The sequence below is a fragment of the Talpa europaea genome, assembly GCF_964194135.1.
Source record: "Talpa europaea genome assembly, chromosome: 10".
NCBI lineage: Eukaryota > Metazoa > Chordata > Mammalia > Eulipotyphla > Talpidae > Talpa > Talpa europaea.
Genome location: NC_140077.1, coordinates 44,587,222 through 44,717,060, shown reverse-complemented (window position 1 = coordinate 44,717,060; position 129,839 = coordinate 44,587,222). Strand labels below are relative to the sequence as shown.

The 129,839-nt window shown below is 47.7% G+C and overlaps 2 protein-coding genes across 5 annotated transcripts; one reads left to right on the top strand and one right to left on the bottom strand.

The window, feature by feature from the left end:
* Positions 1-29,032: 29,032 nt before the first annotated feature.
* On the top strand, positions 29,033-104,101 carry HK1 (hexokinase 1; the record flags this gene model as incomplete). 4 transcript variants are annotated; one of them, XM_084246193.1, is made up of 18 exons in its annotated part: positions 29,033-29,092; positions 50,725-50,887; positions 60,966-61,114; positions 67,178-67,297; positions 69,227-69,322; positions 69,874-69,973; positions 70,082-70,265; positions 77,373-77,528; positions 80,345-80,578; positions 82,468-82,772; positions 83,275-83,423; positions 83,708-83,827; positions 85,142-85,237; positions 87,405-87,504; positions 98,315-98,498; positions 100,294-100,449; positions 102,180-102,413; positions 103,957-104,101. In XM_084246193.1, 18 exons carry the CDS (start codon positions 29,033-29,035, stop codon positions 104,099-104,101), a joined length of 2,751 nt encoding a protein of 916 aa, XP_084102319.1. The 4 variants fall into 4 exon arrangements, with proteins under 4 accessions (XP_084102319.1, XP_084102318.1, XP_084102320.1 ...); XM_084246192.1 differs by lacking the exon at positions 29,033-29,092 and adding an exon at positions 31,706-31,984; XM_084246195.1 differs by lacking the exon at positions 29,033-29,092 and adding an exon at positions 46,394-46,493.
* A 2,571-nt stretch (positions 104,102-106,672) lies between these two features.
* TACR2 (tachykinin receptor 2) lies at positions 106,673-118,713 on the bottom strand (the record flags this gene model as incomplete). The annotated part of the gene is made up of 5 exons (XM_084244909.1): positions 106,673-106,889; positions 110,175-110,371; positions 111,647-111,797; positions 113,938-114,129; positions 118,322-118,713. The coding sequence occupies 5 exons, from the start codon at positions 118,711-118,713 to the stop codon at positions 106,673-106,675; spliced, it is 1,149 nt and encodes a 382-aa protein (XP_084101035.1).
* Between the last annotated feature and the right edge of the window lie 11,126 nt (positions 118,714-129,839).

Sequence of the window (129,839 nt, the reverse complement as noted above, 5' to 3'; positions counted from 1 at the left end):
GAAAAGACCTAGAAATATATGAAATACAATATGGTAAACAGGAACAAAATGGAGATACAAATCCTGACCATGTCCTGCAACTTTTAAATAGGGGAATCCCAACCTGCGTATGTGAGCTTGTATGCATATGCACCATATGCTCCTTGGGTAATTATGTGAAACCTCTGAGGCCCTTCTTAGAATACACTGTTTTACCTCAGAATATTTTTAAATGCTTAAAATACATAGAATTACTAAGGGCACCAATGTTATAAAATTGTTATTAAAATATTAACATGGTGTATATATAGTAAATATGTGTATATTTCTTATTGATTAATGCATTATATCACAAGATCCAGAGGAAACCTAATAAACCATTATTGTTTTGAGACACTTGCAACAACACAGTATGTGATTTCTTCTAGAGACAGTCATGGGTGTTGCTAACACTGCTGTGGTTTGTTGCTTACATTTGTAATGGAAAGAAATGCTACATCTCAATTAGAAGTGATCAAAAATGAAGTTGAGCCTTTTCCCCAAAGAAGTTTATACACTTCCTCTTTGGGGAGTTCCCCGTATGTCCCCCGTTAAGAACTGGCACTTATTTAAGGACAGCATCTTAGAGGCCAGAGAGGCAGTGTGGTTTCAACTCAACAAAATTGGGTGTGCTATGTAACCCTGCTGAGCTTTATTTTCCTTATGTGACAAAGGAGAGTAGTATCCAATGACAAGTCTACATGAACTACACAGATAAGTATGTGGACTTGTGAATAAGCAAGAAGCCACTTGTATACATGTGAGATAGTTGGTATTGATTGTTGTCATTGTTGGGGGGTGCATGGGTATGATCAACTTGAACATCAACATTATGATCCTTCAAAGTCTATTGTCCAGACATGCGCATGGCTACTAAGTGACAATGTGGAGGGGACACATTTTTCACATCTCTCTCCCTCCACCACTATTATTTTGATATTCCCCTCTTTTGCTTTTTCATAGTTGAGACTCCTGGTGACTTATACTTTATTAAAGGAAGAGGTAACTTGGGAAAAATTGGATCTAGTTGCTTATATTTGGGATGAACAAGGGGGTGCAGACAGCTGGATTATTTTCTGGCTCAGTCAAAGAAAGACTGAAGCTGGGGAGAAAATGAAATTACTAAAAATCTTCCAGGTTTTTTGAAAATAAACTTGTATTGGGCCTCCCCGGTGGCACAGCGGTTGAGCGCTGGGTTGCGAAGCTGCCCGCAGCCTCTGCAGTGCCGGTTCGATCCCCGGCTGCTCCCCGGCCACCAGAGGAGGGTCCCACATGGCGTGCAGACCTCTCCTGCCGCCCGCTGCTCCCCTCAGCAGTGTATTTCGGTCCTTCTGCCTGCTCCTCTCCCTGCTCTGGCTCTGGTGAATTCTCTCACCCTCCCGTGCTTCTGACTGTACCCAGTGCTTGTATAAATAAATAAATAAAAATAAATCTTAAAAAAAAAAAAAAGAAATAATATCTAAAAAAAAAAATAAATAAACTTGTATTGAAGTAATATTGGTTTAGAAAATTATATAAATTTCAAGCATAGAGCCTTCTAATTTCATATCTGTATACACTTCATCTTCCTCTTTTGAAGTCTAGTTTACAGCCATCACCGTACAATTAACCCCCTTTATCTGTTTCAGCCACCCACAAACCCTTTCGCTTCTGTTCTCTATATCTAAGAGTTTGTTCTTATTTTGTTTATTTTTCTTCCAGATATGAGTGAAGTCATGTATTTGTCTTCCTCTGACTTATTTCTCTTAGTATTAGTTCTCACAAGGTCCATCTATCTTATCAAAAATGCTAAGATTTATCTTTCTTCCTCTTTGTCTTCTCCCACCCCTCCCTCCTCCTCCTCTTTCTCAGTCTGTCTCTCTTAGAAGGAAGAAGAGATACAAGAAAAGTAGATAGATCATGGGCAAGTTAGGGGAATCAAGATGTTTTGGGGATTGACCGGAAGGTCAAGGTTGTGCTACCTTACAAGGGACAATTCCAGGAGGTGTCATTCTCAACATAGTCTATGTGGTCCTGCTCCTATGGTGTCACCTCTGTGGTAACTAGCATGGCTGAGTGATCTTTCCCAATATTCTAGATTTAACTGTAAGTTCCCAAGTCTGCCAGTCTCTGGAGCCACCCTTTCCTTTAATATTCAAATAAAATGGCTTATTTTTCCATCCCACATACTACAAATGTCTATCTTTCACCCTAATAATTTCAAAAATTCATGAAGGTAATGCTTATATTTTCCAGATATCCCCCGCCCCCATTCCTGCCTCTCGTTTGCTTCCCACTCATCTCAGTTGCTCATACAATTCTGCAATTACAGCCTCTCTGTTTTGCACAGAATTGTTCCTTCCCCTGAGTTTCCAAAACACCATTAACTCAAAGTCAGTGACTGGAACACAAAATAGAAACAATTTAAACATAAATACTACATATCAAGTTTTATGACCATCTCCAACCCATAGAATTTCTCACTGACCATCTTTCTCCATAGGCTCTGATGGCTACCATGTTTTAGGGATTCTTTCTACCTCTTCTGGAGACTTCTCTGTCATAGTCTTCTCTGAATTCTTTACAACACCCTTAAAATGAAAAATTCCTATTGTTTTACTTCACAGAAGAAATGGACTCTTCTATGGTCTCAATCTACTCCTTGGTCAGGACAGGGATGTCATTTTTCCCAACCGAAAAGACCCATTGAAATGTTTGAATAAAAAGAGGAATTTTCTCTCTAAAAGGAGCCATTCTGTTCTCACAGAGTCAAACTACAGTAACCTTTCCTTTGATATAACAGTAAGCTGCACATTTTGACATGTTTTGATAATGTCACAACAATCAAGATAATATTTCTTAAAGATGTATTTATTTATGCATACAAGAACTGGGGTACAGGCCAGAGGTGTGGGGTGGGAGAGGATTCACCAGAGACAGAGTGGGGAGCAGAACAGGCAGACAGACTGAAGTACACTGCTGAGGGGAGCAGCGGACGAGACTTGAGAGGTCTGCCCTGACACGGGGGTCACCTCCCTGGCTGGGGATCGAACTTGTGCTACAGTGGCTGCAGACAGCTTCATAGTGCTGCGTCTTAACCCCTTGCTCCACCAGGGAGGCCCCAAATTTGTTGTTCAACCAAAAACCCTATAGGTAACTATATTGATATAACATTGCATTTGAAAATCAATTTGGAGAGGGTATCTCTTTCAGGTGTTAATTCTTTGGGCTTTTTTCTTAGGTAGTATATAACTTTATTGTGATTGTAAATTAAGTCATTTTTTAAAAATTGTAGTTCGTAATTGTTTGGTTGTTGATACAAGAAATACAATCAACTTTTATTATTTATCTTATATCCAATGATCTTACTAAACTTTTCTACTACCTTTATTAATCTTTTACTTTAACAAAATTTGAAATATATGGAAAACTTTTGAGAATATTACAATGAATTTCCACTCATCCTTTACCTAATTCACTCATTGATAAGATATATCATGTTTTTTTTCCTCCCTCGGTCTGTGCATATAATATAACAATACAGAGATTACTGTTCAATTTTGTAGAATCATTTAAGAGTAAATTGCAGAGATCAAGAAATTTCACCCCTAAATAATTCATCACATAACTGTTGAGGACAAAGACAATCTCTCACACAACAAAATTGCAATTATCAAGTTTAGGAATCTATTATTTATATTATTTTGGATTTTGTGTATAGATAATCATATTATCCACAAATAATTTCAGATTTCTTTCTACTCCTTTGCTTTTAATTTTTTTCTTAAACTGTTGTAGAGCAACCCCAATACAAAACGGGGTGCCTGACTGTGGGTCCTCACCCGTGCGCTTAAAAGGACTTATCAATGCTCTACTGCAGGCACACGTGAAAGGTTAATAAAAGGTTTATTTACAAGGGAAGGGGAAATGAGGAAATGTACAGCTCTGGGAGAAAAGTGGGAGACAAAGTTTTAAATGAGTCCTACCCGATCCGCCGATCAGGAATCCCAAAATGGCGCTCTCAGAGTTGGCCGCCAGCCAGGAGCTGCGAAGCCAGGAGGCGAGCGATCGCGAGCCAGAGAGACCCCAAGGCCCACGTGTTTGGTTTTTATATCCAACCTGGCTGCCCAACTCCACCCTCAGGTCCCAGCCACCCTCCCCTTGGTGGTGATGGGATTTGTCTTTCCCAATGTCCTGATGGCTTTAGTCTGGAGTGGGGGTGGGGTCCACAAAGCCTGTATGGGATTAACTCAGGACATCATTTCCCCCTAACAATTCCATCTTAGTCACTGAGTGCAATATTGAAGTGGTGATAGTGAACATCTTTGTATTATTTTTTATTTTAAAGGGTATAACCAAGCATTTAAATAATTTTTGTTTTTTAGGATTCCCTTTTATCAGAGTAAGTAAGTTAGCTTTCTTCTAGTCCTAGTTTTTGAAGACTTTTTGATCTACCATGAATGGGTTTTGATGTTTACCAGTATTACTACATCTGTTCATATCTAATTTACTTAAGATAACAAATGATATAATATAATATGGTATGATATATGATATGATGTGATGTGATATGATATGATAAAATACAACACAATACAATACAATACCACCCCTGTGACCCTGGGATAGGATCATTTTTTACCAATAAAGACACAGTCTTTGGTGCCATTGATACATGTAGATATGGTTGTTTCTGTTTGTATCAGTGGTAATACAAACGGTATTCTACACCACATATTTCTTTGTATTTAGTTTTTTTGGCTTGACAGTACATCTTGAAAACCATTGTAATTTATATAATCTTTTGTCTTTTTATAGCTTCTTGTAAACTCAAATAAAATAATATTCATTAGGTATCCCAATCCTGATTTTAATGAAAATGAAGTTTGTCTTACAATGAACTGTGGAAAGACAGGGGACAGAGCTCAGCATGAAAACAAATCTGATTGTGGGATTGGGATGGAGAAGGTTAGAGAAAAAGAGATTGACATTTCCCAGGGAAACTGACAAGTTACCCAGCATTCAAGCCAAATTCATATTCTTGGAGAGGCTCTACATTTCTTCTGACTCCTAAAAGCAGGTATTGCTCGTATTGTGACTGCCTGCCTCAATGCCTGCCTCACTTTCCTCACCACTATCTGGAGATGACTATCAACCCTTGAATGATAGTCATCAACTTTTGTCTATCAACTCTTTGAGAGCTTCATAGTTTTATTCTGGCTCCTCCTTCCCCCAATTACCCACACCCTTCCCTTCCAGTGCCTGCTTTGTAGAAAGCAACACTTACTGGATCCAGTTGGAAATATACTTCTCCCCTCAAAGACAGCTAACACTATGTGGTCAGTCTCTGGGCCACAATTATATGCCTAGGTTTCTAAATTTGCCTATAAGAGTAGGGGATGCTTCCGTGATGACAACAGGGTGAACTCTCCTGGAATTCAAGCTTGGCTCTGAACTGCTGGCTAGCATCTGGAGTTTTGCACAAAAGAAAATTGAATTGTAGATCAGCTGGGAGGTTATTGTGATAGCCCTGTTGCCCCACGCCTCCAGGGCACTGGAACCCTGTGGGAGCACATAGCTGGCATTTTTGCTTGACACTAGGAAGTCTTTTGCTTCCTCTGTAAAGAAGCTTGAATTCAATAGACTGTTGTGGTAGGATGGAGTCCTTTTTTTTTTTTTTTTTTTTTTGGTAAAAATGAAACAGAGGAGGTTTGGCTCAAATCATTACAAGATGGTGGGCAGATGAGCTCTCCTGCATTTGGTGGAAAGCCAGTTTAAGAACATGTGGTCACATTCTTGTCTGACCACAAATGCATAGAGAAGCTGTGCTTCCAGCCTCAGAGGAGTGAGCTTTTATCTCGATGTGACTCTCCAAAGACCATCTTTATGAAGTGTCAGAGCCCCATTTCATAGTAAGTTTCTTTTGACGTTTTGTTTTGGTTGATGTTTAGTTCCCCTAACATCATTCAAGGGTTGATAGTCATCTCCAGATAGTGGTGTCCTTAAGAGCCTTCCCAGGCCTGGGGCCATCCTGACTGCTGGTGGGATGGCCAGGCTCACAGGCATGTCTCTGTATTGTATTTCTTTCTGAACTTCAGTCTGGTTTTCTCTGATTTTGCCTGATCACCTCTCTACCCTCAACACCATATTGCTAAGATTTTGGGAGAACATGAAAATATGAATTCAAAGAAGGAGTTAAACTGCTCTTTTTTTTTTATTCTGCCACATTTTTCCCTGAATTGGATCTTTTGTTAGCATATTCTTTGTTGTAGAATTGGTCCAGTGTTGGCTTCTGTTTCTCCATTGGAAGACATTGGAGAGTGCCCAATTGCAGGCAGACTGAAGAGGGTGGATTGGGATTGATGTGCAGGATGGCTGTATTAATACCTGAACAAACATATACTTGGTTGGATATGATGAGGAACCTTGGAATGGCACAAGAAACATGTTTTGAAGACTGTTTTCTCTAGAAACTAAGTAGGTCCTGGGCTGTGGAATATTTAATCCCATAAAAAAAATTGATAGTTTAAATACATGGTTCTAAAATTTCTCTGTAATTAGGCAGGTCATGAATGAAGAGATGTCAATGAGTTAGGGAGCCTAGAGACTTGGGCACAATTAGGAATCAGGTCCTTGGGACCTCTGCCTAATATTCTTCAGAATATGGGCCTCCCTGGTGGCTTAAGTGTTAAATCTCAGTGCTATCACCACTACGGCCTGATTTCAATCCCTGGCTAGGGAGCTGACCCATAGATTGTACAGCAGATCTCTGCTGTCTTGCCCACTGCTCCCCTCAGCAGTGTATTTCAGTAGATCTGCCTGTTCTGTTTCCCCCTCTTCTCTGGTAAATCCTCCCACACCCTGCACCTCTGACCTGCACCCAGGTTCTTCTGTGCAAGAAAACAAAAAAATAAATGGATATTCTTCAGAATATGGCTCAGTTTCAGGGGCCTCCCTGTTAGGGGAAAATGATGTCCTGAGGGTTGCTCTACAACATCCCTAGTGGTGCAAGGGATTAAGGTTTAGCACTATGTAGCTATCTGCAGCCACTGCAGCACCAATTTGATCCCGGCCAGGGAGCTAATCCACATGGTGCAGCAGACCTCTCCTTACTCGCCCGCTGCTTCCCTCAGCAGTGTACTTCAGTCAATCTGCCTGTTTTGCTCTCCATTCTGTCTCTGGTGAATCCTCCAACCACCCCCCACACCTCTGGCCTACATCCCAGCTCTTGTATGCATAAATAATAAAAAAAAAAGAATATGGTTCAGTTTTCAAGGTCACCCTCAGGTATCTGACTCAGCTAAAAGGCATGTGTACTTGAAGTTCTTTTCACCTTTACTTTTGCATTAATAAAATCATTTAAAAGGCCATGGTGTCCCCTCATCCCTTGGTTGGTCAGTGATTGTATCTTCGCTAAGAACTACGGCTGGGCATGATTGTCATCCTCGGGAAATCAGAGGGGAAGGTGGGGAGGAGAGGGTTCTTTTAAGAATCCAGAAAACTAACACAAATGGAAGGAGTCAGAGGCAGACCAATTTCATTTCAGATCTAACCAGCCAATAAAGGAAAAGACTGCATTGGAAGGTAAGACATCATCTGCCCAAAACTTGGCTTGGATGGAGGTAGAAGGAGACCATGTGCTGGGTTCTTCCTTGTGCTCAGAGTATGCTTGTAGCTTCTGGAGTTACATACTTTGACTAATCTCTGAATTAATAAAACCCTTGTATTTTATCTCCCACCTCATCAAACAGCTCATCCTATATCTCTCTGAGGCTGCAGACTCCTATCAGGACTTAGAGTATCATCTATGAATTTTTTTCCATGTGGAAACCATGAGAGGATGAGAGAGAACCAGAATCTATGTACTTTTTTTTTATAGTTTTTTTTGTTTTTGTTTTTAAGATTTATTTATTCATTTATACAAGCACTGGGTACAGTCAAAAGCACGGGAGGGCGAGAGAATTCACCAGAGCCAGAGCTGGGAACAGAACAGGCAGAGTGATGAAATACACTGCTGAGGGGAGCAGCGGGCATGGCAGGAGAGGTCTGTTGTGCCATGTGGGACCCTCGCTGGTGGCCGGGGATCGAACCGGCGCTGCAGAGCCTACAGGCAGCTTCGCAGCCCAGTGCTCAACCGGGGAGGCCCAGAATCTATATACTTTTTTTTTTTTTAATAGAGGCATGTTTTATTTATTTATTTGTTTGTTTGTTTGTTTTTAGTGAATACATGCACTGGGTACAGTCAGAAGCGCGGGAGTGTGAGAGAATTCACCAGAGCCAGAGCGGGGAGCAGAGCAGGCAGAAGGACCCAAGTACACTGCTGAGGGGAGCAGCGGGCGGCAGGAGAGGTCTGCGCGCCATGTGGGACTGTTAGGGGGAAAAGGATGTCCCAAAGCAAATTCCATATAGGCTTTGTGGACTCCACCCCCACCCGAGGTCAAAGCCAAAGACACTGGGAACTCCAAATCCCATCACCACCAAAGGGAAGGTGGCTGGGACCTGAGGGTGGGGTTAAGCAGCCAGGTGAATACAAAAGGCAGACATGTGGGCTTTGGGGTCTCTCCATTTTTGGGCTCTCAGCCAGCTTGGAGCGTCCGGCCAGCTCTGAGAGTGCCTTTGGGTTTCCAGGTCGTCGGATCGGGTAGGACGCATTAAAGACTTTATTTCCCTATTTTCTCCCTGAGTTGTACATTTTCCTTATTTCTTTTTCTCTTGTAAATAAACCTTTTATTAACCCTTTTGTGTGTGTCTGTAGTAGAGTATTCATAAGTGCCTTTAAAGCGCGCGGGTGAGGACCCACAGCCAGGAACCCGTTTAATATCGGGGTTGCTCTATAACAGGACCAGCCTCCGGTGGCCGGGGAGCAGCTGGGGATCGAACCGGTGTCACAGAGGCCGCGGGCAGCTTCGAAACCCAGTGCTCAACCGCTGCGCCACCGGGGAGGCCCAGAATCTATATACTTTTAATGTGAATCCTCTTGACAGTAGGCATCTAGGACATGGCTCTCAACTTCAATGGCTTATGGAATGACCAGGTCGCTTATAAAACACAGATAGCTTGTTCACACTGTCCCCCAAACATTCAGTTTAATGGATCTCAAGAGAGGCCTGAGAATATGCATATTTAATAAGTTCTCAGGAAATGCTCCTGCCACTGGTCCAGGGACCACACATTGACAAACACTGCCCTCAGGGACAGGCACACAAGCCCACACACTCTGTGAAGACCCAAATCTGGAGGGAGCAGATTATATGCATTAGAGCACGTCATCTTCTCCGCTGCTTTCTCTTCTTTTATCAAGGCACGTTGGCCCCTGCTTCAGGGGCTTCCAAAGACCAGCCTGTCCCAGATCCAAAGTCACTGCCTCTAGGAAGCGTTCCACAAACGCAGGATTAGATGTCTTGGCTCCTTGTACTTCCTCCTGGTAGTTACCACACGCAATTCACTTTGTAATTGTAATTCATGTGATCTCTTAGTTACTATCTATTTCAGAGACCATAAGCTCTGTAAGGACAGAAATTAAGAACAGTAGAAAGGAGGGGAGGCGGCTGGGTTAGGCAACAGTGGTGGGTCGTCCCCAGGATTGTGGAGGAATGGGATTTTGTCTCCAAAGAGGCCCCTCATGGAAAGAGGTGGAAATGGCTTGGGCGTTCGCTAGCACCTTTGGCTTAGATGTGTCCTAGCTCTGCCCGGCCCCAATCAGGGGTTTGCCTTCCTTTTCCCAGTGACCTGAGTACTTCATTTCTCCACATTTAAAAACCTCAGGGTTTTTTTTTTTTGTTTTGTTTTGTTTTTTTAAGATTTCTTTATTTATTCATACAGGAACTGGGGTACAGGTCCGAGGTGTGGAGGGTGAGAGGATGCAGAACAGGCAGATTAACTGAAATACACTGCTGAGGGGAGCAGTGGGTGAGACAGGAGAGGTCTGCTGCTCCACGTGGGTTACCTCCCTGGCCAGAGGCGGTGTGTAGTGGGGGCAATCGAACTAGTGCTGCAGTGGCTGGCTGGCGATAGTTTGATAGTGCTGTCGTTAACTCCTGCACCACCAGGGAGGCCCCAGTTGGTTTTACTTAACTCTGACCTACTTGCTAAGTCTAAGCCTCAGATACTACACCCAGAAATGAAGAGTTAAAGCCCCAGGATGGGAGAGACCCAAACCCAGACTCTGACTCTGCTGCTGCTGCTGCTGCTGCTGCTGCTGTTTCCACAAGCACGTGACTGAGCTTTCCTCAGCTTTCCTCAGCGCAGCCTCCCCAGGCACAAGCAAATACTCTCTCCTGGGAGTTGGGAGTTCCTGAGTCAACACAGGGGAAGGAAGTCTTTAGCAGAGAGCCTGGCACACAGGAGGACTTCACTGAGCTACAATTATCATCACCTTCTTCACCAGCCTCTTCTGTTTTGTCCTCATTCCTGTCTCCCACAGGCAAGGTTTCCATAAGGCCCCAGGGAGGTCAAAATCTTCATAACATAAAGCACTGCCTGAATGTCAAGGGCATTCAAGTTCCCCAGTCCCTGCCCACAAGGCTGCAGTGACATCCTCTTTGTTGGAAACAAGGCCATGCCCTTCCTTAGGACACAGAGTAGGTGACCTTCCAGTCATTTGGGCACTCTTGATTTTATGACAAATGCATCTTTTGTCTCCTGTTCTCAGGATTCCAACTAACCAAGTAAAGAACTGTGATCCAGAGTATTGTTCCCAAGGAAGAAGAGAGTCAAAATACCCACCCACACCTGGTTTGTGCCAAGAATCTACAGCTGAGTTACAAGCACAGCATATGTTGTCCTTCTGGAAAAATGAGAGTGAGACCAAGTGAAGAGCCAGAGAGGTGTCTCACGCCATCCCAAGGCAAGTGAGTAGATGACAGACTTGCTGGTCTCCTCCCGAATCAGGCCCTCCCCTGGCCTTTTGTAGTCACTTCCTATCCTCTGTAAAACAAGATGAATAAAGAGGCACCCAAGACCCATAATCTCAAAGGGTAGATCCTACAGTTTAACCCATTTACTTTATCGATGAGGCCCAGAAAGGGACAAACACTTTCCCAAGGACGCACAGTAAATTGTAACTGTACTAAACTTAGCTATAGTTCTATTCGTTTGAAGTAACTGACTTAATGCCAGCTACGGTGTGCTTTTTGAAAAGATAAATGCTGTGTTGGTATTTGTCAGAGCTTGATCAGTTGCAAAAGGCTTCTCTCCCCTGAATACTCCTTTGTCCTTCTTACTAATACCAGTGTTTGAATTGATGCTATGCTGTTGAGGGAGAGTGTAGTATAGTGGTTAAGTGCAGGAGCTGGCCCAGCCTGATGTCAAACCTCAGTTTTGCTACTTAACAGCTGTATGGCTTTGATGAATCATTTGACCTCTTTGAGCCTCAGTTTTCTCATCTGTAAAATGGGAAGAGATTTCTTCTGAGGTATTCTTGTGAAATGCCTTTAGCTTATGGGTAGCAGAGCCTGACAGGTAATGAACACTCAATAAATGCTGGTTATAATTACCCCAAGTGAGTTGCTTAAGTCAAATTGGCAAGTAGTTGAATAGCGAGTGCAGGTTCCCTGAAAGGCTGAAGTGATACAAAGAAAGCATAGCTGGAGATGAGCAAGGAATCCAACCATCAGCAGATGCAAGTGAAATGTGGATATTTTTGTTATTAAGATGCTGGGATGGGGCCTCCCTGGTGGCGTAGCAGTTGAGCAGTGGGCTGCGAAGCTGCCCGCAGCCTCTGCAGCACCGGTTCAATCCCCAGCTGCTCCCCGGCCACCGGAGGAGGGTCCCACATGGCGCACAGACCTCTCCTGCCGCCCGCTGCTCCCCTCAGCAGTGTACTTGGGTCCTTCTGCCTGCTCTGCTCCCTGCTCTGGCTCTGGTGAATTCTCTCACCCTCCCGCGCTTCTGACAGTACCCAGTGCTTGTATAAATAAATACATAAATAAATCTTTAAAAAAAAAAGATGCTGGGATGGCAGCATCTCTAAATTCAGAAAAATAGAAGAAATGGAGCATCTATTTTGAAATTGTGTTATGATGGTGCCTGTGCCATCCTTTTTGGGAAGAGCAACGACTTGGTTTACACAGATGCTTTGGATTTTGAGGAGGGCGTTCAGAGAGATTTGTGCAGGACCAGTGGGCACCCAGGGTGACCGAGGGATGGGAACGCCGGCTTCTGGCGCGGATAGGGTGTACCTGCAGGAGGGACCCCGGGTGACTGGCTGATGGGAACGCGGGTTTCTAGTGTGCATAGGGTGTGCCTGCATACCTTGGATAGGGACCCAGCGCGGCTGGGCCTGTGGAAATGTGACCAATTTCTACTTGAACTCCAGAAAAAAACGGCTTGATAAAAAGCAATGCTGCTTTGAATGAGTTTCAATTGAGTGCCTGGACCAGTCTAGAAGGTTCCTTTCTCTCCTCTACTCCTGGCTCCTGGTAACTGCAGACACCAAGCCAAAGGAGAAGGAGATGAGAGCATCATCTCTGTTATGTGACAGACCCAGGGGGACTTTAAGAAAGAAATACCAATGGGAAATACGTAACACTTATTCTCTGTAAGGTTGCTTTGGTGATTCAGAGCAGCGTTTGAACTAGACTTGGAAAACTGCCCGGGTATCAGAAAGGAAGGAAGAATGCGTGTGGAATGAGTTGATGAACTGCTTTGAATGCTAGTGGGCAGCCTGGCTCCTGCGGCTCTCCTTGTGGAGGGCCTGGATCTGAGGAGCCTGCAATTTACCGGCTCTTGCATTCAGGAGGCTGTGGGGGGAGGCAGGCGAGGAGGAGACACAGACCCTGAAGGAGAGGCAGCGCGTGGAATGGGAAGACAGCGGGTTCTGGAGACTGCAGAGCCACCCGGTGCTGTCTCCCCTGCCGAGTGGCCCTGGGCAAGTGGCAGCATTACCGGGATCAAATAAGAACGTGCATAAGCAGTGTGATGTGGTCAGTCTCTGTGAGTGCAACGTTTAATTTAACTTACTAATATCAGTGTCTGAATTGATGCTATACTGTTGAGGGATTATGGGCAATGATGCTTCTTGACTGCCGGCTTCCATTCAGGCCAGGCTGGTAGCTTGCCTGGGGACCCAGGTAGCTGTCTATCATCTTCTCAACGGCCCTATGGGGTAGACAGGAGAGTGACTGTTACCAGGTGACACTGAGGCTCAGCGAGGTTCAGGATCTTCCTGGGAACCGGCTGGGTAACTGGTGGGAGACGCAGGGCGAGAGGCAGCTCCCTGACTCCTGTTTCAGGGCTCTCCCACTCAGCTGCTCCGAGAGGGCAGGGACAAATTCCTGGTGTCACTGGGCATGGGGCATAACAACTGTCTTTAGCTCAGAATCTCTCACCAGCTCTGGTCTGGCCCCCTGCTGCCACCAATGAAAATAAAAGAGACTTTGGTGCTGTAATTTTTTTTTTTTTTAATTTTAACCAACAGGATAAAGAGAGGGGGAACTAGCAGGGCAGAGGGAGGTCTGGTTATCACGGTGCGAAGTGGAGCTGTAACTACAGCAGCCTGCAGGGAACAGGCAAGCTTTGCTGCATTTGGAACCGGGGTCTGTGACTGACACCCCAGGGCAGAATCTTACCAAGTTCTGCCCCCACTGGGAAACCCCTCCCCACCCCCCTGACTCCCATGGGAAGGCATGCCGCTGGGCAGGCCAGTGGGATGGTCATTGTCCACAGTAGCTTCCATGACAAAGAGCAAGCCCGCCTGCATGGACCCCTGTTAAATGTTCCCCAAATGGTAGCTCAGCTCCACCTACTTCACAACAGCCCCTTTGCTCTGGACATCAGGGGCAGAGTTCACAGGCGTTTCTCCTCCAGCCTGGGCGTTTCCCCAGTCAGGGGCAGAGTGTGGTCCCTCATCCCAGCAGGCCATGGTTTGCACCCAGCCCTGGAGGCCACATGGGGTCCCTGAGGGCCAGAGCTTAGTGGCCCTGGGGCCTCTCCAATAATGGGATTCAGTTATCGATTACAAAACCTCCCCAAAATATAGTGGCTTAAAAAAAATAAGACCATGGTTCTGCTTTGCCAATTTGAGTTGGGTTCAGCTGGGTGATTGTAAAGGAAGAAACATTCCACCCACGTGTCTCCTCACTTCTCTCACTGAACCTTTTTAATGACCATATAGGTGGGGTTTCTTCACCCCACAAGCAATTCGGCGACACCAGCTAGGTGTCCTATAATTCTGAAACAGTCTACCTGGAGATGGCAGCGCATCCCACAGGTTAACTACTCTAGCTCTACAAGACTGACCTCTCACCCCACTACTTCAGGCACCACCCTTTAATCCAGGTGGTAACCTGTGCTTCTGACTGGTTCCCATGATCTCTTAGGGTTTGGTTATTTGCTAAAATGGCTCATAAAACTCAGGAAAAACAGTTTACTTGTCAAATTACCAGTTTATTATAAGTGTCAGCATACAGAACTGAGGGAAATTCCAGGACCCCAAACCTATACACTTTAAATGGGTTCTGCCTTCCGCCACACGAAGACAAAGCATAATCGTAGCATATAAGACCTTACTAGAAAAGAAGTTTAGGGCATCCCTGGTGGCATAAGGGGTTAAGCACGGTACTATGAAGCTATCTGCAGCCTCTGTAACATGAGTTGACGCCCCAGCCAGGGAGATACCCACATGGTGCAGCAGACCTCTCCTGTCTTGCCTGCTGCTCCCCTCAGCAGTATATTTCAGTCAGTCTGCCTCTTCTGTTCCCCTCTGTCTCTGGTGAATCCTCTCACCGCCTGTACCTCTGGCCTGTACCCCAGTTCTTATATTCATAAATAAATAAATCTTTGAAAAAAAAGAAAAGAAGTTTAATAGAATTAATGTACATAGAGAGAAAATAGAATTGAGAAAACATAATAGTTTCCCAGTGAAACACCCAGTTACCCATGCCCTCTTGGGTAAATACCCAGACAAGAAGAGTTGGCTCAAAGCAGGGCCATGGAAGCCCAGAAGCCCGCCACAAGTCTAAGGCATCTCCTGATGGGGAACCATAAGAAAGGAGTGGAAGGGGCCAGGCAAGTCTGGGATGAAAGGAACAAAATTAAAGTACAAATCAAGTTAAAGGCTGCCATTGTCACCTTCCTCATGTGTCTCTCACTTCCAAGCATCTCTCCATGTCTCAACTCCACTTGCCTTCTTTCGTGTCCCCCAAGTCCCAGGTGCAAGTCCAAAGCTGAGAAGCAAGTGACCTCTCCTTCACTTGTCTCAGCCCCTTAGCCCTCCTCCAGGTCTCCTCACCGCTCAACTCCACCCTTCATTAGCTGGGGCAGGGAACGTGGAACCTCCCCTCTTTATGGAAATTACACTCTGTAACAACAGGACATAACTCAGGAACAGCCCGATGGATGGAATGCATAGGACAAGGGATGGGGAAAGGAGCATGTTACAAAGCAAAATGTATATTATATTTAGACCATGATCTGTTTTGAACTGTGTCAGCGACTCAAGTGCCATTAGCACAGGTTGATGGAGCCTGTCAGTCACCTCCTGCCAATGTCTGTAGAGCAAGCTTATAGGGCAACAGGGACAAAGCAAGATGCCTTCACACTGTCCTTCAGGACCCTCCATGCACATCATCAGGAAAGTATTTTTGTAGACACATTTGTAGACACATCCTCCATTTCCAAGCTATTGATATTTAGGCCCTCACTAAAAGTCCTGTTTGCTTTCACAGTTGTTTTAAGTTCAGTAAAATTGCTAATCAAGCAGCAGTAGTAATAGTAATGCAAGAATTTTGATTATTTTGAGATTATAAATACATATGATTCTATATGTGTAAAATATCCAGAATAGACACATGCATAATTGGATTACTAGTTGTCAGGAGCTATGGGGAGGAGAGAGTAGAGAGTGATTTGGTATAGGATTTCTCTTGGGGTGACAAAAATGTTCTGGAATTAGATAGTGGTGATGGATGTACAACCTTGTCAATATGCTAAAAAAACCACTGAATTGTATACATACTTTAAAAGGGGAATCTTTTGGTATATGAATTATATCTCAATTAAAATACATGTACATTTATGTATATACATATGTACTTTTATCAATGTGCTAAAATAATGTGCACATTATAAGTAATACCCTAAAAATGTTACAGGGTAAGATTTTAAAAGTCATAAATAAAAATGCTGATATTGACTTCCCTCTCCCCAATGATTTGTCTTCTTTCCCTGCAAGTCCATAGCCTGAAGCCATGTCTGAATAGGCAGTGCCTCTAATTCTGTAACTGATGTTTAGGCCCTCAGTAAAAGTCCTATTTGCATTCACAATTGTTTTATTTTAGTAAAATTGCTAATCAAGCAGCAGTAGTAATAGTTAACTAGCATATATTAAGTACTTACTATACTAGATGCCAAACACTATTCTAAGTGCTGTTTCCATACACAGACCTCATATTTCTGTGACTCTATTATTATTATTATTATCCCCATTGTACAGCTGAGGAGACTGAGGTTCAGATAGGTCAGCTTTTCCAGAATTAAAACTACTATGTAGCTGAGTAGGCTTCACACCAAGCAGCCTGATCTCAAGGTTGCATCCAACACCTACTATGTGCTCTTCTGGGGACAAAGTTCCTGAATCCTGGGAATTTACTCTCCGATGAAAGTGGGGGCAGTGACCAAGTGGCTCTAATACCAGTACCGATATTTGTAAGTTCTCTGAAGTGTATGTAACAGCCAGGTCTCTGTGTCCTCTCTTTCAGAAACCCTAGAGATGAAGGGATTTGGGAATGAATTTTATTTCTAATTCTGTTTATGTAACCCCTCCCCCCCCCCCAATATTGTGTATCCCTCCTTGAACTGGTCTGGGGAGAACTTGGGATGGTCCAACAGACAGGTATCTTGCCAAGACCAACACTGGTGGAATTCACCAGTGCTGGAGCTATTGGGATTCAGTGGCCTGGGACCTGGTATTATGCCAGTTTGGAAGTCAGGACTCTTGGCTTACCCTCTTAGAGTTGAAAAGACCTTAAATTGTAGTCATGCTTTTGAATTTGTTGACACATGCTAATTGTTAGGCAAATCACATAATATCTGTAAACTGTTCAGGATATCGTAGAGACTTATTAAAAACTATGAATTTTAGCTTACACGATCAAACAATTATTGGATATTCTTGAGTTAGGCTTTTTGCATAGTGAATTATAAACTCTCTACCCAGGGCAACTAGTAAAAATTGATGAGGTCATATTTATTAGCATACAAAGATTTTTATAATGTATCATTCCATGGAAAAAGTAGATTTAAAGAGAGTATTATAGCATGGCTCCATTTTTGTGATTATTGGTATGTAATTTTCTAGAGAAAAATTTAAGGGCATATATATACCAAAATGTGTGTGTGTGTGTGTGTGTGTGTGTGTATATATATATATAAAATAACAAAATCTTAATAGAACTTATTTTCATAGGAGTAAAGGTGATTTTTATTTTTTAAACAACTTGTCTATATTTTCTAACCATTTTTGTAATGCTTTTATAATTAGAAAAGTAATTTTTACCAATACTCCCTACCTTGTTTGAATTAGAAGAAAAGAATGAGACTATGATAAAGATCACACTTCTGAAATTTGAGACTTTTAAAGTGACCCTGGCTAATTTCCATTTCTATTTGAGTTCCTCCCCAAAGCCTGACCCTCTTTTCAGACCTGTTATAAGTAGAGGTGGCAGAAATCAGGTGATGAGGCACCACCTGCAGACAAGGATCCAAGAATTTCTTCCAGAATAATATGCTACCAGAAATCTTATGTCATTTTACTTGGGACTGTGGATTCTTCTGGAAACAAGGTCTTGAATTCAGCATGTGGTCCTCAGTGTCAGGGTGTTTAGCTTCCTGGCTGGTGAGGACAGAACCAAAGCTGACGCACCCCTTCCCTACCTCCTCTGGACTTTGCTTTTTTTCCAGGCATTCCAGACCCCTCTGCTGAGAGCAGCTGAGAGGACAAGCCCCAATCACAGGCGGGGCCCTCCCCATCATGGGACAGAACTGCCATCGAGGAGTGGTAAGATCATACCTTTTCTGTCTTCACATGGTCACATGTGCCACTCCTTATATGCTGGGATCCGTTTTAAAGGTCGGGAAGCCCCAAATCAAAAGCCTACCAGGGGTTGGTTATGCGACCTGGCAGGAGCCCATTAGGTCCAACTTTTAACTCTTTGTGCAGGTTAATTCCCACCTGGGCCATGTAGGTCCTGACCAAGCGGAGCCCAGAGGCTCATTCATCACCCATCTGCTTAGTCTCTTCCTAGACGCTTATGCTGGGAAGTCACAAATATGTGCTCAAACAGGAGTGTAGCTTTTCATCCCTAAGAGAAGCCTTCCTCCAGCAGAGTGGATGGCAAATTAATTTCCAATTAGCATCCGAAAGTGGGGAGCATGCAAGCCTGAGGAGTTGCTTTCACTTCGAGGTGAAGGGCCTGGGGGAAAGTTGACAATTTTTCCCTCAGTCAAGACCGACTTAAAAATGTCCCCCTCATTATCTCCAGTGGAGGTTTTGCAAAGTCTAGCCTACACGCTTCCTTCTGAACTAATAGAATTTTGAGAGAATTGAATTTGACCCCATGTCCAACTCACAATTGGGAACTTGATCTCAGACTCTTTTGCAAAATCTGAGGCACCTGTTTGGTGTCTAATGAGGAGCAGAGGCTACTAAACTTATAAAGTTGAAGACTCCCTTGGCTCCTGGACCCTCTGTGCACCTTTTCTTTTGCTTTTCCTCCTTCGCTTCCCAACCAGCGAGGGAAAAAAAGAATGTTTTTTTCCCCTGGGAAAGGAGCACCACCTCCAAAGCAGAAGGTTTGTTTGGGATGTCATTGCCACCTCTCGTGGTCCCCACTGTCCCCTTCCTGTGTCCCTGCCCGGCTTTGCCAGTCCCAGGCACAGTGCCACTGAGAGTTTAAAGCAGGCCAGCCAGGCTTGGAGAGGTGGCACAAAGCAGCCAGTGTCATAGGCGCCACGCGGCAGTCAGCAGGCTTGGGCACTGGCACTTGGAGTTCAGGGTCAGTCTGGGTCTAGGCTGGCACTTTGGGGTCCAGAGAGCGGAACACAGACCCTTGGGTCTCAAATACAAAAGGCAAACCCAGGAGTTGGCGGTTGGTTTGATCTCTCAAATAGCCTGGGTAAAATACTGGAGCAATTACTCTGTATCAGCCACTCACCTTAACATTTTAGTATTAGTAAACATGAATTATTATGTGAAATTATGTATAAAATGTACAAAGCAATTTTATAAAGCTTCAACAAAGTAGCGATCATTCCTATTACACAGATGGGGAAACTGAGGCGTAGAGAAGTTAAATTCCTCTCCCAAGTTTGCCTAACTGGTTAGTGGCAGATCCAGAACATAAACCCTTAAAATCTCTTTGACTTAAGCCTGTATTCTTTCTACCTTCACATCAGACTCCAGACTGAAGTGTGTGTGCTATTCCAACCACTAACTTCTTGAGGATAGTTTTATTTGGAGCTATTCCAAGCTTGGAAATGTTTTGCTCTGGATATTGAATTCCCACTCTTAATCTAAGGAAGGGGCCTCCCTGGTAGCACAAGGAGTTAAGTCTCTTCACTATGAAGCTATCAGCAGACATTGCAGCACGAGTTCAATCCTCGGCCAGGGAGCTACCCACATGGCACAGCAGACCTCTCTTGTCTCGCCCGCTGCTCCCCTCAGCAGTGTATTTCAGTCAATCTGCCAGTTCTGCTCCCCACTCTGTCTCTGCTGAATCTTCTCTCTCACACACACACCTCTGGCCTGTACCCCAGTTCTTATATGCATAAATAAATAAATCTTAAAAAAAAAAATCTAAGGAAGGACCAAAAATTATATGGTCCATTCAGTTTCTTTCTCCTTGGCTCCCTGGCCATTCTGAGACCCAGATGGTATTTTTCACTGTTGTCTTACTCTTAATTCATGCAAGTGTCTGCAAGGCCTCATGACTTCTCTTTAGCAGGAAGTTGCTCTCATGCTGGTATTGCTCTAAGGCCTAGACTCTGGGCCCTGGGTATGTGGGAAAGTTGCCTAAATTGTCCTGGTCACTGGGACTGTTTATGGGATGCCTTTTCTTGCTTACTAGGGCCATGATTTTTTTTTAAGATTTATTTATTTATGCATACAAGAATTGGGGTTCAGGCCAGAGTTGAGCACGTATGTGTGTGTGTGTGTGTGTGTGTGTGTGTGTGTGTGTGTGTTTGTGAGAAAGAGAGAGAGAGAGGGAGAGGACTCACCAGAGATAGATTGGGGAGCAGAACAGGCAGATCTACTGAAATACACACTGCTGAGGGGAGCAGCAGGCGAGACAGGAGAGGTCTGCCATGCCATGTGGGTAGCTCCCTGGTTGGGGGGTGAACTCATGCTTCAATGGCTGGCAATAGCTTGTTAGCACTGAGACTTTAACTCCTACACCACCAGGGAGGCCCTCAGCCTCCTTTCTTACCCTTTGTGCTCTATATCACTATGGGTCCACCCCTATTCGCCCACCAAGAGTGTTGGTTGCAAGAGCAGCAAGAGAAGATGAGCCCCCAAACACAGCTGTTTCCAAGCCTCTGCTCACATTACGCTGATCTTGTCCCACCAGCCAAAGCAAGCCGCACTCCCAATCCCAGAGTTGCTACAGGAGACAACGTAAGAGCGTGCATACAGGGAGGAGAACTGCTGGAAACAGTTCACTGCAGCCTCCTTACCCCTCTGCTCCATCAGGAGAAATCTATCCGGGCCTCTCTCATGACTGGTAGCAGCTTGCAGAGTCTGTGAGGCAGTGGACATTAGGAAGGGCCATGAAGGGTGGGATGCTAACTTGTTAACTCACCAAAGATGCTGGGTCCTCAAGTGGGTCACTGCATATCTTGCTTCCATGCTCAACTGGGAAGCGTTGCATCCTGCAATTGTGGGGACACGTGGGGCCATTGGCTGAGCAGAGATAGACCCCTGTGTTCCCATGGCTCCCCCACAGGCCTCTCTAGCAACTCAGCCGGTGCCACGCTTTCACTATCAATGGATGAGTCTGCTGTCTGGAGGGCAGAGATCATCTCTGGATTGACACCTCCTAGCACAGTGCCTGGCACATTTATAGGCACCTAATAAATGTTTAGGTGAATAAATTTGTGAATAGAATATTCCTGACCTCTGCTGCATTTTGTCCAGAGAATTGTTAATCACGTTAGAATGTGCTTAGGTCTTTTCAATTTATTATAATTTCTTTCACTTTCTGAGCATGATTGATTCATTATTAGCATCACTATATTGTGAGTGCAAGTTGCTAAAATGTCATTGGTAACATCTTGTCTTGTCCTGTCTTTTCTTTAAGGATTTATCCTCTAAAAATGTAATCCATCCCCCTCTTGATCGAAATAAGGTAAGAAACCTAAATGTTCTTTTTATTTCCTTCTGTAACATTTTCTGTAAAGAGTGATATTGTGTGGCAATTCCCTGTGAGAATTCTGAACCTGGTTGCAGAGCCAAGCAGACCTGCAGGGGAGTCCCCAGGGTCAGGAAGAGCGTTTCCCTCTAACCTGTGCAGAGGGCCCAGATCACCCCCATAGGGTGCTTTCTGTAGGGGGTCCTTTGTTATGAGGCTCCCTTCTTGGCCCTCTCTTGGAAACAAAACACTGAGAGTCAGGGCTAAACATAAGCCCTCCTGCTTTGGAGCTATGGGGCGCACTGACTGAGGAAGGACTCTGGGAGGGGGATTGGCAGGGTCCTGCCCTCTCCTGTCCTTTCCAATGTACAGAATTAAACAGGCCGGGAACTCGGCACCCGACCCCTCTGCACTTACACATGGTCAAGCCTCAGATCTTTCCTATTCACATATCCTGTACGGTCTCTAATTAGAGACTTCTGTGCTATCTGTGATGCCCCCCACCTTCCATTCCCCAAGCATGTACCTTACCTAGTGCTTTAAAATTGCCATCGATGGCTCTGAGATGGGTTGCTTCATGTGAAGGTGGCTGGCAAGATGGAGTCTTTAAGAGTCAATTTGCTGGGAAAAGAACCGTAACTCACCATTACTCCTGCATCCGGGCCCATTACCTGATCTCAGGTGAGGCCCAAGCCTGGGTCTGGACTCACAGACATCTCTATGCTGCCTCTATAACACCGATTGAACAGCTACATTCTTGTTCTTTTGAAAATGACTAGGAAGCAGTTTCCCACCTCAGAAAATTTATGGTGAGGCTCAGCAGGTAAAAAAGAAAAAAGTTACATTAGGTAACATGTGCCTTAAGAGCCAGATGAAGGCGAGAGAGACCCTGTCTTGGGGAAATAAGGAAGGTTGGATAGAGCTGGTGAGATTTGCGGAGGGTCTTGAAGCAGACGGAGGAATTTGCAAGCCCCGGAAGAACATTCCTAGCAGAGACTGTGAAGTATCAAAAAAAAAATAGGAGAGGCTGACATCTAGAGTGCTGGTGGCAAAGGCAGGAGGGGAGGCTGATGACATTAAGTGGGGCTGCCACTAACCATCCAGTGAAGGGGGGCTCTGTCTGTGGAGCTCAGAGTATCTTTGAGTCTGAGGAGCTGTGTGATTAAATATTGGACTGTCTGGCAGGGGCAAGATTGTCCTGAGGTTATTGTTGTTCTGATGTCTATCACCATAGATTAGTTATTCAATTTTTAAAAGATTTTATTTATTTATTTACGCATACAAGAACTGGAGTGTAGGCAGAGGTTTGGGGGATGAGAGGATTCACCAGAGACAGAATGGGGAGCAGAACAGGTGGATCTACTGAAATACACTGCTGAGGGGAGCAGCAGGTGAGACAGGAGAGGTCTGCTGCACCATACATGGATTAGCTCCCTGGCTGGGGATCGATTCAGGCTGTAGTGGTGTTAGCGCTGTGACTTAATCTCTAGGCCACCAGGGAGGCCCCAGTTATTCTATTCTTAAACCTCATGTAAATGTAATAATAGGAAGTTACTCTCTTTTACCTAGTTTCAATGTTTTTATATTGCTGCATTGATTAAGGAAGTGCATAGAAAATTTATATAGAAAAGTATATAGGAAATCCTAAGGTATACACACACACACAAACACACCCACACACACATATACCCATACCCCCCAAAAACAACTCTTAGAACTAATATATTCAGCAAAATTGTGGGATACCAGATTAATATACAAAAGTCAACTATACTTCTATACACTTGCAAAAATCAATCCAAAAATGAAATTAAAACAGAATTATATTTACAATAGCATCAAAAAGAACAAAATACTTAGGAATAAGCTTAAAGGAAGTGTAAGACTTATACCCTTAAAACTATAAAACATTGCTGAAAGAAATTAGAGATCTAATAAATGGAAAGATTTCACGTTAATGGATTAGAAACTTCATATTTTTAAGATGGCAATGCTCTAAACGATCTATAGGTTCAACACAATCCCTATCAAAATTCCAGCTGACTTCTTGGCAGATATTGACACATTCACCCTAAAATTCATATGGAAATGGAAGGGACTTAAAAGAGATAAAACAATCTTGAATAAGAAGAAAGAGGTTGGAGAACTCACATTTCCTTGGTAATGACACAAGAATAGACATAGAAATTGATGGAATAGAATTGAGAGTCCAGAAATAAACCTTTACTTTCACAGTAATTTGATCTAGACAGGAGTGTGAAAACATCTCAATGGAGTAAGAAAAGCCAATGTTGGGATGATTGGCTATCCAACTTTAAAAGAATGAAGTTCTCACACCTCATACCATATAGAAAAATTAATTCTAAATGGGCTAAAAATATTCAATAAGTAAAAAATCATAAAACTCTTAGAGGAAAACATAGGCATGAATCTTTGTGAACTTGGATTGGCAATGGTTTCTCTTAATAGGACACCTGTTATTGGCTGAATAAAGGGGATGGAGGGGATGGCGTCAAGGCAGTTCTGAGGTCCAGATTGTTTAGTTCTTAGTTCTTGAGACACATTCCTTTTGTTTGTTGTTGATAGCATTTGGTAATGTGTTATATGTTGGGCAAGGGAGAGAAAGCAGCTCAAGGTTGCCTAGTTTGGGTGACAGCGAGATGGTTCTGGAACACTCTTTTCCCAGACACTGGTCCAATATATTCCCTCCTTTTATTCTGGTTTCTGCCCAAGTGTCACTTCCTCAGAGAGCCCTTTCTTATCCAGCCTATCTTTTTTTTTTTTTCCTTTTAAAGATTTGTTTATACAAGCACTGGGGTACAGTCAGAAGCAGGGGAGGCTGAGAGAATTCACCAGAGCCAGAGCGGAGAGCAGAGCAGGAAGACGAAGTACAATGCTGCGCAGCAGGGGGCAGGAGACGTCTGGGAGCCCTGTGGGACCCTCGCCCTGTGGGACCCTTCCAGGGCGCTACAGAGGCTGTGGGCAGCTTTGCAAGCCAGCGCTCAACCACTGAGCCACCAGGGCGGCCCATATCCAGCCTATCTTAAATGATACTCTTATCCTCTTATTTGTCCAACTTGTATATCAGTTAGGATTAGATCTGACAAGTAGGAATTTAATCCCCCCCCAAATAGCAGTTGTGTTAATGCACTGTAATTAAATTTCTCTCTCAAGTTTTAGAAATCTAGAAATCTAGTCAGGGTGGGGCTGATATGTGGCACCTTGGTGTCAGGGACACAAGCTTCTATTTTGTTGTTGTTGTTGTTGTTGCTTTGTTTTGTGTGGCTGCCATTCCCAGGGTTACCTCATAATCCAAGGTGGTTGCTGGATCTCCAGCCAGTTTGTCTGTACTTCAGCCAGCAGGAAGGAGGAAGGAGGAATGACAAGGAGGCGGGAAAGGTGCAGCAACCTCTGAAAGGTTGATTCAGAGGAAGCCCTGGAAGCTACCATGAGCCGCTTTAACTTTCATCTCTTTGGCCAGAACTTCATTGTGGGAGAGGCTAGAAATGTAGTCTTTATTAAGGGGGCCTGAATTCACCTAAAAATTGAAACATTTATTAGTTATTACATTGGGGAAACAAGAATTGTAAGATAAAACTGTGTCAGCTACACTCTGCTTTATTTTTCCTCCAAGCACCTGACCTACCATATGTTGCATCATGTATTATTTCTTTCCTGTCTGTCTCTTCCCCCCGGAATGTGGGCAGGGACTCTGCTTTGGTCACCAGCACATTGCTAGTGACTTCTGAAGGGCAGGGAAGATTAAGTGCTTCACAAATATTTGTTGAATGAATAAATGACCAGGGAGGGAATTGAGAAGGAAGAATAAATTTCATAAGAAAATGACTGTGATGGAGACATACTGAGTTGCAGATGCCTGTGGGTATCTAAGAGTCGTGAGCACAGGCAGTCGGGAAAATGGGTCTGGAGCTGGGGAGAGAGGAGAGGGCTGGAGCGCCTGAGAGAGTAGTTCTTTGGGAAGGGCACATTGGGACTGACCCGCAGAAGGCAGTGAAGAAGGAAGGCACAATCAGCCAGCTTGGCTGAATTGACAGAAGTCATGAAAACTGCTTCCAGTTCACCTGAACTGGACACTGAATGAATATTTATTTCCCTCTATATTTCTAATAGATGCTAATTCTAAGGAGCAGAACTGAAGAGCTTTAGTTGGCCCCAAAAAGGCAGTTGTTCATGGACTCTGGGGAGAACTATCCCAGGAAACTCAGGGTAACTAGCAGGGTGATTTGAGATTGCTCTGTTCCAACGAGATACAGGTTTCCTTTGGGGAAGGAGCCAGCCCTAGATAAGGAGTAGATCTGAAGCCTCCTCTGGTAGGATGGATCTACCCCACCACTAGGTTCAAGAACGCCCTTTATACGAGGTTCTACAGAGCAGGATCCACGCACCATGCCTTAAAAACAAAACCAAACATCACTGGTACCTTAGCAAAGAGGCTGCCCAATACAATACAATAGCACGATGTCAGTGGGCCCTGGTGGATAAGAGAAAAAGGGACATTATATAAAATGAATATTACACCTTGTTACAACAGTGGGTGGTCTGGAATGAGATGGCACAGGCTCAGATCCCAGCTCTTCCACTCAGTAGCTGTGTGACCTTGGAGAGTCATTTAACCTTCCTGAGACTCATTATTCTCATGTATAAAATGGGGATATTACTAGAATTTACCTATATAGATTATTTTGAGGGTCAAACAAGTTATTATAAGAATTTAGAATATGTGGTATAAAGTTCTACTTAAGCACTTGCTATTATTATAGTCAAATGTATTTAGTTTTAAGAAGGACTATTATTTTTACTTCTCTGAGTTAAAATAGTTTTTCCTATAGGAAATTATGCTAGCAGGGGGAGATGGAAATTATAACTTTAAAACATATCCTTTCTTAGCAAAATAAAAATCAGTACCTAGTTTTTGTTTGTTTCATTCGTTGGCCTGTGAAACCCACAGCCCAGGAATCCTGCCTTTGTGTTCACCTGGACTGGGCACTGCATGAGTATTTATTTCCCTCTATATTTCTAATAGACGCTAATTCTAAGGAACAGGACTGAGGAGCTTTAGTTGGCCCCAAAAAGGCAGTTGTTCGTGGACTCTGGGGAAAACTATCCCAGGAAACTCAGGGTAACTAGCAGGGTGATTTGAGATTGCTCTGTTCCAACAAGATACTGGTTTCCTTTGGGGAAGGAGCCAGCCCTAGATAAGGAGCAGATCTGAAGCCAGGCAGGCCTCTGCAGGCTGGTTAACCCTTCTCCCTCCAGGCCAGCATACTTATGCGGAGGGGGCTTGTCAGAGTCAGAGATCAAGAGGATGGGGTTGGGCTTTCCTTGGCTCCCCCTGAGAAACTGTCGCCCCCAAAGGGGAGTGCCAGCCTTCTTGGGACAGAAGCCCACAAACATGTCTCTGGGGGTTGGGTCCTTTCTGAGCAGGGGTGAAAAGGTCAGTGTTGAGCAAGGGGCAGGGGCCTTGATGACACTAATAGAGTTGGGATTTAGTTGCTGCAAGAGAAGTACCTAGGGCACAAGATTAAAATCTTGTTTCCTCCTAATGCAGGTCCTAAATCCCAAGGCCTTCTTCCTGTAAACTCCAGTGATCGGGAGTTGAACATTTAAATGCCTGCAGTGGGTAGAGAAGTGGGTGGATGGGGCTCAGAGTGAGCTGCAGTCTCCCTGCTCTGTCAGTTCCAATGGGTGGTTGCCCCGTAATGTGAGCCGGCACCTGGATTTTTACAGGGAAATTTAATTTTTAAGTGTTGGCTCACATTTATAAAATATTAGTTGGACCCAGTAAGACAGACTGCAGGCCATGTTTCAGACTGCTGGTTGCCAGTTTATAATCACTTTTATTATGCTTTGGAGGCAGAACTTGGGGCAAATGAAAAAAGGGAAACAGGTTGAGAATATAATTTTACAGTCTAGCCACTCCCTCAGGACTGGCAGTGGTGCCTCCTTACCAGGTTTCTCGGGCAGGAAGCAGAACTGTGCAAAGTTGATGAGATAGTCACACGAACTTTCCCGTCACTGTGTACTGGGTGGGCAGGGCCATGGAGACCCTGGAGGGACTGCCCTCAGCATCTGCAAAAAATATTACTGGCCGATTCATTTTGGAAATTTCCTCCAGATGTTCCTGTGGAAACCTCCAGTCTAAATCTGTTTTCCTCATTCCTGGCAGCACCTAAGATTCACCTGGGGGACTTTTAAAAGGGGCTGTTCAGACTTCACTGGATTAACTAAGCCATCATTGCTGGGCCTGGGGTCTGGGCACCAGTATTACTTTTTTTTTTTTAAAAAAAGATTTATTTATTTATGCATACAAGAACTGGGATGTAGGCCAGAGGTGCAGAGGTGAGAGGATTCGCCAGAGACAGAGTGGGGAGTAGAACAGGCAGATTGACTGAACTACACTGCTGAAGGAAACAGTGGGCAAGACAGGAGAGGTCTGCTGTGCCATGTGGGTCAGCACCCTGGCTGGGGATCAAACTCATGCTGCAGTGGCTGTGGACAGCTTTATAGTGCTGTGTCTTAACCCGTTGCACTACCAGGGAGGCCTTGGGCACCAGGATTTCTAAAAGTTCTTGGGTGATTTTTTTTTGCAGCCAGGTTGAAAACCACACATCCAATATAATCGCTAAATGGGGGGACTCTTTCTCTGCACTTATTTTCAGAATTTGCAGTGTCCTTCTCCTGGCCCCCCCTCACTGTGTCAGGATTTCAAAGTGACAAAGTGGTTTGGGTCCTGATCCTCATTTTCCTTTTTTCACTTCACTTTATCATTGAGATCTTAAACAAACCCTATTACCCCCTTCCTCCTCATTTACTGATTAAGTGGGAGTAATGATATTTGCTCTTCTAATCTCATCAGCCTGTTATCAGGAGAAACAAGGCAATAAATGTGAAACTCCCCTATAAGCTGTCAACATAAAAAAAAAAACAACACTGTTGGTACAAGTGTGCTTGTACGGGGTACAGTTTTGATCCACTGGACAGAAAACTCTGGAGTGACATTCCTAGTGCTGTGGGTCCTACTGCACGTTACCTCATAACTGAGCTGCAGCCTGCACTCCCACCAGCAAGTGTGATTTGTGCTGCGGCAGCCCCAGACTATCCGACACTCACCCTCTCAACTTGTACAAGAGAGTATACACTAAATGACCAGAAAGAACTCAGGGGCTTCGAGCCAGCTGGAGAGTGAGAGAAGGAGACTTGTGGAACTAGGCTTTCTAACTAGGTCTTTGCTGCTCTTCCTGGGGCTCTGGGGTGTAATCAGCAAGGGGCTTAGCTGGGGCCTAAGAGTTATTTGATGGCAAAAAGAGGCAGAATAAGAAATGCAGGAGCTGATGAATGGCATGACAGATGGGCACAGGCCTGGCTTCGAGCCATTTGGGGCTGTGCAGCGTAGGTTCTGCCTGCAGGAAACTGTCTGATCAAGGCAGATAAGGTCACTCCCCCCAGAAGCCAGAAACAATATCAGGCAGACTGTCATGACTCAGTGTTACTTATCTGAGGCCCAGCTGCCGTGAGGTGCTAGTGAAGGATGGACAGAATACCCGTTGGGCATCAGAACTGGGTCTGAGTCCCAGCTCCAAACTCTACCACAAACTGGTACTGGGCAAGATGGCCCACCTGCTGCTTCTCAGGTTCCTCATTTGTAAAGAAGAGTCTTGTTCTAGTGCTAGATGGACTCTGAGCACAGCCAGAGTTTGCTCTGTGGAGGTGCTGAGGACTGGGAGTCTGTGGTGAGTAGCCAGGCCTCGGAAGTTTTTATGGGGAGGCTGGCCATAGGGAGAGGGATGCTTGGTCAGGTGGAGGTGAGCAGGGAAGACAGGACAAGGAGGAAGAAATGAGCAGGGGCTCAGAATGAAAGCACTTGATGGGGCAGTGGGATGTGGCCAAGGACAGAGGGAGAGAAAGGCGAGGAAATATGGAGTCAGGATCTAGAAGGCCTTGGACACCAGGCAGAGATGTTTAAATTGGCTCTGCCAGAAAGGTGGGGACCATTGAGGATTTGAGCAGGGTTATGATGCGATTAGGCTGCTTTTTAGTAGGAATAATGTGGCCTGGACCTTACAATGACTTGCATGGCGGGAAGCCAGGGACCAGGGAGGGCAGCTAGAGTCTTCTGTAATATTTATAGCATGAGATGGTGAGGCCTGTGGGTTGGGAAGGGATAATGTGGCAGGCCTGGAGATATTTCTCAAGAAATATTGATGGGTCTTATGGCCTGGCAGCCTTCGAGTGGTGGAGAGCTGTGAGCTTCCTTGAGAAGCAGTTTCTCTCAAAGACTAGGGAAGAGAAAGCCTTGGGAACCTCCCTGCCAGGGTAGTCTGGCCATTGGGAGGTTCAGTTTCTTCTTGGCTCCAGCTGAGATAAAAGATCTTGGTTGTAGTTGGGGCAGTGATAGAGATGGTATCCCATGGCAGTGTTAAGGGATTTGCTCCTGATCACTGCACTGGGCTCATTTCCATTTTGAGTGCTAGCCCTGTGCTAAGTGTGGGAGACAGAGAGAACACATAGCCCAATTTGGGATGCACAGAAGTTTCCAGCCTGGTTGGGTCTAGCAGAACCACATTTGCAGGACGGCTCTTGAGAGCAATCATCTTGTTCTCTTCACCCAATTTGCTTTATGGCATGCAGTGTGTGTGATGAATGCTGGAAAAACTCTGGTTTATAATGATTTTATATCCTGGTTTTGTGGGGTTTGAAACTTGAACAGTTTTGGGGAGCCTCTTTGGAAAATAATTCAAAATTACAAATTTAACCTTGCTAGAGCCTCTCAGGGGCTACTGTGGGGAAATGCAAGAGAGAAGCCCTGAAGCTTAAACCCTCTTGGCATTCTAGGCAATCTTATGATAGTTAATACCTACCATTTGTTAAGTTTATTATAAGCAAATATTTTATTTCCAGTATTTCACAACAATCAAGGGGGGTGGGGTGAATTGAGGGTTAGTATCTCCATGTTGTGGATGAGGAAGTCTCCAAGAAGCACCTCTGGCTGCCACAGCCATAAAGCCTGGGGTGTGAGGCTGTGCTCTGGACTGGGGGCTCGGCCTCAAAAGGTCACGAGTTCCTCTTCTAAGTCATCTCCTCAATTCCACTGTACCTGTACTAGGACAGGGGCCCACAGGATCCCGGGCTGGGGTAAGGTAAGACTCTGGACATCTGACTGTGGCTTATTTGGGGGGAGAGGGGGAGACTTCACACAGGAAGGCAGCAAACCCCAGGGATGAGCACCGACTTTGTAAACACACTGACCCAGGATCTAATTCTGGATCTACAACTTCCTGGTTGTATAAAGTCCAGCAAGATGGGCTCTCAGAGCCTCAACTTCCTTACCTGTAGAATCGGAATAGTAACTTCTTTGTATTTTGCGCTTATTACATGTCATCTTGTAAGGCAGAAAAGCTCCTGGTGGTGTTGGCACCCAGAGCAATTAATGTAAGAATCCTATGGTTGCTTTCAGTCCTAGTAGTAGCACAAAAATCTCAGATCCAGCACCCTCCCCGCTCTCCCCCCCCCCCCTTTCCCTCTGAAGCTGAACGGTTTTCCAGGGATTTCTCCCAGCCCAGCTAACTTCCTGGGGAAGTGAAAAGATGGCACCTAGAAAAGGTGCCTAAACTGTCCCCCACACTCCAGCGAGCCTGAAGAAAAAGAGGAAGCGGGGGTGGGGGGGATGGTGGTGGTGGCGGCAAGCCAGGGCATTGGCCTCAGTCCGGCACCACCGGCGTGCGCCCTCCGGGAGAACCCCAAGACCGAGCTGCCCAAGGGCGAGCGCTGTGCGGCGTCCCTCTTGCTTTGGCAATCGAAATCCGCCAGCAGATTGGGCCGAGCGGGCTGGGATAGGGTGAGGTGACGCACTGCCGACGAGGACCGAGGTGGGGTGCGGCGTCCCTGGAGCCGGAGACCGCGGGCAGGCGCGCAGAGCCGGGTCCAGGACCGCGCCGCCTGCGCTTCCGCCCGCTCCGGCCCGGCTCGCTTTCCACGCCCACCCCTGCAAGCCCCCTCCCAGCGTCTCCCGCCCCCCAACACCCGCGGGCGAGCCTTCATCTCCGAAAAAGGGGGCCGGCCCCTCCGCCGCAGCCAGCCCGCCCGGGCGCGTCGCCGGCGCTTCCTCCCGCACCCGCCGCCGCCTCGCCGGAGCCGGGCGCCCCCACGCGCGACTGTGAGCGCGGGGAGCGCGCCTCCCGCCCGCCGCCGCCTCCCTACGTGGGGGACGTGCAGGGAGGCGCCGGGCCTCGTAGGATTTCGCGGCGTCGCCCGCCCCCTTTCCGGCGCGGGAGGGAGCGGCCGCCGGACCCCCGCCCCTCCCCGGCCCGACGCCGCCGCCCGGCTGCAGAGGCGCGCGCCAGCCAATGGGCGCCGAGGAGGGGGGCCGCGGCGCTGTCACCGCCCGGGGCCGGGCGCGCGGGGCCGGGAGCGCGCGAGCCGCCGCCGCGCCCCGGGCCGTGGGGGAGGAGCCGCGGGAGGAGGAGGAGCCGGGGAGCAGCCGCCCGGGGACCACGGCTAGTCCAGGCTGCGGAGAGTCGACGCCGGCCGCACGACTGCAGCCCCGCGCCCCGACCGCCAGCATGATCGCCGCGCAGCTCCTGGCCTACTACTTCACCGAGCTGAAGGATGACCAAGTCAAAAAGGTGAGACCCCCCCGCGCCGCCGCCGGGCGCCCTGGCCGCAGCTTTGCCTTCCCGCATCCGCTCGCCGCCGCCGGCTCCATCCTCCCGCGCCCAGACTCCCCGAGGCCGGCTGTGACTGCACTGCCGCTGCTGGGGAAAGGCTGCGCCCTTGGAGTCTCCCCGCATTGTCGGCGCGCGCGCGTGCGCGCGCGTGTGTCCGTGTGTGTGTCCGTGTGTGTGTCCGTGTGTGCGCGCGCGCGCGCGCGTGTGTGTGTGTGTGTGTGTGTGTGTGTTTGGAGGCGGTAGAAGACTCCCCGAGACTGGGCTGCCTGTTGTTGCAGTGTCCTTGAAACGGGTTGTGTATGTCAGATGGGTCCCTGGGTCAAGAGGGGAGGTGGTTGTGGGGGGACCGCAGGGCCATTTTGGAAGGGTCCGAGCGCGGTGGGCGGAGGAGCGATCGCAGAGATGCTGGGAGGTGAGCGCGCGGCCGGCGCGAGTGCTGGCTGGCGGCCAGGCATCCCATATTTGGGGTTCCCGGCGGAGGGCGTCTGCTGCCGGGAGAAACTGTCACCGGGCGCTCAGCTGTTGCGGCAGCTCGTTAATCTGAGGTCCTTAGTCTGAGGACGGGGTGACCCACTCGGTTTCCCGGAACGGGGAGGGGCCGAGAGGCCACCGGAAACTTTGCTCATAGGCCTCAGGTCTGGAGCGGCATGTCTAAATGGAATTTTTTATTTCTCTACGTGACCATCGCTTAAGCCGTCATTTCCAGTTAGCGCAGAAGCTCAGAGACTGGTCATTTGAGTCGGAGGGAGACCTTGACATGCATGCATGTAACATGTGTGTACTTGCACAGGGGTGCATCTCCCTACCCTGGGGTGCTGTTGCCTTTAACATCTGTCAGGTGGCAGATCTTAAAGGTGACTCTTTCCTGTAGGCCAACTGTGCCACCATATTCTTAAGAAACAGTGTAGGCCTAGGGAAAGATGCCCATTTTATCAGTGCCCCGCCTTGCATATGCTGTTGACCCACCCATACCCCAAAGGAGAGATGTTATTGCTCGAGTAAATTGGTTATTGTTGAGGTAACTGGAAGGAACTAGCAGTCAGCCTGACTTTGTAATTCAAACAAGGGAGTGCTACCTACAGGTGACAGGCAGGCGCCATGGACCTGGATTTTCTGCCCTTCAAGCCACAGGATGTTCCGTTCTCTACTTCCACCGGGTGTAGACCCCCCTTCTCTAGCACAATTGGAAACAGGTCTGCTGAGGGCAACAACCTCATCAAGGTCACCCCTGAGTTAGCACCAGAGCCAGGGCGGGACCCAGGTCTCCGCCCTCCACTGAGAACTTGATTGAGGCTTCTCTGGCTGAGGGGTTGGGGTGCTGAGACAGAGACCCTGGGGCTGCTGCTGGGGTCCTGGATCCTGTGCTAAGAGGGAAGCAGGAGACAGGCCTGGGAATCTGCCGTGGTGTCTCCAAGCTTTAAGTGGCAGTGACTCTGGCCTTGTCAACCATGCTCCTGTGGAACATCCTGGAGCTTGCTTTTGGCCACTGAGCTCAGGGAGCTGTGCATGCCACACATGCATTTCATGAGTTTTCCTTGCTGGTGTACATCACTGATGTTCTTCCCATTTCACAGTGGCGAAGTTAAGGTGTGGATGAGTTCTCTGCTCTCCTCCTGCATGTGGTACCCTCTTGTTGCTCCAGACAGCAGACTACTGGGGTGGGGACCCTGTAGCCGCCAGGGCTGAGTTGAGCTGAGGTTTGGACTGCACGCAATGGGACGTGTTTTCTCAGGCATGCTGTGTCTAGTGTGGCCCCAGAGCCCTCCACTTGCCTTGGCTGTCTGACTTACACCTGTCTGTTCACATTCTATCTGTCAAGTTCCTGTTACTACCTGAGTATGTGACTTTCGAATCAATTGATCCTCTTGTCCCTCACTCCTCCTCTGAGACTGGCATTCTGACGTTTCCTCCCCATCCTCCTCTGGCCCTTAAAACCTTGCTGGAGGAGTCTTGAGGTCAGATCTTCCATCAGATAATATGGCCCGTCAAGCAGTTTCTTTAAAACAATATGACTTTCTTGCAACTTACTGGGAACTTCTTTTGTTGCTTCCCTATGGGAGGGAATACCTGGATTTCTGCCAGGGGATCCCTTTGGGCTGCACGATGGACCAGTGCCACTGCCATCCATGGGTGTGGTTCCTTGGAAGCTTCCTGGGCCTCCTGAGTGCATGGAGGGTGCTTGTTCCCATGACCTGTGAGCTTTCCCTGACCTCACCAGTACAGGCTACATCTGTTCTCTTGGGACACAGGAGTTATTCGAGGTCAGCCCTTTCAACCCACCACTAGCTTTGGAAAGGTTCGATGGGGATGCAGGACTCTAAATCCTGCTTTTCCTCTGGGAGTGGGGCCCTACCTGCCACCTGGCTGGGACCCAGTTGTGAGGACAGCGCACCCCTGGCCCTTCCTGCATGGACAGCCATGATGATTCAGCCCTCCAGCCCTAGGCAGCCTCTAGGGTTCTCTGTACAGCCCTAGTATCCTGCCACTGTCTCTCATCCATCCTCTGACCTGGGGGTAAGAAGAGAGAAGGGGGCGGGTGGTGCCTGGGAAGTTTTTCAGGCTTGCTCAGGATGTAAAAGTGATCATGAAGAAGGTATAGTTTCTCTCCTCATTGCCTATGAGACATATTGGTAATTCAACCTCATAAATATATTCTAAGTTGAAGTAGGCCAAGTGTCTAGATTTCTGGCATGAAACTCTGTTTTCCCGACTGTGTCTGCATAATTTTGATTAATAGGGCACTGTTGATTTAAAAGGGTGCCCTGGCATCAGACTGAACTAAGGATAACATATATATTTTCCTTTGGTTCTTCTAGCGCTTTTGGGAGGAAAGGGAAGCACATGTGCGCTTGTGAAAGATCCCATTCATGAGAATCCCAGATATCTGTTAACTCTGCAGCTACAGGCTAGGTCCTTTGACCTCCAAGTAACTTTTTTTTTTTAAAGATTTATTTATTTATGCATACAAGAGCTGGGGCACAGGCCAGATTTGTGGGGGGTGAGAGGATCCACCAGAGACAGGGTGGGGAGCAGAACAGGCAGACGGATGGAAATACACTGCTGAGGGGAGCAGAAGGTGAGACAGAGAGGTCTGCTGCGCCATGTGGGTTGCTCCCTGGCCGGCTGGGGATTCAACACATGCTGCAGAGGCTGCAAGTTGCTTCACAGTGCGGTGCTTAACCCCTTGCGCCACCAGGGAGGCCCTCTAAGTAACTATTAACTTGCCTGTTGCCAGCTCAGTCTAGCCACTCAGAGCCTGCAGGAGGGTGAAGGGCTGCACAGTGTGTTGTTTCCTTGGGAAAGGAAGATAATAGGTCCAGCAGGGTCAGAACTTGCCTCCAGGAAAGACGGGACTTCCTTTCCTCCAGGGTTGTCAAGATGGATTTCAGAGTGCATTTTCAGGGTTGTCAGAAATGCCAGTGCATTTACCTTGGGTGGCAATGCAGGTGACTCCATGTAATCCCCTTTAGCAGGCGAGCAGACAGGTGTGACCTGTCCAGCGGCCTCGTTCCTCGTGAATCATCATTTCATTATCCCGGTCCCTTTTGCTTTGGGTGTTCCTAGGCGTTCTCCTCCAGGAGAAGCCCTGCACTTCTGTTGGTTTGATAATTTGGGACTGTCGTGAGGGAATAAACTTGGAAAGTGGGTGGGTGTGGCGAATTTCACATCTGGCCCCCTGCGACGTCCTCCCACCATCCTGCTGTTTTCTGGAGAAGGCTCGTGCAGCTTTATCCTGAAGACTGATTCGGCGTGACTGGGACTGTCTCCGTATGTGTCTGCAGTCGTGGATTCCTGCCTGATGGAATTAGCCCCTGGAGTCAGCTCTGAGCAGGCCTGCTGAGGCTGAGCTGCAAGAGACGCTGGACAGGGGGCAGCCACCTGCCCTACTTCCTGGGAAAAGTGGTGGCAAGACTTCTGGCACCTGCTTACTCATTTGAGGACCTTTAGAATCAATCCCATCATGGAGCTCAGTGGTTTCTTCAGAAACTGCTTGAGTCCTTTATGTGCAAGGTACATCACTGTGCTTTATTATGTGCTAGACTGGGGTGACAACTACAAATGAGAAACAAGGCAGAAATAGTCTCTCTTCTCATGGAACATAATTTGCCATTTTATGGTAAGTGCAAAGCATAGATGCTATGAGAGCATGCAGTGCTTGGGGCTCTGGTGGGAAATCACTTGCTTGGGGATTGCTTCAGACCAGGCTCTAGATGTACAAATGGAAACCTGCTTAGAAACCTGGTCAGGAAGAGTTGAATGGAGAGTTACCAAGATGAAGTTTGACTTTTCTCTTTTTATTTTAATTAATTAATTTTTAATTTTTTTTCTCTTTTTACTTTATTTATTTAACTTAGTTTTGGACTTTCTCTTTTTAATGATTGTTCTCTTTTTTATCCCCAAACACATAATGGATAGCCTATCAATTTTATTTGTGTCCGTATAGATCTACCCAGCTATCTATTCACTATCAATCTAACAGTATACACAGATATACTACGGTGTGTGTGCATGTGCGTGTATGTGAGTGTGTGTGGGAGTGTGTGCTGTCGCATGATCTTTCCTAAGCCTCAGTGAGGCCATCAGGGCTGGCAGTATTATTCCTGGACCTCCCAGAGCAGCTTCTCCCCAGGGCATCCCACTGCCCACTGCCTAGCTGGTGTGCTTAGACAGAGGTTTCATTCCCCATTTGGAAACAGGGGCTGGAGGCCCAGAGGACATCTGTGACTTTCCTAAGGTCTTAAGAAAATCTGGCATGTTTCTTTCCTCTAGAAGAAAAACCCATCTTTGTTGGTTTTTTTTTTTTTTTTTAAAGATTTATTTATTTATTCATACAAGCACTGGGTATAGTCAGAACCGCGGGAGGGTGAGAGAATCCACCAGAGCCAGAGCGGGGAGCAGAGCAGCCAGAAGGACCGAAGTACACTGCTGAGGGGAGCAGCAGGCGGCAGGGGAGGTCTGCGCGTCATGTGGGACCCTCCTCCAGTGGCCGGGGAGCAGCCGGGGATCGAACCGGCGCTTCAGAGGCCGCGGGCAGCTTCGCAACCCAGTGCTCAACCACTGTGCCACCAGGGAGGCCCATCTTTGTTGGTTTTAATGATTTACCTTGGAATCTGTCTTTTTAACTCTCCTCCCCCCTCCCAAATCAATACACATGAGTTAATTTTTTATTATGAGCTAATTTGAGGTGCATAAAAAGTATTGAGGTGGACATCACAAACGCTTGTGTATCCAAGACTGGACTTGAGAAATAACAGACACAATTGCTACCCCTTCTGTGCTAGACTTCATTCCTAACCTCTGTCCTGAATTTGGTGTTTATCATTTCCATGCATGATTTTATACTTTCATTACATATCATGCATTGTAAACGATAGATGGTGTTACTTTATATGGCTTTAACCTTTTATACATGGTGCTGTCCGGGATGCATTCTTCAGCAACTTGTTCTTTTTAGTGCACTATTCTATGTCAAGGATTTTCTCTAGTTGATGCACTTACCTGTTTCATTTTAACGGCTTTTACATTGTATAAATATACCACAGTTAATTTATTTATCCCTTTGATGAGTATTTGGGTTTCTGATTTTTCAAATTATAAGCAGTGCAGCACTGAACCTTCTCATATGTCTTCTGGGCTTTTAGGCTGTATATCTAGGGCTGCCATCACTGGGTGGATTCCCCTTTTCCGTATTGCCAAACGGCCACCCTCCCTGGTCTTGGTGGCTCACAGTCCCATCAGAAGGTTGTGTAGGTTCCTATTTTTGATGCCAGCCTTTGGTACAGTCAAACCTTGAAAAATTTTAAGTAATTTTTAAAGAATCTGTTTCTTCTCAGTCATTTCCATTTGTGTTTAGTTTTAAATGAGGCATTTCCTGGTTTACCTCACCTAGCGCCCTCCTTGCCAAGTATCACTGAGCAGTGGGGGCCCCATTGGCTGCTGCTGCTACAACATTTGCACTGTAGGGGTGAGGGGCAGATCAGAGACAGGGTTATGAGGATTCTCTGTGGCCTCTTGTGCTGGAGAGGAAATTTGTTAACCTTTTCTGGGAATTAAGACACGCACGTGTTCTGTCCATACACCCTCTCTCTTCCTGGGTGGATCTGACCCTGGCAGGGCTGGCTTATCAGTCCCCTAACCGTGCCCCGCTCTGTTAGAGAAAACTCAAGCTAGCAGCCTCTCTCAGACTATCTTCCGTAAAAGGAGAGTGTGGCTGTGCCCCCATGGCAGGAGGGTGAAATGTGAAATCTGCAGCCCAGCCCTTTGCAAGCAGAGCTGAGCCAGCGGTCCCTGTGCCAAGCAAAAAATGGCTCACGTTCATCTGATTCTATGCTTGATAACTTGCTTGCAGACCTGAGACCCAGAGGGTACTAACAGGGGAGGGGCTGTGAATGCCCACTAGGGGCCTGTCTTTTTCCTAATGCAGGTCTAGAAGCAGTAATGTTAGTTGAAGCCCGCGTGTATCGCCTGTCACATTTGCAGCCAGGTACAGTGTTGAAGGCATCACGTTAGCGCTTGTTTAACCCGCACAGACCCCTGTGAGGTGGGCACTATCAGGGCCTTCACTGCCAGATGAGGACCCTGAGGCTCAGACAGTGAACAGAAGAGCCGGCATTCAGACTGATCATGTCGAAGACAGAGTTCCTGTTTGTTTGTTTTTTAAATTGAGATATAATTTATGTACCATAAAACTCACCACCTTAAAGTGTATACAGTTAAGTGGATTTCTAGTATATTCACAGAGCTGTTCAAGCATCAATATCACCTTAATTCTAGAACATTTGCATCATCCCAGAAAAGAAACAAACCCATATCCAAAAAACAGTCACTGCTCACTCTTCCCTCCACCCAGCCCCTGGCATCCACGAATCTCTTTTTTTCACGTCTTTCATGCAAATGGAATCATAGGTTATGGGCTTTTGTGTCTGATTTCTTTATACTTAGTATAATGTTTTGAAGGTTCATTCAGGCTGTAGCATGTTTCAGTATGTTACTCCTTTCTGTTGTTGAATAGCATTCTGTTATATCTATTGCTTTTTTTTTTTTTTTTTTGTGCATTCAGTTGATGATCATTTTGGTTGTTCCACTTTGGGGTTGTCATGAAAAATGATGGTACCAATACTTGTGTACACATTTTCCCTTTGTGGATATATGCTTGGTTTCTCTTGGCTGTATGCGTAAGAGTGGAATTTTGGGGAGAACCCCGCCCTTATTCACCTGAGAAAGGCATGATCTCCATTTAGAAATGAGGAAATTGAGGCCCCCAAGCAATGGTGTCACTTGCCAAGGACCGCAAAGACTTTTAGTGATGGGGAGAGAAGCACTACCACATTCCTTGACTCAGACACCTGTCATCTTTCCACCACACCACATCCAACTCTCATTTTGCTGTTTAGGGAAACATCCAAGAAGGGAAAGAATTGGGGGAAGGGCAGAGTTGGGTGCAGAACCTTCCATTTTCCCCATCCTGCTCAACACCAGCTCCCTGGCTTTTGTCTGCCCCTCCCCCGCTTTTCCCCCCACCACTGCCCCCAAATAGCCAGTGTTGACCAAGTCCTTCCAGTGAAATTTTAGGCATTTCCCCTGCTTTTCAGATTTCTATTTGTATCCTTTCCCTTTGTCCTCTTTCCCCTATTCTTTGCATCTAAAAGAGAATGGGGGGACAGATTTTGTTGATTATACACTTAAGATTTGCCTTCAGCATGCTGTTCCATCTGATCTCACTTCTCTGACATCCCTGGACCTTCCAGGACCCGCTCTGTGTGGTCTGGGTGAGTGGAGTGGAGACCCCAGGCCACTGCTGTGGTAGAGGCACCGCCTCTCCTTCGCAAAGTTCTGTTCCATTTGCCAAATACTTTCACGTGGCTGATTTAGTTGAGCCCTTCCAGAAGCTTGGATGGAGGTATTTCTTCCTGTATCTTACATATGTGGCAAGCAGGATTCAGGAGAGTGGATTTGATGTGATATTGGTGGCCAGAAGCAGTAGGACCTGGGCAGGGAGGTAGGTCTGCTTGATGAGAGCAGGCAGTTCTCTCTACATGCAGAACCAGGACCATGGTCCGGGGCTTCAGACTTCCAAAGCAGAGTGTTGCCACGGCCTCCCACACCCCAGGTTCCCATCATGGGGGTCTGACTGGAGTACTAGGGCTATGCTGCCCAGAACAGGAGCCTCCAGTCCTGTGTGGCTGTGATGAGTCTGATTTGAGATGCACCGTTAAGCATAAAATACACACAGGATTTCAATGACTTTGTATGACAAAAAGATATTTATATTTATACTTTATTATTTAAAATACTTATAATTTTAAAATATTGATGATGTGTGGGAATAATAATTTGGCTATGGGTTAAATAAAATGTTATAAGATGAAAATGGCCAATAGAAAATTTAACATTGTATGTGTGTGGCTTACATTGTGTTTCTGTTGGACAGCACTCTGCTGGGCAGTGGATTTTATGGCTCAGAAGTTTGGACAGAGGCACTTTTACATTTACAGCAGTGGGTGCCTGTGGGTCCGTGGGTCTCAGTTGCCACATCTGTTGATATAAGACCAGGAGGCTGGGATCTTTTATCTCTAAAGAAACCCTCCAATGTGAGCAGGGTGGCTGTTAAGTTCCCTGGGCCTCAGTTTCCTTATCTGTCAGGTGGATAAATGAATGCTACCTTACTACCTGCCCATTTATCCATTGAGAGACTGGATGTGGAGACACTCGGGAAGTACACACCTGTGTGGATTCCAGGTGTTGGCATTGTTGTTTACCCAGAACACATCTGTAGGTACCTGGAGAGGTCTGGTGAGTGGAGTGCAGTTTTCTGGATCGGGCAGATGACCACAGCCCTGAGCAGGGATGGGGGTCCTAGCACCATTCTGCAGTTGTAGCCATGAATTTCTGTGAAGCCTATGTTCTGAGGGATCCCTGAAGCAAGAGGGTAGTTTTCATTATTGCTGCTTTACTGATAGAAAAACATAAGATGGGGACCTCCCCGGTGGTGCAGTGGTTGAGCGCTGGGCTGCGAAGCTGCCTGCAGCCTCTGCAGCGCCGATTTGATCCCCGGCCGCCAGGTGAGGGTCCTACATGGCGCGCAGACCTCTCCTGGGCCCGCTGCTCCCCTCAGCAGTGTACTTTGGTCCTTCTACCTGTTCTGTTCCCCGCTCTGCCTCTAGTGAATTCTCTCACCCTCCTGCACTTTTAACTGTACCCAGTGCTTGTATAAATGAGATTTATTTATTTATTTATACAAGCACTGGGTACAGTCAGAAGCGCGGGAGGGTGAGAGAATTCACTAGAGGCAGAGCGGGGAACAGAACAGGTAGAAGGACCAAAGTACACTGCTGAGGGGAGCAGCGGGCGGCAGGAGAGGTCTGCGTGTTATAGAGCAACCCCGATATTAAACGGGTTCCTGGCTGTGGGTCCTCACCCGCGCACTTTAAAGGGACTTATGAATACTCTACTACAGACACGCAAAAGGGTTAATAAAAGGTTTATTTACAAGAGAAAAAGAAATAAGGAAAATGTACAACTCAGGGAGAAAATAGGGAAATAAAGTCTTTAATGCGTCCTACCCGATCCGACGACCTGGAAACCCAAAGTCACCCTCAGAGCTGGCCGGATCGCTGTGAGCTGGCTGAGAGCCAAAATGGAGAGCGCCCCCAAAGCCCACGTGTCTGCCTTTTGTATCCACCTGGCTGCTTAACCCCACCCTCAGGTCCCAGCCACCTTCCCTTTGGTGGTGATGGGATTTGGAGTTCCCAGTGTCTTTGGCTTTGACCTGGGGTGGGGGTGGAGTCCACAAAGCCTATATGGAATTTGCTTTGGGACATCCTTTTCCCCCTAATATGCGCACCATGTGGGACCCTCCTCTGGTGGCCGGGGAGCAGCTGGGGATCGAACCGGCGCTGCAGAGGCTGCGGGGAGCTTCGCAACCCAGCGCTCAACCGCTGCGCCACCGGGGAGGCCCCTAAATAAATCTTTTTTAAAAAAACAAAAACAAAAACGTAGAGATGAAAGTGACTGGCCAAAGGCCATAGAGAGAGTTGGTGTAGCTGGAGGAGGGGCCAAGGGTCTTTCGATTTTCAGCCAGGTCTACACACAATGCTGCTGCATTTGTAAGGCAGGGCCTGGGTTCTGGGTGGCTCAGCGGGAAAGCAAAACTGCCTGTACTTTGGATCCTTTCTTCCCTCTTGTCTGGAGGATCCAGGGACATTCTGAATGTTAGGGTGAAGGCTGGCCTGGCCCAAGCCATCCACCATGAGGCCGAAGGAGACTGAGCATTAAGCCTGTTGTTCTTGCCCTGCCACATTCCAGGCCTGTTCTGTTTCCTTTGAGGGACTGATGCCTCTTTTATTTTTAGCTGGTTCAGTGTGACAGCTTTGTTCTCATCCTTGCAAGGGTTTGGTCTCTCCCACCAGCCCGGAAACAGCTATGAGTGGGTGCCAAGGACACCAGGAGGTCCTTAGTCAGCCCTTAAAACCTTACACCATCCTCCTAGCAGGAGGAGTCTGGGGTGAAGGAGGCGGGCTCAGTTTGGAGCCTTAAACTAGAGCAGCCCTGGTAGTTGGGGGCCTGAGGCCTTTCACTTGACTGTGGTGGCCTGGGTACCTCATGTGTAAAATGGGGTTGATAGTGTGCATGCACACACACACATGCTATACACACACCTGTGCATATTGGATCAGGACTGACTGAAGTGCACACATTTAATCTTGTATCCCCATTCCTGGAGCCTCAGTTTCCTCATCAGGAAGGGCGTTCCTTTTTTTTCTCCTAATTTGTTGTGAGTAAACAAGATGTGGCATGACTAATCCATGGTGCTTAGTAGGTGTTTGTTCCATGCTCATTGGAATGGAACCAACAGTTTACAAACATAAAAAAATGACAGACAAGGCACCGACAGCTATGTCTGAGCCTTGAAAAAGCCTGGGGAAGGGAGCACCTCCTCTCACAGTGTTTTAACATGCAGAAGGGATGCTTTTTGCTTTTGAGATGTTTGCACACACATCCTTCTCTAAGGAGCCTCTAAAGTGGAATTTATTGTCCCAAACACACTTTTCTGGTAGTTTCCAGGTATTCAGCAGTCTCTGGGAGGCTTGGATAGCAGAGGGAGAATAATGATTATCTACAGTGCTCTTGAGTTGATGCAGATGTTGTGAGTGGAAGGGGGGCTTAGAGAGCATTTAGAACATTCTGTACCTCAGGGAGACCGTTGGCCCCATACAGGCCACCGTGAGGCTCCAGTGAGGGGCTGGTGCTGCAAAAGAAGGGCTGGGCCTTTCAGGGAAGAGGAGTCTCCAGGGCTTATCTGAGCCAGCAAACCCTTCTGAGACCTTTCAGCTTAGGCGTCACCAGAGACCTTCCCGCCCAGCAGAACAGCCACCAAGTCCGGCCAGGAAGCCACCCCAAGGACTTTGGGGGACACACAAAGGGTCTGGAAGGCATGGCCTCTGTACCCCTGGCACTGATGGTCTAGCTGGAGGCTCAGACCATGCACATGTGGCTACAGCGCCAGGGAAGGACTCTCGACTGTGACATAGCCACCAGGGCAAATTAATTCCTTCTTAGTGCTCACTGACGGCTGAGGGAATGCTGAGGAGGGGAGCAGCGAGTGTGGGGCGGGCCGGATCATGGCATGCGCCGTGGAGAAGGTGAGTTTGGGAGAAAGAAGGAGCAGGGCACCATGAGTCCTTTTGTAGGCCAAGCAAGCAGAACAGATGGTGGATCTGGGAGGAGAACCACTGCCAGGCCCTGGGCTGTCTGAGGGAAGGCAAACGGGTGCTGGGAGTAGGTGGTTCCTGTAGGGAACCCACAAGGTCAAAATGTCTCTCCTTGTGGCCAACTCCCTTCCTGCTTAGGGGCCAGCTGCCAAGAGCAGAACAGAAGCATAGGTTCTCAGACTGCCACCTGCAGCATCGAGGTGGGGCCGGGCAGCCCGAGGAGGGGCCAGGCAGGAAGAGGGTTGGGACACTGCCGAGGGACAGAAGAGTCAGGCTGGCACGTGCCACGGTGGAGGGTCTTGTTGCCCCCAGACCTTTGGCTTAGCTATGGCTTTTTTTTTTTTTTTTTTTTTTTTTGTATTTTTCTTTTTTTTTAAATATTTATTTATTTATTTGTTTATTTTTTATTTATACAAGCACTGGGGGTACTTGACAGAGCGCAGGAGGGTCAGAAGCGCAGGAGGGTGAGAGAATTCACCAGAGCCAGAGCAGGGAGCAGAGCAGGCAGAAGGACCGAAGTACACTGCTGAGGGGAGCAGCGGGCGGCAGGAGAGGTCTGCGCGCCATGTGGGATCCTCCTCCTGTGGCCGGGGAGCAGCCGGGATTCGAACCGGTGCCGCAGAGGCTGCGGGCAGCTTCGCAACCCAGCGCTCAACCACTGCGCCACCAAGGAGGCCCTTAGCTATGGCTTTTATTTCCTTCCTGGGATTGCGTGAAAGGGGACATGAGCAGATCAGACAGATTGTAGTGATAGAGGGAGAATGAGGCACTTAGCAGTTGACTGGTTTGCTTCTGCAAGGCAAGAGCGCTGTGCTGCTTCTGGAGCTGTTGGAGCTGTGACAGCTGTGCCATTAATGCTGCCCCCATTCCCACATCTGCCTGCTCTAGGGAGCCCTGACCTGGGTTCTCCCTGGGTTGAGCAAGAAAAGTTCAGAGGAAGGAGCTCAGGACCAGGAATCGAGGAACTGGCATCCAACTCCCTTCTCTTGCTGACCAGTGGGTCACCTTGGCCATTCGAGGAACCCCTGTAAACTCTGGTTTTTCCTCAGGGCATTGGAAGTGGAGACACTGGCCCTGCTTCTCCAGATAGGCTAGCTTAAGGACCAGCGTATGAAAGTGCTGTGCAAAGTAAGAGCCTTTTAGATCAGTCGTGTGCGCATACCCACATGACAGATGCAAAGACTCAGGTGTCTGCGGGAGGCAGAGCTAGGCAGCTGTGGAAGTAGGGGCCACTGACTTTGACCAAACCCCCAAAGACCCCCCACAGCTGTCTACACCGGCCCATCCGTTCTAGGCAGGATCCTCAGGAAATCTGAAGTGTGGTCGTTGGTGTGAAATTTATAGGCCATTGCCAGAGGAAATAGGAGGGGGGGTGGCTAAGATTACAGACGAGAAAGTATTTATGCTATGAGTTCACTTCTGTAAAATGAGTTTAAAATCAGCCTGTAGGTATGAGAGTTAGTAAAGGTGGGAAGGCCACCTAGAACATAAAGCTCTAACAGCAGCTTTTATTCTGGGAAGCTTGGAGAAAGAACTTGGACTTTTACTTTTATGCGTGTATGGGTTGTTGGGATTTTTTAAAATAATAAGTATGTATTACTAATTGTTACTGTAACTTACTGTTAGTTTTTTTTTCCCCCCTAGAGGACCTTTGCCAGAATTGTTCACTTGTCATGATTTCGGGCGCATTGCCACCTACCTTTATTTTTCTCTTCTATAAAATGGGTCAGTCACATTTGGCAATCAATGCATTTTTATGATTTATTTATTTATTTATTTTTGGTCATAGGAATTAGGGACTTGAGATTATGAGACGGGGAGTGAGGGAGATGGTAAAGTGTCTCCTTTGACCATGTAGATGGGAGGGTGGGAGATGGTATTTGATGTTTCCTTTGTTCTTGGCATGTTATTGAAATGCTGCCAATAGCTCTGTGCGGTGAAAGTCATACCCATCTTACTAGGGAGGGAAGCAAGACTCAGAGAGGTTAAGTAACTTGCCCAACAGCTAATAAATAGTACATCGTATATTTGAACCCAGTTCTCTCTAGTCAGCCCCCTGTGTTCTTCCCACCACATGAGGATGAATGAAAATTCTCAAGGAGAAACCCAAAATGAGGGGTTAGAAGACATGGACTCTGGAACTAGTTGCCACTTACAAACAGTGTGACTTTGCATGAGTCATGGGTTTCAGTTTCCTGTGCCATGAAATGGCGAATAATGATCTCTTTCCTGCCTCCTTTGCTGTGTCGATGTGTCTGGAGAAAGGGAACTAACATATGAAGCATCCATTGCAAGTTCTGCACGAGCTCATTTCATCTTTCTGTGACATGCACATGGGAAGATGCATGCGAAGTGCCTCTGCAGAAGCCCTCTGCAAGAATGAGCTATTCTTAAAAAATATTAATCATCATCCAGGACCCGTTCTTTCCTGAGTCAGTCTTGTTAAGAAAGACAAGTGAATCTGGTGTTGAAATCTCTTCTCTGCCCTTGAGCAAGAGTCATCTCTAACTTTAAGCTCACTGCCAGCTCCCCGGTTTCCTTTGCAAGTGAAGTATCTCACTTGAAAAGTTCCTTTGAAAGGCCTACACCAAGCAGCTTCGGTCACACTTGTTGCCCTGCTTTCGTCTTGATCCTCACGGGACAGTGGCCGAGAGGGAGTGAAAATTTTCCATGCTGTGCCCCTTCCACAGCGGGTCAAAATGCCAGGGTCACCAGTGGTTACGGTGTCTCTTGCCACGACCGGCCTGGTCACTTGGGCATGTCCAGTCTTGAATTGGTTTTTGTGTGTGTTTTGTTGGGAGCAGGAGGTGGAGCTGAGGTTGGCACAGAATCCTCTGAGTTTAACCCCGTGCCAGGCCGCTGGCTTCTTTCATTAGCTGAACGGCTTTGGGCCAGGGGGTTTGGCGAGGCAGTGTCTCTTCTGACGTCTCCTGCCTCTCCTGCTTTCCAACTTCTGGAGCTGCTGAGGGTTCCAGACCCTCTGGGCCTGCCAGTGGGACACTCCAGGACAAGAATTTGAGCAGTTTTAGGGCACCAGCACTTGCAGCTGACTGGCTCCCCATCCTCTTGAGAAGTGCTCTTCCCTTTGGGGATGATAAAGGTACCCCAGAGACTGGACATGGGGCCTCATCAGCCTCTGCCAGGAGTCTGCAGGACCCAGCTTGGTGTGTGGTCTCCCCATTTCCTTTCCAGCCCTACCAGAGTCCTACATGCTCAGGTCAGACACCAAGTGCAAGAATGAGCAGTCGGGATTACTGTCACTGTTCCTGAGAGCCTGCATCCTATGACAGACATTCCAGAAGTTGAGACCAGCAACTTGAAGCTGCCAGAAGGGGTGCAGTGCTGTATTATGCCCCCTGTTACCAAAAAGGCTAGAGGGACAGGAAGGATTCTTTGGGCACCAGCAACAGACCGGAGCAGTGAAGCAGCCTTAGCTGGGAGGCAGCGTCCTAAGAGAAGGGTTATGGAATGGGAGAGTGAGAGGGGAGGTGGGAGGAGAGGAAGAGACATGGAGATATTGTGGAGAGGAGGGCAGAAACAGAAAAGTTGAAAGGGCCACTGACTTTGACAAAACCCCCAAAGACCAAGAGCTGGCCTTTTCCAGGTCCGCAGCAGTCTGCCAGCTTTCCCCAGAGCTCTGGCACCACCTTCTTGCAGAGTGAAGCCACCCTGAGATCTGGAGCAAGTGGGCGGGAACGATTTTCCTGCTATTCTTTCCTAGCTCCATCCACCCACTGACCATCCTCAGGCTTTCTCCCAAGTGGACAGGGGCAGCCCAGCTAGCAGGACTTGTCTGAACGAGGGGAACGAGGCACCCACCCCAGAGCTGGGTGCTCTGGGCTGCTGGGCATAACCTGCGATTGTCTGCTTCTCCAGCCAGTTAAAGGGCCACAGTCTACATGGTGTGGACCTGCTGAGCCCTGCACTGGGTGCCTTACTGGCCAGGTTATATTCTGGGTTCCAGAGGAGGCAACTTCTCTCTGGCCAGTGTAGCCCCACGGGCCCCTTCTGAGTGCCCGAGGACTGGTGGGAAGGGCTTCCCTTGGCGTATCCTCATTCAAATGAGATCTAGGTGGCCTTAGTTTCCGCTCTAGCTCTGTTCTAAGTTGTATCTTCTTTTTGGCCCCAGTTTCCACATCTCTTTTGAGAGTTGTACCATGTGTGAATTGTGAACCTGAACCAAAGGGGGAAAGCCTGCCCTTCCTAGAAATTTGGGGACCAGGTTGTCTCTGATGTCCCAGCCTACTCTCTCCTGTGAACTTCAAGGCTTTATTTGGGTTTGACTTAACTATCCTGAAATGTCAGGATTCTTGTATCAGTGTCCCTATGCTGAGCTGCACCATGTATTAGGATGCTGTAGAGCTATGGACAGGCCCTGTCTTTTCTAGAAGCTTCTCCCTGTCTAGCGGCACAACAGCTTTACTTGGTCCTGCCCTCCACCCTTGGTCCTTCATCCAAGCACCCTTGGGCTTAGAACAAAGTGTGTCTCCTCCTAGGGCCACAATTCAGGCAATTTCTGTTTCAGCTTTTGGTGGTTTCTGTATGCAGGTCTTTACATTGTGTTATCCCCGGGGAAGAGGAAAATGTGGTGGTCATAGAGGAGATTGGGATTGGGGACAGGATTGTTTCAATTGCAGAGGATGTTGAGGACTCCTTCCAGTGCCCTGATTCTCTCTGAAGCAGGCAGGGCTGCAGGGCACATGAGGCATGAGATCAAAATACGCAGAAGTGACCTCTGTGTTCCCGACTCAGGACACTTCCAGCCATCCTGAAAGTGAGCATCCTCAGAGGCTGATCAGTGTCCAGCCCCCTTCAGCCTCATTGGGCCATGCATCTGTCTGCCTGTCCTGTGTGCAAGGCTGTGTGGGAGGCATAGGGAGGTCTAGGTGAGTGTAGCAGGACCTGTCCAGGTGACAGGTGCAGAAAGCTGGGACGTGGGCTGTGCTGTGCTGAGAGGTCAGTGTGGAGGGAGGGGTTTTCTCCAGTCTGAGAGGGCAGTGGAGGAGGAGGTGCCATCTGATCAGGATCTTGAAGGCTAGGTGATTTGGATAGCTGGGGAGAGAAGGAAGGGATTTTCTGAAGGTGAGCCACACAACTGCCAGGAACAGTAACAGTGCTTTGGCAGGAGTTGAGAGAGCGTGGAGCCACACTCTACCTTGCACATGGTGGTGGGGTGGGGGTGGGGGTTGCCAGGCTTTGAGCAGAGGATGAATGATCAGGGTCCCAGTTTCAGAAGGTGCATGTGGAAGTCATGTAGAGGATGAATTGGAAGGGAGAGAGATTGAAGATGGAAAATTGGGCACTTTGTGGATTGGGACTGTCTGGGCCGACGAGTGATGGAAAGAATGAATGGGGAGAAAGACCCCTGGGGAATTCCAGAAAGACAGGTGCCATTAGGATGGGTGTCTAGTCCAGAGCCAGGTGCCCAGGAAGTACTACTTCTTTTTTAATTAATCAATTAATTAATTAATTAATTAATTTATACAAGCACTGGGTATAGTCGGAGGTGCGGGAGGGTGAGAGAATCCACCAGAGCCAGAGCGGGGAGCAGAACAGGCAGACTGACGAAATACACTGCTGAGGGGAGCAGCGGGTGTGGCAGGAGAGGTCTGTCGCACCATGTGGGACCCTCGCCAGTGGCCGGGGATCGAACCGGCACTGCAGAGGCTGTGGGCAGCTTTGCAGCCCAGCGCTCAACTGCTGCACCACCAGGGAGGCCCCCAGCAAATACTTCTTGAGTGAATAAATAGAAAGATGCCATGAAGGAAGAACAGTGGGTTCAGAGAACAGTGGGTGGCAACCCACAAACCATGAGGCTGTGTGGATTGTGCTTCTTCTTCAGAACAGAGGGTTCAGAGCCTGGGATCTTGAGAAATGGGAATCCTGAAAGAGGAGCAGGCTAGGCAGGTGGGTTGCATGTGAGAGCGCTCTGATTTGGAAGTGTGGACACTGGCACATGAGCATGGCAATCCACAGGTGTCTGTACCTCCAGGGGCTGCGGGGTTATGGCTTGTGCACGGAGCTTCTGCTCATGTTCTCTGAAGGGTTCCAGCCTTACAGCCACCTTTTCCATCTGCCCTGAAGTCATGTCCAAGGAACTCACCAGCATCATGTTAATAATACTACCTGACCTTTACTGAGTGACTTCTTTGTTCTCAGTGCTTCTCCATTTCATTTGATCTTATGACGTCCTGTGCGTTAGGTCCTATTCATTGTCTCAGCTTCTCACTTGAGGAAAATAAAATTCACACAACTGTTAAATAATGAACTCAGGTGACTGGTTCTGGAAGCCTTGTTCTTTTTTTTTAAAATTTATTTTAATTTATTTATGCATACAAGAACTGGGGTTTAGGCCAGTGGTGTGGGGGGGGGGGCAGTGAGAGGATCCACCAGAGACTGAGTGGGGAGCAGAAAACAGGCAGATCTACTGAAATAAGCTGCTGAGGGGAGCAGCAGGCAAGACAGGAGAGGTCTGTTGTGCTATGTGGGTTAGCTCCCTGGTTGGGGATCAAACTCATGCTGCAGTGGCTGCGGATAGCTTCATAGTGCTGAGACTTTAGCCCCTGTGGCACCGGTGTGGGGTGGGGGTGGGGCTGAAAGCCTTGTTCTTAACCTCTGTGGGACTGCCAACCATGTGAAGATGAGCCAGCCACCTGTCACTGGGAAGGATTGTGTGGAGGTGTCATTTGCTCTGGTGGGCACTTAGGGATCTCAGGGGTAACACTCCAGGGTTGGAGGAGAACTTGGAGATGTCTGGTTAATTTTATAGGTGACAAAATGGGACTCAAAGCATTTAAAAGCCTGTTCCAGGAGAGAAGGTTGACTGTCACTGAATGATCTTTCATCATAGGAGGTGCCATATTTGTGTTCCAGTGCCCGAGGGGGTGGATTGTTTCAGGCAGGTGGGCATCTCCCACTGCTCCTAGCGACTGAGCTGAAATCACTATCCTCAGCCTTGACCTTGCTTTCCTTCTCATCCTTCCCCAGATTGACAAGTATCTCTATGCCATGCGGCTCTCTGATGAGACTCTGTTAGATATCATGGCTCGTTTCAAGAAGGAGATGAAGAATGGCCTCTCCCGGGATTATAATCCAACAGCTGCAGTCAAGATGTTGCCAACGTTTGTAAGGTCCATTCCTGATGGTTCAGGTGAGTCTCACACCCAGAGGACTGAATACTCTGTAACCATCCTTCCAACTTTCACTTGTTCATTCATTCTTTTAGGATGTCATCTATCTATTATTCCACCCAGCCTTGTATCCTCCCTCCCTCGGCTCCATTCATCCATCATCTACCCATCTGTCCATCTACACACTATCCATCTCTCCTCCCTCCCTTTATCCATCCATCCTACATATGTCTCCTACATATGTATCATGTGGCAGACATTGGAGATACTGTGGTTGGACAAGGTTGACCTGCCCTCATCGGCCTATCTCATGGCATGTGATGAGAAAGAGTAGTAGTGTTTATGGATCTTGCAGATGCTGTGTGGATTGTGCTTATGTCTCAGAATATGAAAGAACAAATGAAGAGTTCATTTTGGGAGAATCGCTTCATCAGTACCCCAGATAAGTAGCAAATCTGATTGGCTAGGTGATTCTCAGACACAGAAGAGAGATTCCCATTTGGACAGATTTCTTGGATGCTGAACCAAGGTAAACCCCAAAGCAGAGAAATAACTAGAGGAAGTAGAACTGCAAAGAACAAATCATCATGTAGGTGTGCATCTGCATAGCTGGGCAACCCCTGAGGATTTTAGAGCCCTCTCTGCAGAGAGTGGTTTCAGCTCCAGCACTTGGCAAAGCAAAGGCTGAGAGGTGACAGCCTGGCCTGACAATGGGGGCTGTTCTGTGCAGCTGATCCACAGTTAGTAGTTTGCAGGGCTGGGTGCTGTGTCTGCCGTAGGTGGCACTTCACAGGAACCCCACTCTGAGCTGTCTTCTGCGTCTGGGACTGGGGCTTACCTGCTGTTGAGAAGGGAGAGAGATGATGAGACAGTCTTTCTCTTGGTGGTATGAGAACGTGCCCTCCCACTATTTCTTCCCTGTCCTGGAGGCTCCCTGAAAGTAGCAGTGAGGGCATCTGTGTGAGACCTAGAGGCCAGACATTGGGAAACTGCACAGTGGCAGCTAATGTTCCTGAAAGAGGGGCTTAGGTTGTTGGGGCAGACTGGCCACAGCAGGGAAGTCCTGAATGAGGCACAGACACTAAGGAGGCTTGAGCTCTGTTTCTGTGGCCGTGGTGGGGTTGCTTTATGCACACGCAGTGGTATTCACATCTCAGATTATACCTCCTTGACTATTTAAAATCTGCTCCATCTCCACCCTTTTGTTTTCCTTGAGGTCTAAGTTACTAGCAGTTGGGCTTTTTAATAACAACCAAAGAGATTCTGGCTGCAGAGTGACCGGGCTGTGGTGTGCCTGGGTTTTGTTCTGATGTCTCTGGTTTTGTAATTTACTTCTGCTTTTCCTCAGCCCTGGATAGCACATACCTTCAGGAGCATTTGGGCCTCTCCGGAGGTCTGTAGGAGAGGTGTGTCAGTGCATGCCTCCCACTAAGGGAAGGAGACCTGATCCTGGGGTTGGGGCCCACACATACTGGTAGGAGAGGCCTTCTCTTCCTTCCTGCAGCCTGCCCTCAAGCTAGCTCCCCTAACCTGGACCATGTGTCAGGGGCTCTCTCCACTCTTTCACAAGCCATTTCCTGGGCTGAGGGACTCACATGCAATCAGAGTACACCAGTAATCTAGCCTTTTGTCCCCGTCAGCTGTTCTTCAATCAGGGTCCAGAATTCACCCTCATTTGGGAAAAGCAATCCCCTTAGGGAGTCTCCACAGATGCCAACCTACTAGCGTTGAGCAGCCCTGCAGCCAAGAAGCTGTTGAACCCAACCTATCAACCTTTCCCCCAAGCCTTTTTGATCTTTCCCGCTGATACCTGTTACCATATTTCATCCTTTTGAGACATTCTTTTTTTTATTTGAATAGATCTAGAATCAGCAGTGCCTTGCGCCATAATCTCATTTTTCATTCTTCGTGGTGCATAAAATAATGACGTATCTCCCCATCCGCAGTGTCCTGCCAGTGATGACGTATGTGGTGATACGCCATGTGGCAAACCTGACCAAGGTCTGTGGAATTGGAGCCAGCAGCCCCGGTCCCTTCTCCCTCTTGAGCGTCTCTCTTCTCTAGTGCAGATGGGCCAAGTGCTTAGGGTCTCTCAGGAGCACAGACCGGGGCTGAGAACAGGAGGAGGAGGAGGAGGTGTGCCCAAGTCCTGAAGTACTACCCCCCCCACCCCCTCCCCGCCCAGCACAAGGCCTGGATCTGCCCTGCCTTGCCGGGGGGCCGTTCCCGCCCCCTCCCCTACCCTCCTTCCTGGCCCCTCCTCCCAGACTGTATCTTCCATCCTGTATTAGTTTTCAAGGCTGCTGTAACAAAGTACCAAAAATCGGGTGACTTTAAACGACAAGGATATACTGTCTCACAGTTCTGGAAGCTGGAAATCCAAAGTCAAGGTGTCAGCAGGACATGCTCCCTCTGGGACTCTGGGTCGAATCCTTCCGTCCTAGTCCAGCTTCTGGTGGGGGCTGCCAGTCCTTGGCACTCCTTGACTGCAGCTGTGCCTATCCAGTCTTGGCCTCTGTCACCCCATGGTGACACCTCTGTCACCCCTTTTCCCCATGTTTCTGTGCCTTCATGTGGCATTTTCCTCGTATAAGGACACCCATCAGATTAGGACCCACATTAATGGCCTCATCTTAACTTGATGACTTCTACAAAGATGCTTTCCAAATAAGGTCATATTCTTGGATATCAAGGATTAGGACTTGAGCATATCAAGGGTTAAAACTTTTAGGGGGGGGCCTCCCCGGTGGCGCAGCGGTAGAGCGCTGGGTTGCGAAGCTGCCCGCGGCCTCTGCGGCGCCGGTTCGATCCCCGGCTGCTCCCCGGCCACCAGAGGAGGGTCCCACATGGCGCGCAGACCTCTCCTGCCGCCCGCTGCTCCCCTCAGCAGTGTACTTCGGTCCTTCTGCCTGCTCTGCTCCCCGCTCTGGCTCTGGTGAATTCTCTCACCCTCCCGTGCTTCTGACTGTACCCAGTGCATGTATAAACCAAACAAACAAACAAATAATAAATAAATAAATAAATAAGACATGCCTCTAGAAAATTTAAAAAAAAAAAAAAAAACTTTTAGGGGGACACAGTACAACCCATAATGCATGCTATAGCCATTCTCCCTTCACTGTTGCTAATATTTTGGTTTGGTTCATATGCCCAAGGTCCACACTCCCCTTGGGATGGTCCCTGCAGTCACGCATATAGACATAGATATTGAGGTCAAGGCTGTGGATACCTGCCCCTGGCCGCCCGCTGCTCTCTATGCTGTGTCTCCAACCATCACCTCCCTTGCATACCTTTATCAGTCAAGAAACAGGAGGCCCCCTGGAGCCATCAGAATGCAGATCTCCTTTGTAATAAACCATGGTGCTGTTCCCTTTTTGAAATGTTAATCACTGCTTCAACTGTATAATTAGTCAGTGACAGAATTGATGGTAATCCCAAACCACCAAAGGATAAATTGGACTCACTGTGGTGAAGAGATGTCCCTGCCCTTAAGTGGTTATGTGACTTCCAAGTCAAAGGGAAAACAAACCTTTCCTTTTCTGTTTGACCTTGGCCCTGGTGGACTGGATTTTTGAAACTACTGGTTTTTGAGAAATGTATTAGCCCATTAAAATTAATTTTTCCCCTTTGGACATTTTATATTGCTCTTCTGCAAAATCTATACATTAACTTGGAAAAAACAAAACAAAACAATCCTGGGGTTGGGTGGGGACCCCTAATGTGGCTTTTAGTTTTGGAGGAGGAAAGGTATGAGTAATAAATAAAAGAAGGAAAATATTGAAGAATTTTTGCTCTGGTGACTTGGCTAAGCAGAAGTCCACTCCCTTCTGGGTTGCCTAGTTTCTGGGCATAGCTGCTTCTCTGCATCCAGCCTCCCTGAGAAAACCCCATTCACCACAAAAAAAGAGAAAAAAATCTGTTTTTTCCTGCTTTTCTCATGCATCACTAAGGATATTATAAGATTCAAGTAGATTATAAATCTTTCTAGGATATATTGAGTTGAATATTTCCTTGTTTCTGCTTCATGGATCCTAGCACACTCTTTACCCAAGAGATGAGTTAAAAAATGTTTGATTTGTGGTGTGGTCACAGCTAATTTTGGGGTTTCCCTATATATATATATATATATATATATATATAGAGAGAGAGAGAGAGAGAGAGAGAGAGAGAGAGAGTACTGCTTTCCAGCCAAAGCAAGGAAACTATTTCTTTTCCCATGGCATTTAGGTGGGTCACTTGTTGGAGACCCCCTAAGGCATAAAGTGCTGAGACAAGGAAAACATTAGGGTCATGGCTGAAAGACTGGTCATGGCTAAAAGACTGATCTGCACAGGTCACAAGACTGGCCCGTGTACAGAAACGGTGTTTTAGCCATGACCAGTCTTCCAGGCCTGACCCTGATGTTTTCCTTGTCTCAGCACTTTATGCCTTCGGGGTCTCCAACAGTCAATTGCCCTCTCTGTCTTGGCTCCCCTTATCTGGAAAAATGGTAGGATTATCTCAAAAGTGTGCTCTTATCTATGAAATCTCCTGAATATCTAGTGCTCTGGCTGGGTTTTTGAGGGTGTAGAGCTCTCATCAAATGGGAGGATTGCAGACAGGAGGGAATGCTTTTGTTTCTCATGTAGAAAATTAATTTCTAGAGCAGGGCAAAGATAGGCATTTCCTGAAGGCGGAGTTCTTATTTGCCCTGTATTCCAGTGCAGGTCTAGACTTGAGAGAGACATCTGTCCCTGTGTTTGTTTTCCATTATTTGCTGGTAATAATGACTGTCATTAGAAAGTGGAGAGTTGCTAGGCCCTTCATAGGTTTTGTGTAATGAGCCTTCTCTAGAAGAGTGGTTCTCCTGGCTTTGCTGGAAATGGGAAATGTGGGAATAAGTCGCAAGTAGTTGGTGCCAGTGGAAGGAAGGTGGAGACCAGACTTGAAAAGGAAGTTGGAGGGAAGCCCACTGCTGCCCAAGAAGGCTGAACTTGAAATTAAACATAAATAAATAAAAACCCAGAATATTGAATGACTCTGACAGCCTTTAATCAGCCCTCTGGTTCTGACTCAAATAGGTATAAGTAAAAAAGGGAAAAAAAGATTTGTGTAACTGGAAAGTCTAGTTGTAGGTTGGCTTCTGTATCTGACAACGCACCTGTCTCTTATTCTTTCAGTCTTTCATACTGGCTTCCTTCATAAGCTACTTCTCCCTTATGGTGGTAGAGATAGTCCTGGCAGGCCTGGCTAACTCCTGACCATAGAGTTAATTGTGTCAGTGATAGTCTTGGAGAGAGTGATGACTGGCTGATTTGGTCCTATGCTCATCCTGAACCAATCATGATGGCTAAGATGGATGACTCTGGATGTCCCAGAATCACATGTCTGGATCACACCTTGGTTCCCCTAGGCCTGGAGCAGGGGGGTCAAGCTACCCCAGCCTCATGGATGAAAAATGGGGAGGGTGGTTATACAAAAGAGTTACCAGACAGTCAATAGTTAACCGGAAATCTTGTTCCCCTTACTAGAGGTCATTCCTTGGTGTCCTTTGCTTGCAGAGAATAGGACCAAATGGGCCATGCATTTGAGCCAGGCAGGTATTACTGAACTAGTAGCAAGCATTTCCTGATTGCCTGCTGTGTAGGATGCAGTACTAGGGCAGGGCAGGGAACATGTTAAATTGCCCTTGCCCTCAACTTGCTTATCCTACAGCTGATGAAGATAAGTCCTATACACAGAAAGAAAAATGAGCACCCCAGAATTTGCAGTATAAGAGTGACAAGGAAAAGGGAGGCGCCCTGGCCTCACCACAGGTGTGTCCATGAGTGAACTATTCAGCTGGTCTGGTTCGAGCTTCCTTATCCATAAACCCAGAATGTGAGTTAATATTTGTCCCATGTTTCCTGAGCTGCAAATGTGATTGTCAGAAGAGGTGCCAACTGCCATTTCTTTTAGCAATTACAAATGCACCTTGGAACCAGAATCTCTGCGCAGGGAAGGATTAGGAGCTGCACTGGGCTTGACAGTGAACCCTTGTAAGCTTCTTTAGGCAAGAAACCCCTCAAATCCATGAACTCCACACTTGCATTTGTGTGGAGTGCTCTGTATTTAATGTTGTCCTGACAGTCAAAGACACCTTTCATGCTCACCTTCTCTGCTCCTAACTTCCTGGGACTCCTTGACCTGTGTTTGTTAAACAAAGGAGCTGTAGAGAGTGGGAGGGGCAGGGTGTCTGCCTTTCAGGCATCTAGAACTATAGGTAATCTTCAGGTGCAGGCCCTGTGAAGGTGCTACCTGACCCCTTCCTGTGAGAGGGGCTGAGAACTCTTACCTGTTCTGTGTTGACATCAACACCAATAAGCCGGAGTTCCCAGCTGCTGTGTCCCTGGAACTTAAGCTTAAACCACTTATATTTTATTTTATTAATTTTCATTTATGAAGTACCATTGTTTTACATCTTTGTTAATATTTTGACAATGTAAGATTCCTCCCCTAAGGCTGTATACCTGAAATCTATATAGAGTGTTATATGTCAATGATCCTTCAATTAAAAAACTTAATTAAAAAACTTATTTTAGGTCATCAATTCAACTGACAATGAGACTTTTGACCAGAGTGACTGAAAAATTTCCCTTTTTTAAAAAAATTATGATGAAAAACTAACATAAAACAACATGAAATAAGTCAGTGTTAATTGAAACTTTATAACAGTGACTAAATTAAAACAAATGTTGAAACAAAATTAAAAGTGCCCATAATTTCATCTTAATACAATATTCACTTTTGTGCCTATTACTTACATGCACAAATGATTTATAGTTGTTTACCAGGTTCAGCTTTCTCTATCTTCACTATAGAACAAAGCAAAACCAACCCCAAAGCTACAAGGAATCACAGGTGTTGAAGAGCTCCCCTAAAGAATTAGCAATTCCAGACATTCTGGAGTCTCCCTCAGATGCCATCCTCCCTCGGATGCATTGAAGTCTCCCTCGGATGCCAAAAATCCTTGGGGATTTTTGTTCCTGAGGCAGTTTTCTACACTGGTTATGAATTTGGGCTTTACCTTCAAATTCTATCTCTGTTGCTTACTGGTTGTTGGCTGGCTCGGAAAGCCACCTCCCACCTCTTGCTCATCTGTAGAATGGGGACCTTGACAGAACCTACCTCATGGGGTTAAAATGGAACAACTTAGGAGCCTCCCTGGTGGTGCAAGAGTTAAAGTCTCAGGGCTATCAAGCAATCAACAGCCACTGCCACATGAGTTCAATCCCCAGCCAGGGAGCTAACCCACAAGGCACAACAGACCTCTGCTGTCTTCTGGCTGCTCCCCTCAGCAGTGTATTTCAGTAGATCCACCTGTTCTGCTCCTGTTCCCCACCCTGTCTCTGGTGAATCCTCTCACCCCCCGCACTTCTGGCCTACACCCCAGTTCTTGTATGGATAAATAAATAAATAAATCCTACAAAAAAAAAAAAAAAAAAAAGGCAGACTTAGCAACCTGAGTCCAGAGGGGCTCAACAATTGTTTGCTGAGGGGTAAAATAAAGTGCTTTTGAAATTCTGGGAACTCATTCTCCTGAGAGGAGCCAGCTGTGGCACATTCAGTTTTCTTTACCTGGTAATTGTGTCAGTACAATGGGGGGATAGAAGACCTAACCGATTTGAACAACCAACGAAGTCAGGGTTAGAATTTCCCACGAATCTGTGATAACGTGCTTCCCAGCATTCCCTGTTCACATTTTTCCTGTGGACGATAGAAATGATTTAAAACTAGCTGGGCTTCTTGTGTTTCAGCCACGCAAGGGAATTTGGCAGTTGAATCTTAGATATAACACCAAAAAATACACCCAGCAAAAGAAAAAAAATAGTTAATGGTACTTCATTAAACTTAAAAACTTTTATGTTTCAAAAGTTGCCATCAAGAAAGTGAAAAGACAACACACAGGATAAGAGAAAATATTGACTAATTATGGATCTGATAGGTACTTATATCTAGAATATGAAGAACTCTTACAATTCAACGAAAAAGGCAAATAGCTGAATTTTAAAAATGAACCAGGGATCATATACTTGCAAATAATGGGGTGTTCATTATTTTTTATGTGTATATATGACTTATCTTCCTCTGTTGGAGGAGAAGTAACTTGAAGGCAAGGGCAATTTAACATGCTTCTCGGCCCCCAACCCCCAATGATTTCTGTACAGCATAGAAGTTATGCAAAAGGCCAATAAGCACATGAAAAGGTGCTCATTGCTGTTAGTCAACTTCAGGTAAAAATGATGGATGATAACAATTATAGAGGACATTAAAAAATAGGAGCCCTCATAGATTACTGGTGGGAATGTAAAATGGTGTAGCTGCTTTGGAAAATTGACTGTTCCTCAAAAAATTAAACATGGGTCACTGTTCGGTATAGCATATTATATTATAAATGGAAGGGAGATAGAAACACATGTCCACGCAAAGCTTTGTGCACAAATCTTCATTGCAGCATCATAAACATGCCTATGAAGTTGTCTGTTTTAGATTTCATGCAATATTTGTCTTTTTGCATCTTGCCTATTTCACTTTGCCCATTTCATAAAATCTTTGAAGTTTGTTCTTGTTGTAGCACGTGTCTGCATTTCCCTCCTTTTTAAGGCTGACATTCCATTGCACATGTATATCGCGTGTAACACTACGTGTCAGGCCACTTTACTCTTTTTTAAAAAAGATTTATTTATGTATACATATAAGAGCCGTGGTGTAGACCAGAGGTTGGGGAGGGTGAGAGGATTCACCAGAAACAGAGTGGGGAGCAGAACAGGCAGATCCACTAAAATACACTGCTGAGGGGAGCAGCAGGCGAGACAGGAGAGGTCTGCTGTGCCATGTGGGTAGCACCCTGGCCCTAGCTGCAGATAGCTTCATAGTGCTGAGATTTAACCCCTTGCACCACCAGGGAGGCCCAGGACTATTTACTCTTATGGCCAGGAGAAACTTTCCCTGGGTAGAACTTTCCCTGGGTGGAAACAACACCAGACCAGTGTCCATTAGTAGACATGAATGTTTAATAAAATGTGGTACCAACAGTTACATGAAATTCAGAACAAGCAAATTCATAGGGACAGAAAGAATAGTGGCTCCCAGGGACCGGGGGAGGGGAAAAAGGGAGTTATTGCTTAATGGTTGTATATATATATTTATTTTATTTTATTTTATTTTTATTTTTATTTTTTTTATAGAGGCATGTTTTATTTCTTTCTTTATTTTATTTGTTTGTGTTTGTTTATACATGCACTGGGTACAGTCAGAAGCGCGGGAGGGTGAGAGAATTCACCAGAGCCAGAGCAGGGAGCAGAGCAGGCAGAAGGACCCAAGTACACTGCTGAGGGGAGCAGCGGGCGGCAGGAGAGGTCTGCGCGCCATGTGGGACCCTCCTCCGGTGGCCGGGGAGCAGCCAGCCAGGGAACAGCCGGGGATCGAACCGGCGCTGCAGAGGCAGCGGGCAGCTTCGCAACCCAGCGTTCAACCGCTGCGCCACCGGGGAGGCCCTACTTGCACTATATTCTATGTGTATTTAATGCCCCTAAATTGTACACTTAAAAATGTTCACAGCAGCACATTTTATGTTATGTGCATTTTATCACAATTTAAAAAAGAACCTGGAAATTAAGTGGAGCTCTGGCCTAGCTGTAACTGGTATCTGAAACTGGCATAGGATGAACCCAAGGTATGGGATCACCTCAGAGGTACAGTTTTCTCTGACTTGAAATGCTATTTTTATTGGTTAATTTTTATTTTATGACTAACAGTGCTATTTTTGAATCAGGGCAAGGATTTGGAGAAAGATGGGTTGGGCTTTGTATCTGAGCCCGCACTGCATTCCCCTGTGGTTGGGACTGCGCTAAGGACTGCCTGAAGCTGTCTGCCTGCAGGCTCCAAGGTGGGAGAGGGTGGCCCTTACCTTCTCCTCAGGGCAGTGGCCAGCGGAAGTTCCATGGCTCCTGCTTTCCTGTGAACATGAAAGTGCCACGCAGCTGGGGTCAGAGGCAGGACCCTGCGGAGAAGCAGGCAAGGCAGGGGCCTCCTCATAACACTTAAGTCTGATGTGTTACCTGTTGTTTCCCCTGACAGAAAAGGGAGATTTCATCGCCCTGGACCTTGGTGGGTCTTTCTTTCGAATTCTGCGAGTGCAAGTGAATCATGAGCAAAGCCAGAATGTTTTTATGGAGTCTGAGATTTATCCCACGCCGGAGAGCATCGTGCATGGCAGTGGAAGCCAGGTGGGTCCTCTCTCCCTTCCAAGCTGCCCCAGTGCGCCTGGCCTCAGGCTTACTGGTGTCCTGGCCCCTTGAGAAAGGTTACTGGAAAAGTCTGTCGTGGATATGTGTGGGGAGGGACTCCTGGGCAGAAGGTTGTGTGACAGCTGGAAGAGACCCCACCATCTGGGTGATGTGGTGGCTAGGAGTGGACTGCTTGGATTCTCACAGAGTGAAGGGTGTGAGAAGGAGGCCAAGCAGCCCTGTTAGGTAAGTGCATTCATTCCATGTTGGTTCCTCAGCACAGGCTTCGCAGAGCTGGTGGGTGAAAACATCCTTCTTCCAAGTCATTAGCCTCCTGGCGGGGTGTGGCCATGACCTTGTCAGGCAGCAGGAATTTGAGTTTACAGAGCTAACCAGGGGCTCCCTGCTACCTGACTTAATAGCCTTTTATGAGTCCTTGGCACAGAAAGCAGAGGGCAGAGCCTTGCTTGGGAAATCACCATCACTTCCATTCACACTCTGTACCTGAGGCCAACCCTGTCTCCCTCACCCCACCCCCAAGGACTGCCGTCCTGTGATGGCCGAGGGGCCTTGGGTGTGCTCAAAAGGGCTGGCTGCCTCTCGCCTGCCTGTCTGGTTGCAGTGAGTGGCCCCCTAGTTCACTGAAGACCCTGTGATAAGGGCTTAGACCCCACCCTGTGAGGTTTTCAGTCATTTCTGGCCCTGTAAGCCCATCATCTATGGAGTATCTCTGCACCTCTCCCATGTTCTGGCTTCCCGAGTCTGTAGCTGGTTACTCTCTAGCAGATGTATTCAAGCTCATATTCAGACCTCGCCAAGTGTTTGCTTTAGGGAGGGTGTGTTCACAGCAAGGTTCATGACTAAGTTCTCCTGAAAACCCATTTGTTCTGGGCTGGACTTTGAGAAGTAGGAGCCTTCTCTTGACTCCACTTATTCCTAAATTAACATGGGTGGGACCTGGAACAAAGCCTTTTCTTTGTCTGAGGGAAAGAGCTAATTCTGACTTTTAACTGGCTACCAGCGCTCAGAGCTTTTCAGACCTTGTCACAGTGAGCTTCAAAGGTGACACTCATTAGCACAGTTGGCCACTTTTTAGTCATTACCGAAATGGGTACATCACTTATTAAATGGCTCTGCCTGGAGGTTCCCTTGTTTACTTCTCCATTACTGGGCTACAGAAACTGGCCTGTTCATCTACTGTGCATGAAGGGTGCCAGCTGATAGGTCCCCTAATCCTGCCCTGTGGGCTACCGTGTTGCTCTTTTTTGCAGGGTGGTCAGGGGTTGGTATCCTGCTCTACCCATTTGGCAACTCTCCTGTTACACCCTGTTCCTTTGGTCCTGGGGTTGAGCCATTTCTGCCTGCTGTCTTCACTGTCAGGGCTGTCCCTCTGCACTGTGGACAGCCCCATGTGTTTTGGCTTGGCTTTTTAGGAACAGGACATGTAAATTAAGGGGTGTACCCCAACACGAAGGGGCATGTTCCCTATGTTTGTTTCCATGGAGACTTCCCTCTGACTGCTGCCCTCAGTATCTCCTCTCTCCCAGATTCTGTCCCATCTTCTCAGCTCCAGATTCACCTCACATTAAACCTCTGGAGGAGAGGTTCCCATTCACCCCTTTTTTTCAATTGCCAAGCTTTTGCCAACCAATTTGTTTCCTGCTGTTTCTCTCTCTGCCCCCTGCAAAGAAATGATGATGATAACGTATGTAGATAATATACATACTTATATAGCACTTGTTATATACAAGTCACTGATCTAAGTATTTTATGTAGATTAATTCATTTAAATCATCACAAGAACCCTTTTGGGTAGGTATTATTATTCCCATTTTACAGATGAGAATATTGAGGCTCAGATATCAAGTAACCAGTCCCGTGGGTCACACAGTTCGTAAGTGATAGCACTGGGATTTGAACCCAGGCAGCCCGGCTCCAGATGCTACAGCTTCAGCAACATGGAACACTCTTAGGCCAGGTTTTATCTTTATTCATTTTATTTATTTCAGCTTTTTTGATGAGGAAATGTGAGGGTTGTGGGCAAAGAGGAAGAACCAGGGGATGAGGAGAGGGTTGGCAATTGAAAAATAGGGCTGAAATGGAAACCTCTCCTCCAGAAGTTTGATGTGAGGTTAGAAATAAGTATCTGATGATCCATTTTTCTGATATAGTCATCAATCTATAGAATATTCTGGTAAGCCAAGGTATCCATTTTATCCATGAAGTAATTCAGACTCAAGAATTATGAACAGTGCTGAATTCTTGGGGTTGTATGAGCTCTTCTTCTGAAACCCATGGGCTTTCTTAATAGATTTTGAAACATTTTCTTTGAAATAGTATTAAACTTACAGAAAAGTTTTAAGATAAACACAAAGAGCTCTTTGATATACCCTTCATCTGGATTCCCCAGTTGTTAACTCTGTTTAGCTTTATCTCATTCCCCCCCCCCACACACACACACGCACGCACACCCGCGTGCGCATGTGCATGTGCACATATACACACATACACACACAGTATCCCAAAACAGTCAGTGCAATTTTGAGCCTTTTTTTTTTTTAAGATTTATTTATTTATTTACACAAGCACTGGGTATAGTCAGAAGCGCGGGAGGGTGAGAGAATTCACCAGAGCCAGAGTGGGGAGCAGAACAGGCAGACCAATGAGGTACACTGCTGAGGGGAGCAGTGGGAGCAGCAGGAGAGGTCTGCGCGCCATGTGGGACCCTTCCTGGCGGCCGGGGATCGAACTGGCGCTGCAGAGGTTGCGGGCAGCTTCGCAGTCCAGCGCTCATCCACTGTGCCACCGGGGAGGCCCTCAATTTTAAGCTTTAATAATTTTGGAGGCATAAGTATAGCATTCTTAAAACATCCTTTTTTAGTTTGGAAAATTTTGAGTAATAAATGTTTAGGTCTTCATTTTAGACTTTGCTACCTTTAGTCAAGAGGGACCAAAACTGTGTGTGTGTGTGCATGTGTGCACGTGTATGTGTGTGTGTGTGTGTTTAAAATAATGAGCATGTTGTCAGGAAAGAAACTATTTTAATGTTTTTCAGACAGTAATATTTTGAGTCCAGAGAGACTGGGTAACTTCCCTCTCTGGTTGGTCATAGAGACGGGTTATTCTGGGGGGGTAGCTTCCTGTCTCCTTGTGCAGGCTTGTAGCCCCTGGATTGTGGGCATTCCATAAAAACTGCATTTCCTTCTTAAGAAAGTACTTTGGGATGATTGTGTTGGGCTTGGATCCAGGAGCTGGTTACAACATTGCCTCCATAGGAAGCCACTTTTGTAGTCACAGATCTCCTTGCCACTTCTTGTTGACTGTGCCTTCCACCCAGGCCTTCTCTCTGAGGGCTGCAGGGCAACGAGGAACCTCTCAGCACAGGTGACGTAGGATGTGCTGATGGACTTAGTAATGTGTTTATATCACTAGGAATTACAGGTCGCAGGCAGCCTACCTTAGCTTCTCCTGGGCACGTGATGATGTATCTTTGGCTGTAGCTGTCGTCTGAGTAATCATAACTCAGGAACAAAGTCTCCTAAAGAAAGTTGGCCAAACAGGCATATGAAAAAATGTTCAACATCACTTGCCATCAGGGAAATGCAAATCAAAACTACCATGAGATACCATCTTCCACCAGTGAGAATGGCACATATTAAAAAAACTAGCAACAACAAATGCTGGCGAGGGTGTGGAGAAAAAGGAACTCTTCTGCACTGTTGGTGGGAGTGCAAACTGGTCCAACCACTGTGGAGAGCTGTGTGGAGATTTCTGGACCTACTAAACATAGAGCTTCCATATGATCCAGCAATTCCACTCCTAGGTATTTACCCAAAGGACACAGAAACATCAATTCCAAAGAACACCTGCACCCCTATGTTTATAGCAGCACTGTTTACAATAGCTAAGCTTTGGAAACAACCCAAATGCCCAAAAATAGATGACTGGATCAAGAAGATGTGGTCCATATATACCATGGAATATTACTCAGCATTCAAAAAAGATAAACACATGCAATTTGCAGCAACATGGATGGCGCTGGAAGGGATCATGCTCAGCGAAATAAGCCAAAAAGAAAAAGAAAAATACCGGATGGTCTCACTCATAGCAGGAATCTAGAAAACTTAAATAAGGGACCAGGAAAATGAATAACTATAAGAAAGTGAAAATCAAAATCAACAAAAAACTATGAACCAGAGACACTTTTAGGGGGGCGGGGGCGGGAGGGGAGGGATTGGGGTCAGAATGGGGGGGCTGCAATTGTATGGGGAATATAACAATAAAATTTATTATTAAAAAAAAAAAAAAAGAAAAAAGAAAGTTGGCCAGTTTTTCCTTTACCCTGGCAGCAAAGTCAGACTTGAGAGCTGGACCAGATACATCTGGGGAATGACGGAGATGGAAATAATGGCTTTTGAACCCCCTCTCCAGGTTGTCCTGCATGGGAAGCCTCAGGAGGATGGCCTTGTTTGGGAGCACAGGCCAGGGCTGCAGTGACTATGTACTTTGGCCTTATAACACTGACTTCTTCTGAGCCCTAGAAGATCAATTGCTTTGTCAGTGTGTCAATAAGGGAGGTCTAGTGTTATAATTTCCATGTGAAAAATATAAGGGGATGTGATAGAATGTGGTCAGGTTGCTAAGAGAGCATTTATGTCTTGGTTGTATTAATAGAGGTATAAAGCTAAGGAAAAGAGAGGTTCTTAGATCAACTGAGTCTGCCTCTGGTAGGAACACGTATGAAACATTGTATTCGGCTGGATGCGTATTAGAGATCAGTGTTCTGGGTTGTTTCAAGTGGGTCCTGAGATGTGTGTGCACGTCCTAGGCAGTGTCGTGTGGAGCAGGAAAGCTTCAGATGCAATCCCCTAAATAAATTGTGGGGTATTCACAACATAGCAAACTATGCAGCAGTGAGAATGAACAGTCTACAAAGACACAACAGCGTGTTGGCGTTCATACACACAACAGAAAGAAGGTGCTGGAGAGAGCATACTGTCATTCATTGGGCTGACAGTAGACAGACAGGCCAAACTGGTTGAGAGTGTTGGAAGTGAGGGTGGCTGATGACTGCCCTTATGGGGTCAGGTGGCAGCAGTAGTGACCGCAGGGGGTACGACGGGGTATTAGGTGCTGCTAATGTTGTGTTTGTTGACCTAATAACACGGGAGCAGCTTGTCAGAATCCAGTGAACAGTTGCAGTAACTAAGGAAAGCAGGGATCCGATGCTTCCAAAATACAAAAATAATGTAAGCCAATGTTACATAATCATCAATTAAAAAAAAAGAGTGGGACCTCCTTGGTGGCACAGGGATTAAAGTCTCAGCGCTATCACGCTATCACCAGCCACTGCAGCATGAGTTTGATCTCCGGCTGGCCAGGGAGCTGACCTACATGGCGCAGCAGACCTCTCCTGTCTCTCCCGCTGCTCCCCTCAGCAGTGTGTTTCAGTACATCTGCCCATTCTGCTCCCCACTCTATCTCTGGTGAATCCTCTTACTGCCCTCACCTCTGGCCTGCACCCCAGTTCTTGTATGCATAAATAGTTAAATGAAAATAAATCTTTAAAAAAATAATAGAGAGAGAATCCAGTGAATCTACACTTAGGATGTGTGCACTTTTTATTTTTGGTATGCATGTTATGCATCAGTAAAAAGTAAAAAAAAAATGATAGTCTGAAGAGTATTAAAACACTGAAGCGGGCCCAAGGCTACAGAGTTGCCCATGGAGCTTCTGGAATTTAGAGAGATACAGGAAGATAGAAACAGAGAAGGGGTCAATGAGCCAACTACTCCGCCAGGGTGGCTGATGGGGGACCACAGTCTATGTGTTATGGAGGGAGGCACTGACTTTCTATTATTTTGTACATGATAAAAATATGCTGGTGACCACTGAGAGACCAGTTCTGTTTGGAGGTTTTGGAATGCCTTTGCTGACTAGTCACACATGCTGTGATTTTGCTGTGATTTTGTGTGTGTGGAGGCTCCACTCAGGAATTATTTGCATTTTCCCCTGAAATGCTAATCCCCTTCCTCGGCCTGACCCCCTCCTGTGCTCCTCCAGCTTTTTGATCATGTTGCTGAGTGCCTGGGAGACTTCATGGAGAAGAAGAGGATCAAGGACAAGAACTTACCTGTGGGATTCACATTCTCTTTCCCTTGTCGGCAGTCCAAAATAGACGAGGTAAGGACCTTCTGAGATCACTGGGTTCCGCTGAAACCTCAGAGTGGAAAAGCTAATGAGCTCTTGCTCCTCCACTTTTCCCTTTTGCTTATAGGCAGGCCTGTGTGTCTTGTATTATTTTTAGAAGCATTTGTAGAAACTAATGGGAGGTCATGATTTTTTCAGTTACTTGAGGTATTTTGGTATTTTTGTAGACAAATTGTGGTGCTGTTGGCCATCAGGTAGAGAGATCCATTTATGAAACTCACGCAAGTGAAGGGAAACAGTAAGGAGACCATTGTCAGAGTGCACGGTGTGGCTTTATCCGGGAGCCCTCCTGGCTATGGGGAGTCTCGTGAGAATGCTGCCCTTCAGGGGCCGGGCCCGCCCCTCCAGAGCATCTCCCATGACTGGCTCCAGCCCCAGAGAGGCCCTAGTTTCCCTTTTTGATCTCCAGGTGATTCCTTGTACCCAACTTGCTTGTCATTTGCTCATTCATTCATCTCTTCAGCAAGAATGAATTCAGCTGTACCATGTGACGGCATCATACCTCACAGCGCTGTAGGATGACAAAATAAGTAGCTTGACCTTGCCGCTTTTCTGCATGGAGAGAGAAGCCCCCGCAACCTACATATAAACTCCTCATAATAGGGACGCCAATTGTTGCTATTATTGAGGATCCATCCGGTGCCCAGCTCTGTTCTAATGTGTTCTTACTTCACAGTTAACACACATGGTCTTGGAACACCCCTTTCAGTGATGTGCGTCACAGATGAGGAAATTGTAAAGCTGCTGGAGGGGTTAAGAACCTGTCCAAGGCCACCTAGCTAGGAAGCAGCAGAGCCTGGGTTTGCCTGGGTTTCTGCATGATAGCAACATTTGGGCACACACACACAGAGCATCTCCACACTTCTGGGCAGCATCCCTGTACCCCTTTATTGGTAGGGTAGGCACCTTTTCCTGGGTACCACCTCATGCTGCTGTATCTGTATAATTTGTGTGGTCAGTCAGGAAAGGGTTTTGAGAGCTCAGGCAGCCACCCCCCTCACTTCACAGATGGGAAATAAGGTTATCCAGGGTTAGGTGCCTTATTAATATGAGGCCCAGGACCAGAACCCAAGGTTTCACGCCCCCCCACCCCCAAACACATGCACACACACATCTGAAGGCCTCTGAGATGTTGCCATCTCAACTTTTCTCCATGCAGGCCTGATGTGGCCAGTTCAGACTATCTCCCCGCTCTCTGGCATTGTTGCACCTCAGGTTATAAAGATCACTTTGACCTCTAGGATGTCTTCCCAAAACCTCAGATTATAAAGATCACTTTGACCTCTAGGATGTCTTCCCAAACCTTTTGCAACACCTGTTGTTGGTGCTCAGTTTCCCTTGACTTTTGAGAACAGACTTGCAGTCACAGCCCCTAGGCGGGCAGTCTGGGATGCTCCCCTTCCCGCTGTGAGAGGTGGGAGATGGCCTGGGACTGAAACGACTGTGCTCAGTAGCCACGAACTATTTCAGCATTCTGATTCTTCTCCCGGCTTGGCTCCGGCTTTCTTCCCTGGGGGCTGTGGAGGTGGAGGTGTGGTTTAAAAACAGGCAAGTGTGATCAGGTAACAACAAGATTTCTTGGTTCTCTTTTTAAATGGGGTCTGGCTGTGCAGTTGCCTTCAGAGAGCTTTGCGTGTGCTAGCGCTACCACTGACAGGGACATGCTGCGTTTTGGGTGATCTACAGGTTTGCCCGCATGGCACTTCTCAGGGAAATCCGTTCTGTGGATGGATGGCCAGGGGACAGGGTCTGACTCTGCTGCCCAGTGTGATCTGGAGAAAGGCATTGTCCTTGTCCTCGCTGGGCCTCTGCTCTGTCACTCTCCTTGAGCAGCTTCCTCAGGGAACTGGGGACCCTGGAGCCCCCCATACTTTGTCCAACCCCATCTATTCTTCTTTGAAGGCCATCCTGATCACCTGGACAAAGAGATTTAAAGCAAGTGGAGTGGAAGGAGCAGATGTGGTGAAGCTGCTTAACAAAGCCATCAAGAAGCGAGGGGTAATTTTTCTCTGGGCCACCTGCCTTGGCCTCGTGGAGGTGGGGGAGGTGGGGAGCGGCCTGTGTTCTAAGGACTCTGCAAGGGAACGTGGGGACAGTGAGGCATCACATGGGAGGCCCTAGAGCCCTAGGCAGGTGAGAGGTGAGGGTCAAGTCCGGAAGGTCGCTGGGAGTGGTGCTTTGAAGCAGAGCCCTCGAAGTGCTGCCCGAAGAGCCAGGCTCCTGACCACGGAGGCCTGGGCTATGCAGGAGCCACAGGTGGGATGTAGCCTCCTGTGGTTACAGTAAGGGCAGTCAGCACTTGGGTGTTATGGGGCGATTTGTAGGGGATGGTGGCTCCACAAGTTAAATCCACTTGAACTGAATCTCAAGCCAGATAGGTAAGGGCGTGGTGTGGTTTCTATCATTTAATCACCGTGCTCTAACCTAGTTAAGTTGAATGAAAGCCACACCCTCTCAGGAGCAGCAGTGGTTATGAAGATAGGTGCTCACCAGTAGGGCTGGGGATCTCTGCTTCCACATGTCAGTGACACCCCGTTATCTCTGCCCAGGACTATGATGCCAACATTGTGGCCGTGGTGAATGACACCGTGGGGACCATGATGACCTGTGGCTATGATGACCATCAGTGTGAAGTTGGACTCATCATTGGTAATGTCCACCCCTCTCTGCACCCCTTTCTTTGGCCAGTGTTCCCAGAAGTTGGTGCCTCCTCTCTCCTGACTTGTGTGTTTACACCTTTGATCCCATCTCTCCCAGGCACTGGCACCAACGCCTGTTACATGGAGGAGCTGAGGCACATCGACCTGGTGGAAGGTGACGAGGGGAGGATGTGCATCAACACAGAGTGGGGGGCCTTTGGGGACGATGGGGCCCTGGAAGACATCCGCACTGAGTTTGACCGGGAGATTGACCGCGGGTCCCTCAACCCCGGGAAACAGCTGTGAGTCAAGCCTTTTCTTGCCACTCGTATATATGACTTAGGGGACACCTAATAACAGATGGGCATGGGAGGTAGAGGGGGCAGGGAGTCAGGAGATAACAAAGGAAAAAACCCATCATTTTTCACTCCTTGTCTCTCTTTGAATAGATGCACAACTATGGGATCTGCAATTTTAAAAGCGTGTTTTAGATGGTTTTCATTGTTTAATTATGCTGTGCTTGTGTCCCTGCAAAACATTTTGAAAACTGAAAGCCCAGAAATGTTAGTGTAAAGCTAAGGATGGGAAACATTTCTGTACTCTGTGGTCACTAACGTCACTGTCCTGGGTGAAAGGCTGCAGCTTTGGGGTGTCTGCTGAGCGACAGGGAGAGAGGGTCTGTCCATTCAACACCTGTCTCCGGAGCATTGAATGAGCTCCATGCCAGACTCCAAGGATAAAAGCAGCACCTGCCCGCTGGGACTGGGGGAGGTCAGTCACACACACAGACATCTGTCCTGCACCTCTCACTTGGGGGTGAGAGCCACATGAGTCCTGCTGACCTTAGGGAGGTGGGAGAATGGAGAGACTTCTTCTGTTTTAAGAATAGGCAGATGCGGGCCTCCCCGGTGGCGCAGCGGTTGAGCGCTGGGTTGCGAAACTGCGCACGGCCTCTGCGGCGCCGGTTCGATCCCCGGCTGCTCCCCGGCCACCGGAGGAGGGTCCCACATGGGGCGCGGACCTCTCCTGCTGCCCGCTGCTCCCCTCAGCAGTGTACTTCGGTCCTTCTGCCTGCTCTGCTCCCCGCTCTGGCTCTGGTGAATTCTCTCACCCTCCCGCGCTTCTGACTGTACCCAGTGCATGTATAAACAAAACAAACAAACCAGCAAACAAATAAATAAAGCATGCCTCTATTAAAAAAAAAAAATAATAAAGTTTAAAAAAAAAATAAGAATAGGCAGATGGGTCAGACTTACACAGAACACCGGACTTAGGGCCCAAGTTCTTTTTGGTCTTGGAGAGCTCCCTGCTGCAGTCCTATGAATGACATTATTCAGGTTAGCACGGCCTTTGCTTCATTCCAGCTACTTATTTCCTCAAGTGTATGCTCAAGTGCATGCTCCTGTTTCTCTGCACTCTAGCCTGCCGTTAGCTGTCTGTGACCCACACAGGCTCTCAGCAGTGGGATCCTGGACTTGGATGTTGCTGTCTGCCTGCTGAGAGATGTTCACTGAGCTTGTTGGCTTAACAGCCCATGTCTTTTTTTTTTTTTAATTTATTTATTTAATTTATTTATTTACAAGAACTGGATTATAGGCCAGAGATGTGTGTGGGGGCAGGGGGAGGGGAGGATTCACCAGAGACAGAGTGGGGAGCAGAACAGGCAGATTGATAGAAATACACTGCTGAGGGGAGCAGTGGGCGAGTCAGGAGAGGCCTGCTGTACCATGTGGGTTGCTCCCTGGCCAGGGATCGAACTCATGTTGCAGTGGCTGCAGATAGCTTCATAGATTGTGTCTCAACCCCTTACACCACCAGGGAGGCCCAACAGCCTGTGTCTTTATACCAGCAAGAAGTTGGAGTTTAGTCATTTTAAAACTTGTCACCCAAAAGAATCACAGTATCCCAGGGTGGATGATTGGGCTCTCCACCTGATTTACTGGATCACAGGAAAGGCCAGCCTCCTGCTCTGGAAGTGGTGGTGGTGAATAAATGAGGTTTCTCAGTGAAAGATTCCAAGTTCTTAGACTCAGTGCTGAACATGGACTCTGCATCCTGAGACTGAGGCAGTGGCTTGCTGACAAAGGGACCCAATTTCCAAGTTAGGACAGCCAAAAAAAGTTTTTTGTCTTTTTTTTTACCTTTACCCATTAACTTAACCCGTAATGCTAAAACCTGCTGTGGAGCTGTTTGCTGTGCCTACTTATACGTTTCACTTTAGATCTATAGATGTGCTCATCAGTGCTGCCTCGAGTACCCCTGGGTGTTCTGTAACATCTGGCATGTGCACCAAATTGGATCTCTAGATGCACCACATTCCCAAACACATGTGGCCCCAGGGATCTCATCTAAAAGATTATGTACCTGTAGTTTCTATCAATCACTTAATCAGAAGTCACTCTTCTCAGCAGAGCAGATGGGAGTTACCTATAGTAACTGAGCAGATATAGCTCAGCCCCTTGTCAGTATTCTTAGCCCCAGTGTGGGGACGCTGGCTTGAGTAGAAGAATGGATTTCTCTGCCATCCATTTGATATATTTCTGGATTTCTCTAAAGGACTGAACTGTACGTCCCTGGCTACACTGTGAACTGGACTCATAGCTGGCTTGCAATAAATATTTTTGGAGTGGGGATGGATGGATGTTTGGATGCTGTGGGTGGGAAGTTAGGAGGTGACTGGGTGGCTGGGAGTTGGGGTGAATCTGTCTTTTCCAGTGTGTGTCTCTGCTTCCTGGTCACCACACACCATCTCGTCTTAAGAACAATTCCAAAGAGATGACAAAATCTTGAGTTGTATCACATTTTCCTGGAAATAGGCTATTGTCAGAAAGGTCTTTTCCAAAGCAAATTTTTGCCACTCTCTCAGACTCCTATCTGAATTTTGGGGCCCTTCCTAATGCCTCCTTCTGTGGACTGCTAACTTCTTCATAGCCATTTTATTCTCCTTGTGCCAGGGAAAGATAGATGTTTGCTTCACTTGACCGATGGGGAAATTAAGGCCCTGGCATAGGATAAAAGTGACCCCAGATACTCTGTTGAGGTTTGATCTCGTTTAGGTTTGGGGTTTTCTACCCTGCTTGAAAGTTTGGGTTTTTCTTAGTGAGCTTCCACAATCTCTTCTCTCAATGCATGAAAACCAAGGATGGTATCAAGCAGTGATTTTTTTTATCCCTGACTGCACATTAGAATTACATGGAGGTGTTTTATTTTTAATTTAGTTTAATTTTTTAAAAAGATTTATTTATTTATGCATAAAAAAACTGGGGTACAGGCCAGAGATGCAGGGGGTGAGAGAATTCACTAGAGACAGTGGGGAGCAGAACAGGCAGATCGACTGAAATGCACTGCTGAGTGGAGCAGCGTGCGAGGCAGGAGAGGTCTGCTGCACCATGTGTGTTTCTCTCTGGCTGGGAATTAAACTCGTGCTGCAGAGGCTGTGGACAGCTTCATAGTGCTGTGTTTAACCCCTTGTGCCAGCAGGGAGGTCCTACATAAAAGTTTTTTAAACAATTCTGTTCCTCAGTCATTCTTACCTTCTACTCACTTCCCTGCCCAGTTCATCTGTCCTGGGCTGGGGCCTTGCTCAGAAGCCTAAAAGCTGCCTGGGTGATGGTGCGTTAGAGGGTGCAAAGGCTCTCTGTGCCCAGGTGGGCTCTATGCCTTTACACACCCACTAGTTATTCTGACTGAACTTTGTGTTTACTGAGTGCCCATTGCAGATGGTTGACAGGAAGGGTGTTGTCACAGTAGCTCAGTGGCTCCTGACCTCACTGGTGACTGCTGCTTTCTGAATGTGGATTGGGAGACTGCATTGAATGTTTGGGACGCCAGCTTTGCTCCAGAGTTCCAAGGGCTCTCAGACCATCTCTGTCTAAAAGGGAGAACATCATTTTGAGTGTCTCTAAAGGCAGAGTGAGAAGCATGGGTGGAGGATGCCAGGCAGCTAATTTTAAGATTCTTTTTTTTTTTCCAGCATAATATATTATTTATTTATTTTAACATTTATCTTTTTTTTTTTTTACATTTTTTTAGACAATATTTGCTTCTCCCCACCCTCTCAGATTGAGTCCCCATAGAATTTCCTTCCCCAAGGCACCTGTGCACCATCACCTCAGTCCCCTGTGCTCCTCCCTCCCTCTCACCCCTCTCCCTCCTCCTCCCCTGCAGGATGTCTCTGGTTTATAATTGTCTGTTTTTGCTTTGTTGTGGTTTGTACTGTTATTATATTTTTTACACTGATGTCTTATTTGGTTCCCCTATATTTCTGTTCTAAGTGAAACCGTTCGATTTTTATTTTTTTTTAAGATTTATTTATTTATTTATACATGCACTGGGTACAGTCAGAAGTGCGGGGAGGGTAAGAGAATTCACCAGAGCCAGAGAGGGGAGCAGAGCAGGCAGAAGGACCAAAGTACACTGCTGAGGGGAGCAGTGGGCGGCAGGAGAGGTCTGCGCGCCATGTAGGACCCTGGCTTGGTGGCCGGGGATCAAACCAGCGCTGCAGAGGCTGCGGGCAGCTTCGCAGCCCAGCACTCAACTGTTGCGCCACCAGGGAGGCCCCCATTCGATTTTTTTAAAAATAAATTTTATTTTTATATTCCCCATACAATTGCAACCCCCTTATTTTGACCCCAATCCCTTCCCTCCCGCCCACCCCCCATAGAGTGTCTCTGGTTCATAGTTTTTTGTTGATTTTGATTTTCACTTTTTCTTTTTTTTTTTTAATAGAGGCATGTTTTATTTATTTATTTATTTGTTTGTTTTGTTTTTGTTTATACATGCACTGGGTATAGTCAGAAGTGTGGGAGGGTGAGAGAATTCACCAGAGCCAGAGCAGGGAGCAGAGCAGGCAGAGGAACCGAAGTACACTGCTGAGGGGAGCAGCAAGTGGCAGGAGTGGTCTGCGCGCCATGTGGGAACCTTTTTCCGGTGGCCAGGGAGCAGCCGGGGATCGAACCGCGCCGCAGAGGCCGCGGGCAGCTTCGCAACCCAGCGCTCAACCGCTGCGCCACCAGGGAGGCCCGATTTTCACTTTCTTATAGTTATTCATTTTCCTCGTCCCTTAGTTAAGTTTTCTAGATTCCTGCTATGAGTGAGACCATCCGGTATTTTTCTTTCTCTTTCTGGCTTATTTCGCTGAGCATGATCCCTTCCAGCGCCATCCATGTTGCTGCAAATTGTATGTGTTTATCTTTTTTGAAGGCTGAGTAATATTTCGTGGTGTATATGTACCACATCTTCTTGATCCAGTCATCTATTTTTGGGCATTTGGGTTGTCTCCAAAGCTTAGCTATTGTAAATAGTGCTGCTATAAACATAGGGGTGCAGGTGCTCTTTGGAATTGATGTTTCTGTGTCCTTTGGGTAAATCCCTAGGAGTGGAATTGCTGGATCATATGGAAGCTCTATGTTTAGTAGGTCCAGAAATCTCCACACAGCTCTCCATAGTGGTTGGACCAGTTTGCACTCCCACCAACAGTGCAGAAGAGTTCCTTTTTCTCCACATCCTCGCCAACATTTGTTGTTGCTAGTTTTTTTAATATGTGCCATTCTCACTGGTGTAAGATGGTATCTCATGGTAGTTTTGATTTGCATTTCCCTGATTACAAGTGATGTTGAACATTTTTTCATATGCCTGTTGGCCATTTGCATTTCCTCTTCAGAAAAGTTTCTTTTTAGCTCTTACGGCATAGGGGTTAGTCTCAGCGCTACCACCATTCGATATTTTTAAGGAAGACTCTTCCCGGCTGTCACACCTGCCCAAAAGGGTGCAGGCTGCCTCAGAGGAAGTGAGCTGGAGGTAGAAAAGCAGAGGTTGGGTCAGGGATGGTCTAGGTGGTTGCTAGCTCAGCAGTAATAGTGAACATTTATCAACACTATTCATGAGAGAGGTGGGACAGCACAGTGGTTAGAGCCTCTGGTATGGAATTTAACTAGGTTCAAAACTTGGACTTATCTCTGGAGAGCTCTGTGATCACAGACAAGTTATGTAACCTTTCTATGTGTCAGTTTCCTCATCTGTGAAGTCAAGATAATGATGCTATCTACCTCATAGGGTTGTAATGAGGATGACATAATGCGTGACAAGTGCTTATTAGTAAATTGTGAGATGCATCAGAAGGGCCGTGACACTTGTTATTAGCAGGTACTGGAGATTTCTGCCTGCTAACTCATAGCCTCCATCCAGTCAGTCCTTATAGGTAGACCCTGTCATCCCCGTTAGGAAACCGAGGCCCAGGGAAGTGCGTAGCACAGCAAGTGACAGAGAGAAGGTTGAGCCTGGGCAGTCTTGCTCTTGCTTCTCTGGTTGCAGCTTAGGGCTGCACAGGGGCGGTTCCCATAGGAGCTGGAGGCTGCACTGGGCAGGTAGACTCAGAAATATGGTTTTCTGCCAGGGATCCTCCACGCAGCCGTGGCTGGGTCAGTCCTGTCTGGTCCTGTCAGGAACAGGAACAATGAGAACCGTGTTTCTCTGTACCCATGTTGGCAGGTGAGGGAGGCCAGGTGCTCAGGTGCCGGGGGCCTCCCTAGCGCCTGGGCCCGCTCTGACTGGAACAGATTGTTTTGCTGTGTCAAGGCCAGCTCTGCGGATGCCAGGTGGGCTCCTTTGGAGCAGCAGTGGGATGTCTGTGTCCTGATGTGGACCTGCCTCTCTGATCTGTCCTGCCCTGGGCTTCCTCCCGGCCCCAGTCAGCCAGAACTGGGCTGGAGCTGGCTCAGGTATAGCACAGAGTCCAGGCTTCACACGTCATCTCCCGGGCAAGGCAAGAGAGCCACTTAATCCAGAGATTGCCCTGCGCTGGACAGGGCAGTTTAGTGAGGTGAGCTGGTTGACTCTAAGCTACTCAGAGCCCTCAAATGGGGTGCTGGGTGAGGTCCCAAGCAAATTCTTGGAGAATGAGGAAAGGAATGCCAGGGAGGTGACCAGAAACAGAAGTTCCCCAAGGAGTGGCTTACCTTTCTGAGCTGGGAAATGAAGAGGCTACTTCCTGGCCACCTTCTCTTAGGGCTCGGGGATCTCCCCAGTAGAGTAATGGAGTGAAAAACCCTTATGAAGTACAGCATAAAGTTTTGTAGGAGACTATCATATTCTGCTCATTTCTATCTGGCTGGCTTCTTGTCATTCCTAATCTAAATCCTAACATTTCCCCTACCTCCAGGCAGCCTTCCCTGCCTGCCCTTACCCCTGGGTCCTCCCATTGCCCACCCTGGCACTAGTGTGGTATCTGGGTAACCTCCTCCCCCCACACCTGTTGTTCAGTCACACCCACGTGAGGTCTCACCTACCAGTGAGACTGAGTTTGTGAGGGATGTGGTGGTTCTTTCCTCCCCTTTCCTGTCAGTCCTACTCCCCACAAATTGCCCCAGTGATGGGTACTGAGAAACCTTACGTGCACTTTTTCCCTGCAGGTTTGAGAAGATGGTCAGTGGCATGTACCTGGGGGAGCTGGTTCGCCTGATCCTGGTCAAGATGGCCAAGGAGGGCCTCTTATTTGAAGGGCGGATCACTCCAGAGCTGCTCACCAGAGGGAAGTTTAATACCAGTGATGTGTCAGCTATTGAAAAGTAGGTACCACGCCTTTTAGGGGGGTGGGGTGGGGGGCAGCACTGGTTCTCTCGAGTCCTGCTTTGGTGGGTTTCTTCCTCAAGAGTGGTAGGGCTTTCTGGGTCAATCTCCCCTCTGTCTTACTGACCCATTCTGGGCTGGTCTCTCTGCGGGCAGCTGGTGGCAGCTCATTAAGGAACAGTCTAGCCACAGATGCTCTGTGGATGATATGGTTACAAAAGCAGCCTCTTCTTCCCCTCTCCTGGTCCCCACCCCATGGGCCCCCCACTCCTCCCTCACACACAGGATGAAATTAGAGTCCAGGGAGTAGATGGTTCAAGTGGTGAACAAGTTGCTGGCCAAGCCTGGGATCTTGATATATCACAATCTTCTCTAGACTGTGTTCCGGGGAACCCTAGTGACCGCAACATAATTAGGTGTTCCCTGAAAAAAGGACTCTGAGCAATAGGATTGAGAAACACTGCATACGCATGTCCCATTTAGAGAGTTACAGTATTCATTAGCATATTAAAGAAAACCCAGTTTACCCTGGTTAACTGTCCTTTCCCAATTTTGTGCTGGAAGCACCCTCTCTAGCAACCCCCTCCCACCACACCCACAACCCCACATGCACATTCTCTGCTCTGTTAACAGCCAGAAGTGTCCCTGGCACAGGTTTGAGAAACAGTGGTTAACAGATGAGACAGGACAGACACACGTAGAAGCACAGAGTCCAGCCAGGAGCCGGCTGCCTTTTTGGCATTGACTTGAGAACCACAGACATCTCTGCCTCTGCTGTTATTTTCTGACTTTCACCCTGAGAGGGAAGAATGTAAACTTGATCCATGCAGTTTGATGTATTTGGGTGTCTTCAAGTCCAAGGGACTTGTGCGGCTGGCTTCTGGTGTGACCATGTTCTATTCTGGACCAGGGGATTCCATGTAGCCATGCCAGGTCCCGGCTTGAAGACCGCTAGCGCGGGCCCAGAAGTGTGCTTATCTCTGCACAGGACGGCCATTCCCACTGGCCACTGTGGTCCTGGAAACTCAGGCAGAGCGGGGCTTCAGAGTTCTGGCTCCCAGAGAAGATGTGCATCATCAGGGAAGCAGGCTGATGGCAGTGGCAAGGGCTTGAGCTGGAGTCTCTCTGCTCTTACACTGATGTGCTGGTGGTGCTCTAAGGTCACTCTCTTTTAGGGGCGAATGGTACAGAGTTATAGTAGGCAGGGAGCACACTGAGTGTCTGGCATCTTTCCTCCAGTCTCCTGGTCAGCTCCTGGTAAGGCAGGGGAGCAGGTGACTCATGGCTGATCTTCAGAGTCATTGACAAAGTGAGGCAGTGGGCTGCTTATTTCTAGTGCTGGCTTTTTGGTTGTCAAGAAAAAAAAGCCCCTTGAACTAGCTCAAGAAAGTATGTATATGATAATAAAAACTGTCTCAAAAAAACCTATAAAATACATCCTACCAGGGCAGATGTTGAAAGCACTTTCTTTAAAATGTACGGCAAGGCAGTATTACCCATTTCCATTCAGCATTGCCCTAGAGTCTTATCCAGTGTTTTTAAAAAGAAGAAAGAAAAAAGGAAAAAGTCAAGGTATAAGAATTATGAAAGAAAGTAATTGTGTGGAACACCAAAAAATATCTAGACAAGTGAATAAAATAACAGGAGAGGGTTAGGAGGAAGTCTGGAGAGAAGACACACAAATCAATATATTTCTATATATTTGTAATAATTAAAAAATATTTTTTAATAAAACTTTTAATTTAGAGTATTTCTAGATTACAAAAACATTGCAAAGATACTACAGCGTGTGTACATTTATCTCACCCAGTTTTTCCCATTGTTAACATCCTACTTTACCTGGATATATTCAAGGAAAAATAAAGAATATGAATATGGTTTATTTTAAAAAGACACCATCTCCCACAGTAACAAAACTGTGAAGTGCCTTAGAGTGACTCCAACAAAAGATATACAAGGCATGCATACAGGAAATTAAAGTTTGACTAGAAGACATCAAGGAAGGGTGAAGGATATGTGAGCATCTGGGGACAACTCGCAGACCCTAGGAGTCTTGGGGTGCCTGGCTGTGAGGGAGAGGGGGAGGTGGCTATCTTTCCAGCTGCTCAGCAACCACGTGGTCTCGCCTTTCCACTTCTCTTTCATGCCTAGCATGTCATAACCCAAACTAGTACAGTTAACCACATTGGGCGCCAAACTGTTACAGGGCAACCCTAATGTAAAATGGGTTGGCCTGACTCTGGGTTTTTACTTGCGTGCTTACAGGGGACTTACAATGAGATTTAACTGCAGGTACACACAAAGAGCTTAATAAAGTGTTTATTTACAAAAAGGGGAAATGAAGAAATGATTAACTTAGGGAGAAAGGGAGAGAGAGAAATTGGTGAATGTGTTCTATTAGTTTTGCTGCACAGGAACCCCAATAGCACGCTGAAAGCTGGTGGAAAAACCAAGGACCTTTAAGGCCCACATGCCTGATTATACATTAAACTTGGCTATTTAATTCTACTTTTAGATTTTAGCAATTTTCTTTTTAGTGGTGATGACATTATGGGATTTGTCGTTTTGGATCTTTTGGTTTGGATGGGGGTGGGGTTCATAAAATTTATTTGTGGCGTTTCTTCAGGACATCTTTTCCCCCAACACTACTACCCATCTAGTATTTCTTATATTATTTCTCAGGCATTTGATTCTTTTGCTCTCAGGCCATGCACACATGGTGAGGAGGGTTGCCTGGGCAGAACCTTCCCACCTCAAGAGCTTTATTTGCCTGATGTGGTCTGTAACTCATGCCCACTGACTTCTAACCTCACAGGAATAAGGAAGGCCTCCACAACGCCAAAGAAATCCTGACCCGCCTAGGAGTGGAGCCGTCCGATGACGACTGTGTTTCCGTTCAGCACGTGTGCACCATCGTCTCCTTTCGCTCTGCCAACCTGGTGGCTGCAACGCTGGGTGCCATCTTGAGCCGCCTTCGAGATAACAAGGGCACAGCCAGGCTGCGGACCACGGTTGGTGTCGACGGGTCTCTTTACAAGACGCACCCACAGTGAGTCTGTCCTTCACTATAATTGGCACTCAGTACCCGTCTGGGCTAAGGACCTTCTGCAGAGGTCAGGCGTTTGCACGCAGTGCAGACAAGGCGATACCAGTCCTGGCAGAAAGGTCAGATTTGCCCATGTGCGAAGGAGCAGGCCCTGAGCTGATTCTCCCTGGTGATGCTTCTGCGCCGCACTGTCATCTCATTTCATATGTCTTGTCAGAGATTTCTGTAGCTGCTAGGCGTGCTGGGTGCAGCGTGTCTGTATCTTACATCCTCTGCTTGTCCACATTTCATCAAGGACCTTCACACCTGGGCAGAACCTTCCCAGCTCAGAGCTTTCTTTGCCTGACACAGTCCATAACTCACACCCACTGACTTCTAACTACCCACATTCTTGTTTTAGAAGCTCCTCTGACAGCCCCCTAAGCCCTCAGACCTTACTCTTAAATGGGCAAGCTGTCAAGGATTTGCATCTGAAAGCCAGAGAGAGAGAGAGAGAGAGAGAGAGAGAGAGAGAGAGAGAGAGAGGGTGTAGAGTCCCCACGGGGGTGGGGGTGGGGCTCCCCGCTGGGCCCCCTCCTGGGGAGCTCTTTGGCAACAAAACTTTTAAAAAATAACTTTGATTAAATGTTTCTTATTTCAGAAGTAATATGTATTCTGTATAGAAACTTTAGCTAGTTCAAGAAATTAAGATGAGAATAGAAGTCATTTTTAATCCCCACCTCCCCACAGTTGACTTAATATCTTGAGGGTCTGGATTCCTTATCTCCTCTGGCAGGCAGCCTTCCATTTTTAGCACAGCCCACAAACTTTGAGAGGTTATGTGTCTCTGAGTCCTGTCCTAAAGTCCTCTTTTAACCACTAAAAAATGCCCAGACTCTTGGGGATTGGGGACAAAGGGCCAGATGTAAATAAAAAACAAGGGTAATTATTTATTGAGCCCTTCCTCAGCATTAGGTACTAATCTAAGCATTGACTGAATTCATTTAATTCTCACTGTTAACAGGAGACTGAATTTGGGCCACCTGTCACCACCAAATGCCAATAAAATAGAGACAGGAATTGAATCTCTAAGGTGTACTGTAATTAGACAGCCAGCAATCTGGACCATGGAGGGGATTAACACCCTAAAGAAACCACATTAATATTTCATTTTCAGCTGGCTTTTTATAGTGCGTTGGACAAAGATAGTTCAGCAGCAAGCAGGCCTTCGCTGCTGCCAGGAGCTTGTGACGTCCAGCCCTCCAGCTCCTTATCTCCCCTCTGGACACCTGACCTCACATGAGGCCCACTGTACTGAGGCTGATAGCCCTGCTCCCCTCACTCATCCAGACATGTCCTTAGGCTGGAAAATTAACTCAGAGCAGACAGGCCACAAACAAAATGTGGGTGTCGATGTCCTGTATACCATGCATAGTGTCTTCCCTGATCGCCCTTCCATCTCCCTAGCCCTCTCATCACCACATCACTGTTAGCCAGACACTTGTCCTCTTATACCCCAAGGTTGAGTGAAGGCCCAAGATACAGAAGTCCTGGGGCTCACCCTTGTGTCCTGATCTGTCTGATCTTCAAGCATTGGGCTTGGCCACTGTGCTGTGTCACCTTCTGGTTACAGTGGAGGACAGAATCGTTTTTTGGACCCTAAATTATCTGTAGCCAATGCTCATGTAGTGAGAATCTTCTCTTTTTGTGTGTAATTATGGGCGATTTTTCCTTTTTCTTTTTTACCTGTCTGCATTTGCTAACTTTCCTACAGTGGATATGTATGACTTGTGTAATAAGGGAAGCAAGTATAGAAAATGGAATTAAAGTGTGGTAAAAGGAAGGAGCCCCAGAGGTCCCCGACAGAGGGCTCAGTCCAACCACTGTGGCATGGCTATCTCCTCCCCTCACAGGTATTCCCGGCGTTTCCACAAGACTCTGAGGCGCTTGGTGCCCGACTCCGACGTGCGTTTCCTCGTCTCGGAGAGTGGCAGTGGCAAGGGGGCCGCCATGGTGACCGCGGTGGCCTACCGTCTGGCTGAGCAGCACCGGCAGATAGAGGAGACCCTGGCCCACTTCCGCCTCACCAAGGACATGCTGCTGGAGGTGAAGAAGAGGATGCGGGCCGAGATGGAGATGGGGCTGAATAAGAAGACGCATGATAACGCCGTAGTCAAGATGCTGCCCTCCTTTGTTCGGAGCACTCCGGATGGAACAGGTGAGGGCCTCTGCTGGGGGCCTGTGTGTCTCTTACCTCTCGTGGCTGAGTACAGTGGAGCTGCAGGTGGCTTCCTCAGTAGATGCATTCTCACTGGGGTTGCATGCTTTTATTTTCACCATTTTTGCATGAGTACAGGGAAGGGAATGATTGTGGCCATTTCTGCAAAAGCTCTGCACACTGATTTAAGTTCTTTTGTATGAGACTCCCTAAAATCAGGTCACCATTGGCAAGCATTTTAGTAACCCTGGTGAAGTTTGTTTATTATAATAGACAAGTGGTTCATTCATGATCTTTTGTCCTTCTAGTGTTGCTCAGAGTTTGTGGGGGTCAGTGAGTTAATGATGCCCACTCCTCTCTGTGCTGAAGGGAAAACTGATAGCTTCTCCCCTGTATTTAATTCTCCCCATTAATTTCCTTAAAAGTCTGCATTTGTGGGGTTACTGGCTGCCAAGAGGCACTTGGTTGTTTTTAACATTCTTTATGTGCTTAACTACAACAGAGCACGGTGACTTCTTGGCTCTGGATCTCGGAGGAACGAATTTCCGCGTCTTGCTGGTGAAAGTCCGTAGTGGGAAAAAGAGAACTGTAGAAATGCACAACAAGATCTATGCCATTCCCACTGAAATCATGCAGGGCACCGGGGAAGAGGTGAGGCTGTTTGGCTTTTGCTTCGCTGTGGCATGTGAGTGACACATATGACCAGTGGCATCGCTGGTCCCCGAAATCTGCCTTGTGATGCTGTCTGTCATAGTGGCCTGAAAGCGCAGGCATTTTTAGCCACACTGGGCTTGTGCTGCTCAGGGGGCCATGAGGATCCTGGAGGGGCTTGTTCTGCTTGTGTCAGGGTGAGGGTGTATGTGATGTGTGTGCACTTGTACGTGTGCACTGAAAATATGAAATCAGTATGGGTAACCCTTTCTTTTCTCCTAAAGCTGTTTGACCACATTGTCTCTTGCATCTCCGACTTCCTGGACTACATGGGGATCAAAGGCCCCAAAATGCCTTTGGGCTTCACCTTCTCATTCCCCTGCAAACAGACGAACTTGGATGAGGTGAGTCTCTTTCCATTGGGTGTCAGGCACTGGCAGCACTTACTGCCTCATGGCCAGGTGGGCTGGCTCTTGAGGTCTCCTCTAGCATCAGTGTCATCTGTCAATTGGCAGAGTGACTCAGGTGTCACGTGGGCTTGACCCCGGCTCTATGTCACACTCTCCATTACATCTCAGTTCTCTTTGCTTAAATATGCACCATTTTGGGGAAGCCTTCTGGTCCTCCAAGCAAAAAGAACCTCACCCTCTTCTGTGTTCTCCATTCCTTTGAGTGCTGCCTGGATCATGACACTTTTTACACAGTCATTGGTGACCTGTCTTGCTCTTCTGCTGTGCCATGTGTCCTTGAACAAGGTCCCGTGTTACCCATGGGCCCTAACACATGGTTCTGTCAGAGGTGATACTTAATAAGGGTTTAATAAATGGAATGAAATGGGCTAGCGTCAGGGTGAAGCACCTGCTGAGGACTAAGCTGTGTGCAGAGCTGAATTTTTGGTTCTTGTCCTCAGGGACCCACAGCCCCTGGAGGATCCTGGTCCACATACCAGCAGCTCCAGCACTGAGCTCTGGGCTGTAGGTGGGGGTGGGGTGCATTCAGTGCAGAGGAACTGATATACAGAGCCATGGAGGTGAGACCAAGCCTGTTGAGCTAGAAGAGCTGCAGAAGCCGCTGTGTCTCACAAGTGGAGGTGTGACGGGGTGGAGGCCCTAGAGGTGGCATCAGATCACATAGGGCCTTAGGCCAGGGTTAAAGGTGTATAATTGGCAGCACTAGGGAAGCTAGGTAGGGCTTCTTGCCTCTGGAAGCCAGTTAATCCAGTCATGGTGACTTGGTGCTTTTTTTTTTTTTTTCCCTCTTACATCCTTTTAGATGTCAGCAGTTGGATCCATATAAACTTGTTTTTTTGTGTATGTGTGGTTTTTAGAGGTCTTGCTTATACCATCACTTTGTGTGACTTCAGTCCAATCAAACCTAATTTACCTTAGGTAGTACCGGTGTTACTAAAATTTTCTGCTCTGTTGTTAGCACTCTGGTTGGTCTTTAGGGAACTAGTTGGTTGTACCAGGGATAATGTCAATAACCTTCTATGCCTCCTTTTCTCCATCTGTGAAAATGGGGTGTTTGCCAGACCACTGTGTGGACAGGGTGGGGATGGGCGCCTCTGGATGATTCTTCCCACCTTGCTGTTTTGTGCCTGAGACCTTCACATGCTATAACTTCTCAGCAGATGGTTACTGAGGAGGAGGGAATGAAACTTTGTATTCTGCCCACAAGGTAAATTAAACCTGACTTTCCCTGTGTCTTTCTTTTTTCAGGGTATCTTGATAACCTGGACAAAGGGTTTTAAGGCTACTGACTGTGTGGGCCATGATGTGGCAACCTTACTAAGGGATGCGGTAAAAAGGAGAGAGGTAACTATTACGAAATGTTTTGTAAAAAATCTTTGTTTCTTGAGGGAGTTATAAAAATTGTACTTGCTTGTAAAGAATTCAAACCATACAGCAACATGTGACCTGGGTAATAGCTATAAGCAATAAAATTGAGGTAGATGATTTTGTGTTGTTAAAGGATAGTTTTTATCAAGAACAGTGAAATCATGACTCACACATCAGGGAAGAGAAAAGCAGCCTGGCATGCCAGTTAGGTCTTAGTGCTTTCCTGTAAAGCATGATTTCACATAGCACAGGCTCATCACAGCCTCTCTGTGACTACGGTGAAGTTAGGAGGAAGACCTGGCTGTATTCATGTCAGAGCTCAGCGCATATGCAGAGAATTGCCCCTGCTTCCTTTTTTTTTTTTTTTTCTTTTTCTTTTTTTTTTTTTTTTTTTTTAGAGGCATGCTTTATTTATTTGTTTGCTGGTTTGTTTGTTTGTTTTGTTTATACATGCACTGGGTACAGTCAGAAGCGCGGGAGGGTGAGAGAATTCACCAGAGCCAGAGTGGGGAGCAGAGTAGGCAGAAGGACCGAAGTACACTGCTGAGGGGAGCAGCGGGCAGCAGGAGAGGTCTGCACGCCATGTGAGACCCTCCTCCAGTGGCCGGGGAGCAGCCGGGGATCGAACCGGCGCCGCAGAGGCCGCGCGCAGTTTCGCAACCCAGCGCTCAACCGCTGCGCCACAGGGGAGGCCCTGCCCCTGCTTCCTGACAGCGTTCAGGATCAAACAAAGCCTCCCATTTCTGAGCCCTCCCGAAAACCACCAACACAAGGTCAAATCCTACAAGTTCTATCTAGCACTTTCTTTTTTTTTTTTTTTTTTAAAGATTTTAATTTATTTTTATACAAGAACTGGGGTACAGGCCAGAGGCATGGGAGGGTGAGAGGATTCACCAGAGACAGAGCAGGCAGCAGAACAGGCAGATTTACTGTAATACACTGCTGAGGGGAGCAGTGGGCGAGACAGGAGAGGTCTCCTGCACCATGTGGGAATCTCCCTGGCCAGCTGGGAATCGAACCCGCACTGCGGAGGCTACGGACAGCTTCACAGCGCTGCGCTCAACCTGTGCGCCACCGGGGAGGCCCATCTTTCTAGCACTTTCTGAGCAGCCTCACCAGCTGTGTTCTATGTGGCAGCCATTCAGCCAGCCCAACTTTGTTCACCCACAGTATTTCTGGTAGTCTTCAGCTGGAGGACATTGGCCCAATATAAATTGAAAAGTTCCACAGACTTTATTTAATTCAGAAATGAATGAGGGGTCACTAAGAAGCAAAAGAAAATCAGTTCAAGTGTTTCCAGTTCAAAAAGGCACACAAAGATGTAGGCAGTTGTGGAAGCTGAAATGAATGTGTTGAACGAGGGATCTATTGTACCTGGGGGATGCTGCACAACAGCTAATAATTCATTGAAAAGAAAGCTGATGAACTATTTTTTTTTTCTCATTTCATAACTCTTAGTTTTAGTTTTCTTCCAGCTGTTTCCATACATATACCAACACACAGTTTTTAAAATCAGAATCATACCATATAACTATATTACAACTGCTTTTTTCATGTAACATGAAACAGGCATCTTTTCATGTCACTGAATATATAAACCAACTTTTCATTCTTTTTCTTGGTTGTATAGGACTCAAGTATTGGAGTCCTGTGAGTCATATATTGCCTCTTTGGATCTATATTTAGGTTGTTTCTCTTTCTGGCTAATGCATGTAGTAAATATAATTATGCATATACTTTTTGTACCTGTGTGACCAATTCTAAAGGACAGATTCTGAGAAATGGTTTTGATATTTCCATTTTGGCTTCTGTAAGGCTATAATATTTTAAACTCAAAAAAGAAAAAAGAGCTGTATGACCACAGTCTCTGTGGTCTTTTCTTCATTCACAAATTCCCTCTGGTTGCCTCTGTAGTACTCAGTGCCATCTGAAATGGGTAAAATACTTTTTTCTTTAGATCTCAGATTTCAGATATATCATTAGTAGTAGTATTTAGTCAGTGAAGAGGTCCTTAGGTTGATAGGACACTATTTCAGATGATGTACCAGTGGCTTTCTGACTATAGTATGTTAAGAGTGAGCCGGCAGAATTCAAGCCAGGCAGAGCTATCTGTCCCTAATACCATGTTCCTTTCTTTCCAAAGGAATTTGAAGTGGACGTGGTGGCTGTGGTCAATGACACCGTGGGCACCATGATGACCTGTGCTTATGAGGAGCCCAGCTGTGAGGTTGGACTCATCGTAGGTGGGTGTGCCAGGAGGTCTGTCTCCTTGGAGTGGGGAATGCTGGGTTTTCCTATTTCATGGGATTTTGTGGCAGCAGCTCAGTCCGGTGTGGGGTAGTATATCCGTCAGCACCATCCCTTTACCACCTCACAATTGTAGAGCTCTCCAGGGGGCTCTCCCCTCCACCCACCCAGACCCCCACAAGCTTTCACATTGATAGGGACCAGCCTGTCCAGAATAGAGCTTTCTAGGAATGTGACTCCAAGTGGCTCTCCCAGCCTGTGTGGACTGGTGTCTGTGTCCGGAGCTGGTCTGGCCAGCAGGGCAACTCTCTTGGGCTTGCGTGGAGGCGCCCCCAGCATATGTTGCAGGGTGGGAATCTGAGGCTGCGAAGGGAGAGAACTTTCCTCCTCTCCTGACCCAGGGTAAGAGCCAGAGTAGGCTTGGTGGCCATTGTGCTGTTAGCAGCCACTGCTTGTGAGCAGTCCTCATCACTCAAGTGGGTTGCAGAAGGTTCTGTTGGCTTTGCAGGTTATTCCTCTATAGTGCAAACATGTCAGGTGTTGGGATTCACGGAGTGGGGTTCTTGAGTTCCTCTGAGAATGATTTCAGCAGAGTTCCCATTTTTAGCAACACACAGCAAGTTTATTAAGGAAAAAAAAAAAAAAAAACACTTGCATAGACACAGAAGCAAACACTACATTTTTAAGAGTAGGTTTATTAAGAGAAAGAGATGCCTTCATAGATACAGGTGGGCAGCCTTAGGACAAGATCTGCATTTTGCCAGAGCAAGGGATATCTTTATATAGTGTTGTTTGTGGGGGGATTCATCCTTTGTGGAATTTTATTGCTTTAGGGTCCGGTTAGATTGGTGTTCTGTAATAATAGATAATCCTTTCTGATCCCAGCTCTGCTGCCTAGGAAGTTCCATAATGGGTTTTAACAACTCCCACCTCTGGTTTTTGGTTAATCATCCCTACTCCAACCTCTGCTTTTTTTTTTTTTTTTTTAAATAAATTTTATTTTTATATTCCCCCATACAATTGCAAACGCCCCATTCTGACCCCAATCCTTCCCCTCCCGCCCCCCACCCCCCCAACCTCTGCTTTTTGCCCTTATGAAAACTTCCACCCTAAATTTTCTTCTCTAAGCTTCCATTATTGGGTGTCTGGGCCTCGAGAGCATGCAATCCCTGAAGCATTTTGATTTTGACTGTGGACCATTTGTCCACTTGATTCAGCTTCTAGTGTCAGGGCTGCTGGGGAAAGGCCTTGTTTCTTAGCTTCTCTCTGCAAACCCTATTTGGACTGGGAGGGGCACGCTGCTGCCCAGCCCTTAACTGAGAGTCTCTGGGATTGGCATAAGGCCCCAGCAGGTCTTGGTCCTTGGTGCAGGAAAACCTTTTCATTGATTCAACCACTTTGGCCTCCTGTGGAAAAAGGTAAAAAGTTGTTTGTAGCCTGGATTTGTGCTCTTTGTCTCTTCCTTTATTTTTGCAAGGCTTCCTATCTCCGCCCAGCCCCTCCTTCCTGCTTATGAATGGGCTTAGGTATAAAATGCAAAGCTAGAGTGACACAGCACATTCTCCTCTGGTAGGCAGGAGGTCAGGCCTGCCCAAGGCAGGCTGATTAGCTGTTCCTGGTATTGGGTTGGGCCCCAACTGCATACAAAGCCACCCCCATCAGTTGATCTTTTTGCTTTGAACTCCCACGGGCAAGTGGTAGGGCTTACTTTCTTCACACCCCCTGTCACTTCAGTGGCTTCCTTTTCCCTTAGTGTTATATTTTGAATGAAAAGAAGATGGGAAAACAAAAACAATCCAGTTACATAGTTAGGTTAGCAAAAGTTAGTAACAGACACATCTGCAAATTCTAAGTTTCTTTAAAGGGGATGAAAATTTTGACTTCAAACAAAAAGCAATTGGTTATTTCACCAACAAAATGAATTTTTAAAGAAATAACAACCATAAAGCAATTCGTGGCGTATAATCTCATGGCGAGACACACATGTATGTCCCAAATCAAAAGCAGGTACCCCCTTATATAAGCTCTGGGGAATCTACTGCCAAGTAAGAGGACCTCCTCCTCCTTCCTGTTGGGGCAGGTCATCTTGTTAGGGGGAAAAGGATATCCCAAAGCAAATTCCATACAGGCTTTGTGGACTCCACCCCCACCCCAGGTCAAAGCCAAAGACACTGGGAACTCCAAATCCCATCACCACCAAAGGGAAGGTGGCTGGGACCTGAGGGTGGGGTTAAGCAGCCAGGTGGATACAAAAGGCAGACACGTGGGCTTTGGGGGCTCTCCATTTTTGGGCTCTCGGCCAGCTCGCAGGGTCCGGTCAGCTCTGAGAGTGCCTTTGGGTTTCCAGGTCGTCGGATCGGGTAGGACGCATTAAAGACTTTATTTCCCTATTTTCTCCCTGAGTTGTACATTTTCCTTATTTCTTTTTCTCTTGTAAATAAACCTTTTATTAACCCTTTTGTGTGTGTCTGTAGTAGAGTATTCATAAGTCCCTTTAAAGCGCGCGGGTGAGGACCCACAGCCAGGAACCCGTTTAATATCGGGGTGGCTCTATAACAATCTCAGAGATACAGGACATGTTAGAACCGGTGGTTTGCTGATTGTGCATCTGTGGGGACTCTCTTGTAGCCTCCTAACTTCATTTAAATAGGGTTTCTCTATTTGAATGCTCAAAATTTCCACTTTCAATCAAGATCTCTGAAACCCTTGTTGATCAAGAGTCAGGGTATCTAAGATTCAGTGACCTTTTTGTCCCTAAGTGCCTGGAAGTACCTTTCCTGGTGCCATGTGCCATTTTGAAATGAAAATGCCCAGGTCGGACACCAGGTTGCCAGATGGTGTGTGGTTCAGTAGGATTTGGTGTTTTCTTTATATACTCACGTATGGCGTGAGTCCAAGACATTTGCTTACAGAGGGTTTGTTAGCCATGCTTGATAGGTGCCTTTCTGATGATGCTTCAGTGTCTTTTTGAAGGTTTCTTCCAATAGATTAAAATCTCCACAGGTTGCAGTGTATGTTGCTTAAGGTCTTTATCTCCAGGAAGTATTCTGTTGAGAGATTGTTCACCAGAAACATGGTTATTTTTGATAGAAGCAATTAGACTTTTACAACACTGAAGTGTTGTCTCCTTCAATAAGTTGTGAATCCAAAGAGGCAAGGAAGGGCTAGGTACATCGAGCACCCTGTGACTGTCTCAAAGGGTAAGAGTTTTTGAGTTCCAAAAGGGGTAGAGCTGAGATTTAGAAGGATCAGTGGTAGTGCTTTTTTGGCCAAGGTGTTTGGAGGGTCTTTCCAAATTTGGCCACTTCAGTTTTAATAACATTGTTGGTGAGTTAGACTGAACCAGAGCATTGAGCTGTAAGCACAGTGAACACATTGTTGGAATACCTGACCAATAAAATGGGTTCCTTCAAAACTGAAATTCAAGAGGGATTTCCCAAATAGGGATAATCTCTTCCAGAAGGACTTAGGCTGAAGAAAGGCAATCGCCTGTTTATAGGGGAAGGCCTCAGTCCAGTGAGAAACATAACATAATTAAAACATGGTATGACTAAAACATATTCACACCCACGAGACAGGTGTAACTGTATGAATGTCCAATTGCCAAAACTTGAATGGCCTAATAGGCAATTAAAAATATCCAGGAACTGTGAGAATAGGCTTTCCTGAGTTGTATTTTGGTCAAGTGGAACAAGTAAGGGAGGCACTTTTTGTAGCTTTGCTGACATTTCCTACCAGTATTGATCTATGAATGCTATCGTTTTACTGGGGGACCAAGGGTTTAATGCATGTAGTATGGTTAAGAGTGGAAAATTGGAGCCTCTGGTAAGACTGGATTGTCATTTGGTTCAAGCCAGAGCTGCTTCTTGTCGTATGAATAATTCTAGACTTTCCAGTCTTGTTTCTTCTATTTGGGGGCCAATTGTTGAGTTTCTCTTGCCAGTTTTTCTGAGTTGTCATTTGGAGAAATGTCTCTGGACCATGATAGATCTTTGGCTTCTATCAGTTCCGTTAAGGGCAGCAAATCTTGTGACAATATCAGCAAGGTGATTCCCTTTAGAGTCAGTTTTAGAATGCCTTGGAATCATAATCATATCCAAGGTAGTAGGTGAAAGTATAGCATCCAACAGCTCCTGAACATAAGGCCCATTTTAGAATTTGTCTCCATTGGAAGTCAGGATGCGTCTGCTTCCACAGCATTCCAAACTCAGGAGCCATTTCAAAAGTATATCTACTGTCAATGTGAATGTTGACAGTTTTGTCTCTGGCTAGGGTGCAGGCTTGGGTAAGGATGTACATCTTGGCTTGTCAGGCTATGTAGCTAAAGGTAAAGGTGCCACTTCAATGACAAAAACGTGATCTAACATATTTGGCACAATATTTACCATTTCCACCTTTCAAATAGAAACCCTCAGTGAATCATGAGAAATCAGCATTACCCAAAGGAGTTTCTAGCAGATCATCTAGAGGGGTCACAGGAGGTGACCTGTGAAGGTCAAGTAGTCTGAGGGACTTTGTGGATAACAACAGTAGGGAGGAGAGTGGCAGGGTTAAGTTCTTCAAAAGCAAGCAAGAATGCTGTGGGGAGCAGTTAGCAACATGATTTCCTCAGTGTCCTTAAGCAAGAGGCTATTTTTTTTTTTCAAAAGATTTATTTATTTATACAAGAACCGGGGTACAGGCCAGGTGCACGGGAGGGTGAGAGGATTCACCAGAGACAGAGTGGGGAACAGAATAGGCAGACTGACGAAATACACTGCTGAGGGGAGCAGTGGGCGAGACAGGAGAGGCCTGCCGCGCCATGTGGGAATCTCCCTGGCCGGCCGGGAATTGAACCCGCGCTGCAGAGGCTGCAGACAGCTTCAAAGCTCTGCGCTCAACCGCCTGCACCACCAGGGAGGCCCAAGCAGAAGGCTTTAAGGCAAGGAGTTATCTTTGTATCACAGGGTGCCAGTTGTTGAACGTGCCCTCTGGGTCAATGGTGAACACCACATTTCTGGATGACTACTCCAAGGGCGTTCCCTTCCATATACAAAAAAGGAAGGAGTAAATGTGATCATTGGGGTGTCCAAGGGCTAGTGGTTTCATTAAATTCTCCTTAAGGACTTCAAGGCCTTCTAGACCTTTTCTTCCCATGGAATTTGGTTAGGGTTTTGTTTTTTGTTTTCTTTTAGATAACATACACAGAAGTTTGGCCATAAACAGTTGGAGAATTTGCCCAGAAGGAAGATGATACTGATTCAACAGGGACAAATGATCAGTGTCAGTACAGTCAGTACTAGGACTGTCAGAGGCTAGGCAGTGCAGATGTTAAAGTCATGTAATTCATTTGGTTGGCTTCTTTTTTTTTTTCCCCAATGGCTACCAAATTATGTTATTTGAAGGAGTGATGCAAAGGAAAGATTTAAGCAGATGTTTTTGTGCAATTTATAGAAAAGGTAATGGTAACCCCAACATTCATGCACAGCCTTGGTGACCAGAAAAGGCACACCCCTCACTATAGGAAGTCAGCCCAAGGCTTAGCTTAACTCTCCTCACTTTCTCCCAGTGTGTTCTTGTCAAAGAGAGAGAGAGACCACCATGCCAGGATTGGGGACCCCATCTTGTGCAAGTTGATTACATGGTCACCCAATTCTTTGATGCATTTCACCTGCTCATCCAGATAATGAGTCTTCAGGAAGTCACACAAGTGGGGTCATATTGTCAGTGCTATTTTGGGCTGTTCCAGTTGGTGCAGACTCAGGCTTTTCCCCAGTGCCACACACACCCCACTGCATTGGGCCCATCATCACAGTTGAGTTTCTTGGTATTCTGGAAGAAGATCTGGCTATCTTATTGGTTCTGCAGCTTCATCAGTTTCTCAGCACATTCCCTTTCCTCATGAGATTAGTGGAGAAAATATTTAGCAAAGTTCTTCAAAGCTACATTGTTGCAGTCAAGTAGTAAGACGTGGAAGGCAGACTCAGGAGGCTTAGAGCTCCTGGTTGACCTGGTGGTTGATGGCGGCCTTGGGGTCCTGGTGGTGGTTCTGGCCACCTGATGGGGACACAATCATCATGGTGGTTATTGAGGAGAAGTGGCAAGGGACTGGGAGCCATCCAAGGGCACCACGAGCAGGAGGCGACTGGCTGGCCAGCCCTTGTCTGTTGGCTGGGTGAGGGACAAGCTTCAGGTTCATCCAAGTCTGTAGAATTGGGAAACCGTGGGGACTAGACTGCTGGTTGATTATTATTTTTTTTAACATTTATTTATTTATTTATACAAGCACTGGGTACAGTCAGAAGCGCGGGAGGGTGAGAGAATTCACCAGAGCCAGAGCGGGGAGCAGAACATGCAGTTGGACGAAATGTACTGCTGAGGGGAGCAGCGGGTGGCAGGAGAGGTCTGCGCACCATGTGGGACCCTTGCCAGCGGCCGGGAATCGAACCGGCATTGCAGAGGCTGCGGGCAGCTTCACAACACAGTGCTCAACCACTGCGCCACCGGGGAGGCCCTGGTTGACCGTTTTGATTGCTGCTGTTAACTTAGAGTGACTCCCCCACTATGGGAGAATGTAATACTACCATGATACTTTTCAAGGAAGTTTCAACCTGGTAAATGAACAGGGGCAGAGGAACTAAGAAAAAAGAATACTTAAACAAAAGAGAATAGACTCGGTGACAAGAACCTTTTGAGGCTTATTAGAAATCCCTACAGTTTGAACCTGATTGCTTTATAATAGTGGTCAGGTGCTGACAGAGAGAAATTCATTCCCAAGCTGAGAGTTATCCCAAGTCAGTTAAGAGGGAGGGCTGGGAAAAGCCCCTATTGTTTCTCAGAGCCCTAACATGGTTGGAATTAAGAGGACACAGGAAATGCTGGTTGGAAGCTTCTTGGTGTTTGAAACACTTAAGTGTGTGACGGTCTTCTGCTGCTTTACAAGTGTCCCAGTGTCCAGCTGCTTTACAATAATGACAGGAATTAGGAGGCTGGTTTTTGTTCCATACAGGGACTTTCATTTGGTGGGATTGGAATTAAGGATTTTTGCCATCTTTTTTTTTTTTAGTTGCCTCTTCTGAGGTACAAGGTAGTTATTTTACCAAATTAACTAGATCTAGAGTAGACATACTTTCCTATTTTACTCTGTTACTTTTGAATAGTAGAGAAAGGTCTCACTTCAGCCAATTAACGCAGTTGAAAGCAACCAAAGATGTAGCCTCAGAAGGAAAACTTGAATTTTATTTGAAAACAGTTTGAAAACAATTTGAAATCAATTGTAGTGATTACTAACAGGTTCATCAGGTTTTTGTGGACAAATCTGAATTTTGTCCCAATCAATGGGCTTAGAAAAAGCTATGGAATTATTTGATAAAGAGAATTTCCTTGTCTCTAGCCAAAAGTTAGGGGTTTATCTAAATCCTTTTCAGGATTTTCCCATCTGGAAAATTCAATATTTAGCTTGACCCTCTCCAGCAAGCATGTGAGTGAACTGCTGTAAGTCCCCAAAACCGGTTGGTAAATTTGCACGGCTAGGTTAAATTTTTCAGCAAACCTGAAAAACTTCTGTTACTTTAGGAAGCTTTTTATTTATTTATTTTTAAAAGATTTATTTATTCATGCATACAAGAGCTGGAGTACAGGCCAGAGTTGTGGGGGGTGAGAGGATTCGCCAGAGACAGAGTGGGGAACAGAACAGGCAGATTGACCAAAGTACACTGCTGAGGGGAGCAGCGGGCGAGTCAGGAGAGGTCTGCTGTACTATGTGGGTTGCTCCCTGGCTGGCCGGGGATCGAACTCGTGCTGCAGAAGCTGTGGATTGCTTCATAGTGCTGTGCTTAACCCCTTGCGTCACCAGGGAGGCCCTAGGAAGCTTTTCAACTATGACTGAAAACTCAGCCTTAGTCTAGGGGAAATAAGAGATTTCAGGTTTATGTGGATCCTCAGAAGATTTAACTTGAAGAGGGCAGGTGGTCCTAAGTTCAGAGAAAGGGGGATCAGAGAGAGAAAGAGAGTGGCTAGGGGAAAGAGTTGGACAGCAGGAGAAGTAGAATGGGGAAAATGAGGGTACAAGGAAGGGTGGGCAGTTCAGATGGGAAAGGAGATGAGGGTGCCAGGGATCTCCATAAAATACCTCAGTACAGTGGGGCCTGAGCACAAACAGTGTGTCCAGAGGCAAAGCAAGTAGGAAAGGGGAAGGGGAGGCCTCCTGAAGCCACTTGGTCTTTTTTTTTTTTTTTTTTAAAGATTTATTTATTTATTTATACATGCACTGGGTACAGTCAGAAGCGCGGGAGGGTGAGAGAATCCACCAGAGCCAGAGCGGGGAGCAGAGCAGGCAGAAGGACCGAAGTACACTGCTGAGGGGAGCAGCGGGCGGCAGGAGAGGTCTGCGCGCCATGTGGGACCCTCCTCTGGTGGCCGGGGAGCAGCCGGGGATCGAACCGGCGCTGCAGAGGCCGCGGGCAGCTTCGCAACCCAGCGCTCAACCGCTGCACCACTGGGGAGGCCCCATTTGGTCTTTTCTTAATTGTTCATTTTAGTTAATTTTAACATTTCATTTTGCAAAGAGGCCATTTTAGACTCCTGATAATATTTGGAGGCCTCCAGGTACTAGCTGAAATAGGCTTTCCATTCAGTTTTAGCAGTTTCAGAGCTAAAACTGATTTAAGAAAAGTTTGGGGAGTTCAAAGTTTCCCTGTAATTGCCATTGGCATTCTGACTTACTTTTGGTTAATTTGATCCTTTTAGTAAGAAATATGTATGAGGAAGGACTGTGGTTCTGACACACTAAGCTAAGCTAATGGGGATCCCCATTTTCTTTTATAATTAGAGTCAGGAATTCCTAAACGGCTAGTTCCTTTTAGGAAACTCCCATTTCCAGAAGGAAATCAGGTCAAAGGCCATGGAGGACTTACACACAAACAGCAGTGTTTCCAATAGGGAAGCAGACTCTATTCAGAGCAGTGCATGCTAAGCCAAGCATTTTCAGTCCAGGGTAGAACCACTGTTTCCACCTGATGGGACCGAAGGCCAGCACTGCTGCCATGAGAGCATTTTGATTTCAAAGATTTGGCCAAAGGTTGACACATTCCTGGTCAGGGGTAGCCTGATTTCTGAATGAACAGGCTAAGTGCCGTGGATCCCCACAGAGAGAACAAGGCCTAACCATAACCGAGAAGAGTTCTGGAATACATAAGCCTCTGGACAGCTCAACACAAAAAGGGCAAAAGGAGACTGACTCTCAGACTCCAGGGTGGTAAGAAGCATTGTGCACAGGGATCAGTGGGCACCAACAACCTCTTTCCTACTAGCCATGTTGTCAAGGGTCATTCTTTGGATCCCATATTGGCCATCAAAGATGGCGACTTTAAACAAAAAGTAGTCGGTTATTTCACCAACAAAATGGGTTTATTTAGAAACAACCACCAAAAGGCAGGGTTTTTAATGTTTAATAAGATAACGATGATTTACAACACTGTCTGTGTATTAGGGGTGTGGGTTCATACCTCTGCAGATCTTATGTTATCACACCATGTCCACCACCAGAGTGCCACCAACCCTCCACTATAGTCCACTGAGCCCCCTCCCCCTGTTGCCAGCCCCTCCCCCTCGCCTCTGGTGTCCTCAGTTCTACAGTCAGATTTCCAGGGTTTGTTTTGGTTTAGTTTTGTAAATGCCTTTGCTTTATTTTTATGTTAAAAGTCCAGCTACATGCACATCCCACCTGGGAGGAGACGGTGGTGTTTTAGAGCCTTGACCCTGAAGTGTGTCTCATAGATCAGCAGCATCAGCATCACCCAGAAGCTTGTTGGGAATGCAGAGTCTCAGGCCCCAGGCCTCCTGAATCAAAATCTGGTTCTTAAGAGGCTCCCCATTTGATTTAGGTGCATAGAATAATATACATGGGAAAGGCACCTTGGTTGCTTGGTTTTAAATTTTCTGTCCATTCACTGAGACAGCCGGTGGCACAGGTGGTCATGGTGGCAATGGATGCTGCTTCCTCTCAATGTCTGAACTTAACTCCTTCTGGGTGAGAGCAACAAAGAGTCCCACCTCGGGGCCACAGTCTGAGTAACCTGCTCTGAGAGGTCAGGGATGGAAATCAGAGATTCCTGAGCCCTTGGAGGCCTCCTGCCAGGTTACTGTGTGCAGTGCGTGGGTGTACCCAGGAAAAGGCTCTGGTTTTCAGGAGAATCATCAGATTTTTCAGAAGTCTGTGATACCAAAGTGGCGATTTAGAGAAGCTCCCTTAAAATGCTTAGGACTAGCCTTCTTTGAATTGTGGACTTCATCCTGCAACACTAGGAAAGCTTACTGAGCAGACATCGTACACTGATGTCTTCGATAATAAAAGAGAAGTGAACATGTATAGTATGATAGTAAGCAACCCCATATGTAGAGAGAAAGAACCTTCCAATCTGAATATTGCCTAGACTCCCATTAAGGAATATACATTCTTTCTTGTAAGACCACCTTCTACCAGTTTTCTGCTAAATATGTCCCTGCCTGGTCAGTATTGATGGCTTAGTATTGGGTTATTGGAAAAGTCATGACATATTTTTTCTGTTTTTCAAGCAAAAATGCATCATGACTTTTCTGACAACCTAGTATAAATAAGTTAATCAGATGCTACCTGGTTTAATGCCAACTCTTCTTCAAATTTTTCCTGGAAAACATTGGGAAAGTGAAGCTATCACTGTATTCATCTCAAAAATGTACCATTTGTCTGTGGGATCCCAGGCCCAGCTGCAAGATGCTCCCTCTGGGCCCCCACCCCCACAAGCATGGTGGCCTGCCCTTCATTCTCTCCCCTGCCTCCTGTTTCAGGCACCGGCTCCAACGCCTGCTACATGGAAGAAATGAAGAACATCCAGATGCTGGATGGGGATGAGGGGCGAATGTGTATCAACATGGAGTGGGGTGCCTTTGGGGACAATGGGAGTCTGGATGATATCAGAACAACCTATGACAGGATGGTGGATGAGCATTCTCTAAATGCTGGGAAACAAAGGTAATTCTGCCTGGGGGAGGAGACACATAAGAGAGTCAGGGCAGCTGCTGTATGCTGCTGTTACAAAGGAAGAAGTTTCTAGTGGGAGTGGGGTTTGGTCAGAGGCTTGGTGACCGGTCCCTGAGATACACTCCTGACCTTGGCTTTTGGCCCAAGAAGCAGGAGAGGGATGGGCCCCCACATGGTACAAGAGGGTTCAGGGTTGAGGATTGATGTCCTGTCTAGGTGCATCCTCTGCCCAGGAATATGCCCAGACTGGGTGGCAATGGTCACACCACTTCCCTTAGTGACGATTTTCATTCTGGAGTATTTGGGCCTTTCTCCTTGCTCTGTTTCTTCCCTATCAGATTAATAGAAACCTCTTGGTCAACAAGTTTTTTTTTTTAGTGGAAGTAGTACACACTTGACCATAATTTGTCAAGGGCAAGGGAAATTCGTAAATGATTGGTGAAGGTAGGGGGGCTTGCCCTCAGGTTGAGGCCAGGGCCCAGCTCGAGTCATCCTTCCCACCAGGGGCCTCCTGCACCACCTAGTGGCTATTTGGAGCACTGCAGCTGAGGACTCAGGTACATAGACCTGAGACAAATCACCCTTTGTAACCCGGATGGGTTAGTCCAAGTATATACTCAGGAGCAAGTATATACTCAAGAAAGGCAAACATATGTTGATCTCTAGTCACTCTCACGATCTTTGTCTTTTTGGAATACCACCTATTTGTTATTTACTTAATGTTTTTCGTTAAATCAGCCTATCTCCTTAGATTTAATGAGGGGGGGAAAAAGAGGGAAAACCAAAAATGAGTATAGTGAAGAACAGTGTTACCTAGAGACTAGTAGATAGGTACCGTTGCCCATCAATGGCTCTAAAAAAAGACCCCCAGGGTTAAAAAGGAAGATCAGGTGTTGCAAAGTGCTAAAGACAGCATCACCCGATGATACTGGCTCCTTGGTGGAGTGAGGACTGGGTGGGAATTGGTAACTGCAGTGACCCTTTCTGGGAGTCAGTGCTATTTCATGTTTTTTTCCATGAACCACCTAATTCTCCTGAGTATCTCGATTCCAGTGGACTCTTCCCAGTGGGGGTGGGGTAGGGAGAGGTACATTGTGTGCTGTGGGAGCATTTAAATCCTTGTCATTTTTTTTGGCCCTTGAGTGTGGAGAGGACAGGAATTAAAAACCCCAAGAACAAGCTGACCTCGGATGTATGCTGGCCTCCTGAGTCCTCCAGCCTGTGTGGCTTTGCACTCTGATGGGTGTTTGGCCGGAACACTGTGCCTTTGTAGAGACTTCCAGAAATCTAGGAACTCTCCTTTTGTCCTCTTGACCTTTTAAGACTCAGCCATATTGTTTGCTTATTTTGCACATATATTATGCAAATATGGAACACTTGCCTGAGAGCCTGGTGCTATGCTGTGTAGGCCTGGGGTCTCAAAGCTGAGCCAGGCACACATCTCATCTTCTGGGGTTTTCACTGGAGGGGTGATGAGGGGTGAACACATGTGCCTTGTTAGAAGGGCAAGATGTGTGGGAGCTGGAATTGGGCAGAAGAAACCATCCTGGGCAAGGAGGACAGGTGTCTTGGGCTGACAACTAGAATGGGATTTTGCCAGGCAAAGGAAGGAGGTTAGGTGAAGAAGGCAGTCAGACATGAATGCTGGTGGTTTCGTGATCCCGGCGAGGCCTAGGATTCCTCAGTCCCTGGTCTCATGTTCTCCTTCTGGGCATGAGGTGAGAGACAGGGGTTACCGAGACTGAAGGTTTTATAGAGATTTCCCAGCCCTTTCCTTCTGTTTCAGGTTTGAGAAGATGATCAGTGGTATGTACCTCGGTGAAATTGTCCGCAACATCTTGATTGACTTCACCAAGAAGGGGTTCCTCTTCCGGGGGCAGATCTCTGAGTCGCTGAAGACCTGGGGCATCTTCCAGACCAAGTATCTCTCTCAGATTGAGAGGTGAGTGGGCAAAGGGCTTCCCTGCAGGGGCCTGTTAGCAGTGGACCTGGCCAGTGAGGGGGTGGTAGGCATCCTTAGGGGATGTTTTGACCATTTGTGAGGATTTTCTCTCTTCCAGGGTAATAGGACCTGAATGGATGCCTGTTGGAATCATATAATTTAATTTGACTACTTTCCTTTTATTATCTTTTATGTTGGATATGTTGATTTATTTGAGATGATGTTTGTTAAGCAGAGGGTCTAGACTTCATTTTAGGATAGTAAAGGTGTATTATAAATATTTGGGGTTTTGAGTCCAAAATTGCCAAGAACCACTGCTCTAGCTCCACTGTCTCCTCATCTTAAAGGCAGCGTGAGGTCCCTGGCTGCCCTGTTTGCACGCCCTACACCACTGGCTTCTGTCTCGCCTCTCCTCATTTAGAGGGGACATTCCACCTCTGCCTTTGCCTTTTTCCACCACGAGTTGTGAGAGAAAGAGGGAAAATGGTCTGTTAAAGCAAAAGCAGTTGTGCCAAAGCCACCTCATTTCCAGAAGGGTGGGAAGAGCAACACTAGGCTGGCTGGAGCTGGGCATTCCTTTTCCTGCTGCCCATATCTGTCACCTGTGTGTAAAACTCATTGCCTACCTGAGCCAAAGCCGAGCTCACCCCTGGAAGAGAAGAGCACAAATCAGGCCACAGTCTGGTGCCATCCATACCAGACTGCCAGACATTTAAAAGTGCTCCTTGCCACTAGGGACAAGTAGGGCCACACTTCCCAGAGAGAATAAATTGATACAACTTTCTGGAAAGCACTTGGCAATCTAGATCAAATGCCCTTTGAGCCAGAAATGTATCCTAGAGGAAAAAGTTGGAGCTACCATAGATTTATAAATAAACTTTATCAGCAAGTTACTTGATGATACCAGAAAACCACAAACAATTTAAATTTATATAAACTGCCTAAATCAAGGTGTTTCCCCACAATAGAATATTACGGCGGCGGTTTCCAATCCTGTTCTCAGGGGAGGAGGTGGCACAATGGTCAAATGTATAAATTAAGGGGAAAAAATCAAGAAAGAAAAACACATATAAAGGATGAGTCCATTTTGCATATCATAAGAACAAAGAGATTACTTAGCTTATTTAGGAAAAATTGACTGGAAGGAAATATATTAAAATGTCGAAGCATTTTCCCCAGTGATAGGATTGTGGACAGTTTTAATTTTCCAATTTTTTAAAATTAATTTTGAAGATTGATTTTATTTATTTATGCATACAAGAAGTGGGGTGTAGGCCAGAGGTGTGGAGAGGTGAGAAGGATCCACCAGAGACAGAGTAAGGAGTAGAACAGGCAGATCTACTGAAATACGCTGCTGAGGGGAGCAGCAGGCGAGGCAGGAGAGGTCTGCTTTGCCATGTGGGTTTCTCCCTGGCCAGAGATCAAACTCGCGCTACAGTGGCTGTGGATAGCTTCATAGTGCTATGACTTAACCCCTTGCGCCACCAGGGAGGCCCCTGATTTTCCAATTTTAATTTTTCTAGATTCACCCAATTTCCTACAATTTAATAGGCAGTACTCGGGGGCAAACATTCAAAAAAGCAAGTAAATGTTATTTTGAAGGTACCCCCACACGATAACCCTATTTATGAATAAGTTTTGGTGATTTGGGTTCAGTCCTTTGGGATTGGCTCCTGGATCACACTTGTGGGTCCTGCCTCACCCGGTCTCCTGGCTTTTGCCCACCACAGTGACCGGTTAGCGCTGCTGCAGGTCCGGGCCATCCTTCAGCAGCTGGGCCTGGACAGCACCTGCGACGACAGTATCCTCGTGAAGACAGTGTGTGGAGTGGTGTCCAGGAGGGCGGCACAGCTGTGTGGCGCTGGCATGGCTGCCGTGGTGGATAAGATACGAGAGAACAGAGGCCTGGACCATCTCAACGTGACTGTGGGGGTAGACGGAACACTTTACAAGCTGCATCCACAGTGAGTGGGGCTTCCGGTCGGAGTGGGCAGAGCTTCCAGGGCTGGCGAATCCCCTTTGTGGTTATGGGACATCAGGATGGGCTGCCTACCTGGAAAGTTCCTCATCAGGACACAGCCAAACGGAAGGTTGTGCATGCAGGAACTGGGGCCTCTCCAAGTAATAGAGCCGCTGTGAAGTTTCACTGGGGTCCTTGGGGAGGCAGAAAAGTGGCTTCTCTTGGCCAGCTCACGACGGCACTTTGGCATGTCCCTCCCCCTACGCCACTGGGCTCCTCTCAGGCCATGCAGAGCCTGGGTGGGCTGAGGAGCAGGGAAGGGGGCATCAGCCTGGTTATCTGCAGTCTGGCTGGAGGCAGGGAAGTGGGCAGAGGGGAGTAAAAGAAAGAGGAGCAGGGCCATTGTCTTGTTCACCTGCGAATCAGTTTGTGAGGAGACTTGGAGGGTGAGAGCAGTTTAGGTCCTGTGGTCTCCTTTTGGTCAAGCAGATGTCACCCATCTACTCTGATCCACATGTGTCTCATCACTTAGTTCCTTGTATAGAGTAATGATATTATTTATTGTCTAAACTATTTGCCAGTGAGGCCAGTGCTACTAATCATTGCGCTAGGTCCATCCATGTAAACTAGGCCATAATGTCAACCCACTTACAAGAATGTTACCCATCTCAGCGCAGGCTGTACCTGCTCACCTCATAGCCAGGGCTTGGGATGGAAACGCCTCTCTTGCTTCATCCCACCTCTGTCCCTCCACCTTTGTATCTGTCCTCCTCATCCCCTGAGGTGGCACACAGGTATGGTTTAGAGGTAGGCTGTGGAACTAGACAGATACTCTCGGATTTAATCCTGTCACTGTCATTTAGGAGCTGCACTCAATTGCTTAATCTCCGCAGTCTCATCTAGCTCTGCAGAGTCACTGGCAGCACTGCCAGTTATGTATGTAAATTGGGGGGCACGTATGTAAATCATAGTGTAATCGTATGGGGGGCACGTAGTGTAATCGTAAATTGGGGGGCACGTATGTAAATCGTAGGTGCTCAGCAAAGGGCAGTCACTTACCTGAAAGAGCCCCACGACCCAGCATCCTCACCTTCGCCTCAGGTGCCTGTGTTGGGCAGCAGATGGGCTGTGCTGTGGGTGCCAGAGGACTAGAGCTGAGACTGGATGCCGGTTCTCCCCATGTGGCTGCTGAACTGACCCAATGCCGGGTCAGCCTGGGCCGGCCTCCGTGGTCCCCGTCCAGGCCCCAGCGTTTCTGCTCTCAGTTCTCGGTCTCCTTTGTTTCCAGCTTTGAGGCTGAGCGTGGCTCGTGCCTGGCCCTTAGAAGCAGTACAACGTGGTTCATTTTTGGATTCTCAGTTTGCCTCTGTGCTGAGCTGTGAGGGTAGGATGGGCTATACCCCCTTTCCTCTCGGCTCCTTCCAGAACCTGCCTGGTTCTAAGCCATGCCCCCTTGATTCTTAGGGTATCTTAGTGTCTGCAGGTGGGTCCATTGTCTCAGCTTCCTCTGCCTCCCCCTGCATTTGTTTTTCTTTTATCTCTTTTAGCTTCTCCCGAATCATGCACCAAACCGTGTCGGAACTGTCACCAAAGTGTAACGTGTCCTTCCTCCTGTCCGAGGACGGCAGCGGCAAGGGTGCGGCCCTTATCACGGCAGTGGGCGTCCGGCTCCGAGAAGAGAGGAGCAGCTAAGAGCCCTGGGCCCCGCCCGCTGCCCTCCAGCACCTCTCTCTTCCAGCGGCCACCCCAGCCTCCCGGCAAGCTGTGCTGGGAGCCGCCTGCGCCCTGGCTGGCCACCGCCACAGCGGGGAGGAAACAAAATCCAACTAATGGCGTATAACGTAGGGTACAAAATAGAGTGTGTGCTGTTGATAATCTCTCTCACCTCCAGATCCCCCTCACCTGCCCTGACACTCTGCATGATTTGATTTCAGCCTGGTTATACGTTCCCCATGCGTGAAGTTTAGTGGCATCCATTCCTAATTTCTGCATTCATCCAGCAGAGTTATTTATTGGCTCAAGATGAAAAGTCACCATCTGACAGGCCTGCTGTGCCACTGCAGCCTGTCTTGGGGACACATCCTGTGTGAAATGTATCAACACCAGCAGACACTGCCGGGACCCCTCCCCTGGGGCACATTTGCTGCTCCCTCCTTCCCAGCAGCTGCTGCTGGCTGGCTTCGCGAGGGGCCCATGGGGATGTGTCAATGCCACTGAGTTGTGTGTCCATGGAACTGGTCATCGCCACATTGTGACAGTCTTGACAGTCTTGAATCTTGTCTGTCTTGTGGGGGGGAGGTGGGCAATCCTGCGGGGAAGTGTCTTGTCTCCATTTGGGTAAAAGGAACCAACCATCCATGCCCTCATCGGAATTTCCCATCGCTTTTGTGAGCCATGTTGTATGACCTAGTAAACTTTGTACCAATTCAAAGACCCGAGTGATGCTTAATGCTTAGGGAGGGGGAGGACATCTTGGGATGCAGCAAAACCCCACCCCAGAGGATTTTTGTGGCCTTCTTTGTCAGGGTGAGAGTTTGAAACAAAGATTGTGTCCCCCAGGTCCCAGCCTTCATTGGGCATGGCCTCCCTGCAAATTATCACAGCAGTAGCCTCTCCTCTTGTCTTCCAGCACCTGCACTCCTGTTTCCCTGATCCAGCCCCACGGCCCTACCCCAGGGAGGCTCCAGCAGCCCCACCCCAGCACGTTCAAGGTGAGGGAGGTAAGGCCCCTGTCCTCCTCACCGGTAGTTACAACAAAGAGAGAGTCAACCTGGCTTCCAGGGGGCTGTTTGGATTCAGTGAGAGGACAAGCAGCTCTGACCCTCCCCCTGCCCCTTCATCATCTTGTTTGTCAGATCCAAGATGACAAATGAAAGAGACCCCCAGCCTCACACAGAGGAAGCCTTGCAGCAGCCCAGGGTAGCAAGGCTGGCTGTGCTCACCCTCTTCCAATCTTAAATTGACCCCTTCCTAGGAAATTGGCCCCTTCAACCTTGAGGTTGCTCTTCCACTCCACAGCTGCCACTTGGGATTCTCCCCCCAGCCTGACATGGGTCCCCCGTCAGTCTGCAATCTGGTGCCATGATTGGGGTGGCATGTGAGTGTCCCATGCTGCGACTGCAGTTCCCCGAGGTGGCTCCCCCCCCACTAGGATTGACTACATGCCCATTCGGTTTGGTGAGACCTTTATTTGGCGCTGCGGGTGATCTTTGTGGAGAAGCAGGTAACATTAAACTCTTGATGTGCATTTACAGTGTCACGTGGTTCTTCTGAAGGGGCACCAGAGGGTGTGGAGGGTGAGTTGGAGGCAAGCAGACTGGGCCAGGACTGCCTGCAGCCCTTGGGATGGTTGATATTTTCAACTTGCTGCAGAAGCAGGGCGAAAAGCGGTACTAAGGGGGCATTCATAGAAGCGGGCTGCCCTGAGCCTCATATAAGTCATGGCTGCTTCTTACCCAACGCTTCATCTGTTTGGCCCACTCATTTATAGGCCTCCCTTCCCTCATCTTCGCAGTGTCCCTGTTAGTGGTCTTGCCTTTGGGACAGGAGGAGGTTGAAGGTGAAAAGACTTGCCTATGGCAACACAGCTGATGCTCCTTTGATGCTCCACCCCCTCTGTGTTGTACCCCCTCTGCACTGCTAGTTGAATTCTCAGGTGGTGGGCTTTGCAAAATCAGAAGCTCCCTCCCTTGTGTCTTTAGCCAGATAATGAATCAGTGTCACAGGCAGGTGCTGTCCACAGGTGTGTTTCAGTCACTTTACCCGCAGTTGATAGAAATGAGAGCCAAGTCTAACAAGGCTGAACACCTCACAAATTCAGGTTTCTGCCTTATCCTGGAAGGCACAGAAGATCTGGCTCCTGTGACATGGCAATATCTGTACAGAGCTGCCCATCTGCTGTCCTTTGTGTGCCCATTTCTCTGGCTTGCTAGTCCCCAACATGGGGAGTCAGTTGCCTTTATCACATGTTTGCAGCTTTTCTTTTAGACTGGATTCAATGCATTCGCTAAATTGCATGCCCCCCGAAAGGCATTTGAGGTTGCAGCTCCTGGATTAGATAGTCCTGGATTTTGACTTTACTGGATTCCCTGAAGCACTATCTGGGCTGGAGGGCTGAGGCCCATTAGAGTCAGTATATGCTGTAGAGCTCCCAGCCCCATCTTATTTTTCCACTGGTGTAGTGAAGGGTGAGGCAGGGGCCAAACTTTCAGATTTGGTCTACTCAAAGGTTGCTAACCAGGCCCTGCAACCCGGCCCAAGGCTTTAGAGTTCGATAGGTACACCATCTGGGGGACCCCCAGCCTGCCCATTGACAGCTTCAGAGGGGGCCACATCCCCAACCATGAACAAAATCTCTTTAGTGTGACACCTGTTGACCCTCATGGAGATGGACGGAGTGTGAGTCAGCTCCATCTTATCCTCTTCGATGGGCGTGACCCATGGGCAGCAACGGAAAGCGAGCCGGAATCCAGAGCGAAACCTGGGGGAGAGGGTCACCTTGAGCAAGGCAGTAAGGGGGGCAGTTACAGGAGCTTCTGTGTGGGCCCCACAACCAGGAGCCCATCTCCCCTCCAGAGGACAGCCTCACTCCTAATAGCCTGCCGTTGCTCAATGTCTAGAGGGACATATTATTTAATGGATTTATCCATTAAAGCTCTGGACAAACAGCCAAAAGTAACCTAGAGCTAAGTCTAATGATGGAAATGGGTGATTAAGCTGTTAGTACTGACAGACAAAAAGAAATCAAATACAATGATAAGCAACAGATTTTTTTAGCTTGACTTGTTAAATGGCTCCTAAAGGAGTTTTTGAAGAGGAGTCTTAAAAAACTGGGCCTTTGGTGATGTAGGTGGAATAACGCTACTCCATGGGGACAGCTTTGAAAAAAATAATACATGTGGAATTACACAGCTGTGGTACTTTTGCTTAAAAAATAATGAACTGTCGGGCCTCCCCTGGTAGCGCAGTGGGTTTAGCGCCGTGCTGTGAAGCTGTCCGCAGCCTCTGCAGTCCGCAGCCTCTGCAGCGCCGGTTCGATCCCAGCCAGCAGGTGAGGGTTCCGCATGGCGCTGCAGACCTCTCCTGTTGCACCCGCTGTTCCCCTCAGCAGTGTATTTCATCTGTCTGCCTGTTCTGTTCCCTGCTCTGTCTCTGGTGAGTCCTCTCGCCCTCCCGCACATCTGGCCTGTACCCCAGTTCTTGTATAAATAAATAAAATAAATCTTTAAAAAAAAAATAATGAACTGTCCCCATGGCAGCACTGAGGACAACATGTAAACTGGAGCTAAGAAGCAGCAGACTGAGTGGGAGGAATGGGCTGGCAGAAAGAGAACACGTGGGCCATCAGGGAGCAGATATGTGACCCAAGTGGCAGCCACTAGGGCAAAGAGCTGTACAGATCTTCCTCAACTAACAGTGGGGTCAGGTCCCAGTAAACGCATTGTAAGTTGAAAGTATTTTGGAAATGTGTGTAGACACCTAAGCTCCCGAAGAGTCACAGTTCAGCTGAGTCAACCTTAAACACAGATACTTACTTTAGCCTACAGTTGGACGAAAACATCTAACGCAAAGCCTGTTTTATTGTAAAGCGCTGAATATCTTGTGTAATTTATTGCCTCCTGCAACTGAAGGTGAAAACGTCAGTAGAGTGTTGACGGTTTACCTGCAGGATCTTGTGACTGGCAGGAGCCGCGGCTTGCTGCCCTGCCCAGCATCACCAGGGGCTCAGGCCATACACTGCTAGCTGAGAAAGCAGACTTGAAAAGCGCTGTGTCTACTTAGAGCTTTTGTGCATCATAAATTGGAAAAATCATAAATTAAACCATGGTAAGCTGGGAACTGTGTGTACCAAGGAAACTTAGGATTCCATGTTCCGGAAGAGCAGGACTCTTTGTTGGCTCCTCCCCTTCCAGCTCTACAAGATTCCACACTGTGGCCTAACAAATGCCTTTGCTGTGGGAGCTTAATGTCCTCTACCCTTCAGCATGTCCCAGCCGAGTTCCTCCCCACAGCCCTCCTGTCCCGACTTCTCCATCTTTCCAGTTGCTCAGGCCAAGAGCCTTGGAGTTGTCCTCGACTTCCTCTTGGAGGCCAGACTCCCTCTGTGAAATTGTGTTGGTTCTAACTTAGCCATATCAGATTCAGACCACTTCTCTCACCAGGATTACTGCAGTTGCCTCCTAAACATCTCCCTGCTTCTCTGCAGTGGTCCAGTTCCAAGAGCTGCTGAACTGATTTCTTTCAACAGAGAAGTCAGCACATGTCTCCCCTGCTCAGAGTGTCCCAGAGCTCCCTATGTCAGAGGACTAGCCCTTACCTCGCTGTGCCCTCTGCCTGGAACTCTTCCCCAGAGTGCTAATAGGGCTGACCCCATCCTTAAGTCTTTGCTCAAAAGACTCCTGAAGGTCAAGGCTTACCCTGACCATCTTGTAAAACAGCAACCCCTGAGTCACTAGCCTCTGGCCTCCCTCAGCCGGCCCTGGCATTTCTTTTTCCATAGGACTTAACATCTAATGCACCATGTGGTTCACTTACTCACTGTCTCCCCCTCTAGAATGTCAGCTCCCTGTGGAAAGGGATCCATGTTTTTGCTCACTAATATCTCTCAAGTGCTTGGGGCAGTGCGGGGCACACCTAGTGAACATGCCTGCCAGGGGGACCCATCCTACGTTAGTGGGTGTCATCAAGCTGAGTGATTCGCAAGTATTTCAGAAATTTTGGCCCTGGGGGGGGGGGGTGTTCAGATACTCGGGGACTCTGCTGCCAGGTAGTGGTCCCTCCTAGATAGGACAGTCCCTTGTATCCAAGAGAAATGTGTCATCTGGGGATAAGATTACAGGCCTAGGAGATAGATGGAATCGGGCCCTATCACTTGCTGTGTGGCTTTAACAGAGTCTTCCTTTCCAAGGCTGTGTGTCCTCATCAGTAAAATGGGGATAACACCCATTTCCCTTCTGTTATCCATCTCTGCCCCTCAGGAGACAAAGGAGGGTTCTGGCACCATTAAATACTCAAAGGTATGGTTTTCCCACTTCCCTCTGTCCTACCCCAGATTGGTGGCCTGAGCAAAGATCCTGAGCAGCAAAGACCCTAATGGTATTACGGCCTGCACACGTGGGCAGAGGTGTGATAAAAGGCATGAAGAGCAAGGAGACCCAGGGCCAGCCTCCCCCACTAGCTACCTTGCCAAGGTCAGGGCTCTCCGTCCCCCTCTCATCTCCTCTCACCTGGAATCCCCGGCTGCGCTTTCTGAGGCTGAATGCGCTGCTTTGTAAGAGGACTCCTGGGTGCTGCCGTTCCAGCCTGGCCCATCCCAAGTGCCCCCGGGGCAAATGCCAGCCCCTCTCTGTGACGCCACCTTCCCATAAGTACAGGGCTGGAGAAGCAGACAGTGTCTGAGGGAGGAGTGATCTTGGCTGTCTCTGCCACGATTGCTTCCCAGCTGCTCTAAAAGTCCCTTCAGAGCAGTCCAGGGTGGGCCCTGACCCGGGAAAGTCCTCGGCTCTTCCTTATCGCAGGAAGTTCTTACAAATGTCTAGTCAGGGGGAGTCTCTCCCTCATTTCCTGACTCCTTTCTTCCTCTCTATCCTGCCTCTCTCACCCCATCTCTCTGCCCCTCCTTTCTCCAATGTAGCCCCCTGAAGAGAGCAGGAGCAGAGAGGGTGAGAGCAATGACTTGCGCAAGGGGGCAGGCTTTGGGCTGAGACCAGAGGGCCAGCCTGTCGGCCCCCGAAGGCTGAGGAGAGGGAGCGGGTGGGGGGCTCACCTGTGGTTGAGACAGCAGTAGATGATGGGGTTGTACATGGTGGAGCTCATGGCCAGCCAGAAGATGGCCAAGTAGACCTGCTGGATGAACTTGCAGTAGTAGATGTCCTTCTGGAAGTGGCCCAGGATGAAGTAGAGGTGGTAGGGCAGCCAGCAGATGGCAAACGTCACCACCACCAGCACCATGGTCTTCACGAACTAGTCCAGGAGACGCTCGGGTCACTCCTCAGCCTGGAGCACTGGGCCCCAATCCTCCCACAGGTGGGCTGGGGTATCCTCGTGCCAGCCTGGGAAGCCCTCCAGGAGCGCGCCCTATCTTCCTCTATGACCCCCGCGCCCTGTGGCATCTGCTCCTGCATGAGGCTCAGTGGAGTTGATGGCTCCTGCCCCCGATTCAGGGCATTTGCTCAGTATGAGCCCTCTGCCCACACTGCTGTTCTGTTGAAGTTCTCATTCCTCAAACCCCATTCAGTGGAAGGTGTTTTGATCCCATCACTCAGAGCAGCTCACCTCCCCTCTTGCTCCTAACCCCATCTTTAGGGGAGCCCCTAAGCCAGCTGCAGGTTCCCAGACCCCCTTCTCCTGGCTCTGTCTGCACAGCCCTTCTCTCTCTAGGTAATGAGGCTGTCACTTGACACCCCAGCCTCTGGCCAGGGTCCAGCTCCCTGAGCTTTCCCCCTTCATAGCCTGGCCTTTGCAAGGGCCCAGGACTCCATGAGGGATGGAGGGCAGGCCAGCAATGGCAAGTGGAGACCAGCTCTCCATGTGGAGGGACACCTGCATGGTGCCCCAAATCCAACCACCTCCCTGAAGGGCCCTGTGAAGAAAGCCCTGTAGCAGGTGCTAAAGCCCATGACAGGTGACGTGGCTAACCCATCACTTCCCAGTCAAACAGCAGGAAGGGACATGTCAAAGATAAGCTTGGATTAGAACATCAGGAACTCAGGGGCCCTGGAATGACAGGAGGAGGAGAGATGCTGACATTTCTGCCCGAGACTGAAGCAGACAGGATGTAGTTGGCCTCCAGTCGGAGTCCATGATCTCTGAGATCTGCACTCCAGAATCCTGAGACTATCTGTGAGTCTCTTATAGTCCTGTGGATACTTACATTCAACTTTCCAATTACTCAAAAAAACTCTAGGACTTTAAGATTCTATCATAATAAATTTCCTGGGGGGTACCTGAGGACCTGTGGGGCTTTAGGATTTTAGGATGCCCCAATTCTAAGATTCTGGGAAGTTCCTTGAACCTTGTATTCAGCCCAAGCCCAAAGACAAGTCAGGCCCCCGCTGAAGGAACGAACAGACTTGCCAGGGCCTTGGAACTAGGCCCCCTCGAGCGCGGACTTTGAGCCAAGAAGAGCAGCTCCCGGAAGCTGAGGCCGACCACAGCCCCGGCCCCGGCCCCGGCCCCGGCCCGCCCCGGGCAGCCCCAGCCGGCCCCGCCCCGCCCCGCCCCGCCCTTAGCGCCCACCTTCTTGGCCTGCAGGTGGCGCAAGTTGGCGCCGTGCGCCTGGTGCCCGGGGACCCCGCGCCTCCAAAGCGTGAAACCAATGACGCTGTAGGCGACGAACATCACCACGAGGGGCAGGAGATAGATGAGAACGATCAGCACGAGGTGGTACCTGGAGGGAGAAGCAAGCGCCTGGGCACAGCCTGCTCGGGCATGGGTCGGAGAGGAGGCGGCGAACCTGACATTCACCAGCACTGAGGATCGGGGACCCCGCGCTCCAGAGCCGCTTGCCCCCAGCTGCGGTGAGTCATTTAAAGAAAGTAAAAAACACCAACAAGGGGTACAGATGTGCCAACCTCGGTTTCCCCATTTGTAAAATGAGGTCATCTCTTAGACCCTTCCCAAATTCTAGAGGCATTTCTCCATCCCCTCCTTCTTGGTTCGGATCCCCCCTGGCCTGGGTTCCGACGCAAAGGGAGCACCGAGGAGCTTTGGGGACCATCTCGTAGGACAAAAGTCAGGAATGTCTCCCCTCACAGTCTGGATTGTTTTTGTTGGGTTTGGATGGGGTGGGGGGGTGTATGTGCACTTTTCTGCATAGAACATGTGCGATTTCAGCAGATTCTGAGACACACACAGGGCGCAAGCCTGAGAGGATGAAGCCCCCAGCTAAATCTCAGACCCTCTTACCTAAGAGCCAATAATAAGTTCTCATGCATAAAATGAGACCTCCCCCCGAATCCTGTCAGAATTATGAACAAAGCATGGCCACCCTAGCTCACCTCTGCCTTCCTGTTTGTCTCTGAGGCCTGAGCCAGGGCTGGAATTCACCTCAGAGAATCCCCTTGGTACCAAATGAGAAACCTCTGCCCCCGCAGTGGCCAATCATGAGATGTTCTGCTCTCCACCCTCCCGGCTCCCACCCCTTTCTAGAGTCAGAAAAGGGGCACTTCCCCAATGGACACGGCTTTTTGGTCAGTCAGTCCTTCTGAGAAGGATATAGGGTGGGGGCAGAGACCCCAGGCGGGGTGTGCCCTCACAGCTGAACAGACTTCGGGCACTGAAGGCATTGAAGACCAGAGAGCCGCCCTGGGCGGGCACTCAGGACGAGACCCGGTAGGGGCAGGGGTGGGGTGGGGTGCTGAAGGAGGCGGGGCGGAGCTGTGTGGTGCTAACCTGGCGGGCTCAGCTCAAGTGTTCACCTCTTCATGCTCAGGACAGTGGGAGCTTTGCTGGCCTAAATCTGCCCATCTCTAGTTTGTCTTCTTTTGTCCCCTATTTAAGCTACCACATATCCAGGGTCAGTTCTGGCCCAGGCACGGTGCTTAGGGCAGTCATGTACCTGTTCTCATATATGATCAAGATTCTCTTACTCATTTCCATTGGAGCAAGAGGGAGCCAAAGGATCAGAGAGGATCAGCCGTCAGGGACAGAACAGGACTCTGACCCTACTTTCTCCAAAACCTCAACCAGTTCTTCATCTGTCTTCACCAGCCATACTGCGCTTGGGGATCAGGAAGTCCCAGTGGGGAAACCACACAAACTGAGGCCCAGAATGGGGGAAAGACTTACCAGGGTCACAGAGTGTCTGGGCCATGCCCCTCTTAGCCTGCCCCCCAACTCATAGTGCACCCCTCCACCCCAGGCAGGCCCCAGGCATCCTCCCCAACACATCCCAGGCCCCACTGCTTTCTGCCTCAATACCCTGACCTGCTGTGATCTGAGCATTTACAGCACCTTCTCCTAAACACACACCTGCACACACATTCCCAACACGTACCTGTGTGCACATGCCTTCCCCAAACAGCTGCCTGCTTACAGACAGAGACATAGGTGGGTACATGCATGTCACGTGCACCTCACATGCACACATATCCTCACTGAAGGAGACACGGAATTCCTTGAAGTGGTAGCGTGGTGAGGAGCTTGGGCTCTGAAGCGGGACTGCCTGGATTTAAATCTTCACTCTCCCACTGACTAGCTATGTAGTCTTAGGCACAATGCTTAGTTTTTTAATGTCTCAGTTTCATCTGAGAAAAGGGAGTAATAATAATAAATGCCCAGGTGGTTAGAAGATTAAACGGGCTCATTATATAAAGTGCCTGATACTTAGCAAGCGCTAAGTGTTACTTTTAGTATATCTGTGAACGCACATAATCCCATACACATCCACAAACATGTGCACAGTGCTGGGCACAACCACTGTGCATGGTAACACCTTGTGTGTGCACATGATATAGCCACATTCTCAGGTATATACATGCATGCATACACACACACACACACACACACACACCCCTTCCCAGTCTTACAGGAGCTTCTTGCCCCCACTGTCTTCAGGCCAGTCCACTAAGCACTTGGTGGCACCTCTGTCCACGGTGATGGCTGAGTAGAAGCACTGGGGAAAGGCGAGGGCCAGAGCTACCAGCCAGATACCGGCGATGACGGCTTTGGTGCCAATGCCTGAGAGCCGGGGCTGGAAGGGGTGGACGATGGCCATGTATCTGTGAACAGAGGGCAGTGTGAGTGCTGAGTGCGTTCTGTCAGGTCAGGCCCCACCCCTTTTCCTCACCCCAGACCCAGGCCCATACCTTTGAGCCCAACCCCCACCCCCCCACAGCAGCTGGGGATCTGCAGGGAACTGGCTGGGCTGGTGACCCCCACATCTACACAATACACCAGTGCCCTCGAGCCCCAGGCCAGGCCCCCACCACGCGGCCCCCCACTTTGAGCAGGACAGTGCTCTCAGATCCCCACAGGTGAGCAGAGTCGCCACACTGAAGCCCATCTCGGCCAGCCCCTCAGCCCTACGCAGGTCCTTCTGTTCAGGAACCTTAGCAGAGCTTGCCCTCTTCTGAACGGAGCTCAAAGCAGCTGCTTTCTGGCTCTCTGCACGGGTGGAAATGTCCTTTACACGCCCTGTCCTACCTGTAGCCACCAACCTCATGTGGCCATGAGCACTAAATAGTAGCTTATATGACTGTAACTGAATTTTAAATTTTAACTAATTTGAACTTAAACAGGTATATGTGGCTATGGGTATCTCCTCAGACAGTGGAGCCCAAACCTTTAAACTTACATTCAAGGCCTTCTGCTCCTGGCCAATGCACTTTGCAGTTTCCTGTATCTTTCCCGGTTCACTCCTGGTCCATGGAACGCCCTCCCCTGCCCCACCCTCCACACACACACACACACACACACACACACTCAAAGGTCCTTCTTCCTCCTCAGCCTGGAATTCCTTTTTCCTCTTTGGATTCATTAAAGTCCAAGTGAAAGGCACCTCCTCTATGAAGGCAGCTGGGATTAGAATTGTTTCCGCAGGTTCTGCCTCTCTCTGGGGAAACCTGCAGGGATTGAACTGCCATTTAGCTCCCCTGTGCCTGGTAGCCAAGTTATCCCAGGCAGGGGCTGTTATCTCCATTTTTCACACAGGGAGATGGAGGTTTAGAGAGATGGAATGAGCAGCTTGGATGAGGCAGTGCCAGCTTAGAACCCAGATTTCTCAGCTCCCCTTGCTTCTGGGAACTGTACAGCCACTGTCAGAGTGTCCTGGGGCCTGGTGGGAAGAGGCCTCTTCTCGTCACTGGGGCCTTGACTATGGAGAGGATGGCTGCCGGTAGCTGCCTGCTTCCCTGAGGTCAAAGGGCACCATCCCCGAAGTCACAAATCTCCTCTGCCCCTGCCCTGCCTGTAAGGTGCTGCGCTATTTGGTTTCCTCCTCAGAAGGAAGTGGGTAGAGGGCCTGGACTCTTTGTGTCATGGACCCATTGACCAGCCAGTGAGGTCTGTGCACATCTCAAAACAAGATTATTTTATGAATAAATTATAATATACAAGATGACAAAGCCAATCAGTTATACTGAAATACAGTTATTAGGATGTAAAAACAAATTTGGATCACAGCAATGTCCACACTTTATCAGCCCACTAAGTGACGAGATCTAGGTCTGCAAAGTGCAGTCATTTTGAAGCAGCGCTGGGGTGGGTGCTTGGTACGTTGAGATTTCTGCACCACGGCCACCGCTGGGGCCCAGCAAACCACCCTGTGCTGCCCTCATTTGTGATGGTGATTCCTCCTCTGACCCCACCCCTCTGCCAAGTCCATGAACACTTGGAGCCACAGTCTATGAACAGGGGTTATGCACGTCTGGACCAGATGGCTGGTAACCTCCTCGCCCTGTGACAGTGACCTTTCCCGTAATGGTGCTGGGGACCCTGGGCCAGCTCTATCCTCGACAGGCGGGAACCAGGTTGAATGCGTCAGCAAGATGAGGTGTGGGCCACCTTTCTCAAGGTCCTTTCTCAAGGTCCCCACACCCGCAGATGAAGGGGACCAGAGTTGACTTAGGGGCTTAGGTTCCCTTGCTGTCCTAGGAGGCGGTGGGTAAGAGGAGAGCTTTTCTGAGTGAAAGGCAGGTCTGTGGATACAGGATGATAGGGATTCGAATCCTGTCAGCACTGATTCTTAGTGACAGGGTCTTGGGCAAAGAACCTTGGGCAAAGAGCTCTTTGTGCTTCCATTTCCTACATGTGAAATGGGATGATTGATAATAATGGCCATTAGGTGCTATTAGGTCATTATGCAGCGGAAATGTGATGCTTGAGAAGCCCCCGCAGGCAGCAAGCAAGAGCTTGGGATTTGAGAGCGTGATTGTTTCTATTTATTTATTTCCTTTAAATTCACCAGAAGTGACTTTGGTCCTTGATGAACCCTGGGTCTTCCTCCTGGAGATTAATTTGTACCTTGGGACAAGACCAGGACAATAGGATGTGGCCTTGCATTTTATTTAACCCTTGTCCTGAGCAGGAAAGTTCACACCTTGGGGTCTTGGGCATGAAGTGAGCACCACACTGCCCCTGTAAGCACTTCTTCTGCCCTGTGGACCGCCCTTGCTGCTCCTGCCACGAGCCTGCTGCCCCTGCACTTCTGCCTGGAATGTTCTTTCCCCAGAGTCTATGGGGCTCTCTCTCTCACCTCTTTCCATCTTTGCTCAAACTCCACCCTCACAATAAGGCCTATGAGACACCCTATCTAACTCTACAACTTGCCCCCACCCCAACATACACAGCCTAGTACCTTGGATCCCTATTCTTGCCCTTAAAATTTTTCCATGGCACGTATGAACTCAAAATATAACATTTAATTGATTTTACTCATGTGCTTATTATCAAATTCTTACCAGGACCATCATCTTTACCTGATTTTTCTCTCAATGCCCAGAAGAGCATAAAAGGTGAACATGTGAATGAAAAAAATAAATGTGGGGATGAAAGGGTGAGTCTCCACTAGCACCTCCCTGATCGGAGACGCCCTCCTCTCACCCGGCTTATTATTCAGTGGCTCCAGCCAGGTCTCCCGGCTCCCACCCTACAGTCCACCCTCCCCCACCATACCCACCCACCCACCCACGCACACACTCACATACACACACCACCAGTGGAAATTTCATGAGGCCCGGAGTTCATAATTGAATTTCCCCAGTGTGCATATTCTCTAGTATCTGAAACAGAGGGAGGGAGCGTGCAAATACTTGTTGAGTTAACGGAAAGAAAAACTTAGTTGAATTTTCAGAAATACCTAGGGGGGGACTAGGTTCTTTTAGTTGCAGGGCAGGGGTGGGGGTGTGGGGGTGGGCAAATGAGGTGGGGGGTGGGGAAGCCGTGACAGTTAGATACCCAGGGAGAGGCCCCTGTGCTGAAAGGAACGAGCACTTGGCCCTGCCCCTGACTTGCTGGCTGACCTCAGGCAAGCCTGTGGTTTCTAGGTGCAGAATGAGAAGTATGGCCTACGTAAATGGTTTTCAAACTTTTCTGTTCATTTTTAATTAGAAGAAATAAATTCCCCAACTGAAATCTTTAGGGAAACTCTAGGGTAAAATAAGCAAGAGCAAAGATATGAGCTGCTGTGGGTGAGAGGTGGCTGGTGCAGTTGGGTTGGGGTGGAGGCAGGGGTGGGGTGTGAACAATAAGGGTCAGAGAGGCTCACACCTTACAAAACCATCCTGTGGAGCAGTCTGTGTCTCTGAGCCCCCCATTTCCTTTCCCACCCCCTCCTCCCACACAGGCCCAGTATCTTTCTGTCCCAACCACCCTCTCCCAGGGACACACAGTCCTTTTGCAGCTCTAAGCCAGACACTGCTCCAGTCAACTTTAAAAGGACTCCAGATGGGCCCACCGATCACTCCTGCTTCCCTCCTCAGCCCCCTTCCACCAGCAAAGGGTCACAGACTGCAGCCCCCAAGGGCAGCTTTGGAAAAATAATTGGCCCCATTGTGATTATATGGTAACTGTATGGATATAATCTCAGCTCTCTCCCCTCATATAATCCAGCTAGGATTAGGAAAGCAATATGAGTGACTTTCTTATAGTAAAAGCAAGACGCCACAACAAAGATCAGCTCTAGAGAACACTCCAGAAAGTCTCTGGAATCCTGTCCCCTCTTTCTCTACAACTCTGAACCACCATCTAGTGCAAAGTTCATCCTTGTGTCTAACCTCAACCTTACCTGCTTCTGTTCCACCATCCCCTATCTTCCAAATGCACAGTTCTGGAACATGATCAGATTGGAGACAAGCCCCTGGATTCTACTCTAAGCATATCATGAGGCTGCAGGCAAGTCACCAGCCCAGTCTGAGCCTTACTAAACCAAGTCATCTCCCCACCACCCAGAGCTTCCCCACTGCCCCTTCTTGCCTGTCGGCGGCGATGGCAGTCATGGAATAGATGCTGACGAATATGGACATGATGGGAAAGAGGTTCAGGAAGTAGCAGAAGGCACGGCCAAAGTACCAGATGTTGTGGCTGGCATAGACGAAGTTGAAGGCCACGTTAAAGGTGGCCATGAAGAGGTCGGCCAGGGCCAGGTTGACGATGAAGTAGTTGGTGACTGTACGCATCCTCTGATGGGCTAGAATGATCCAGATTACTGTAGCATTGCCTATCACGGCCACCAGCACTAGGGCCAGGTAGGCTGTGGCCCACAGTGCCAACTGCCAGCCGGGCATGGAGAAGGCTGTGATGCCCGTGGTGTTGCTCTCAAGGCTGGATGAGGTATTGGTGTCTGTCACCTCTGCACAGGCTCCCATGGCTGCTTCTGAGTCTGGGACCAGGGACCTGGCTCCTTGGCTCCTCCTGGATGCCTATCCCTGGTGCCTTGTCTGGATATGCTAGGGAGGACAAATCCTTTTTGGCCCCTAAATATGTGGGAGAGCAGAGTCGGTGCCAGGCCAGGCACAGTAAAGGAGCCTGGGGTCACGCCCAAGTCTCAAGCAAAGATGAGTCCAGCTGAGCAGAAAACCAGCTCTAGAATCACTGGCATTTCAGATTCCCTTGTGCCGGTCGCACTTCTCAAATGTCACGTGGTGGTCTAGAATCCACGACTCTGTTAAAGAGCAGGAAACATCCTTGTAAATAATCAGTCCATCCTTTCACTGCAGAAATGGAAAAACAGATTCCAAGAAAAGATGGGACCAGCCCACGTCACTCAGCGAGTTGGTGACCAGCCAGGACTCAAACTCAGGTCCTTTCTAATGCTGTTTGGACAACATTCTGGATCAAGGGCGCGCACAGCAGGAGTCTCTGGATTCCGTAGGTCAGCTGTTCAGCCGGCTGTCTTTCCAGGATTTGGGGTGCAGGCCGGTCTGCCAGCCCACGGCTCTGCCAGCCCACAGCTCTGCCTTCCAAGCCGCTCTTTCTTGCAGGGCAGGCAAGGACCTTGGCAGAGATGCTGCCTGCTCAGGGGTGGGGCTTTGTCTCCCTCCCCTGACCCCGCCCCCTCCTGGATGGCCCAGCCTTGGGTTGGCTGTGGAGGCAGACAGAAATCAGGGGGAGACAGGAGGTGGCAGGGCTGGGGGTCAGCATGATGGGCACACTTCGGTGTGTGTCTACATTCAGCCCAGGCAAGAGTTACATCTGGAAAGTGATTAGGAGCTCACATTTGTGAGTCAATCTGGGTTCAGGTTGGCCTTGAAATCCAGGCCTGCCTGTTAACCTTTCTGAGCTTCAGTTTCCCTCTGTGGAAAAAAAAAATAAGGTGTATGTCTCACCAAACATTTGTAGGGTTTTTTTTTTTTTTAAGATTTATTTTATTTATACAAGAGCTGGGGTATAGGTCAGAGGCGTGGGAGGGTGAGAGGATTCACCAGAGACAGAGTAGGGAGCAGAACAGGCAGACAGACCAAAAGAACTGCTGAGGGAGCAGCAGGCGAGACTGGAGAGGTTTGCTGCGCCAGGTGGGTAGCTCCCTAACCGGCGGGGAATTGAACCCGCGCTGCAGAGGCTGCGGACAGCTTCACAGCACTGCACTCAACTTGCTACGCCACTGGGGAGGCCCCAACATTTATAGGTTTTTAATGAGATCATGTCCATAAAGTCTATTTAGTACAGGGCCAGCAGGGAGTCGTTGTCCCACAGGAGGCCCCCAAATGACTGTGGGTACTGCAGGGGGTAGAAGACAAGAGCTCAAAGCGCTTCTAACAACTTTGCAGGTGATGTTGCTGCAAAGGTGATGGTCCTGGCGCCTCACTCTGAGAACCACTGCCTGCGAATTAGGGCAGGATTCACTCTTCTTCCACGAGCCTCAGAATGGAGGGAATTTAAACCTTGAGGGGTGGCTCTTGGTTTGCCCACAGCAATCTGCTCTTGGTCATTGACTGTGCTGGGTGTCTGGCAGTGTGTGAGCCCTGTGCTGTTTGGAGTGATGGTGCATGACCGACGTGTGTGAGCGCACACGCCATCACTCTGTGGCCCCTGGAGGAGAGGCAGGCTCAGAGGGCAGGGCGTGTCCTCATAAAGCAGAGGAGGGCGATCTTCACCAGCACCAGTGGCCCTGCTGTGCAGAGCCTGTGCTTGGTTTCTGGGATACAGCCCTGCTTTTTGTGGGGGGCTGCTTGCCAGACCCCATCTTTCCTTGTGGGATGCCTGACCTCCCAGAGTGAGCTCCAGAACCTGGCCAGTGCTGGCCTGGCCACAGGGTGGGGCCTGTATGTTCTTTTTTTTATTATTTTATATTTAAGGAGCAGGTTTATTAGAGACAGGGACAGAAGAGTAAAAGACACTTGCATAGACACAAGCAGGCAGGAAGAGCTGCCCTGAAAGGGACAGGTTTGCTGAGCAAGGCCTGCATGGTTGCAGGGGGGTGGCCTTGAGGAGAGCGGCCTCTGCTGAGGGAGGTCAGTGAGGAGAAGCCCCAGCAGGTACAGGTCACGGGCAGGCAGGGAGGCTGCTGCCCTGCAGAGGAGAGAGTTGGTGAAAGGAAGCACCTGCATAGTCCCAGGTGGGCAGACGGAGTGCTGCCATGGGGCCTGTTGTTCTCTGGACCAAACCAGTGCCCTCTGTTCAGACACTGCCCCTGGTGGAAGGGGGTCTGCCTTTGATCGCTTTTGGCAGCCACTGTAGCATCCATTCCACTTTGGGGCCTTGTTGTCTCCTGCTCCTCTGGCAGGATTCTGGAGGTAGTGTGTGTGGACTTAAGGATGTCAGCATAAGGCAACCTTCTTTCAGCTGTTCTGCCTCCGCCTCCCTGGCAGCTGGAATCGTTGAGCTTCAGGAGCAAGCACAGTGCAGGGCTGGACCCCCTTGAGCGTGTCATGGAGGCACGGAAGGCCAGAATAGTAGGGGTTCCTCCTCCCCCACGGCATCCCTCTACCGCCACTGCATTTGTAATGAGGATGGCGTTTTGGGGCTAAGTCTGAGTTTTCATTGTCCCCTTACATCATGTGCTCTTGCCCTTCCCAGCAATGTGCTTGGAGACTGGGGAGGGAGCTCGCCTGCTGAGTCCATCCCCATGGTCTTGAAGGCTAATTTTTCCTCCCTTGAGGTGTAACATTTTATTGGCAGTTGAGGGGAAGAGCCTCCCCTCCCAGTCCTTATCCAGGGGACTCCCCTGCTAGAGGGAGGCCCTCCGTCCCTCAGAGGGTAGAGAGCAAGTCCAGCTGAGCACCATGTGTTCTGACTGAAGCTCTGACAGACCCTGTGTCTAAAATGATTCTTTCGGGGAGCCTTGTGGGGGCACAGGTGGCCTGGGCTTCACACTTCCTGGTACAGGTGTGCTGGTACAGGTGGCCAGAAGGGCGGAGACCTTGGACAAGGTAGCTCTCTGCTGCGAGGTGGTGGGTTGACGCCTGCGCGCTGGTAACTGCACTCACAGACACTTGAAAGGACTCTGGGGGGCATGGGGCTGAGCAGTCCCCTCCCTTCTTTCCATGGGGCCCCCAGAGCTCCCCTTGCTCTGTGTTCTAGTGACCCTTAGGTCAGAGGCTTGCAGACTAGAGTCAGGAGAACTGTTTTCCAGGGAGGAAAAGAAAGTGGGAGCAGCTGCAGGGGTGAGGGGAGTGGGTGGGAGAGAAAAGGGGGCTTTGCACCTGGCCGCATCTCTGACCTGGACTGTAGCAACGGGGCGGTGGCCTCAGCGGGTCGCCTGCAGCATCGTGAGACATAAGTGCTGGAAGCAGCCGGGTCATCTGGAGCCCGTGAAGGTCACCGGCGCTGGGCAAAGTGAGGACAACCGCAGCGCAGGGAATGTCTCATTTAGCTAAATGAGTCTGGTTTGAAGGATCAACTTTCCTTCTGAAACGATGCCCCTTCTGCTTTGGGGGTTAAAATGTCCCTTCTTTCATGAAACAATGTGATGGCAGATGATACTTGCTAGCCTGGCTTTCCTTTTTCTCTAAAATTCCATACTTGTAGAATAAAATATGTGGGTGCCTCAGTTAGGTTTTCGATGTTTTATCAATCTGTGCAATTCAAAGATCCAGGACCCCTAATCTCATTCTTCATTAGGACAAGAGGAGGTGGAGGTTCAAGAGGGGAAGCTTGGCCACAGGGCCCTGTGTCAGCAAGGTGGGCCCACACCCCCCATCATGTCCCTCTGTCCCACACGACCTCTACCAGCCTGACCACCTCTTCTCTCCGGAGACCCATCAAAGCCACCCCCCTGGTCACCTCCCTGTCTCATGGAGGGGGTTGGGTGTATCCTGTTTTTGGCCCTTGTCTGGGGGAGTGGCTAGCACTTCTTAACTACCTTATAAATGTTGATTGAATGAAAATGATGAATACAGGTTAAAATAAGACTCAGGATAAATGATGTTGACTCATAGGTCATCTCTAAATACGGCATTTCCGCATACATAGTTGACTCTTGAATAAGCGGGCGTTAGAGGTGCTGTTACCCTCTCTGCCTTGCAGTCAAAAATCTGTGTAACTTTTATTTTCCTCAAACCTAAGTGCTAATTGCCTGCTGTTGACCCGAGGTCTTGCCAACAACTTAAACATTCCATTACCACTGATTTTGTATAGATATTACATACTGTATTCTTAGAGTAAGCTAGAGAACAGCAAATGTTATTAAGAAAATCATAGGACTAGAGAATACATTCGCAGTGCTGTACTGTATTTACTGAGAGCATAAGTTGATGTCATCTTTTTACAAGATGAATCCAAATATAGTTGGATCTGCAGGATTTAAGCCCATGTTTTCAAGCGTCAATGGTACATAAACAAGAAAGACTGAAACTAAAGGGTAGCACTTGTGGTAGGATTTTAGGCCATTTTGAGTGGGCAGACAGTCTCAGTTCACAATGCCTGGCACATTGACACATAGTACATGCTCAGTAAGTATCAGATGAATAGATGAATAACAAACGGTAAAGTTTAGAATATTACTTTGCCAGGGTGAAAGGAGTAGTATCTTATTTTCACAGGATCTAAAGCTTAAACAAAAAGAACATGTCTGTGTAGGTTGGGCGTGGTTTCTAGAGAACATCAGGGTCTCTGTAGCATCCCAGGATTTATTCCTCATGGGTAACCTCTTTTGTCTATAACCAGAGGGTCCCAGACCAGTCCCTTTGAAGCTGAGCTCCATGGGTCCTGCCTGGCCTGGCCTATCAGTGGCTCAAGATCTGGGACTTCAGTGGAGACAGGGGAACTTGGCTTGCAGAGAGCATGGTCTGCAGCTGACACCTTTTTTAAACACTGTGTGGTGCCGCTCCCTGAAAGCCTGAAGTTTATCTAGCTGGAGAAGAGAGGCTGAGAATGTTTACATCTACCATAGTCCTGGTGTACACAGAGCTCAGAAGCTCTTAACAGAGCTGGTTCATTTCTCAGCATCGTACTCCAACAAAATCTGCCCATCTATGGCAGGCAGAGGAGGAAGTGGGCGAGGCTTGTGCTAGGAGGGGTATCCCTTGGCCCACTTGGGGGCCATCCCAGAGGCAGCCAGGGTGTTACAGACAGCAGACACTTAATGTCTGCCCAGGCTGTTGGCACAAGTGGCTGCAAGTGCTGTAGTGTGGCTGAGGTGAGGAAAGCGGCTTGGCAAAGTACTGGAGCCTCTGCTGAGCCCAGGCCCTGTGGTGGGTCTATCAACTGGGCAGCTTCCCCGATATTTAGCCCAGAAAACATCACATCTTTACCTTCATGAAACTCCCAGCCAAGTTACAGAGCCAAATCCCAGAGAACTCAGCGTACCCATCTATGAAATGAGTGACAGAAAGGTTGGACTAGTCTGGCTGGAGCTTTCTTCAGGAAAGGAATAGAGGGTGGAGCAATCACAAAGCTCAGTTCACAAACTGATGGGTGCAAGAAAGGGGTTATTTCCTTTTTCCCTAAAACTCAAACTTAATCTGAACTCTGAGCCCCCATCTTGTTGAATTGGCAGGGAAGTTCAGCTTTATTACTCCTAGGGCCCAATGCCTGTCCCCTTGGGCTGCCCATGTGCCAAAGCCTCTGGGATATACATTTATTGGTTGTGAATTCACACAGGTCACTTTGGATGCCTCTTCTCCTGTTTCTGCAGACTCCTTCAAGTCAGGGGACTATTGTTTCTGAAATGTGCCTGGAATCCGGGAATTGTGGGCTCAGAGATCTATCTTTCCAGAGCACTAACCCCCCCTCGCAGTATTCCTCCAGGAGGGCTGAATACTCACTTCTCCCCAGCCACTCCACTCTCTCCTCCCCACCTTCTTCAGGAAATCCTGCTTTTGTAAAAACTTAGTCACTTCTTCCAAATCCCAGCATCCTTTAGGCTCTTTCACGGTACCTTTGATAAGACCCATAAGACCCGGAACACGAACAAACCCAACAACAAGCCTTGCTCTGCTTTCCCCAAGGGCATGGGGACATTTACTCTTCAAATCTTCCTATGCAGTGAAAAAAATATTTGCATTCCATTCTTCAAATCTGGCAAAGAAGGGTAGGAATAGCTCAAGCAGTTTCCTTATGAAAATGATCAGACTATCCATCTCCTGCTGTAGAGATGAGGCTCGAAGAGAGAGTGGGGCCTTATCAGGAAAGTCTTGAACGTCCTTTCTGGGACCCTTGTCTGAAGTCACCCTACTGGTTTTTCAAGGACCCCTAAGGTGCACTTGCTGAAGAATGTACTGGCATGTGCTCTTTGGGTCAATGAAACCTTTAGGAGCTTTGATCTTGACTCTGAGAGGATCCATCTGCAGTCGTTTGCTAAATGTGTTTCCCCCACCTACTTTGTAGTGGGGAAGCAGAGCCCGATCCCCTACAAGTTTGATTCTATGGGGAGTCACAGATGATTGGCCTCAGAGTAACAGCTTGGATTACTCAAGTTTAGTCTCACTAAAATGACTGACAAATCTGGGGGATTCTGAAGGCTCCTTGACCAATGGAAACAAGTAAGACTAAATGTGTCATTTCATCTTAAGCATGACTGCCTTCAATTCATGTTGGAATCCCATCTAGTCCTTGTCAAATAATTTCACTCAATCAAAAATTTTCCTGGATGCCTATGCCCTCTGCCCACCTCGGCCAGATCTGAGCCACCATCATCATTAGATTTCCTGTCACAGCCTCCTTATGATCCCTCTATTATCTCTCCCCTCTCCACCTCTACCACACTGAAATTTTCTTTTTTTTTTTTCTTTCTTTTTCTCTTTTTTAAAGAAACATTTATTTATGTATACAAGCACTGGGGTACAGGCCAGAGGCGCGGGAAGGTGAGAGGATCCACCAGAGACAGAGCGGGGAGCAGAACAGGCAGACTGACTGAAATACACTGCTGAGGGGAGCAGCGGGCGAGATAGGAGAGGTCTGCCACGACATGTGTGTTGCTCTGCTGTGGCCAGGGATGGACAGCTTCACAGCGTGGTGCTCAACCTGCTGTGCCACGGGGGATGCCCACACACACACTGAAATTTTAGAAGCACAAATCTGATCATGTGCTTGCTGCTTGAAACCCCCCCCATGACTCGCCAGCACGCTCAGGGTTAGGTGGAAAACAGTCCTGTTCCTCTCCCAGCTGTGACAGCTGTCTCCAGGGCCACTGTCTCTTTTTCTTTTTAGTAATAGACCCTCCCTGAGTATTAAACGTCTCCTGACTACCCACCTAACTACATTTCCAAGTCTCCTTTCCAAGCAAGATGTGGTCACATGATTAAGATCTGGTCCATGGGATGTGTGCAGAGTGACGTATGTTTATGTGTACAACTTCCAGGTCTCATCTTTATTATTTTTTAAAGATTTATTTATGTATGCATACAAGAGCTGGGGTACAGGCCAGAGATGCGGGGGGTGAGAAGATTCACCAGAGACAGAGCAGGGAACAGAACAGGCGGACTGAACAAAATACACTGCTGAGGGGAGCAGCAGGCGAGACAGGAGAGGTCTTCTGCGCCATATGGGTTGCTCCCTGGCCGGCCGGGGATCAAACTCATGTTGCAGTGGCTGCAGTTTGCTTCCGAGTGCAGTGTTTAACCCCTTGCACCACCAGGGAGGCCCCAGGTCTTATCTTTAAAGAAGGAGCTGGTTGCCCTTTACTTCCGCTCCTCCCTCCCCTTCTTATTAGTTGAGAAATGACAACAGCAGGAACTTCTCTTGAATCCAGAGAGGGAAGCTACATGTTGCGGATGGCAGAAAACATCTTAACAAAAGAAAAAGAAGAAAGCAAAACTTCTTATATTCAAGACATTGTATTTTGGAGTCTTTATTATAGCACTTAACCCTAACTAATATGCTAGCCTTCAAGAGCTTCCTTACGCTCACCAGGTTTACCTGTCTCTGTTCCGTACTTCAGTAGCTTTCCTACCTGTTGACATCCTGATCCATCATACCTGTTCACGTGTGTTTTCTCTATTAAGCTAAGAAAGCCTTGAGGCCAGGAGTTATGTCTGTCTCGACGAGGGCCTTATCCTAACCCTTCCCTCCACTGTGACTGGTGGATAGCATATCCTCAGTGATATTTGCCGCTTCAACAAGGAATGGTGGGCAAGTGAATGAACACATGGAAACAACTTGCGTGTAATCCTAGGAATACTTTTTTTTTTCTGTAAATAATGGTGAATTAAACAAATAGGAGCTGATTTTTTCTCATATAACCAGAAGCCTGGAGGTAGGTGATTCCATGCTAATCAGCTCAACTAATTCAAAGTTCCTTGGAAATTTAGGTGGTTGGTTGGTTTGTTTCTTTTTGGCTTTTGCCTCGTTGCCATAGATGGTGGCAACAACTCCAAATCTTGCATCCTTACGTGACAGCATTCCCATCCTCCGAGGGTGCAATGGGAAAGAACTCTTCTTTCAGGCCTCCCATTCATGTCAGGGAGGAAAATTTTCCCAGGACCCACCTAGGTGTCAAAACCAGGTCACGTGGCCACTGCTCGCTGCATGGGAAGTTGGGAGAGGGAATGTCTCCCCTCTTCAGGAGCCAGTGGGCTTTGGCACGGTGGTACTTACTCTTAGAGCTCTTGCCCTTCCTTGCCTATTTGGTCCCTTTTGGGAAGCCCCAGAGACCACGGGGTATCATTGATGTAGTCACATGCGATCATGTGTTGTTCTTTATTTTTTAATTTTTAATTCTTTATTTTCTAACATTGTTGTTCATTTTTGTACAGTAATTGGCTTCTCCCCTCAGGTGCAGTCCCCATAATTCCATGTGTTACTCTTGGTGCTTGTGGGACAATGTCGCCTTTTATCTCTTGAAATCCTCTCCAGGTTGAGCTCTGATGATGAATGCACCTATTTCAGTACATTTCAGTCACTGTCATCTTTGTGTTCATAGCAGTTGTTTTGTGACCACCATGTGACTGGTGATTAAACAAGCTACATTTGTCTTGTATCTTCCTTATCCTCATAGGATGGCTGTAAGGATTAGATTAGATGATACAGGCAAAAGTGCTTAAAACAGTAACTGGCTAAGTACTTACTGTTTGTAATTTGTAAAACAGCCCCATTTCACGGATGGGAATATATGCTCAGAAATGCTCAACTGTCCAAGGACCCCGTGTGCCTGTAATACACAAGTGCTGACACTAGAGGGCAACCTCACAGCTTTAATCCTGTGGACACAAAGGCTTGAGGCAACCTTTCAGTCAGTAGAGGATGTTGATGATGATGACATTGACAACAATACCATGGCCTGGGCTATTATTTATTGAGCCAAACTCCTTTCTAACAAGCACACATCATCCCTATTCAGTTGGCTTTCCTGCACAGGTACCTTTCTCCTGCCTTGTTATGCATCTCAGTAAATGGACTATATCCTCTCAGTCACCACGCCTGAATCCTGGGAATTACCATCATGTTCTTCCTTCCTCGCTTTCTTCCCATTATCACTTATTTCTGTCCATTAAATCTTAACTCATCCAATTCTCTCCATTCCACCAGTTTCCCTTCACCTTCAGCTCCCCAATTAATTTACAAAAAGTCGTGGGCTTTTGCCTCAAGCCCCTGAACTTCTCTACACATTAGAATCACAGGTGGTTTGAAAACTCCTGATACTTACGTCATGTTTCAGGTCAATTCAGTCAGCATGTGCGGGGGCGGGTATCCTAATTCATTCAATTATTTATTTATTTATTTATTTATGCATCAAGAACTGTGGTGTAGACCAGAGGTGTGGGGTTGAAAGGATTCACCAGAGAGAGCAGGGAGAAAAACAGGTAGATCTACTGAAATACACTGCTGAAGGGAGCAGCGGGTGAGTCAGGAGAGGTCTGATGTACCATATGGGTAGCTCCCTGGCTGGCCAGGGATCGAACTCATGCTGCAGTGGCTGGCAAAAGCTTGATACCTTGATAGTGCTGTCTTTAACTCCGGTGCCACCAGGGTAGCCCTCATTCAATAATTTAATGACAAACCTTTGCATTGAGATCTGACTGAATAAATCACGGAGAGAGAGCCACTCTGTGACCTTTTTTTTTTGTTTTTTAAAGATTTATTTATTTTTATACAAGAACTGGGGTACAGGTCAGAGGTGCAGGAGGGTGAGAGCATTCACCAGAGACAGAGCAGGGAGCAGAACAGGCAGACCAGCCAGGAATCAAACCCGCGCTGCAGAGGCTGCAGACACCTTCACAGTGCTGAAGCTCAACCCACTGTGCCACCAGGGAGGCCCAGCTCTGTGACCTTTTAATCCAACTGTACTTTTTTAAAATTTAATATATTTTGTTTTATATAATTCTTACATCATTTTTCATTTTTGCACAATGTATGCATTTTCATTTTGGTTATATTCCCCATACACTTCCACCCCCCCTTATTTTGACCCTAATCCTTCCTATCCTCCCCTCCCCAAACAGTACTTCTTAAGGATCCCTAGGTGGTGCTAGTTTGCAGCCGAAGTTTAGGAAAAAGTCTTCCTTGTTCTGACACCCTCTTTCACACACTTCCACTTAAAATGGCAGCTGGCACTTTAAGTGTCACCACCTCCTGGAAGCCTTCCTGGAACACATACAGCCGAGCAACTGCTCTTCCTCCATCTCGACACTTACCACGCTACGTGATTGCCTTTTTACATGTCTGTCCCTACCCCGCCCCTCCAACCTTACATCTACCCCTTTCTCAAGTGAGAGAATAGACTGCTCCATGTTGTGCAAAACATGAATGGAACTACTTACAATAACAGGAGAGGAGATTTTATTCATAGGAAAGTCTCTCTCCCCCCCTTTTTTTCTAGAAGCATGAACCCATTCACACTTAGTGCTGTAACTGAAATACTTTCATTCCTCCCATCATATTTTATATTTACACTTTATTTTGTGCAGTGTGATACTTACCTCCTTATCGTTTTCTTCATGGTCAAATTTTAGAATCCCTGCTAAAGCATTTCTAGTAGCCATAACTAAACCTTTGTTACTCTAATTACATCTAACAATTAAATAATGCCACCCCCTCTAGGAAGACATTTTCCTACCTCTCTTTTGTGGGATAAATAAAATTTTTGAAAAGCTTTGTTTTCCCCATGTTCGTCTTG